Genomic DNA, 101,206 nt, shown 5'->3' with positions numbered 1-101,206 from the left:
TTCAAGAAACAAAAAACGATCCGAATAACTCATTAAATAACGGGTAAAGTACACATACCCTTATAATGCACCACCCAATATTCCTCGTACCCCCTAAGCGGCTCAATATTCCACGTCCCATCCCTGTTTTACACCCCAAATGCCAGGTAGGTCCAATCCGTTAAATGCCAAAATTTTGATCATTTTACCCCTGCTCCATTTTCTTAAATCTGAAAAGACTTAATTACTCTTACTTATTTGTTGCCCTAAACTAATTGAAAATGATCATTTTACCTTTATTTTATTTTTATAAATAAAAAGACCTAATTGCCTTCATTTATGTATTATCCTAACCTAATTTGAAAAGACTATTTTACCCCTAAATACTTGTTCCTGACCCGAATAACTCATTAAATAAAGGGTAAAGTACACGTACTCCCTATAATGCACCACCCAATATTTCCTCGTACCCCTTAAGCGGCTCAATATTCCACGTCCCACCCCTGTTTTACACCCCAAATGCCAGGTAGGTCCAATCCGTTAAATACCACCGGTAGATGCCAAAATTTTGACCATTTTACCCTTTGCTCCATTTTCTTAAATCTGAAAAGACTTAATTACTCTTACTTATTTGTTGTCCTAAATTAATTGAAAATGATCATTTTACCTTTTATTTTATTTTTATAAATGAAAAGACCTAATTGCCCTCATTTATGTATTATCCTAACCTAATTTGAAAAGACTATTTTACCCCTAAATACTTGTTCCTGAAAACCCCAAAATGCCCCCATCTTCCCCAAATCATCATCTTCTTTTACATACCCACCACCACCACCACTGCCACCCAACTCGACAATCGACAATCGATAATCGCCGCCGCTGCCGCCGTGAACTGAAGGGAACTCTTTTTTGAATAAAATCTGGAACCCTGCAAGCCTGCTTCTCCTCGATCCGACACTTGCAACAACCGATCACTGAGACGAAGAACACCTTTGCTGAGAAGATGAATGGAGACCCACGTTCGATTGCAGAAATTTCAAGTAACAGCGACTAAGGATTATTACAGACATATTAATACTTAAAATAAAAAAAAGGTGAAGAATATGAGAGAAGGGAGAAGATGGGACGATGGAGTTCTGGTTATGGGATTGGGGTAATCAAAGAGAAAATAAAAAAGGTTTCCGGTGTTGGATTTGGGTTTGGTTGAGTGGAAAGAAAAATGAGATGGGTGGGGTTTGATATGGAATAAAAACTAGAAAATAGGAATTGAAGATAAAGGAGTGGGTTCGGTGGAGATTAGAAGAGGGATTTCATCTCTCGGAGATGGGTTTTTAGATGGAGAAGGGAGAATAGGGTATTGGAGATTGGGGTTTAAAGATGGGAAAACAAAAAACAAATGGATTTGGTAGGTCTCAGAAATGCGATGGAGATGGTAAGAAAAGAAATCAAAATAAAAGGAGAAATGGAGAAGAAGAAGACGATGTCGGACGAGAGTCTTCTACCCCGGCTCCGGGAAGCTTCGAGCTTTCTCGTCTCAGTGCTCCTTTTTTCTTTTACTCCCTCACTCTGCTGCTCTCTGTTTCTCTCATTTGTCTTAGAACCCAAAGCCAATGGTGGGTGGCAGTGGTGGTGTTGGTGGTGGTGGTGGTGGGTGGTGGGTATGTAAAAAGAAGATGATGATTTGGGGAAGATGAGGGCATTTTGGGGTTTTTAGGAACAAGTATTTAGGGGTAAAATAATCTTTTCAAATTAGGTTAGGGTAATACATAAATGAGGGCAATTAGGTCTTTTCATTTATAAAAATAAAACAAAGGGTAAAATGGTCATTTTCAATTAGTTTAGGGCAACAAATAAGTGAGGGTAATTAAATCTTTTCAGATTTAAGAAAATGGAGCAAAGGGTAAAATGGTCAAAATTTTGGCATCAAACGGTGGTATTTAACGGATTGGACCTATCTGGCATTTGGAGTGTAAAACAGAGGTGGGACGTGGAATATTGAGCCGCTTAGGAAGATACGAGGAATATTGGGTGCATTATAGGGGGTACGTGTACTTTACCCTTAAATAAAACTCTGAAGACAATGAAGCATAATCAAATTGGAACCGAAACTGTTTGGTTCGATTTGAGTACATAGTTTTAGAACGTGTTGGTTCTCAATTCGATTCCGAAACCGAACCAATTGACACCCGTAAGTGCACTAGGCATTTTGAAACGGTACAGACCAAGGGTAAAACAGTTAGAAAACCAGCTTTTTAAGAAAATCATTGGCAAACCTATCTCTCTCTCTCTCTCTCTCTTGTATATACTCTCTGATATATATAGAGACTGGATGCTTTTGTTACTTAATTTGGAAAGCACGAGAGATAAGTAAAAATTTTCAAACCTCACAGGTAAAAGTGTAAGTAAGGCAAACCTCAGGAAATATACGTGAAATTTTCTCTAATTTTTTTGTGTGTTTTTCTTCCAGGCGGTCTCCAGTTCTTTTGTTTTTGTTGAGTTCTGCTACAATTTATAGGTATGCTTTTGTGTTTTTGTTGATCTGTCCAACCTTTCATGGGAGGGGATGAAGCTCTCCATCTCTATCTAGTGCATGTTTGTAGAACACAATTTCCAAATGGGTTTGCTGTAGTTTGCATTTATTTCCTTGCTGGTTTTTTGATAAGAAGGTGATGATCTATTTATCAAATGATGACCTTAATTACTCTGATCTTTTCCTGATATTGATGGTTTTCATCCATGTCTTCTTCCACCAAGTCTTTGGATCATCATTGTTCTTCTATGAAATTTTGGGGCTTCATTCCAAGTAATTCTTTTTTAACTAAAATTACTTGTTCTGTATAAGCAGTATCTGACAAGGCTACAGCACTGTGTAGACTCCAAATTTGTTCTGTTGTCTCCATGATGTAATCAGGTTATCTCTTAAGTATATTCATGTGAGATATTTATAAGGGGAAATTTCTTAGATATACGAGATTAAAAAAAGAATTACAAGGTAAACATATTTTAAATTTGTTTTACATTCATAAATTTATATTTTGAAAAGACTTATCCAATCTCCAAATTAGTTACTGTCCATCCTGCCCAACCAAAAAATATAACTAAACTTCCTAATATACTCTTTGATTCATTTTTTTCCCTAAAAAGAAACTAAAGACAATGTTTAATAGCTTAACCGTTTGCACTTTGCACAACTCATTTTTTTTCCCTATAAAAAAACTAAAGATAATGCGTAATAGCTTAACCATTTGCACTTTGCACAATTCATTGAGTTTTCTCTTATTTTTATTTGGCGGGAAACTTGTAGAAACTAGCAAAAGTGGTGCTCGCTAGGTGCTTCCCTCTTCTCGTTATCCCTCTTTCACTCCCTGTTTTAATCCTCTAGTGGTTACCACACGTAAAAGAGAGGTGTACATGATTGGGATTAAGGCTCTAATTATTCATGAAATAACCAGAACTAGATCTCTTCAAAGATGTGTGTTGCATGGTTGGATCTCTCAAAATGGTTCCCTTAGCTGGAGAATGTATTCTTCGGTTTCCATGTTAATTCTTGGATCATTCAGGGAGAAAAAAAAATCGATATTCCAGAAGGAAAAATAAAAAAAAAACCCAAACCTCTACAAGGAAGAAAAAAAAAAAAAAGAAACTGTAACAAGGACAAAGAAAGAGAGAGAGAACCATACTCATCGGCACTAGTGAAGATGATTAATGAGAGGAAGAGGGATAACGAGATACAGGGAAGCACCTAGCCAACTTCTACTAGTTTTGCAAGATTCTCACCAAATAGATAGAAAAGGGAATTCAATAAGTTGTGCAAACGGTTACACTATTAAGCATTATCTTTAGCTTTTTTTTAGGAAAAAAAGTGAGTCAAAGGATATAGTAGGAAGTTTAATTATATTTTTTTGTCGGGCGGAATGGGCACTAACTAATTTGGAGATTAGGTAAATCTTTTCAAAATATAAATTTATGGATGTAAAACAAATTTAAAATATACTTATCTTATAATTCTTTTTTTAATCTCGAAGATCTAAGAAATTCCACCTATTTATAACCCTTAATTATGATAAACAAATGTAAATACCCTTCATGGAAGGCTATTTAAAACCAACACTTCTACATGTTTTTTCCTTCCAACTAGTGTTGCACTTTTGAAGGTTGCCCAATAATGATAATTTCATTTTTTTTCTAATTTTTATCATTTTTGTTCTATTTGAATACACTAAGAAGTTTATGCAGATAAGTGAGTCTTTAGCTTAAAAAGGAAGAGTACTTGGGTTTATTCCCAGGTGATGATGGTTCAAGTCCATCAAGACTCATATAAAGATATGAAAAGATAGAACCAATTTCTCCCTTTTTCATTCTCCCCTGTTTCTCACCTGATCTGTTCCATTACTTTCAGTATTAATTATCATCCATTAAAGCATATTTATAGAGCAATTGAATCTGAATTTCGAACAGAGTAATTGAATATGCTCTTTGTCTCTCTCTCTCTCTCTTGAACCTTTTTTGTGCAGCAATTGATGGTTTCTCTATGAATATTTGTTGGTTTCTTTTAAGAGGATATGATATGCTCGAATTCCAACAATTCAGACAAGGATGTTTGTTTTCTTTCCTTCTCTGCACATTTTAAAAGTAAATATAGTATTTTAAAATTTTTCTTCTTTTGTCTTTATCTTCATCTATTCATTTTTGAGGTATCTCCAAGTTTGTTTCCTTATGGAAATTCAAAAAAAAAATTTGTACAATTATCTGCAAGACTTAAGGTGTATCCAATTGATACACTCAGGGGTAACCAAATAGTTTTTCAGTCGGATTTAAGATAAATCCAACTGACAAACTCAAGGGTAACCAAATAGTTTTTCAATTAGATTCAAAGGTCAAAGAATCAAGATAATCAAACAATTAATCTGACACGAGAATAAATCCACAAAAAGTCTCTCTATGGAATTATGATCAAAATCAATACTAGCACCTCCAGAATTAGCGTACCAAACATGCTCTAAATCGTACAAAAAACTGACCATTTAATAAGTGCAAGGGGGTTTTCGCTCTTTGGCTTTTGAGAAGTGCCAATAATCATGTCTACTAATTAGTGGTTCATGGTTCTTATTTTCATGAAACTATTTACCTATTGACATACTAATGTTACTCATGTATGTAATTTTTGTTTTCAAACTTATAGAATCAATAATATTATATTAGAAAAAAGAACGTTGTTTGGTCGTATGATTCATGAGCCTTGACATAGGAGCGCACAAAATTACCACCCAACCCCTCTGAAATAAAAAAAAATCTCATCCGTGTTGAAGCCCCTTGCATGTGCTCTAATTGGCCCCCCAAATTGGTGTAGGGACTACATGATCAAGCAACTGTCTCTTGTCCATATTTTAATCGATTTAGAACTGAAGAGAACCATTTAACCGGTAGAGGAAGCATTAGCTATCCGGAGCGTTATTCTAGAAGCCAACTTCCTTGCAGAGGATCATATAGTCCTTGAATCGGACAAGAAGGAGATCATTTTTGTTGCCGTCAGAATCTGGTTTGATGATGTGGATGACCTGCGAGAAGAGAAAAGCACAAAAGAGGCCCAAAATGAACTTTGAGGGGGGACTCTCTGATGCCTAAGTTAGATCCATGCAATAGTAAATTTGTAGAGGGAGTTCAGAGAGAGCAGTAAGTCAATGAAAAGTGAAGCCCCCGTACCTAAATCCTCATCTCCTATTTAAAGGATGAAGGAGCGATTATTGAAATGGCATCAGAGACGGTTGCTGGGTCGTGGCAGTCGGCGTCTTCCTTGAGTCGTGTATCTCCGCGTGTGCGGCAGAGTAGGGAACATGTATCCCTTGATTTGGGGACTATTCATTGTAATGGTGCGTCAGTTTCTTGGAGTTCGTTGCTACCGAGGTTCAAGTTTGTTTGAAACCGTGTTGCCCAAGGAACTGCCAGTCAGGTCCTTTTCCGTTGTGTCCCATCTACTGCACAAATTGGCCTTCATCCACTTGACCCCTATCTACTTGGTGGACAATTTTATGTACATCAATTTCCTATTCCACAGACCCCTTAAAGGCGACACTGTTGATAATCCACCCGATTATTGAAGATATTAGGCACCAGTCTACAATTTTTTTTTGTTTTTCGTAGAAACCTATAGCTATCTACATTTTTTGTTTACATGTAACTTTGTTTTCATTCCTATAGAGGTCAATTTATTGGGGACTCGACCCTCTAGTCTGGAAGGAGCTCTCAATGCAATGTTCGATAGTATAGTCAAATTCCACTCCATGTTTGATGAAAACTTGTACTTCTGCCACTATGAGCCCTTCACTTGTTAATCAATAGATTTTCCTTTACCAAAAAAATAATTGATTAAGTAATTATTTGTTCAGTTCTGGACCGAACTGATTTACACCCTTATCCTGTTATCCAGTGGATGAGAGATATTATTAAGCTTGTGATGAAAAAGCATTGTTCCTTTTGTCTAATTATTATTATTAAATATATCTCTAAAATGTATGTCATGAGGAAGATACAGCCCCAGCCAGAAAGCGATGGAACTTGGAAGAACGGAGTCATGGAAGTAAAAGATTGGTATGGGAACTCCACATTTGTTCTTTTGGTAGAAAGGAATCTATTTATTAAAGCGCAATTAACGTAAGGAGTCATTGATTACAAAGATCAGACAACCAAGTAGTGGAATTAGGCTAGCATGTCTTGTACGCTAAAGACTCAATTTTCCTGGCCAAAGAGTCAGTTATGCTTTTAATCTCTCTCGAAAGGTGATGAAAAGAATAAGAGATAAAGAAAGATGACAAGATTTGATACCTTGAATGATACTTATCACTTCCAGGTTGGGGGAGGAGCTGCTCCACATAATAGACATAAATTGAGAGAAAATAGAGAAGAAGATCAAGAGAGGTAGGGGTGTCAAACGGTTGGTTCAATCAATTTTGATTGGTTTTTTCACATTATATCAGATCAAATTATGGATGCTGTCAATTTCGATCCGTTATCGATCCGTTATCGACTAATTTCTTTTAATTGTCTGTCTTCATTCTCTTAATTGGTCTATTATCGGTCCGATCTCAAATTTTATTGTGGTTTTTTATCGTTCATTTTCTAGTTTAGTTCCAAATTGGTTTTATCAGTTCAATTGAACGGGTCTAGTTTTTAAACCACTAGGGAAATAGAACCAATTGCCGAGTATGAATTAGGGCATATACTTTTGACCCATTTCATCCGATGTTTTACCGATCCCGACCGATTCCACATCATTTTCTTCTTTATAACCGAATTAAATGGAACAATTAATGAAGAACAACCAACTTTCACAACAGCTTTAACAAAGGTACACAAGCTAGCGTATAATTAAACGGTACACACCAAACACAGACAATGACAAAACACAAACATTTGTTTTGTGATTAATGAACTATCATCATCCACCGTGAAGATTAAACTAAAAAAGTAGCTATTAATAATCTAAAGAGATTTCTTGCGGAGATGCAAAGCCGTGAGTGCTAACAGAACAAGAAAGACGGTGGATCCAAAGAGAGAGACGGCAACAGCAGTAGCGGTGTAGCGACAGTACTTAGCAAAGATGTCACACACTTTCTCCCACCTTACATGAACGTTCCCTTTGTAACCCACGACACCTATCGCCGCCGCGGCACCGCTGCTGGAGAAGAGGAGCGCCACCACTAAGAGATCAAAGACGATCATGACCATTGCTATTCCATTTGTCCCCGCCACCTTCATTATCGACAGCATCAGCGTTAATGCTGCGTATGCACACGCTATCACGTTTGCCACTAGAAAATATCTGTACGTTTATCCACAAAAATTAATTTCAGTTAGTTAATTACAGAACAAGAAGGGGGAAAAAAAATGGGCCCAGCCGTGGCGGGCTGGTAGACCCCATAAATTGAAATCTGCAAACAAATGGGCCCAACTATTATCACCGGAACCTTACTGTCAACCGGTGGGCCCCTACCGGTTTCGGTTGGACCTAATCGTTCCCATAAATTTAAGGTTAGGGCATGGTTTTAGTGTATGGTATCGGAATGGACCTAATCGTTCCCATAAATTTAAGGTTAGGGCATGGTTTTAGTGCATGGTATCGGAATGGGTATCGTTGGTCAACCCGAAAAGTTTTGCCCCTGATTCTCCTTTAAAATGGTTTTTTATCATTTTAACTCTTGTCTATACCGTGTCATCAGTATAGTATCGGCATGATATCAAGATTGATCACTTGCAAAACCAATATATATCGCTCAATATGGATGATATGATACCGATACCGATACCTCAAACCATGGACTAGGGCATGGACACACTTCTATTCTGTCGATTGATTATTGGTCCACAATCGTGGGTTAAGGGGGCAAAGATACAATCAAACACCATTACATAATCGGGTTAGGCCCAACCTCCCCAACCGTTAACAAACTAGTGAACCCGATGTTAGGCTTTAACTGGTCAAACCTGATCGGGCCACTTCCCTTGTAATTATTGAAGACTATTGTGTCTGTGAGACAGACCTTTATCCCCTGCAATTTTCTATCGGTCCAGTTCCCCTAGTGCCCCTAATAAGGGGGTGCAATGACCATTCCACCCCTGTCCGAACACTCTACCCAGGTGGGATCCATCCCCTTCTTATTACCCAAAAAGATTCTGTCCAGCACCCTGCCCGGGCTACATGTGCGGCGCTGAACTTGGTGAAGCGTGAAAACGCCTCACTGTGTCCGGCGATGCACATGCAACCCGGGCAGGGAGCTGGACAGGAGCCGAGTCCCTCTTATTAGAGACACTAGATAATTGGACTGGGGCAGAGAATTGCTGGAGATAATTTTCCAAGACAAGGGATAGGTTGGTAGATTTTATCAAAAAAAAGCATAGGTTGGTAGGATCACACCGGACCGGTAAACAACTTATACGAGAACCGTTAGATTGGAATCCAGCTATTCGACGGTATGTGAGTATTTCATCTTTCCGGTGGGGGGCTTCTAGATGGGCTTTTACTGTATGCAATCAGTATGTACAGCTGGCAATCTTGAACTCAGATAGGTTTGAAATCTGACCCCCGATTAAATTCGCCACCGATAATAATTAATGAATTGCATCTCAACTCCCAATTACATATCTACACCTAATATTTAATATTTAAGGACATGGCCAGGTGGCAATTATCCATTGGCTCGTGGCATGCATATACATACGCTCAGTCATATGACCAGCAAATGAGATGAGGGGGGACCGAGGAGCTCTTAACCGCCGGAAAAGCAGAGTTTTTCCGATGAACCGAACGGAAAAGGTAAAGCTCTCCTTCTAACAAGTACTGAAAAAAACAGATTCTAGGCATACTTTTTTCTGCTTCTCTGCGCAAAATTAGGAGAAAATGAAGAAGGAAGAAGAAGAGGAAGAGGACTTACACGAAGGCGGAGGAGTATTGCCATTTAGCAGTTGCAGGAACATATACGGGAGGGAGGTTAGCTAGAACGACGACAGGAACGAGCTCTGTTTCCTCAGAAACGATAGTGACGATAACTGCGATGAGAGTAGAGAGAAGTGCCAGAAACCTAAGCAGCACTTCTGAACTTCTCACCTTTCTTTCGTTCGCTACCTTCATCGTATTCTTCCCTCCACCATTCTCCATTCCATCCACCATCTCTCTCTCTCTCTCTCTCTCTCTCTCTCTTCTTGATCCTTCGCTGCTCTGTAGTCTGTAATTGAATAAGTCAGAGAAGGAGAGTGAGGAGGAATAAGAAATAGAATCGTTTATTTATAGAGAGTGTTGTGGTAGGCGTTGTAATAAAAGCGAAACACAGGTGTATTTATTAGGTGTGAACGTCTGAATTTCTAATGGAATAGGTGGGGCCTGTATTCGTAGTGTCAACCATTGGATTAGAATCTTTGGACTCGAGAGAATCGAAGCGGAACGGACGATATAAGTTGTTTATTTGGTGAAGTTACAGTTCAGTTGTATATAGTAAGTAATATCATTATCACCATTATTAATAATAAAAGGGTGGAACAGTCAATTCACTGGAGAAGCGCGTGTGAAGAAGAAGAAGAAGAAGGGACGTGAAAACCGATCCGAATTTGAACCAGCAAAGGGGTAGTTGACGAGATATAAATGTGGACAGTTGCGTCTCTACTCCCCCATCTAATAGGGCCCGACCAGGGGACCAGGGATCGTCGTGTCTCTATGTAGTCCAATCACTGAAATGCCACAAAAAAAGAGAGAGCCTTTGTCATTCTCATGGCCATGGCAGCATGGCTCTCCTACCTCTTTGAAATTACTAAATTCATTATTGGTGAAGCCTAGTCTCAGTGTAGAAAGTGCTGTGATGATAGTGCTATGATGATTTTTTGGCAGGTCGTTTTACCTTCGAAATGCATCAAAATGATCAAAAAGTGCATACACCAACGCCATAGGTGCTTACCTCTGTAGAGGTTATTGTTGTGTCTAATGGGATCCGCCCTAATGTATGGGCATTAGATTGAGCCAGTCTAGTATGGGATAGGTTAAAGAGTTTGATTTAATGAGTTCCATCAGATTTGAAGCTTTTGGCATTTTGATCAAGTACCTAACATTCGTCGAGACCTTCGATTTGATATGTATTTTGCCTAATATTGGCATGGTTAGGTCCAAACCAGACAGGATGAATCTCTAGGGGCAATTTTGTACTTTATAGGAATCCAAATGTGCCTGTACAACTGAGATCTCTGCCGTCTTGAATGGACTGCGTGCGAGTCCCTACGCTTCCAATACTATATCGCCAACGGAATTATTAGGGTTGTAAATGGACAATCGAAAATCCGACTTCGATCCGCATCCGTATCCGTTTAGGGGCATCCGTATTCAATTAGAGATATCCGGAAAAAAATCCAAATACTTCGATAAAAATCTGAATTCGAATACTTAATTATAAAAAATTAAGTAAATAATGATCTTGAGGGTTTTTGAAGATTCAACAAGTTCTAGATTATGAGGAGAAGAGAATCATGATCTAAAACTATGGATTGAGAGTGAATTGTATCCACTAAGGGGAAGACGGTTCGAGTTACACAAGGCAGAGGTGTAAACGGATGGTTGAAAATCCAAATTCGATCCGCATTCGAATCCATCCGAATCCGTTTAGAAGTATCTGTATTCGATCAAAAAATATCCGAATCCGATCCATTTACCGGCCTTATTAATCTCCTCTATGCATGGGTATTATCGACCTTTGACATTTTTGCCTCCATTCATGATTTCGCATTCGATTTCTGACTTCGACTACGGTGACCGACCGAGGGAGAGAGAGAGTGTGAGAGAAAGAAACACTTCCCGAGGCACTCTCACACCCTCACTACAGTATGGGAAGGGACTGGCCCTCTTGTAAACTGTGTGGCTGTGTGGCTGTCAAAGAAAAATAAAACTTTATTTCGCCTTCAAAGAAAAATAAAACTTTATTTCGCCTTTTCTCTCTTGGGTGGCTATTTGTATGTAACCAAGAAGGTTACAAACACGACTTGTCACCCGACGATTCTTAAAGAAGATGTGTCAATGATTTAAAGGGATTAAATTTATAAAATTGCTGGCTGCTTTTCTCCTTTTCTCCTTTTCTCCTTAGTCACTTTCGTAGATCTGAATATTATGACGATCCGTTTAATACTGGAGGATTTAAGTATTATAAAATTATTTTATTTGTAATATGTTATTTACATTACTATAGTTATTTAGATAATTATTTTAAAAAGTTATTGAAATTGTATATGAGGTTTATATAATTATTTAGGAAAGTTTAAGGTTGTACATGAGGAGTGAGAGATGTAGAAAAAGTTTTAGGAGTTAGTATTACTTGTTTAGCAAAAACATATTCTCTCTCTCTCTCTCTCCCTTTTTCTCTCCCTATCATTTCTCTTTTTTTTGTTTATTTAAGTTTTAGATGATTTTTGCACGTAACACATGGATAAAAACCAACAACATACCCACAGAGAATATGTGAGTATAGTATAAATGGGATAGAAATCATGTAGAAATAAAATAACATGGACAGAAAGTATAAGACTAGAAATATAATAAATGAACAAAAACTTATCTAATTAGTATGACAAGAAATATGTCCTGAAATATCTTTCTAAAAAGAAATACACCAATACACATCCTTTTGTGTAATTCGAACAGTAAATATTATATTAGAGTTGAGTCGCATCTAAGATGTTCTCTTTAAGATTTTTAGATGCTCTAATTCTACAATCTGGGTTGACCATGCATCTATACTCCCAAGATAAAATAAATCTCTAATCACATAGGTTACAGTTCCAAATGTGATTACAAAGGGAATCAAAAGGCTGTATTCACTAATTCATTGACACTGACAGAGTATGGCGGGAAAAAAAAACATAAACTAAAACTGCTTTTAAAGATGTTTTCAACAACAATTGTTAAAAAATGAGCAAGACCTCCTCTCTTTATATAGGAGAGGAACAGACACCATCAAAGAATGTCTCCAAAAGATATACCTTAAATCATATATTTTCCTACAAGACTTGTTTGTTAATCACTCAAACAAGTATAGGCTATAGGTGTCTATTAAGAAAAGACTCAACCCTATAACACACCTAATAAAAATCAAATGTATTTTGAATCTTTAATTTTAAAAACAATTAAAATTCCAACAAATCATCGCCACCATTCTCACATTTCTAGGATTTTGGAATTTCAGATATGATAAATGATGGGCCTCTTGTTTCCCATGAAAAATCTGATCTTATCCTTTGTTTGTTTTGAATACCAATCAAGATGAATCAGAAAACCCCACAAAAAAAAGGGGAAGAACCGACCAAAGAGGAAGCCAAAGTGAAAAGATAAGTTACATAGAAGAGCGAGAGATCAACATCAGAGAGAGAGAGAGAGAGAGGTATGGGAGGGCAGGGGGCCATTGGGGATGTGAGAAAGGGAGGGGAAAAGGGATCAGGATCGTCTACGGCCTGCTTGCCCGTAGCAGCCGTAGCAGCCTCCTAATGAGGTGTCGTGCAATGACCACCTTACCCTTGCTTGGGCAAGGCACTCAGGCAGGGGTAAGGCGGTCATTGCACCATGCCTCATTAGGAGGCTACTACGGGCAAGCAGGCCGTAGACGATCCAAATTCGGGGAAAAGTGAGCTGGAGTTGGAGACACAGAAAAAGGGGAGTGGGAGGGGGAGGAGAAATGACAAAAAGAACCCTTACCTCTAAAAGTTGGTGTGTCATGTGGGCCTTGTGGGGGTGGACAAATAAGACCAAAAAATTGTTACTGGGTTGGTGACAAACAACTTTACCAACTTTATATCGCCTTTTCCTTTCTTTGTAGTCTCAAAAAGACTATCTTAGCATGGAAAACTAGAAAAAGAAAACTTTATTGGGGATCGTCTTTTCCTTTCTTTGTAGTCTAAAAAAGACTACTGGGAAATTTTTCTGAAAAATAAAAAGAAAACTTAATTTCGCCTTTTCCTTTTAGACTGAAAAAGACTATCTTAGAATGGAATACTACTCTAGAAAAAGACTGATTTTATTCTTATGTGTGGAACAAAAAAAGGTCATGGAAAACTATTTTAGAAAAAAAAAAACGTGGTTTTCTTTCAAGTGTAGAAAAAAGAGACGGTTTTTTGAGCAATCGTCATGAGAAGCACACTAATAAGGTGTGGCAGAATCATAATGATTTCGTAGATAGTAGGGTAGCAAGGTCATTTGACGTGAGAGAGAGAGAGAGAGAGAAATATGCTACTAGTGTTCCTTGAATGTGTTTGTACCCCAATTTCGGCCGAAGGAGAAGAAGTTATTTGGGTTCTGGGTTTAAGTTGACTAAGGCCAGTTCTTGTTTGGCCAGGATTAGGCACATGAATGCGTGACAATTATGGGATATGGATAGGCAGTTCTCAAACCGTCCGAGTATAACTAAGGGAGCAAAGGAGAACGTTGGACACTTTTCATTGAATCAATAAAATCTGCAAATTTTACTTACGTAGGAGTAGATGTAAGTTAGTGTTAGTGTAGGTTGATCTATGTGTAATTCCTTTCAAGAGGTTTTATGCTATGTATTGTTCTTCGATCATCAGAGTGAACAATTTCTGAAATATATTTCCAATTCCTTTTTCTGTGTCATTTGCTATATCTTTGTTTCAGCACGTAAGAAAGTCCTTGGATTACCAAGACAGGAGTAGAATCCATCTTCGCCTGAAACAAGATCTTTATTAGCCTCCTCAAATTGTAACGATCTCTAGGCCGCAAGAAATTAATTAGGGAAACAAAATGCTTTTTTTTTAAGAGATTATTCTCATATTCTCTATCTTTGGTCTAAGTTTTCTATTGATAGCTATGGCGAAGATGGAATCTTAGCTCAAAGTGAGGGGTTTTTTAGCTTTGCTGATGGTCATGCTAAAGGTGGAGTTTCAAGTCCTTTTTTTTTGTATTTGAATGATGTCTGAGTATACCTAGCCGATAATCTTGTATTATCTTTTCATATTTTTTTAATATATCTTTTGCTGATCATTAGTAAAAAAAATAGTGTCAAAAGTTGTCCCGCATTGGTAGATTCAACTTGAACCGATCGATTGAACCCCAAAACTAGCTCGATATATTACTAAATGTGTTGAGCTCAAGCATCGACTGATTAATAATTGAATATTCCCGATGCAAGGTATAGTGGTCTGACAGAATGATTTCGTACATAAAAGGGCAATGAGGTCATTTCAAGAAAGAGAGACGTTGCTAGTGTATCCTTCTCTGACGGCTCAGGAAAACATTTTTCCTAAGGAAAATTATGGGTTTAGTTTTTGTGCATAGTCACATGTACATATATCGTTGATACTTTGGCCTTTTTTTTATGTTTTTTTGTCTAATACAGAAATGTTATTACGCACATTTTTTCTCTTCCCCACTTGATGGTTGAAATGGCAGTGCACAAACACAAATGTGCATAAAATTTTTGGCCGAAAAATTTATTGGATCGGATTTTTCTTAAGCAAAGGTGAATGGAAATCCATCACCGCAAGGTTTTAGATGCGCACAAAAAGATATCAGGAGAAAATTGTAGATAACATACTAAAACCCCTAAAGGAGTCTCTGAACCCTAGAATGGTGTGGTGAATGAAAACTTTGTCCAAGTTTTTTTTTTTTTATGGAAATAAAGAAATTTATAAACTATCAGAAGGGCACATTTGTACAATAGTCCAGACTATAAGGGGTATAGGGGGCATTTGCAACAAAACATCTAAACCAGCTGAGAAGGATTGATGAAATGTTTAAAAGAGACATCTGTGGTTCGATCCAGAATCTTCAAAAAATAAGTCTTGAAGAACATACTTCGGTTTCATCCCAAGTCTTGAAGAACATGTGATACTATTCTATCAGCATAACTTTGACTTGGAATTGTATTTAAAATGTCCTATTAATTTCTTGTCCCAATAAGTCAAAGATGGATACTTTTTATTGGGGTTTTATTTTTTTGTTTTTGGAGGAGAGGAATAGGCACATCGCGTGTGTGCAGTAAATTAGCGGCGACATCAATGGGGTGCAACATGAAGTATCCAGGGGTGTCAACCGGTCGGTATCGGTTGGTTTCGGTCGGACCTAATCGGGCACCCCTTATTTTAAGTCTCACACCGTTCCCGACTGATTATACATACGGGCCTTCCCAAGTCAGGCACGGACACGGTAGCATTCGGTCGGTCGGTTACCGGGCCACAAACGGGCTAGCCTTTATACATGTTTGTCAATCTTCGGCAGCAATGGTGGGTCATAAATCATCACCATCTTCAAGCGAGTTACAGTAGCAGTAATTGATTAAAACCACAACCCAATCACAAACTCAAACGAAAGTAAAACAGAAATCAATTCTTTCATAGAGTAGACAGAATTAGAAGAACTTTAACTCAATCAAAACACATTAATGATGAAACAAAAAGCCCATTCAGAGAGGGGAATATCATATAACAAAAACACTATGTCGAGTGAACTACAAATAAGGGACAATCCGTTCTCACTCCCCCGATGACTTGCCAATCCTTTCTCATATTAAGATCAAACAGAGAGAGAGAGAGGTCTCAGATGCCATGGACTCTGGTATTCTATTTCTCTTGGTCCATCACTAGCCTAGAATAACATTCCTAGCGATGTGATTCAGGTCATCCCTAGAAGTATCATTTCGAAGGATAAGAGAGAGATAAACAAAGTAAGCACTTGCTTATGGTACACCGGCTGTGTGCCCAACTTTTTTCCTTTTTCTTTATTATTTTTTCATAAAGCTAATGCATTGTATGTTCTCTCACATGTTTTATTTATTTATTTTTCTTCTCTGTGGGCCCATATGAATTATACCATTCCTCACACTATCGTTGATGCGGCATGAACAAGGTTTTAGGAATTAGTATTGGATCAGTTGTATCTGTCAGCACCAATCGATGATGCGGTACAAATAGAGGGCAAAATTTTGCTATAGTATCTATATGTTTGAGGGCAGAAGCATGTGATACGGTAGATATCCATTCTAACACCATGCACAAAAACTTTGGCCGTGAGAGTCCCTCCCCCAACTGCCATCGTGGAGATTATAGTTTTAGAAAAATTGTACTGATACTATATTGATCAACTGTATTTGACCGAATCGAATGATTTTACCCTCAATTTTGATAAAAGAATCATTTTTTGCACAAATTTTCTTACAATTAGAATCGTGCTACTGATATAGGATTTGATAGGTATTCGAGTACACCCAATACTTATACGGGTCAACCGATACGTAACACGCAATACCATTTTTCAAAACCATGGTGGGGACTTTTTTTTTTCTCGTTTTTAATTAAAAGTGAAGTTTGGATAATATGGAAAGGAAAATGGCACTTATGTCAAATACAAAAAAAAAAAAAATTAAATTAAATTAAATTAAATTAAAGAAAAGGATTGATTGAAATGTGAAAGGAAAGTCCGCACTCGTTGACCGGTTGATGGGAGGCCTCTTTTCTATCTTCTTTTTTTTTTTTTTTTTTGGAATATCTTGTATTCCATAGACTTCAAAATCTTTCTAAAAGGTCAGAATGAAGCTAATTACTTTGATATTTAAAAGTTTAGACTTTAAACACAATCAATATTTAACAACGATTTATAGTAAATAAAGGATTTTTTTTTTTTAATTGACACTCTCAATGAATCAAATAATTTGTAATTTTTTTTATTTTTAAATAATATATAATTTTTTTTTTATATATAATATGTATGACAATAACATCTTTTGATAATGCCGATATGTTATTTTGAAATTATTTTTGAAAACCTTTCTATACTTCTATATTAAAAAAATTCTAAAATAAGACCAGAAAAAATTAAAAGAAGCTATAATAAATATGGGGTGGTGGCGCAGTTGGCTAGCGCGTAGGTCTCATAGCTAAGAGTGATCCTGAGGTCGAGAGTTCGAGCCTCTCTCACCCCACATTTTTGTGAACAAGTGCCTAGTGCACTTTAATCCTACCAAGAGGTCCACATTTTTGTTTGTATGGACCAAGGCTAAAACGGTTAGAAAATTCAAATTTTTAGGAAAATTATGGGTAAACTTGTCCAATATAGTATCTGTTGTGAAAGTGACCAATACCCAATCCAATACACACTCTTAGCTTCTAAAAAAGTCTCAACCGGGTTGATTACAAACAGTTTTACCTCTTTCTTTTTAGTCTAGAAAAGATTGTCTTAGCATGGAAAATTTCTTTAGAAAAAGAATAATTTGACCTTTTTCTTTTTTAGTCTAAAAAATACTGTCTTTGCATGGAAAACTATTGTAGAAGAAATCTTTCTTCGATGTGTGGAATAAAAAAAAAGGTCATGAAAAACTATTTTAGAAAGAAAAAAAAAAAGACTTGGGTTTCTTCCAAGTTTAGAAAAAAGGAGAGGGTTCTTTGAGCAATCGTCATGAGAAGCACACTGATAAGGTGTGGCAGAATCATAATGATTTCGTATATAGGAAGGTAGCAAGGTCATTTGACATGAGGAGAGAAAGAGAGAGAGAGAGATGTTATGTGTTCCTTGAATGTTTTTCATTTTAAAAGATTATTCTTATATTCTTTATATTTTCTTTAAGTTTTCTACTGATGGCTATGCTGAAGGTGGAATCCTAACTCAAAGTTTGGGGTCTTGGGCTCTGCTAATAGCCATACCAAAGGTAGAGTTTCAAATCCTTTTTTTGTATTTGTATGTCGTTAATCTTGTATTATAGTTTCATATTCTTTAATATATCTTTTGATGACCTTTAGTTAAAAAAACCAAAGTGTCAAAAGTTGACCCGCACTGGTATATTTGATTTGAGCTGACCGATTGAATCCCAAGACCAGCTCAATAGATTACTAAATGTGTAGAGCTTAAACACTAATCGATTAATAATTGGATTTTCCCGATGCAAGGCAGTGAGCCGATTGAACGATTCCGTACATAGAAGAGTAACAAGGTCATTTCATGTGTGTGTGTGTGTGTGAGAGAGAAAGAGAGTATCATTCCCAAACGACTCAGGAGACCTTTCCTATTTTCCCAAGGAAAAGTATGGGCCTAGTTTTTGTGCATAGTAACATGTACATATATCGTTGATGCTTCTGCCGTTTTTTTGTCAAATACAAAAATGATATTACCCACTTTCTTTCTCTTTCCCACTGGATGATTGAAACCACGGTGTACAAACACAAACGTGCACAAATTTTTTGACCGAAATTTATTGGATCGGGTTTTTTTGAAGCAAAAGTTAATGGAAATTCATTCACCATTGAACTTTAGATGTGTGCTAACAGATATCGAGAGGATATTTTGGGTACCATACTAAAACCCCGTAGGAGTTTGAGAACCCTAGAATGGTGTATAACTTTGACTTTGAAATATCTTATTAATTTCTTGACCCAATAAGTCACTTAGCCAGCACACAGGGGAACCCACACATGAGAGTAACTAAAAAAACTCTTTCTGCGAAAATAAATGGTCTTATAATCTTAGTCCTTCATTAATGACGTGATCTAGAACAAAAACAGATTGATAGTGATACATCCAATATTCACCGGGCCAATCAACAACCGCCACGTGTCACAGACGACCCGCTCCATAGCTAAGGGGAACGAACCGGGGTCCCAGCACCACTCGGGGGCGCGGCCACCACTCGGGCGCGGCCCCGCATCAGGGCGCGGCCTCCTCACCAGGGCGCGGCCTCACCCAGGCGCGGCCTCCTCACCCAGGCGCGGCCTCCTCACCAGGGAGCGGCCTCACCCAGGCCGCGGCCTCCTCACCAGGGCGCGGCCTCACTCAGGCGCGGCCACCACTTGGGCGCGGCCTCACCTAGGCGCAGCCACACATCCAGGCGCAGCCTCACCCAGGCGCAATATCGTGGGCACGTGAGGTGGGGGCCACCCATCTACGATCCGATCGTATCGCTAAGACTCATGTCACTACCAGGACTCTAGACCGCCGCTTAGAGGTCACGTCATCCAGACGGATTCAAGCATCAAGGACGTTATCACCACACGCGGGTATCTATCCACCAAGGATCCTGATGCCACCAGGACACTCCCTCCCACGGGGAGATGGCCAATCAGGATAGAGCCCCGTTACCCAGGGCCTCTATCCACTCAATGGCACAATCACCATCAAACGGGGACTCTCCACACCGCCATACACCGCCATATGCTACTATAAAAGGCAAGGTACGCAACCCCATCAAGGGACATCTAAACTCATACCGAATAATCACTATTCATCTATTTGCGCCAGGAGATCTAACTTTGGCATCGGAGAGCCCTAGGCCGGGACCACACCGGTTCTCTCTGTTGACCCCTTTGGTCCACTTGCAGGTGACGGCACTCGCAGAGACCGCTCGACGATTTCTTGACGCAACAGATTGGCGCTGTCTGTGGGAACGACGCTAGCCATTACAGCTACTAGCTCGCTTCCATACTCATTCAATGGCACGAAGGAGGACTACCACCACCAACAATGGAGCAAGGAATGGATCACCACCCCCAAAGTGCTCTCGCCGTAGAGCCAACAACCAGGACCATGTCCCTCTGGAGGAGGAGATCCCCCTTAATGACCAGTTCGTGATCGCCGAGCCCAACAATGACGAGGCCGATGATGTGGTGGTGGAGGTGACACCTGACCCCAATGCTCCAGCCACTGTGGGTCAAATCAACGACCTGCAACGACAGATCCTCGATGAACAATGACTCTTTCGAGAATACCTAACGCAGCGTGCGACATCTCACCGTCGGAGGACTTCACCATCAGCAAGGGTGGAGTCCATACCTCAACAAGAGCCAAGCCCTAGGAGATCATCTCCCAGGGGCGCGAGATCAAAGAGACTTGCGCGACAGGCAACCCCCACTCCGCAGTGGGGGGAGCCTTCCCAGCATCCCAGGAGAACAAGAGACCTCTCGCCACAGTCAGAACGTGGGAGGACGCCAACATCCAGGGCGAGGGTGTCTAGCCCGCAGAGATCGGTCCGGAGGTCTGTGTTCGACGGACGACTGGAAGAAGGTCACATACCACGACGAAGCCAGACCTGCAGAGAAGAAAGCCCCTCACCTTCATGACAGGGTTCATCACGGCATGACCATTCACCATCCCGCCAACACTCAAGGCGGGAGGGGACATCCAGGAGAGAGCGTGAACGGGGTCGCAGCGAACGTCCGGCTAGGCGTGGGGGGCAGACACGGGACGAGGAGCTCGATCAAAGACTCCGCAACCTGGATGAGAAGCTGGAAGGGTTGAAGAAGCAGACCAAAGGCGAGACACATTCCATACCTGGACAACACCCCTTCTCGGCAGAGATCATGTCAGCCACACTACCTTCCAGGTTTCGACTACCCACCTTTGAACTCTACAGTGGTACCACTGACCCTAATGACCACATCAACTACTTTAATGGCATGATGACGCTGTATGGGGGGTCGGACGTGGTATCCTGTCGGGCATTCCCTGCGTCCCTCAAGGGAGCAGCCACATCATGGTTCTCCAGGCTACGACCGAGATCTATATGCTCGTTCGCAGAGCTATGCGAATAGTTCGTCACCCGTTTCCAAAGCAGCGTCAAGCAGAAGAAGACCACCGTCAATCTACTAAACGTGGTACAGAACCCTGGGGAATCTCTCAGGGAATACGTTACCAGGTTCACCAAGGAGTCCCTGGAGGTTCGAGACTTGGATGACCAGACACAGCATGCAGCCCTAGCAGGAGGTATTAGGGACCTGGACTTGATCAAGAACCTGGCACGTCATGAGACCAGGACTATGAAAGAGCTCCTGGAGTGGTGCAACGAGTTTGCCAATATGGCCGAGGTACTACAAGCTAGAACAAAAATAATCGAGGCCAAGCCACAGGACAACAAGTGGTCAGCACCTGATGACCGCAAAGAGGGTAAGAGGTCGAGGACAGAGCGCCGACAAGAGAAGAGCGATCGCCCATCTAGGAGGACAGACCGCCGCCCAGAGAGAAGTGAGAGGGCAAGCACCCCTGAGTTCACACCACTGAACACCACCAGGTCCCAGATACTCATGCAGATCCAGGACCGTGACCTACTCCATTGGCCACGACCCATGCTAGCAGCGCCAGAGAAGCGAAACCCTAACAAATATTGTCTCTTCCACAAAGAGAATGGGCACGACACAGAGGAGTGCTATCAATTGAAGAGAGAGATAGAACAACTGGTAAGAGCAGGAAGCTTGAACAAGTATGTGAAGGGGAGACGTGACAACCGCTCAGGCCAAGGAGATAGAGGTCGCGACGGAGACAGAGTGGAACCGAGACGAGAAGAAAGAAGAACAGATCGAGAGAGAGAGACCGCCCAGAAGAGCGGAGAGATGCCACAGAACCTAGTGGCACCAAGGGACCTCCTATCCTCACCATACTTGGAGGACCAGGGTAAGAGTCCACCAGAAAAGCTAAAGCTCATGCCAGGTTCGTGGGAGTGGCAGAGAAGCCTAGCAAGATAACCAAGACTGAGGCGGTGATCTCCTTCTCGGATGAAGACCTGGAAGGACTAAACTTCCCGCATGAAGATGCCTTGGTAGTACAGGTGGAGGTAGCCAATCGACCTGTACACAGGGTACTGATAGACACAGGGGCGTCTGTTGACGTACTCTCCTTGGATGCCTATCGACAGTTCGGGTTCGGGGACGACTAGCTCAAACCAGAGCCCACTTATCTCCATGGATTCTCAGGTGCCACCGCCTCCATCAGAGGTACCATAGAGCTACCCGTCACCTTCGGGGTACACCCTCGACAAGTAACCATCATGGTAAATTTCATGGTAGTCAAGTCCGTGGTGTCCTTCAACGGCCTCTTAGGGCGACCATCACTGACAGCCCTTAGAGGAGTCATATCACCACTTCACCTGAAGATGAAGTTCCCCACCGAGAATGGGGTAGGCGAAGTCCGAGGAGATCAGAAGAAAGCAAGGGAGTGCTACGCCACCTTCATGAAAAAGAATAATGGCAACACCCGTGGAATGGCACTCTGCCTAGAGAGCATGATCTGACCGAGAGATGAACTGACAGAGAGAAGGGGAAGGCCAGTGGAAGACCTCATCCCATGGCCCCTCACCAGGATGACCCCTCCAAGGTCGTTCGGTCGGCTCGCTGCTAAGCAAGGAACAGAAAGAAGGGCTTGGACACCTCCTCCAAGCGAACATGGATGTCTTCGCATGGTCGACCTCCGACATGCCAGGAATACCACGTTCCATAGCGGAACACCGACTACATGTCGACCCAACCAGAAGCCCGTTCAACGTGCGGCGAATTTCGCCTCGCCGACAAGCAGCAATCAAGGAGGAGGTCGAGAAGTTAAGCCGATCAGGGTTCATCAGAAAGGAGAAGTTCCCAACCTGGCTCGCCAACGTGGTCATGGTACCAAAGCCAAGTGGGAAGTGGAGGTTGTGTGTCGACTACACCGACCTGAACAAGGCATGCCCAAAAGATGAGTACCCACTGCCCCGGATCGACCTACTGATCGACGCCACCGCCGGCCATGAGATGCTGAGTTTCATGGACGCCTACTCCGGATATAACCAGATCCTCATGTATGAGGATGATGAGTCTTACACCGCATTCCGGACGGACAAAGAGAACTACTGCTACAACGTCATGCCGTTCGGGTTAAAGAATGTAGGGGCCACCTACCAGAGAATGGTCAACAAGATGTTCGAGGAGCAGATCGGGCGCAACATGGAGGTATATGTGGATGACATGCTCGTGAAAAGCGTCCACACCAACCAACACCTGACCGACCTAGAGGTAGCATTCACAGTACTGAGGAGGAACCAGATGAAGCTAAACCCTGCAAAGTGCGCCTTCGGTGTAACGTCAGGAAAATTCCTGGGGTTCATGGTCTCAGTCCGTGGAATAGAAGCCAACCCATCCAAGATCAAGGCCATCCAAGAGATGGCACCTCCTCGAACGGTCAGGGAAGTGCAGAGGTTGAATGGAAGGGTTGCCGACCGTTCCAGGTTCGTGTCACGATCAGGTGATAAGTGCTTACCATTCTTCAAAACATTGAAGAACCTCCGAAGCCCTAAGGACTTCACATGGACGGAAGAGTGCCAAAAGGCGTTCGGATAATTGAAGGAGTACCTAGAGAGCCCACCCCGCTGGGCGACCGGAACCTAACGAAGAGTTGCAGCTCTACCTCGGCCGCCACCCTGTCGCGATCGGCAGATCGCTGAAGGAAGAAGACAAAGTCCAGAGGCCCATCTACTACGCACCATGTCTTGATCGATGCAGAGACCAGGTACACTAGGATCGAGAAGGTAGCCTATGCATTGGTAATGGCAGCCAGGAAGCTACGACCATACTTCCAAGCCCATACCATCACAGTCCTCACAGACCTACCCTTGAAGAAGATATTGCACAAGCCGGACGTCTCCGGACGATTGATAGCATGGGCGGTGGAGTTAAGTGAGCATGACATCAGGTTCCAACCAAGGACAGCCATCAAAGGCCAGGCTCTTGCAGATTTTATTACAGAGTGTACCCAGTCTGAGATCGAGTCACAAACAGGGGAGCCCGAAGAGAAGGATCACGGATCGTGGGACATGTTCGTGGACGGGTCGAGCAATGCGGCAGGAAGCGGCGCGGGCTCATATTAACCAGCCCCGAGAGATTTCGTATCCAATATGCTCTCCGGTTCACCTTCCAAGCATCCAATAATGAAGCAGAGTACGAGGCATTACTAGCTGGACTCCGGGTGGCCAAAGCCATCCAAGTCACACACCTATCCGCCCGGAGCGACTCCCAGCTCGTGGTGAATCAGGTGAATGGAGAGTATGAGGCAAAAGATGAGAGGATGGCATCATACCTAGCACGCGCTCAAGCATTGATCGAGGGTTTCGAGAAGTTTGAGATGGTTCGAGTTCCCAGGGAGGAGAACGCCACCGCTGACGCCCTATCCAGGCTCGCCAATGAGGAACTCCGAAATTTGGCTAGCGCAGTCTATGTTGAGACCCTGCATGAGCCAACGTATAAGTAAAAGCAGGTTAACGAGATCACGGAGGGACCTAGCTGGATGGACCCTCTACTCAACTACCTCCAGAACGATGTCTTACCAAAAGACAAGGCCGAAGCAAGGAAGATCAGGATGAGAGCTGCAAAGTACACTGTCCTAGACGGGGTACTGTACAAACGGGGGGCAACAGCACCACTACTCCGGTGCCTAGGACCCAAGGGGGCAGAGTACGCCCTAGCCGAAGTCCATGAGGGGATATGTGGAAGCCACATGGGGGGACAAGCCCTAGCCTACAAAATCCTCCGCCAGGGACTATACTGGCCACGAATGCAAGAGGAGGCCATCCAATATGCCAAGAAGTGCGAGTAATGTCAGTTGTTCGCCCCAGTACCCCATCTACCCGCCACCAAGCTGACATTAATCCTCAACCCCATACCTTTTGCCATGTGGGGACTAGACATCTTAGGCAACTTCACCGCAGCACCAGGAAACAGAAAGTACCTGGTCGTCGCGATCCACTACTTCACCAAGTGGGTTGAAGCTAAACCCTTGGCCAAGATAACAGAGACAGAGATGGAGAAGTTCGTCCGCGACAACGTCATCTACAGGTTCGGGGTACCACGGATCCTCGTCTCAGACAATGGAAAACAATTCAACAACCCTACATTCTAAGCATTCTCTGGAGGTCACCAACAGAACGCTACTGGAAGGAGTCAAGAAAAGGCTAGAAGGAGCCAAAGGCAAGTGGGTAGAAGAGCTACCAAGCGTCTTGTGGGCATACCGAACTACAGTACGGACGCCCACAGGAGAAAGCCCATTCCGCCTAGCATATGGCACTGAAGCATTGGCGTCGGTAGAGGTCTGCGCTATGTCCCATAGGGTTCTGCACTTCAATGAACGCACCTATGTCGACGGACTGCGGGCGAACCTAGACTTTATAGATGAGGTCCGCGAAAGAGCACTACTAAGGAACGTCGCCTACCAGCAATGTACTGCCAGGTACTATAATGCCAGGGTCAAGGAAAGGCTATTCCACCAGGGAGATTTAGTACTACGGAGGGCAAGTGCATCACAGCCACAAAAGGCAGGGAAGCTGTCACCCAATTGGGAAGGACCCTACATAGTCTCCAAGCAGATACGCCCAGGGACCTACCGCTGAAGACTCCAGGGGGCAAGAAGGCAGACTGCACTGAACTCACTATACTTGAAGAAGTACTATCGCAGAAGTAACAACAATGAGTTTGGCACCACCAACAAGAGCAGAGATGGCATTACAGCTTTCAAAGATGAATTGAAAAAATTCGAATACTCGGCTTCTTCTACTACTCAACTGAGGCTTCAGGCCTGAGGCGTCATGCCACCACTGAGGCTTCATGCCTAAGGCGATATGCCAACACTGAGGCTTCATGCCTAAGGCGATATGCCAACATTGAGGCTTCGTGCCTAAGGCGACATGCCAATATTGAGGCTTTATGCCTAAGGCGATACGCCAACATTGAGGCTTCATGCCTAAGGCGATATGCCAACACTGAGACTTCGTGCCTAAGGCGATATGCCAACATCGAGACTTTGTGCCTAAGGCGATATGCCAACACTGAGGCTTCGTGCCTAAGGCAACATGCCAACATTGAGGCTTTATGCCTAAGGCGATATGCCAACACTGAGGCTTCGTGCCTAAGGTGATATGCCAACACTGAGGCTTCGTGCCTAAGGCGATATGCCAACATCGAGGCTTCGTGCCTAAGGCAATATGCCAACACTGAGGCTTCGTGCCTAAGGCAACATGCCAACATTGAGGCTTTATGCCTAAGGCGACATGCCAACATTGAGGCTTCATGCCTAAGGCGACATGCCAACACCGAGGCTTCAAGCCTAAGGCAACATGCCAACACTGAGGCTTCATGCCTAAGGTGCCATGCCACCATTGAGGCTCTACGCCTAAGGCGTTAACTATCAAGGGTCAGAGAGCATCAACGCGTAAATAATCACCAAGAGACAAGGCAATCAAAGAAAAGCAAAAGCGATCACATAGAAAAGTCATAGTAGTTACAACTCAAGTTCAAAAAAAAAAAAAGAAGGAAAAAGGTTGAGACGTCTACAGGATCGGGACGACCGTAAGGTCAAGGGATCACAGAGTGGTGGGTCACCTCCGACCCAGCTGGAGACATCATGTCCGCCTCAGGAGGACGCGCAGCAGCACCCCCCTCAGGCAGGGCAGCCTCCACCTCTGACACCGGAGCGCTCTCCACCACAGCTACACCCAGAAGAGCCGCAGTAAACTCAGAGAACCCCAAGACAGAGAAGTCATAGTCAGGGGTCACCTCCAGACACAAGCGGCTAAGTCCCGGACCCCTCCCTCATAGGCGGGCTGAAGTGCGCTGATACAATCGTCGAGAACGCAGAGGATGCCTGGAACTCAGCCACAGCTCGCTCACCTGCAGATGCCAGCTCCACCTCATGCCTTCCCCTCAATGAATGAAGCTCCTCCTCCAAAGCAAGAACCCTAGCCGAGCTCTCGGCCGCACCAGCAGAGGTCACACGCAGCTCCTCAGACACCTCTAGGAGCTTCCCGGACGCCACAGCGAGCTCCCCCAACACCCTCTGCGCGTCAGCCTCGGCCCTCTCACGGGCATTGACCTGACCCTGGAGCTCCCTCTCCACGTCACGTAGGGTGCGTTGTATCTGCACCTCACGAGAAGCGTGACCCTCCAGTCGAAGCACCGCCTCAGCAATACGATGATGGACCTACAATCAACATGGCAAGCGATAAAATAATGTAAAAATAAATGGAGCAATGGACATGATGAGACAGAAAAGGAATAACTCACCGAAGCCATGTCATGGTAGAGGGTCTGAGCCAGACAAGCATCGCTAAGCCTCTGCAAGGCCATCCTCGAGGTAGGGAGCCTCGCCCCTATCCACCCACTCCCGCGACACGCCGGCTTCGGCCAAGGTCGAGCCCTCCCAAGACGCCCAAGGTGATCACCAGGGACTCACCCAGGCGTGGGAAGATCAGTGGCGGCATCGCCAGAGGAACTCACACCTTTCCCCTTGGAAAGGGGCAATACAGTAAGATCCAGAAGGAACAACAGAGGGAGGCAAAGGCACAGAGCCTGGAACGCCATCGTCACCAGGAGAAGTACGGGGAAGGAGGACCCGCACGCTAGAGCTCGTCACGCGGGCATGTCCTGGTCCACCCTTCCGCTTAGCTCCAACAACCACAAAGCAGAAGCACCACTAACATCGGTCACTCCAGCAGATGGACCACCCCGAGAAGCGGCCTTCCTCAAGCAGATTGCCGCGAGTAAATCAAGTCCGGACGCGTATCCACCGTGATAGATCGACCAACCAATCGGATGACACATACATTCAAATACCAATATGCCAATCAAGTACAAAAGACAATGCTCTTACCAGGACTCAGCTTCCAGAGAGACAGGAAGGCCTCCGAGTCCAACTCCTGGACGTGGAACGGATCGCGACCCAGGCACAGCTTGAGGGAGTCACCCTCAAAATCACTCAGCTCAAGCCCCCGATTGACCCTCTTGAGGTCAATAACTTCCCTAACAATCGTAATGGGCATCGGGGGACCGTGGCAAAAAGAAGCGATCCCTCCAATACTTCACGTGACTAGTGATCCCCGTGATAAGCTCCATAGAGGCATAGGGCCCCTTGAGCACGCGGCGAGCAAAGTGATAGCATCCATGGTTCCCCTTCTTCAACAGATAAAAGTGGGAGAAAAGGGGAACAGTGGCGGCATGCCCCAGGCGGGCGAAGAAGACATAGAAACCCAAGATCACCCTCCAAGAGTTGGGCAACACCTGCCCAGGGGTGAGGTGCCAATGCTCTAACACTAACTCGACGAAGCGAGGGATAGGAAGGCGAAGGCCCTGGAGGAAAAATGAACGGTAGAGACAAATCTCCCCCGCACGATGAGAGAAGGCATACTCGCTAGGCCCAGGAGCACGCAACATGACCTCGGCGGGAATATGGAACTCCTCACGGAGGGAAACCAAGTCGAAGGTGACAAGATGCTAGCAACAGGGCCTAACCTATCGCAGGACCGGCGGCCGAGGATGCCGCCCAGAGGGTCGATGATCCCACGGGGACCGGAGACACTAGAAGGTCCCACTCCTCCATCGCATCACTAGGGGAGGGTATAGAGGAGGGAGTACCCACAGAAGAAGGCGATCCGGGGGAACGCTCCTCTGAAGATCCAACCCCGACTGAAGCAGGGCCAAGGTCACCCGGGAACGACATGAAGGACAAGAGGGGAACGAACTACTTACTCGAGAAAGCAATCTCCCCGAAGCTGGCAAGAAAAATGAAAAGAATGCCACCTGCGAAATATAAACAGCAGATCCATCACATACAAGAGGAAGAACAGGGAAGAAGAGCGAGGGTCCATCATACCCACGCCACGGCCACCATAGGCGGGGCATCACCAGCAAGGCGCAGCCACACCTAGGCGCGGCCAGCTGGGCGCGGCCACCCCTGCGCGGCCACATCCGTAAGGCGCGGCCTCACCGCGGCCACACCCACAGGCGCGGCCTCGCCGCGGCTACACCCGCAGGGCGCGGCCTCACCACGGCCACACCAGCAGGCGCGGCCTCACCTCGGCCACACCAGCAGGCGCGTCCTCACCGCAGCCACATCCGCAGGGCGCGGCCTCACCTCGGCCACACCCGCAGGCGCTGCCTCACCGCGGCTACACCCGCAGGACGCTGCCTCACCGAGACCGAGGAGACACCATACAAAAAAAAAAAAAAAAAAAAAAAAAAAAAGGTGGGGATCGATTTACCTCAGAAAAAAGGTGACCGCGCGGAAGGGCAAGCACACGACGATGACGTAGCCACACCACGAGGCACAATCAAGGGATAGAGGCCACAAGAGGCAAGGCACTCAAGCCAAGCACCACTCAAGCCTTCCAAGCAAACTAAGGCACCAAGATAACACAACCCCAACACAAGGACCCAAAATCAAGCAAAATGGATACTAGTGGAGGTGACCCAAAAACAAGCACATGGTGGGCACCAAAGAGAAGACAAAAGACAAAAAGGGGGAATTAAAGGAGAGCAAAAGGGGAGACAAAAAGTAAGAAAGAGAAATGAGAAGTGAAAGAAGAAGGGAGAGGAAGGAACATATACCTACAAAAAACAAAAAGAAAAAGTGTAGGAGGTAAGGTTTGAACCCCCAACCTCTCCTACCTCATTAGTGGATTTACAGGCAAACCCCACAGGAAAGTCTATTCGCAGCGGACCCCTCACTATGCAAAGACACCTACTCTCTTGGACATCCTATCCCAAGAGAGTGGGGGGCAAATGATACATCCAATATTCACCGGGCCAATCAACGACCGCCACGTGTCACAGACGACCCGCTCCATAGCTAAGGGGAACGAACCGGGGTCCCAGCACCACTCGGGGGCGCGGCCACCACTCGGGCGCGGCCCCGCATCAGGGCGCGGCCTCCTCACCCAGGCGCGGCCTCACCCAGGCGCGGCCTCCTCACCAGGGCGCGGCCTCACCCAGGCGCGGCCTCCTCACCAGGGCGCGGCCTCACCCAGGCGCGGCCTCCTCACCAGGGCGCGGCCTCACCCAGGCGCGGCCTCCTCACCAGGGAGTGGCCTCACCCAGGCCGCGGCCTCCTCACCAGGGCGTGGCCTCACTCAGGCGCGGCCACCACTTGGGCGCGGCCTCACCTAGGCGCAGCCACACATCCAGGCGCAGCCTCACCCAGGCGCAACATCTTGGGCACGTGAGGTGGGGGCCACCCATCTACGATCCGATCGTATCGCTAAGACTCATGTCACTACCAGGACTCTAGACCGCCGCTTAGAGGTCACGTCATCCAGACGGATTCAAGCATCAAGGACGTTATCACCACACGCGGGTATCTATCCACCAAGGATCCTGATGCCACCAGGACACTCCCTCCCACGGGGAGATGGCCAATCAGGATAGAGCCCCGTTACCCAGGGCCTCTATCCACTCAACGGCACAATCGCCATCAAACGGGGACTCTCCACACCGCCATATGCTACTATAAAAGGCAAGGTACGCAACCCCATCAAGGGACATCTAAACTCATACCGAATAATCACTATTCATCTATTTGCGCCAGGAGATCTAACTTTGGCATCGGAGAGCCCTAGGCCGGGACCACACCGGTTCTCTCTGTTGACCCCTTTGGTCCACTTGCAGGTGACGGCACTCGCAGGACCGCTCGACGATTTCTTGACGCAACAGATAGTTTTCGTTGGTTTTTTTTTTCTCTTAGGAGAGGAATATATAGGCACATCTCATGTGTGTGATAAACTAATGGGCGACATCAACGCAGTGCAGGATGGATATCATTTCAAAGGATGAAGAGAGAGACCAACAAAGTGTGCACTAGCTTATGCTACACCGGCTGTGTGTCCAACCTTTTTCTTTTTATATTAGTTTTTCATAAAGCTAATGCATTGTATACTCTTTCACTGTTTTTATTTTTTTATTTTTTCTTCTTCTAAGCATGTGAGCCCATGTGAATTATACCATTCCTCATACTGTCGTTGATACGGCATGAGCAGGGTTTTAGGAATCGGTATTGGATCAGCTGTATTAGTCGACACCGATAGGTGATGCGAAACAAATAGAGGGTAAAAATTTGTGTATATTTGAGGGCAAAAAAAAGCATGAGATACGACAGATATCCATTCTAATACCATGTGGTCGTGAGAATCCCTCACTTCAACTGCCATTGTCGAGAACATAGTTTTAGAAAAATTGTACCGATACGATATGGATCAACTGTATTTGGCCGAATCAAATGATTTTACCCTCAATTTTGATTAAAGGATCAATTTTTTGCACAGATTTACTGGCAATAAGAATTGTTCTACTGATATAGGATTTGATAGGTATTTTGTATTCGAGTACAACCAATACTTATACAGGTCGACCAATACGTAAGATGCAATACCATTTTTTAAAACCATGAGAGGGGACTTTTTTTTTTAATTAAGAGTGAGATTTGGAAACCCCATAGTTGGAAAACCAGGTTTTCTGACACGACACATCTTTCAGAAAAACCTGGTGACTTGGCCTTGTCAAACCCGATCAAGGCGAGTCACGTTTTTTTATTTTTTAATGCAATAGATATGTATAAATTATTTTGAGTTTATACCATTGAACAACAAAAGGGAGTCAGGGTATTGAGGGTTTCTTACTGTTTTATAATACAGATTTACTATTTAACTCAACTCAATTTCTAAGTGAATCTATTTTATGATATTTTTTAAAACGCTTAAACTAGTCGAATTTATCATGACTCAGGTAAAACTACCAATTCTTATTTGACTCGGACGATTTATGATCCAATCTTATCATTTTTACCTTGACCTAGTCTACATGATTTTTTACTATATTTTTTAAAATTTTGATTTGACTCGGACGATTTATCCCAATCAAAACCCAATTTTCCAACTATGCATTGGATAATGAATATGGATAGAAAAAATGACACTTATGTCAAAATTTATTTAAAAAAAACAAAAGAAGAAGAAAATGACTTGAGTGAAATGTGAAAGGTATTGGGTAAGATGTGAGTCTAGCAGTCAGCCAGTGTCACCGCCGCCTCCTTACTCTCCATGTGGGTAGCAGATGGAGACAAACTGTATTTATTATTTTTTTGGACTTTTAGACTTTTAGACTGCGTTTGTTAACATTCATCGGAAACAATTTCTTTGTTTTCTTGCTATTCAGGAGTAGATTGTGAGTACATGGTGTGGTGAATGAAAATTTTCTCCAAAATTATTTTTAGAAAATACTTTGGTGTCAACCCAAGTGGAGAGGAATGTGACACTATTTTATCGGTATAACTTTGACTTGGAATTGTATTTAAAAATGTGACCTATTAATTTCTTGTCCCAATTAAGTCGGTTAGCCAGCACACAGGAGAATCCACAAATGAGAGTACCTAAAAATCTCTTTCCATGAAAGTGAATGGCCTAATAATCTTTTTTTTTTTTTTTTTTTTGGATAAGTAATGGTCTTATAATCTTAGTCCTTCATTAATGAAGTATTCTAGAACGAAAAAGATGGATATTTTTCATTGGTTTTTTTTTTTTTTAGGAGAGGAAAAGGCGCATTAAGTGTGTACAATAAATTAGCCAGCGGTATCAATGGAGGTGCAGAATGGAGTATCATTTCGAAGGATAAGAGAGAGATAAACAAAGCACTAGCAGTACACTGTGCCAAGCTTTTTTTCTTTTTCTTTTTCTTTTTTAAGTTTTCCATATAGCTTTGAATTGTATGTTCTCTCACATGTTTTTTTTTTTTTTCTTCTTCTAAGCATGTGGGCCCATGTGAATTATACTATTCCTCACACTGTTGTTGATGTAGCATGAACAAGGTTTTAGGAATCAATATTGGATCAATTGTATCAGTCAGCACCGATTGATGATGCAATACAAATAGAGGGAAAAAATTTGCTATAGTATCGATATATTTGAGGGCAAAAGCATGTGATACGGCGGATATCCATTCTAATACCATGCACACTTTGGCTGTGAGAATCCCTCCCCCAACTGCCATCGTGGAGACCATAGTTTTAGAAAAATTGTATTGATACTATATGGCCAGATCAACTGCATTTGGCTGAATCGAACAATTTTACCCTCAATTTTGATAGGTATTCGAGTACAGTTGATATTTATACTGATCGACTGATACGTAACACGCAATACTATTTTTCCAAAAAAAAAAGACTTTTTGGAATGTCAGAATGAAGCTTACTTTGATATTTAAGAGTTTAGACTTCAAACACTAAAGCAACGATATATAACAAATAAAGGATTTTATTTTCTAATGCATCAAATAAATAAAAAAAAAATTATTTATTATTATTATTTTTTTTATAACATGCATGACAATAGCATCTTTTATAATGTCAAAACAGATATGTTATTTTAAAATATTTTTGAAAACCGTTTTATACCCTTATATTAAAAAAATTTAGGACTAAGCTGACTAATAATTAAAAGATTATATAAAACAGATGGGGTGGTGGCGCAGTTGGCTAGCGCGTAGGTCTCATAGCTACGAGTGATCCTGAGGTCGAGAGTTCGAGCCTCTCTCACCCCACATTTTTGTGAACAAGTGCCTAGTGCTAATCCTACCAAGAGGTTCACATTTTTGTTTGTATGGACCAAGGGTAAAACTAGGGGTGCAAGTTTGGCCCTGTCGCCCCGAACCTGCCCTGAGCCCGAATAAGGCCTGGGCTGAGATATCTTGACCCTGAGGGCGGGTCAGAGTTGAAAATTTCTAACCCTAAGTCAAGGTCGGGTTGGGTCAGGATTGAGGCCTCAGACTAAGCCTGGCCCAACCTGGCCAGATCTTGTTTTAAATTATACTATAAGATATATACTGATATAGTATATATATATTATAAACTTTAAATGTCACCAACATTTTGTTATATAATATGTTATATATGAAGATAATAAGTGAATAACAATTTATTATAGTATTATTTTAAGTAAAATTGATAATTTTCTCCCCGGTCCAGTCCAGCCCATGCATCTCCCTTCCCCCTCCCCATAATCAGGGCAAATCAAGGTCAGCCGGGCCCGACCCTAAGGACGGGTCAGGGTTGGATTTTTCAGGCCCTAAATCAGGGTTGGGTCTGGCCAGGGCCCAACTAAAGAAACTTAGGGTTGGGCTAGGGTTTTATAAAGCCTGGCCCAATCCGACCCTGTTGCACCCCTCGGTCAAACAGTTCTTTTGTCATCTGAAATAGCTTCAACAAATAGACAAGGATTGGAATTAGACCAAACTGTCCTATCAATAATAGGCATGATGGGCAAATAAGCCCGGTTACAACTCATTGTTAACCAAGTTGGTTACAAACAGCTTTACCCTTTCTTTTTAGTCTAAAAAAGATTATCTTACCGTGGAAAACTTTTCTAGAAAAAGAATAATTTCACCTTTTTCTTTTTCGTCTAAAAAAGACTATATTTGCATGGAAAACCATTGTAGAAGAAGACTTTGATTTTCTTCGATATATGGAATAAATAAAAGGTCATGCAAAACTACAGTAGAGAGAAAAAAGAAAAGACTTGGGTTTCTTCCAAGTGTAGAAAAAAGGAGAGGATTCTTTGAGCAATCGTCATGAGGAGCACACTGATAAAATGTGGCAGAATCATAATGATTTCGTATATAGGTCATTTGACAAGAGGAGAAAGAGAGATGTTGCTGGTGTTCCTTGAATGTTTGTTTTTAAGAGATTATTCTGATATTCTTTATATTTGGTTTAAGTTTTCTGTTTATGGCTATGTTGAAGGTGGAATCCTAACTCAAAGTTTGGGGTTATGAGCTCTGCTAATAGCCATACGGGCCCATACCAAAGGTAGAGTTGCAAATCCTTTTTCTGTATTTGTATGTCGTTAATCTTGTATTGTATTTTCATATTCTTTAGGGAAAGGTGTTCGTAAAAGGGAGATTCTCTCATCAACTCTTCAAACAAGGGGTGTAGGGGCCTTTATGTCATTTTGGATTGACATTTATCTGACTACATTTAATTCAGGCCGTGCATGAAAACTTTTGCTTATTCTTGAATATATCTTTTTATGACATTTAGTTTTAAATTTAAAAAAAAAAAAAAAAAAAGTGTCAAAAACTTACCCTAAGGGTGTTAAACGGTCCAGTTTCGGTTAAACAATTCGGTTTGATTCGGTTTTGACTGCTTGAGGGTAGAAACCGTAACCAAACCATTTAGTTAAACGGTCTCATAATCAAAACCTGGACCGTTTGGTAAACGGTTTCAGTTAAATGGGTTTTTAACGGTTTTACACGGTTTTGGTTAGATGGTTTCATAAACCATTTACTAAAAAATCTAATTTACACTGGTTACTTGCGGCATTTTTTAATAGAAAATGGGGGTCTTTGGCAGTGTACATAACCATTAAGGAAGATACATATAAAAATTAAGAATGAAATAGGAACAACGGAAGCCATGGTTAGAGCTTCAAAATGGAGAGACCCAGAAGCACATAACAGTACGAATCAATAGCTCCCCTAAAACTAAGGTTCTTAAACGGTTAGACGGTTTGGTTATAATCGGTTTTAATTGGATTACACGGTTTGAAACCGTTGGATTAATCGGTCTAAACTGAACCGAAACGATTAAATAAACGGTGTCGTTTCTTAAACCATAACTGGACCATTTAACTAAATAGCCAACCGGTTTTGGTTTAAACGGTTCAGTTCGATTTCGATAAACGATTTCGGTTTGGTTTTGACACCCTTAGCTGACCCGCACCGGCTCGATAGATTACTAAACGTGTTGAGCTCTAACACTGATCGAGGAATGATTTCGTACATAGAAGAGCAACGAGGTCAGTGTGTGTGTGTGTGTGTGAGAGAGAGAGAGAATCATTCCCAAACCACTCAGGAGCCTAGTTAGCAAATTCGGATTCGGATTCAGATTCGAGAATTATTCATTTACAAAAAAAAATAAAAATCAGACAAACAATTCGGACGTTATTTTTAATATTTATAGTATCTGTTTAACATTATCTATCAATTAACATACTTGCATAAGATACAAGTAACATAAAAATTGGAATACATGTAATTTTTAGTTCATCTAATTTCATAATCCATAAAAGCATAACAAGAATTACAATGGTCTAAAGCATAACAAAAATCAAAATCATAACATTTAGTTGTAGTTTGTCTAGTCTATCTCACAGCTTATCAAAATAATCCATGGCCATCAATCAATGTTATCCAAGATTCATATCCATCCTCTGTTTATGTTTCTATCAGACCATGTTTTGGCTTTATGTATTTTTTTTTCTTCTTAATACATAAAATCTGGTCTGGTGGAATACTTGAGTTTCAAACAATGGCTAATACTTTATAGGGGCGATGTTCTCTGTGCCACAGCGCAAGCTACGTCCAAGCACATGGGGGTGGGCACAATGACCACTTTGCCCCCTTGAGTGGCAAGCCCATGTGCCTGGCTGCAACCTGCGTTGTGGCACAGAGAACATTCTCCCTACTTTATAGGATAAAATTGTGATGGGAGCTTGGAATAAAATATTCAAGAATCATTTCAAGTGGTCCATGATTACTCATATTTTATGGGAGAGAGGGAGAAACGAGACGATAGAGGAGGGATCCATCTGGGACCGGTAAGGGTAACAAGTAAAAGTGTGAAACCCTACAAGCCCAAACCCCAAAAATGTAATTTGATTTTGGATACAATTTGATTTTTAACATAACAAGATTATTCACCAATAGCTGCCCAGTGCACTTGGTGAGCTATGGTGTGTTTCATGCCCATGCTCGCTAATAGAATTATTTGGATATTATTCGGTTTGTCAGAATTATTTGCAACTTTTTTTTACTTTTATTTTCAAGTCGAATTCAGACAAAATTATTCGTATTATTCGGTAAAATTCGGTTCGGCCGAATTATTCGCAAAATTAAATAACTAGGCTCAAGAGATCTTTCCTATTTTCCCAAGGAAAAGTATGGGTCTAGTTTTTGTGCATAGTCACATGTACATATATCGTTGATGCTTCGGCTTTTTTTTGTCAAATACAAAAATAATATTACATACTTTCTTTCTCTTCCCCACTTGATGGTTGAAACCACGGTATACAAACACAAATGTGCATAAAAAATTTGGCCGAAATTTATTGGATCGGGTTTTTCTGAAGCAAAGGTGAATGGAAATTCATTCACCATGGGACTTTAGATGTGTGCAAAAAGATATCGGTGTGGAAATGTACTTGAAATGTCGTATTAATTTCTCGTCCCAACAAGTTAGTAGACAAGCGCACAATCTACAACTAGGGGGGGTGGGTAGAGGGGAGAGAGAGGCAACTTTTTACCTTTTTGGCACAATAGGTAATCCAGGAGAGTCGATTCCTTGACCTTCTGGAGGACATGCACTCAACCAGCAATGCCTCCAACCAACCAAGTCAGCGGTTGTTCGCTAAGCAAAAGAATTGACCTTATAAGAATTGTCTGTTATGAAAAAAATCTCCCAATTTTTAATTACGAAATTTATTCAATATTTTAACAGAGAAAGAACCTTACGTGCGCAACTCCTGGATACAAGGGGGCATGTGAAATGGCTGCCGTGTCCCTAGGAAATTCCGCAATTTCCTGGGGGCGCAACGATCATTTCAGCAACCCTATGTTTGGGGGTGTAGGACAGCTCACTACACGCGCTCAAATAACGTTCTCTTTCCCATATTTAATTACAAAATTTATTTAATGGACCGAGTTTTCCCACATGGCCACACCCATGATCAAGAAAGAATCTTTGATTGATGAATTCACATGTTGTTCATAGGGTATAGGGAATGGTGGAAGGTTTTATCAATCATTCGTAACTAGGGGACATGCAACCATTAAAGGGTGTACTTTTTCTTTATGCACATTGAGTGAGGGAGGGAGGGAGTCGGACGGAGGGCAGGGGAGCTGGCTCTAGAGACTGAAACTGTGACGAAGTAGAAGGGGAGGAGAGAGGAGAGGGAGGATGAGAGGAAAATTACAAAAAAAAAATTATGTTAAAAAGCTAATAAGTGGTATGGGATGGGCAAATAAGTCTATGTTGTAATCTTGTTGATTACAAACAGATTAACCCTATAAGAATAGTCCGAAGTCTGAACACAAAATCAGAGGAGAATCCTTGATTGATGGATTCATATGTCGTTCAAAAGATGTATAGAACAGTGAAAGATATTATCAACCATTCATAAATATGGTGCAAGCAACCATTAAAGGCTATATGCTTTTTCTTCATGCATATCGAAGATGGGAGGAGAGAGAAAAAGAGAGAGAGAGAGAGGGGGGGGGGGGGGAGGGGGGAGGGGGGAGCTAGTGTTAGAGATGAAGATGAAGAAGAAGGAAAATCACACCAAAAAAAAACATTTTATCTTTTGAAGCTAAAAAATGGTATGGGATGGACAAATAAGTCTGTATAGTGACCTTGTTGATTACAAACACATTAATCTTATAAGAATAATCTTATAATCCGTTGTGGAAACAATCTCCTAATTTTTAATTACAAAATTTATTCATTGGATCGAGTTTTTCCACACCCAAGGAAAATCCTTGATCAATGGGATCGCATGGTGTTCCTTATATTGACGAATGGTGAGAAAATATTATCGACTATTCTTAAATAGAGGGCTGACAGCCATTAATGGCTGTACTTTTTCTTCACGCACATTGAAGAAAATCCTTCTCCATGTTCAATTGTAAATGCAAAGAAAAGGCTTAGACAAAGGTACATAGCGAGACCCATGCTTTTTTTTTTTTCATATCTGGATGCAATAAAATAGAGGAATCAGACAACCAGGATTTGACCAAGCATCTCAATGAGCCATCCACCACAGATCTCCCTCTTTCGAATTTAGTTGTGCTGCAAGACATCAAACAGCTAATTGGATTCAGATCCTCTACTGCCGAGCTGCCCCATCCTGCCGTGCTGCATAGGCACAGCAAGACGGGAAATGACCGCCTTAACCCCACTCAAATAAGGCACTCGGGCAGGAGTAAGGTGGTCATTTCACGCTTTACTGTGTCTGCGTAGCATGGTAGGACAGGGCAGTTCGGCAGTAGAGGATCCACCATTGCTTGGTTCTCGCTCTCAATATCAATAACATTTCCTCTTACCATTAAAAAAAAAAAAAAAACAAGAAGTGGAAAAACCATGCCAATGCCATAGCATGTTTGCGATTCTGCAAACTTTAGGATTGACCCACTAGAATCCAACCAAACATGCCTCTGAGGCAAGGATTTTAATTCTGCCATCGCTTTTACATTCAAAATTAGGAAGATTTGTGCCACTAATGGCACCATCAGTAATGTCATTTGAAGCATCACATTACTTCGTTTATAGGTTTCTTCTCTGTTTGGTAAACTGCAATACAAGGGGTAAACAAATTATTAGTTTATTAACAGTGTCAAATTGAAAATTTGATTCTACTACATTACTATTCCACTGATTTGGCAATTATTAGAGCAAAATCTACTGTCTACATATACATCTAAGAAAAGGGACAACTTTCCATGTATACTATCACATTCTTTCTTTCATCTGAAGGCTTATCAAGGGCAAAATTCATCAAAAATTTAATATGAACTACTTTTTGTTAATAGCTAAAGCTAACTCCTCCTCTGTACACTTGACAATTCACTGTATACAATGTTGGCTCTGGTTATTTTGGACAACCACTCTTAACAGTTTAGAATTTTGACCTGTCAAGAATCACTAGTGGTGACCATGGCAAATTGTATTAGATCAGCACTTTAAGGACTTGTGATCTTAGGTTGGATGATGCAACTTTAGGCAGTTTCAGATACCATACCCTTCCCAGTTTTTCTCTAAATTTTCCATTCTTCATTTCTGCAGTCATTACCCACTTCAGAAACAATTCACCTATTGTTTTAAGGTTTACAAGAACTGATATTGATGTGTAAACTCCAAATTCTCATATCCAACAGGGGACGTTTGTACTCTTCAGTAGCTATCTCAGCTGGTGAGGTTTTCGTCTTCTCAGTGAGCCGGTTCAATAAGTCTTTTCCGTCTGATCTCAGGATCAAATCTTCAGCATTGAGATGCTTAACGCAGCCATTCCAGTTTATTGCACTGCAATCAAAAGCGCTTTGGCCGCGGTGCACGCACTACTCCCACTGCCACAATTCGCGAAAGAAAGCAAATGTTTCAAAAATCTGGGATCGAATCCCACCTCCACCCTCACCTCTCTCTATCCTCCAATACTCCAAGTGAATGTAATCAATCTCAGCTCATGTACCATAAAGTGCATCTATCCCTTCTTCAAACATGCACAGCCAGAATCACAACCTTCTCACACGGTATCACCATGTCCATTATCCTTTTCAACCAATGCACCCGATCTAGCAATAATAGGGTTCACACAACCCACTTCTCTTCATCTAATCCAGGAACCACAACATCTTCCCTCATCACAGATGCGTAAGCTTCTCCCACATGTGCCCCAGCCTGTGAAAACAACTCCACTGCGGCAGGCAACTTTCCGTAATACCTCTTCAAGCCATCCACGAGTGGCCTACCATTCTGTTCCTGTTGAACATGCCACACATATACTGGAGGAACCAAATCATCAATTGTTGCCTCCTGCCATGCATGCTGGCCATCCCTCATCTGGTGCTTATATGCTTGACATTGCCTCACCCTGTGTCCTTTGGGCCCCACTTGGACCTCGGGACAATAGCCACATGTTTGTACAGCATATTTCTGCATGAGTTTTAAGGCTCCCGACTGAATACTCTCCCATGCTTCCATGCCTCGTGCAGCTAATCCTGCATAAATCTTACTAGTTTAGAATGTAAAAACTATTTGTTTTGTAAATGTATTAATTCAATAACAACAAAAAAGACAATCTGTACTAAAATGATAATCAATGACAATACCCAGGTATAGGAAAATCTGAAGTCATGGTTCAATCCAATTTAAATGACCAAGAGAAGGCTAAATAGATACCCTAGTTTGTGAAACCAGACCACTAATTGAATTGCAGAGGAGCCCAGTTCCAACTTGACCTGGGTCAATGCGGTTTGAGCAGTTAAAACTCATGTCAGTGCTGATTGAGGCCAAACCCACTTTGGTCAACTCCTCTGATCCGGTATTTTAATCTATGACAGATAAAGAATGAAAAAAAAAGAAACAACTGTAATCTAGCTTGACTTTGTGGTAGGAAGTAGAAGAATAGCTATAAACCAAGGACATGGAAACATGTTGGTAGAGGCAGGAGCCAAGATTTTCTCTTCTCCCCCCCCCCCCCCCCCAAAAAAAAAAAAAGAAAAAGAAAGGGGGTAGGTCTAAGAGGCAAGATTCTATCTCTACTCCTATAACCACAAACATTTACTATGTGTTGGGCATTAGAAAATGCTTAATGCCAAGTACGATTTTCTTCTAATGGACTATCATTAAGATGTTGGGCATATCCAACAAGATAATCTTGTTCCAACAGATATCTTATATGGTGCTTACAATCAAATGTGTTAGCTTTGTAAAATCTGAAATTCGTTTTCACAGTATGAGCAAGTACAATAGCTATGAGCTAATGAGCAAGAACAATAACTACATAAAGCCTGCCATTATATGTTCAGGAAAAATATTAGATTCTTATATTCACCACAATATATTTTAGATCTGAAGAGATTTTCATACATGGACATTGTAGACAGAAATCTCTACACAACAGATTGAGAAGCACCTTTATTTGTCACATGTCATCTCAACTAATGCTCAAACTTTGTTGACACGTTACTAAAATCATCTTCCACTTGCATGATAAGTAATAGCTTGAAAACATTTCACCAAATGACAAAATCCATAAATCAAAATTTGGTGGACAATGGGATGAGTAATAAAAGAAGGGAAGAACATTGTACATTGTGAGCCACAGGATTTCATTTTGGCAAAATGACCTTTGAGTGGCCCATCTAAGAAGGCCTTCTCATATGGCCACCCTCCTTGACAAATGATATGGCTATTCTGACTATTGGATATAGAGGACATGGTTTGGACTTTGGATTAACCATCAAAGTCAAAACCATTGTGATTAACATGGTCGCAACAGTTAGATCAAGCCTCTCTAGTTTTACAAGTAAAATTACAAGAACAAAAAGTAACCATACTGACAACATGAACCGCAAAATATGACAAATACGCGATCTATCAAGAGGTCAATTAGCCAAATCAGTACATCATATGCTAGAAATAGCCTCCAATTGACAACTTGTCTAGAGATACATTTCCAAGGTGGAAGGTAATGTAGAAATTTTTTCCCTTGATAAATGTTTTATTACATACATATGTTATGCACTTATGCTACTTTATCTATAAGACAGAAGGTATCCTTTTTTCGCCTAATCCATAAGATATCATGAAGATGATGCAGTAACTGGGATTGGGGAAGGGAAGAAACTCTCATCTACTAACCCTAACCCTCTTTGTATCACATGTACCATTATTTAAGTTTCAGGTCCTAGGTGCCTGGCATGGCAGCCCTCAAAACTGCCACACAGACGCGTTCTGTATGAATATGGTAGTCACATTCTTCTGGTAGGCTATCACTTAGATGTGGCCATAGCAATACACAAAATCCTAAAGCAGTAGTGCAACCTAAAGCTGAATTTAAGCCCTTTTTATCATTCGAATCCAATTAATACAGAGAAAACATATTTCTCACCCTAAGCAAAGCAACAAACAGGGAGACAAAACCAACTAGGAAACAAACCTAGTAGATCATCTGGAAAGTCCAAAGACTTCTTATTCCTGCCTGGCTTCTCTTTCTTCTCCCAAAATCCAAATGCTTCGATGTCTTCACCGGCCAAAACATCCTTTGGGAACCTCTGCTCAAAATCTATCATCCTTCCAGCAACATTATAAACAGGGAAAGCCCGCCTTCTTGTTAGGTACTCTGGGATGTCCACGCCTGCCTGCACACACAGTTCTACCACAGCTGGAATCCGATCAACTTGGAACCGCTCTCCATGTGACACAGCTCTTCCCACCCTGTCGTATAGATGGAAACATTCAACAGTGGGCAAAATGTGTTTCACACCTCCTCTTTCCCAACTATGCTCTTTGCTAGATGGGCTCCCGGCAACATTGCAGGATCTAATCTTATGTGTCACACGCCCAACATAAACTTCTCCACACAAGCTGTAATAGGAGTAGAACATTAGAAAAACAAAAAACCATTATAGATACATCAAACCCAATCAACAGAACCTACAGAGGACTATCATACCTGCATGTATAAATAGGAATGTTGTTGACAAGTCTTGAAACACAATTGAAAAGCATGGTTCTAGCGGCATAGACTTTGTGAGCAACTGGTACTAAACTCTTAACTAACATACCATTTTCTGGGGCTTGTAGAGTAATCTCATGCACCCGCTGCCTCATCTTCCTTTCCATTCTCGCTTTACGCTTAAGCTCAGTGACACTTGTCACCAGTGGCTTTCTTTCTGATAGCCCAAGCTTCTTTGACAACTCTAAGTAATTGATTGCATCGGCAGAACTAGTTGAGAAAGAGGCAGTGGGGTGCTTAACAGTATTTTTATCCATAAGATTCAAGAAGTTCTGCAGAATTATCTCATGATGGTCTGTGATATTTCGAGTTTGCCTTCGTAACATATTTTGACCTTGGGAATTGCAGAATAAGAGTTTGCTGGCCAGGGCCTATAATTTCATAGACAAACTGTGCTAGATGAAGAATATCTTTAATGCTGTCTCCACAGACTGTCTAAAGCCTTTCCAAACTTATTTACCTGAGGAAAATGAACAATGTCGGACCCATTTTTTTTAATAAGCACAAAAATCAGCAGAATTAATGAAAAATTAAGATTCCAAGTTCCAAACTGCACAAAACCAAAACGAGAAGAAATGTACTGAAGCTTCTCTATTTATTTGCAGATGGAGTGTGCTTCCAGCATGGGGGCCCAAATGCATTTTACGGAACAGCTGAAAAACCATTCCTAGATCTATCACTTCGGACTTCACACCATTCTCTCTCATCTATCAAAAAAGAAAAGAATTATAAGTAAGGATCTCCCCCCATAGTTGCAAATTCAGATTCGGGAATTATTGAGAAGGCTTAAAATTCAAAAGACTTCATTTTGTTGATTAACAATTTGGTCAAAAAGTGGGCTTAAAATAAAACGCCGATTTGAATTAAGTTAGGAAGGTTTTGAAAGGGCTGAGCGATGGCGGTGGCTACGTCGAGAAGGTTTAATAACCAGTTGGGTTTGCTATATTTGCAGTCTCATAGCCCCTCTAACAAAAGAAAGAAAAAGAAAAGCAGGAAAAGAGAGAGAGAGAGGGAAGAGAGATACCTGGAAGTTCTCCTTAAGTTGGAGTGGTGGTGTCGCTCTAGGGCTCTACTGCAATTCTGCAAAACCCCTCCCCTGACGAGGGTTTGGGTTTTGGAAGGAGGGGAGTTTTATAATTTTGCTGAGAATATTAAACAACTTCTCTCACTTAGCATTAGAAGTACTCTTACTAAAGATCAAGAGTTTCAAGTTCAAGCATCCTTAAGGTCAAGAGGAGATATCTTCCACAATGCAATAGGAAATTTCTTTCCCCCAAGAGTTCTATGTTCAAGCTGTTTGATTGCAAATGGAATAGACCCGAGCTCCATACCTTCATAATCTAAGATATTATAAGAAATTTTAAACCTACAAGTGGTAGGATCCATGTAGGAGAAGAAACTTGGTACAGCTTTCCGGCTCAAAGATTCCCACCAAACTCTTGACAGGTGGATCCAAGATTCCCACCAGCTCAGATTTTAATCCATCCTTCACTATCGAAATATTATACTTTGGCTTTACCACTAAACTCTTGACAGGTACATGATATTCTCCATGTCACAACACTTTAGATTGAAGAAAAAGGACAATAAGAACTCAGAATTGTCCTTATTGCAGTTGGGTTTTCTGTAGTAGCTCACCATTCAATCTCTACCTAGGTTGTTTCCTCCATTCAGCCCATCAATTCAGATTTCCTATCCATGCTGATTTCTTGTAGACATAGAAGGATTTTCCTACTAAAATAATCACATGCTGATTTCTTCATTTATGCATTAAAACAAGGTAAAGTAACTTTGGTGATCTAGTGCCAGCCAAGAAACCCTCCCTAAAGTAGTGCCAAAAAGTATTTTAAATGGCCCAGCCAATAAACCCTCCCTAAAGGGCTGATCTAGTGCCATATCGAAGAGTGATTTGGTGATTCCCATAGTTGGATAAATGAGGTATGGTCTGGATTGACCATGTGCCAATTTTTGGAGCCAAACTCAATCATTGCTGTGTGGAAAGGCTTCCAAGGGTGGGCTATCAAAGAAACCATTTCTCTTCCCAGATTTTTTACACTATTTTGCAAACCAATCATGTAATTTCTAAAGAAAAAGAAGTGAACCCTGTTCATGTGCAACATTTGATGATGCTGTTACCTATGAACAGTTGGGAAACTTGGCACAGTTGACAAATGGTATTTAGCAGAAGAAACCTTTGATGATTTTAGGACTGATAAGAATGAAAAATAGCTTGGAAGAAGAGGTTAAGATCACCCTTGAAAGATTACAGATAAATTATGGTTTTTTATAGGCAAATAATATAGTTGTCATGGCGTCGCCATCGCGCCGCCATGGCGTCCTGGCGCAGGAGAAATGTGCATATCGACCTACGCCATGGAATCCTGTGTCTCTTTCCCTTTTCGATTTCTTCTTCTTTAATTTTTTGTTTCTTCCCCAACCTTAGACCCACTCCCTGTTTCCCTAAATCTCCTATTTTAGCCTTGGTTTCTGAGTTTTTTCTTTCTATCGTGTTATTGCAAGGTTGAAGAAGACATATTAAGTCTTTAAAATTGCAAGCAAGGACAACTTATATTATTTAAATTAAACCCCCTATATTCTCTATTGCTATTCTGTTTAGCCCATTCAGTTTTCTCTTTAACTCCATTAAATTACAGTTCTGCCACTCCTTTACAACTTCAGATTAACTACAATTTTGCCATTGCTCTTATAAATCTTGATTTATCTACTAGTTTGCCATTCAACTTTGGATTTAATTACAATTCTGCCATGGTTGACATGATTGCCATGGCAACGCCATGGCGGGCGACGTGTCGATATATCGATCAGACACCCCTCCACCGACTTGGATCGCCGTGACAACTATGCTTTGCAAACAGTGTTCTTTGTGTTGAAGTTGAGTTTTAGGAGAGGGAGAGAAAAATGTCAGAATCTGTGGTTGATTGTCATTTTTTTAAGTTGATTTGTTGCCATTAGTGAGTTTGGGACCACATCATTTGGGTATATGTATCTATATCTTGGACTAGCCCAAACACTAGTGTCCCTAGTCCCAATAATGTGATATAGTCTTCTTTCTTAAGAAAATAGGACCCCAAAACCTAGACATCCCTACCAAATACATAACAGGCTTTTAACAAAGGAAACAAAACTGAACTCAAACTGAAGAAAAATTCCTAAAAAGTTTAGAAATAAGAAATGTTTGGAACAAACTGCTTCAATAAATGAAGAAAAAATCCAGCTATCTATGTCAGGCAAGTGTTAGCTTGGTACATATTTTTTTCACCATGGGGGTTCAAGTTATCAAAACTGTGGAAATTTGGGTCCACGTTATAAACCCCTATGGTTTTAGTGATTGCAGATTGATGCAACGATTTAGTATTCAGACTCAGGCATTCAAAATGGTTAATTTTAGGGTTCCTAATATTAGGTAACATGGGCTGGGTCATCACCATCAAGAATGACCACAGTTTCATGGATTTATTCTGCCCATCTAACTGATCAACAAAAAGGAAAGGAGCTTTATTTGGTGTAGGAATGTTGCTAGAAGTCAAAAGAGTTTTTCTGGAGATGCATAACGAAGATGGAACCCCTTTTTTTTATACTTTAGGATTTTGATATACTAATTTAACCTTAGCCATGTTGGGGTTCCACGCATAAACATATAGACAAAGAATGGCTCTTAAAGAAGACCCTTAAAATCAAAGAGTGATGAGTTATTTAAGGTAATGATTTTCAATAAAATTACCGGAAAAAAATTACAAAATTAATTGTTTGAAACAAAAAATGGCATGTTTGATTAACTCCTTTGCAGGTCGATAGAAAACAGCAACAGAAAAGAAGGAATAAAATAGGATAGATTCAACAGAATGATGGAACAAGGGATTTGGTGTGGGTCGCTTGTACCTGAAGCAAGAGTGGAGAGCAAAAGATCCGATTTTCCCCAACCCCTAAACCTTAGTTGCAGGAAGGTACTGATCCAACTTTTCTTCTATTTTCCCTGCAAAAACGAAATTAATAACTTTATATTTTGGAAACAAAAGCTTCAATAGAATGATGGTACAAGGGTGAGGGTGAGGGTGAGGGTGAGGGTGTGGGAAGATTGTACCTGAACCAAGAGTGGAGAGCAAAAACCGTAGCTGCAGGACGAAGATCGAACTAGGGTATCAATGGGTCGGGTTGGGCCTAAACCCTAACCCAACCCTAGGGGCCTTAACCTAAACCCAAGCCCAACCTAACCCTGGCAGGGCCTAAAAAAACCTCAATCCAATCCGACCTTGCCAAGGTTTTCCCAATCCCGATCTGGCCCTGATTGACCCTGATTGGATCAGGCTGGGTAGGGTTGGCCCTGATTGACCCTGTCTTGACCTTGATCGACCCTGACCCTGATTTTTGTCTATATGAAAAAAAAAAAAAAATCTTTTAAAGAAGAAATACTTCCACAATAATTTCTTTGAGGAAAAATTACACTGCCACCCCCTAAGGTTTATACTAAATACAAAGCGATCCCCTGTGTTTTTAAATTATACAACTGCATCCCCTGAATTCCCACTCCATTAGTTAAGTGTTACAATGTTGATTAAGTTTACCCTCAAATGACTAATATACCCCTTCAGTGTGAACTTACCATTTTGTCCATAGGGCATCATCTCTAACTTCACAACCCCCTCTTCCCTTGTTACTCGGTGGTTTCATCCATCTTCCCTTTCTTTTATCATCTTTAACTAAAATTGCTGAAACTTCCCTGACAGCTTCTATGGTGTTTCAATCCCAGTTAGTTCATAGTTGTTACTAGAATTTCCATCGAATATAATGATCATAAACAGTTTCCAACGCCAGATGAAACCCCTTCCCAAAATAGGAATTATAATATTAACCCATTCAAACGAAACATAAATTAACCCATTGGAATACCAAGATACATAGAAGATGATTAGTTAATCGATTCAAGTCGTTTGAAGATGAATAATCAACTAAAGTTCCAAAACCTTGGGAAAGCAAAACCAAAAAAGATAAACAAATAAATAAACCCAATAAAACCCATAAAAGATGAGAGAAAACAATCTATCTAAAACATGTAAAAACAACAAAAACTAACCCTATTCGCCTCTCCTTTAAGCGGGGACCTTTATCTGCTCCATTTCCCCAAGTTCCTCTAATAGAGAGAGGCAGAAATGACCACCCTACCCCTGCCCAAACACACTGCCCGAGTGGGATCCACCCCCTCTATTAGAGGAACTTGGGGAAATGGAGCAGATAAAAATACTTTAAGCTGGCGGTCCGGGACCTCTTCTCAAGCTAGCTTGATTCGAGACACAATGAAAGAAGAAAAGAACCAACATGGACTTTTTGCAAAGTCTGGGATGGGCTGAATTGTGTTTTTGAGGCCCAAATAAGAATATCCAATTTTGGTCTTGTGCACCTCTTGGTAGTTGGTACAATTTAACTTGGCCTGAACCTGAATGTCGTTGTATGTTTATAAACAAATCATAGGCACCTATACATTGTTTGAAAAATCGGATCGGATTCAGGCTGCTGATCCAGATCCGATCTTGTATGTGAATTAGGGTTTGGCCAATTTCCATCGATTTTGACCGATTAGAGTGGAATCGATCGGGATCACTCTGCAGACCAATTCATGGTTTAATTTTAAACTCTGCACCCATCATCCATCGAAAGTTTATAACGAGGGGCATGCTATAGATCCCCAAAATAGCCTTCTAATTGTACTGCATGGAGGGGGATGCACCAGTTCTAACTATTGAATATCTAGAGAATGGTTTGGATTATTCACACATTAAATTTCATTATCAAAATCAATCATATAGTATTATATATATATATATAAGAGAGAAAGAGAGACAGAGAGAGTAAAAAAATCGACAACAGAATAAAATCCTGAAACTACCTAATTCCAACTTTGCAGGTCGTCGGACTTGCAAGATTCCATCAGAATGAAAGGAGAGAGGAAGATGCAAAGGGTGAGCAAGGGAGGGGTAGGAGGGAAGGAAAGCCTGAGAGGGAGGGGGGCAAGAGCCAAGGGAGATGCTATCTTTCTAGAAATTTATCCTCTCAAGTGCGGTGCACTGCCCAGTACACCACACTTAAAAATCCAACCATAAAAACATGGGCAGTGGCGTCTTTTTATGCTATCAAGTGTTGAGTGGATGGTTGGATTCTTAAGTGTGGTGTATTGGGCAGTGCATTGCACTTGAGAGTATGAAAATCCCTATCTTCCTATAAGATTTCATTAGAGATGAGTTTACAAATTTTACCCTTCCACTTCAAACTCTTTTTTTTTTTTTTTTTGGGTAAATACTTCAAACTCATTAAAACAATTTAGAAGTATAGATTCAAAAAAAAAAAGAGTAAATTACATGCACCCCCCCAGTACTTTGAAACAATATCAAACCACCTCCCTTAGTTTTACTATTTCAAAAAACCCCTAATGGCTCACGGTGTTAGTAAACTGTTAGTTTTGTAAGTAAAAAGACCATTTTACCCTTTTTACATCTTCTCCTCCAAACCAAAAATCCCTAAATTGATTTAAGGTTTTGCTGCACACCACCTCCGGCGAAGGTTGCAGAAGACCAAACCATCGTCGGCGGACATCTCCTGGCCCAGCCACCCTCCGGCGAAGGTTAGTCTCTCCACCGCCGTGTACTCGCCCCTTTCATGGTTTATCAACTTTTATGCACTAATGCACTCCATGGTTCCGTTAAGCATTTCACTCTCTCTCTCCCTCCCTGTTTGATCTCTTTTATCATCTATACCCAGTTCTTAAACTCTTATTATCATTAGATTATGACGTTGGAGAAGAACAAAAACAAAAGAAAGAAAGGGGAAAGTTGTTTGTTCTCTTTCTCTCTCTCCTCTGTTCTCTTCCCCTGCTTAACTCCACCTGTTTGTTCTCTTGCTTTATTCGGTAAGTAGATAGAGGTCAGAGAGACACACAGAGAGTGATGGCAACTCAGTTCCCAGACAATTTCAAATGCCCAATTTCCTTGGAGATATGTTGGACCCGGTGATTCTATCATTAGGCCACACCTTCGATCAACCTTCCATACAGTGGTGGTTGGATTCCGGCAAGGAATGAGAAATACGCACTCAGACTGCAAAAGGAACTCAAGAAGAATCTAGGTTCTCCGGACGAACCCAGACTCTGCACAGTCTTCTACAGTGTGGAGCCTTGGCTTTACCCTATTCGTCTTTTTTTTTTTTTCCCCCTTTCAGATTTCTTTCAATTTCTTCCAAATCTATCTAATCTCGAGCTAGATTCCTTACTGATTCTTTCTTTCAATCATCAAATAGATCACGTTTTCGCTCAAGTTCTATCATCCTCTCCCGATTGATTCCAATTTCAGCTCTTAACCTTCTGTAATTCTGATTCTAGGGATAGGGTTTCGAAATTTTTGGATCTCACTCTGTTCGCCACCGATCTATCCATCCTTTAACGGTCGATCGAACTATCACTGTCGTTTTTTTTGGTTCCCCTTTCTTACTTTTGTCGTCCGATCGGCTCTAATTTTTCAGATTATTTCGATCTTCTTGAATTTTGAGGGTTTCCCTAGAATCCAAGAAGCCGCTCTCTCGCTCCTTCTCAATCTCAGTCTAGATGACAATAACAAGGTGGGTTTGGTCGCTGAGGGTGCCATTCAGCGTGTGGTTGGAGTTTTGCAGAGTGAGGGAGGGACACCCAACTGCAAGGCTCTTGCAGCCACCATGCTGACGAGTCTGTAAATTACTGAAGGGTAAAATAGGATTTTAAAAAAGTTTAACTACAACTAACGTTTTACACTTGACGGTAGGAGCTTATTTGTAAGTCGTTTAAATTCCAGGTGGGTGCACGTAAAAAGTGAAACTATTTCGGGTGGTTTGATATTGTTTCAAAATAGTGGGGGGGGGGGGGGTGCATGTAATTTACTTAAAAAAAAAAAAAAGGGAAAAAGATCTCTATTTGGTGGTGTTTCCTATGCCCTCTCATTGGGACCGTGAGATGATGCCTCCGCCCCCTGGGTAGATACCTAGGCGTGTTCCCCCATTGGCCCAGACGTTTGTGTAGAGACCATGTGACCAAGTAGAGATCTCTTGCCAAAAAAAAAAATAAAAAAATAGAGAGATGAGTTACTTCACACTTTATCATGACAAATAATAATAATAAAACTTGTTACAATTTATAAAATTGCCATTGAATTTAGAATTTCGTTCACTAATTTTTAGTAGATTCTCTCATGATATTCTCCTTAATTGGGAGGTAGATGCAATGTTGAACATCTCCATCAGTCATAGATACACAATATGAATCTAGCTTACCGATAAATAGTCAATGCATGCATCAACTATTAGTACACCAAGATGCACAAAGTATAGTTGTAATGGTAGGGACATATTAGGAATGAAGACAAAAATAATTACCAGAGAGCCTTGCTGTATAAACAACTGATGGTGATTCATACAAAACCCTCACAATGATCATGTCTAATACCCAAACAAAATGAATGTTCACACACATATCTTAGAGTCGCAACCCGAAATATATAATATGGCATCCCTATGAACAGTACACCCAATACTGTCTATAGTTGTGGACACTTTAAGGTATAAACTTAGAACAACACATCACATATAAAATGATAACAATTTTTTTTTGGTAAGATAAAATGACAATAATAAACTTTATTTGACATGCTTGGGTAGGTTTGATGGACACATTTATCGAACACAAAACATACCCATGAATCTATAGCTGGTAGTATCCCCCTCTAACATCCCTTAAATGTTAGAGGTCCAAAATGCCTTCCACTATTCCAAGACATTTATTCAAATAAATGATAGAAAATGGTCCCAAAGAATTCCTTCTTCACAATGAATTAACTAATTAAGGGAAACTCCATCCTTTTTTAAGAAGTTTCTTTTGGGAAAGTATGGAGGTTTTTTCAAAGGTGAGGAAAAGTATGTAGAATCGTTATCCACTACATTTTGTTGTTTTTTTTCAATTCCCTCAATTCTACACATGGACGGAAATGATCATCCTATCCTCTGCCCAAAAACACTGTCCAAAATAGGGTCCACTCCCCCTATTAGAGGAATTGGAAGTGATAATTATTCAATAATGAAACTTATCTTGATAAAAAAGACACAAAATAATGATTTTAGAGTGGCAATGATGTGATGCTTGTATTGAATTGACTTGTGCAATTGCTGACCAGGCCATCGCTAGTGGTGGTGGACCATAGCCGGCTAGCCGCTTTGGACTGAATACCCAACAATGCAACTGTCATTCCTTGGATGTTTGCCATAAAAGGTAGGGAAAGAAGGAGGCTAAGTAATGCCACTCTATTTTGCCATATTTTACAAATCTAGCCTTCTTCATGTTTTTGGACTGGCCGTTACAATGAAAGCCAAAAACTCAAAAAGGATTAGAAAAACTTCCTTCACGTATGGAGTGGAGGAATCTTATATACATTGATGATGTGATCGTATGATTAGACTTTTGGTTATTATTATAGGTGATATTACTAATAGGAGTGGATGTGGAGATTCTTTGTCACTGCTAGTGGTCAAGAAAAACTTGGCCCATTATAAATTCGTTGACCAAACTAATAGACCTGGTATTTTTACACGGATTGTGTATATAGTTGGTGTACATCATACGCTTCATCCAATAGTGGGGATAGAAATGTTAAAGCTTGAAACTAGACCAACCGATTAGTGAATGGTCCAATGCTAGGCTTAGATCGATTATTATTTAGACGTTAACCATGTTTGGTTGTAGCCCAATAGATACACAATTTGGGAGCAATTGACTAACATTGGTAATTGATTTGAGACCGACCGTTTATAACCCAATTAGATTATTTATAGTTTGATCAACTCATTTATGACTTACTTATAACTTGTTTATAGCTCGATTAATCTAATTAGCATGTTTAAAGATCGATTATTACCCAATTAACTTGACCTCGATTACGAATTGGATAATTGACCAATAGAATATAAACATGTCTATACTTATCCTATGAGGTCCGATTAATTAAATGATATAAAAACAGTGTAGGATTTTAAATGGGTAGGGATTAATTAGGCCCAACCATATCGATTAGGACCAGTTTGACACCGTTAGGATAGAGGACCAGCAAAAAAGGCCTTGAGAACCAAGCATGAAGCGGAGCCAGGGTATTACGGTAAATTCACATGTAAGGAAGGGCGTCTATCTACTCTTCTGAGTTGAAACGACAAAAAAAATCATACGGAGAAAGGTCTGGCCGAGAGAGAGAGAGAGAGATATGAACCTAACGACTCTCCCGCCAAAATTCATCCTCACCACTCATTTCCCTTTTTCTGCTCAGAAACGCACCACGCAAGCACACTGAGTGTGTGTGACAGAGAGATATGGTTCTTGCTTTGCTTTCCCTGGAATCAAAGTTCTTCTTTCCCACCACGATTCATGAACTGTACCGAATATACAGTCCAAACTATTCGATTCCTGACAAATGGCTGCACAACCTTCCAAATATATCCATTCTCTTGGTTTTCACGTCTGAATCAGATGAGAAATACCAAACTCAAGATGGAGAGAGATAAACAACTTTTCTGGAAGTTCAAAACTTTTTGGTTTGCTATTTGTCTGTTATAGAGAATGTCAGGCAAGAGAAATGTGATTGATTGCATCCGTTACTTCCTTTAAATATCTATGTATTAATATCCTATTCTTTCAGCTTCCAAATTCCAACGAACGAACCCTAGTTTCGAAACCATGCCGTCCGCTCTAGCTTTCAGTTCTTCTATCCGTAATTGGATTTTGCCTTCTCTTCCTGTGAGTTCCGAGTTCAAGTGCTCTGCTCGGCTCCGTGTTCATGTGTCGGCGACTGGGAATCGTTCGGTTTTGCCTTCGGATACGGTCGGAACCGATGGTCCTGCTCCTTTGTCAAAGGAGGATGGGAGGATTGGGTCTGGAGCTAGCGATGGAGGCAATGGTCGAGTGGGTTCTAACCTTGAAAGGAAGAGGTTGGTGAAGGATACGGTTTCCGAGGAGCTGGAAGTGTTGTGGGATGATGGGTTTGGGGAAGAGACTGTGAAGGATTATTTGGACATATCAAAGGAGATGATTAAGCCCGACGGCGGCCCTCCTCGCTGGTTTTGCCCTGTTGCATGTGGGCCTCCTATAAAAGAATCTCCCCTTCTTCTGTTTTTGCCTGGTAATAATTGCTGCATTACTGTAGATTATCAGCTTCACAGGTATTTCTATGCTTGCTAAGTTTTATAATGCTCATAAGATCAATTTAAAAAATTACATTGGAGGACCTCGATTTCAACCTCGAGTTGGTTCTTTCTATCTATATGATACTTTCATTGTGGGCCCTTTTCTGTTTCATTGATTGTTGTTGGTAGTTTATGTACACTCGCTTAGTGATATTCGTTCTATTTTCTGTTGCTTTAATTCTGGGGTCTGTGAGACTGTGAATCCTCACTAAATGCTAATTGTTCTATTTTGAGTCAAACAGGAATGGATGGGGTCGGGTTGGGGCTCCTTTTGCATCATAAGCCCCTTGGGAGGTATGCCAAAATTTTCCTATTCTTCTGAAAGTGGAGTTGACTCAGATGCACACACATGCTCGAATCATGCAAGTGCTGTAGCTTCTGAAACATGATTCTCTCTCTTTAATAGATGCAAGAAGTATGATATGATTCTTCAGAATACTTAGTGTAATTGTTGGGTTTGATACTACTAATGCCTGTAATGGTGTTTCAGACTTGTGATGTTACCCAAAGTGTTACTTATGTTCAAATTGTTGTCGTGTTATCTTGGATATTCTGCCTCTTGTTGTTGTATGAATTGCCTTTTTTTTTTTGGACTAAATTTTTTTGACTTAGTGGAAGAGATCTCATCTAATAAATTGATGGATCTATATTTGGAACAATAGTCAATCATTTGTAACAAAGTTAAATATGGGAAACCAGAGAACCAAAGGAGAAAAGAGAGAAGATGGGGGGAGAAAGGGAAGCTGCTAAGAGACAGAATCGCTGCTCAGCAGTTCCCCCCAATTCCTTTATTTGTATTGAAGTAGTATTACATAGCAAGGATTCCTTATCCTACTAGGAACCAAATCTAGAAAATAGAATTACAATTAGGAAACTAAAGTAGAACTAATCCTAATTATAGTAGAAAGCTATTTCTAATTACAATAGGACACTATAATGAATTTAGACAGATAGAACAAAACCATCCACTGTATGTATCTTCAACAATTTGATAATAAACTATGGCAATAGCTTGCAGCAATTTGGTTCATGCAAACAAATCTTTTAGCAAGTTCACATCTCATGCAATTTTGTTTGTAATAGTAAGCATGTTACTGGTTAGCCTATTTGAATATACTTCTCCACTGGATAGTTGAAATTAAATTGCAGCCGCAGTCATCAATAAAAGGTCCTGACTGAACTGAATCATCATTAGAAGATGCAGTACATGGTGTGGGATTTTTTTTTTTGTTTTTTATTCAAAATTATATATCAATTGTTGTTCTATGTTGGCGGCCTGTCTCCCTCCCCCATCCACACTCATGTTCAAAGTCATAGGAAGAACTTCCATTAGTCTTTGATGTTGTCTACTTGTCTTAACTCTCCCTTTTGACTATGTAGGCTATTTAATAAAAAATGATTTGTTCTCATGTGTTTATAAGATTTTGTGTGAGCAACCTTGTTGCAATCAGAGAACTGATTATGCAGTTAGTGGTAATTCCTAATGTTTTTGGATCCAGATCCTCTACGGCGTGCTGCCCGTAGCGGCGCAGACTGAGCCGCGCGCACAAAGACCACCTTACCCCTGCCCAAACGCCTTGCCCAAGCGGGGGTTAGGCGGTCATTGCGCGCGGCCCAGTCTACGCCGCACAGGCCGCTGCGGGCAGCTGCGCCGTAGAGGATCTGTGTTGAATGTTTTCAGTTATGGGATATGGCCCATCCTCATACGCAAAAATGTCAAGGATATAAAATAAAGGACAACTCCATACCACTACAAATGATCTCATCCATCTTGGTTTCTAATTATTTTGTCACATATTTGTACTTCTGTTAGACTTGTTAGAAGCTATGTAATAAGGGTAGTTTAGGAACTAGCTTAATGTCTAGTTTCCTCTTTATGTAATTTCTGTTTTTTATCCTTTGTTATCTTTTACCTCCCTAGGGACTAGGGAGTTGGATGTAATTATCTTCTAACTAGTAATAAAGTTATTTAGGTGTGTTGAGAAGTCTCTCAACACACAAGAGTTCCCACCGAAATACATCCCTCTCTTTTCTCTTTGTCTCCATCTTCTTCTTCTTCCTCCTCCAATCTCTTCTTCCTTTCCTACTTGTTCCCTAACATTAAAACTTAACTACTTCTCCTAATTTGTCTTGAATGCTTTCAATTTTGATTCTATTATTCACGGTCTTGTCATCCATCCAACTCAACATCCTTTTCTTTGCTATTTATACATGTGTTGTTTTCTTGTTGCCTAACATTTTGTTACATCAAATGTTCCTGGCCTTAATGGAATGCATCAATCATCCAACACTATAGAAGCTCCACTCCACTTCATTCTTGACTCTAATCATATGGGAAACATCCTCTTCAGTTACCCTCCCTATTTTTTATTAGACCAAGACAATGAAAATGATTGTTCTGAGGTATCTCATGGTAATCAGTTTTAACCAATCTTTTCATTTCTAGTCCTGTTTTTGTTAAAATATGCACCCCTTATTTGGTTTCTGCTGGCTTATCTTTAAACCTCTTGGTTCTAAAGCATCCCTAGTTGTGTCCATTTTTAACAGAACTTCATTTAGAACGCCACAATTTTTTGGGGGGAGGGGTGGAGGGTGCAGATGGAGTACCTTGTCTTATGGTCAAAATGTTGAAACTTTGTGTTAAGATATGATATGTTTATGTTTGTAGTACCGCAGGGATATTATTGTCAGACCCCTGTGATAGTCAGTTTTAGTTTTTTAGATGTTTCTAGTAGTTAATGCTAAGGTTAATAAGTCTTCTACTAACGCAAGGACTGAAGAGTCTTCTAGTCCTTGGGGTATTGTAATTGATTACTTATATAAACAATGGGGAGAGAACTGCCGCTGTTATGGACTGCATTCTCTCTTGCGGTAGTCTCTTCTCTCCTTTCTTCCTCACTTCTTCTACATTGCTAGTTATGTTAGTTCTGGTTATTTGTAGTTTGGATGGTAATTAGGATTTTGTAGGTCAGCCAGATGCTTTTAAGAGAGGTTTTCTACTTTAGTCTTGACTTCTATTTAGCGGGTTTTGAGTTGTCATATGACTTGGGCTGTGCAGTTACTATACAGATCTACGTGCCATACAAATTTTACAATGAATGTAGTGATTTTCACTCTCCAACTGCACAAAACCCTCGTTCTATTTAATGCTAGCCCATCCCAATAATCCACTGCCATTCCTCTAAACCCTCATTCTAATTTATCTTCAAAATCTATTTTTTTCCTACATTTCATATGCTGTTTTGTACCTAAACAGAAACCTTTCTATCTTCTGCTTCCACTTTAGCTGATTTTTGTTCTAGGTTATTTTGGGCTTTAATTTCACTTTTTGAAGATTGATTTGATTTTTGAACCAAAGATTCTACATCAAGATGTAGAGTAAAAGGATAAAGAAAAGCTTTCTTTTTTCATTAAAAGTTTAAAACTCGTCTAAAATGAACCAAAAGTGACTAAATAGGAACTTTTAATATTAGTTAGTTTCTTATAGTGATCATTGCCAAAATAAAATAATCCATGTTCCCCAATGTCTCTTCAACATACAATTAAATTTCTTTCTTCCAGCCCATTCTCTCTCTCTCTCTCTCTCTATATATATTGCCACTGCTACTGCTGCTTCCAGTTTTCCAGCTTACTACCACCAATAGTCAGCCATCCAATTGTCAGATAGTGAGACCTGTTGAAAAATAATGTTAAGTATCTTGTGGAGTCCTTTTGTAGATCAAAGACCATCGTTTCCTGAGCTCTAATGACATTTGAGTCAACAGTGCTTGGGTCTACACCGATTGTCTATGCCTTTGTGTATTGGTTTCTCCTTTTGTTTTTGGCCTTTCCATATGGTTTTCATTATCCAATAAAGGACTCCTTGAGGAGGAACAATATTATTTGCCTTCTCAAAAGAAAGCAAGAAAGATGTTGAGTTATTCCCATCCCAAAACATATGTGGGTTCCACACTTCCTTGTTCCTTCCTCCAAACCTTTGCAACAATTTGAAGTATATACCAGGAGAAAATCAGGGAATCATCTGTATCTTTCCATTTATTATTTTTCTTTCTGTAGTTTCTTCATGCCGGAGTCATGCCATTTGAAACCATTAACATGGAATGTCTTGAGAAACTGCATTTTTTATCCTCCTTTGTGAAAAAATTGTACTTGAGGTTTTTTTATTTTATTTTAATTTTAATAAATGCTATAGTTGAACTTTTTGTGTACTTTTATGTTTTATCAAACCCGGTTCATACCTAAGTCAGTATTTGTACTAATTTGTAATTGCTTTGGCTGCAGGGTTTTTGAAGTTAGATGCATGCACATTCCTGTTTATGATCGGACACCATTTGAAGGTCCTGATTGTTCAGTATTTCTTAATATTCACTGAGTTTTCCTTGGTGTGTTTGATTGGATTTCTTTTCTATTCTTTTTTGTAATGGTGCAGTCTTACATATTAATGGTTAAAAAGGTATCCTATTTTTTGAATTGCTGTGAGATTTTCACCTAAATGTCAACCTTTTGTTGTTAAAGTTGATGAAACTAGTTTTTGTTATACATTAAATATTTATCAGTTTATTGGGTTTTCTCTTGTGAAGGGCTAGTGAAATTTGTTGAAAACATCTTGGTACTTGAGCATACATTTTCTCCAAATAAGCCAATTTATTTAGTTGGTGATTCTTTGGGAGGATGCTTAGCTCTTGCAGTTGCTGCTCGTAACCCTACTATCGATCTAGTGTTGGTTTTAGTCAATCCAGGTCAGTGGGAAAATTTGCAGATTAACTTTTTTCATTACAAAGTCGGGATTCCCCCCCCCCCCCTCTTGATGCATACAGTTTATATATTTCTTTCCTTTTCATGTAGCAACATCATTTGGCAAGTCCCAGCTTCAACCTTTGCTCCCCGTCTTGAAGGCTTTGCCGGATGAACTTCACATCACTGTACCTTATCTACTTAGCTTCATTATGGGTATGCTATTTATTTCCTCCAATATTCTCACGTGTCATCCTTCAATTTGTGGAGGAAGATAGAATTATTTTAACAACTTGTTATTTCTCTTAGTCCTCAACAGTATTAAATCGTCCATATCTAGTCTGCAAGAAAACATGCTTACCTGAATTTATCTCAACTTTTGTGGAACTTCTATCTAGCATGATCCTGAAAGCTTTTGCATCGTGGCATACTGTATCTGTTATGCTCAAGGTTGAAACTTTTGAAATCTGTTTTGGACACATGTCTTTAGCCTGGGCTTGCTGAAATTTGGCCTATTTGAATGAGTTTTTGCTGATAGATATTGAAGTGGCTAAGCAAGCAGAAATTGTAACTACTGAGACTGTCTGGATCAGTAATGACTGATTATTTATTGATTTATATATAATTCTCAATTCATATAGATGTAGCGTGTCATAACTTGTAAAGTCGTCAATGACTAGTAGTGAGCCATGCTTGACAAACCCATAAAAAGTTTGCAGCAACCAAGGATATGGTTAGCAAAGAATCGCACCATATGTTCTCTTTCAAAACCTACACAAACCACGACTTTGCCTACAATGATGAAGAAAGGCAAATACTTTAAGAAGTAAAGGAGTAATTATCAATTAAGAAGTTATTTGAAAACCTGTAGATAATGTTGAGAAAATGGTAAAAATAATTGGGTAGCTTTGTCTTCTGTACCCTGTATGGGAATCTTCATGTATCATCTCTAGATCCAAACCCGTATCTCATTATCGAGTTCCTCCAAGTATTTATGATTGGATTATGGATATAATAAGAATTTAAAATATGTTGTTTATTTTCTATGCAAGAATGTGGTATTAGTTGCTTCTGTTTAATTATATATTACTACTCTCTCTCTCTCTCTCTCTCTCTCTCTCTCTCTCTCTCTTATGTGAACCTTAATGAGAACTCAGCAATTGGTATGGTTAGAACAGATCAACTTTCCTTTGAAGTCTGTACCTTGGTCCTTGAGCATTCGTACCAAATTTCTTCATGCCCCATGCTTTGAATGTATTTGACATGGAAACCCCCATTGTCTGAAAAATGGGCATATGAGACATCTCGTCGGAGAGCATACTGAATAATTCTATTAACTTCTCAGATAATTGCCTCTTTTGTGCTGTTTCTGCACCAGTCTCCATGCAATGTAGTTAAAATGTTGCCTCAGGATTGACTATTCAATCGACTCTACTAGTGACGACCACAATTTCTAATTTAAAATGAAGTCAGTCATTCACCCAAAATAAAAAATGAAGTCAGTCAATGGGTACTGGAGATCAGACTACTCTTTGCAGTATTTGGTTTTGTCACTTGTATGAGTATTGTTTTCTGCTTTGTGTTAAGGTTAAGAAATTGTTGTGTTGATCTGTTTATCTTTCTTTTTTTTTTTTTTTTTTTTGGGGGGGGGGGGTGTGTGTGTGTAAAATTATTGCTTTGACCACCCCAATTTCCTACAGAATTTAATAATCCTCTCATTAAAGTTTTTAAGGAGCCTTTGCTAGTATCATAAATAGTGAATCCTTAAAATGCTTGGTTAATAACTTGATTTTAGCTTTGAACTATTGATAGGCAATTTCTTGCACACACATTTTTGGTCACCTGGGCATTGCCTTGAGCACATTGTTTGCTCCAGAAAGTTTTCCAATTGTTGATTAATTTTGTTGTATATTTAGAATTTGAATTTGAGTTATATTGGACCCCAATGTTTCTAGTTGGCTATTCCAAGTCATTTGTCCTTTTATTTCATATCTTGAAAATTATTCTTGTGTGATGTTCTATTTTTGTCTCTCTGTCTTTCTGTGAACAGGATGGGATACCATTGATTTGATAAGTCCTGGTACCTACTGAAATATGGTTGTCTTTTCTGATTTCCATGTGAATCATAACTCATTATTCTGAATTCTTATAATACATTATTATTGTTAACAAAACAGAATTTAGGGAATGGCTAGAATAATCGATATGATTATTCAGCCCTTATATTTATAACTTTCATAAAAGCACTGAAATTACATCAATAACCCTGTATAGCCGACCATGATAGCTATAGGGAAATAGAAGGAGAAAAATACAGAGAAATACCAAAACTACCCTTATAATATCGGGTAACATAACTCAACACTCCCCCTCAAGTTGGGGCATAGATATCACACATGCCCAACTTGACTAGACTAGGATGAAACAACTTCCCACTCAACCCTTTGGTGAAGACATCAGCTAGTTGATCTCCAGACCTCACAAAAGGGATACAAATCTGCCCACTCTCTAACTTCTCCTTGATGAAGTGTCTGTTGATCTCCACATGTTTTGTACGGTCATGCTGCACTGGATTGTGGGCAATGCTAATTGCTGCTTTGTTGTCACAGTACAACATCATTGGAAGATGAACAGAACCACGGATATCTAGGAGTAAACTCTGAAGCCACAATAACTCACATATGCCCTGGGCCATAGCACGGAATTCAGCTTCAGCACTAGATCTTGCCACAACATTTTGTTTTTTACTCCGCCATATGACCAGATTTCCTCCAACAAAAGTATAATAGCCTGAGGTAGACTTCCTGTCAGGATTACCACCCTAGTCAGCATCTGTGTAAGCCTCAATGCGAAGATGGTCATGAGGAGACAAAAGGATCCCTTTTCCTGGAGCTGATTTTAAGTATTGGAGAATACGAAGAACAGCAGCCATGTGAGTGGAATTAGGATCATGCATGAACTGGCTTACTAGGCTTACAGCAACAACAATATCTGGTCTGGTGTGAGAGAGATAAATCAGTTTTCCCACCAATCGTTGATATCTGCCCTTATCAACAGATTCACCATCCTTCTCTTGCAGATGAGTAGTAGCTTCCAAAGGAGTGTCACAAGGATGACAACCAAGCAAACCAGTCTCTAATAGTAAATCTAGACATACTTTCTTTGGGAGAGAAAGATGCCTTTGGGAGAATGGGCAACTTCAATCCCAAGAAAATATCTTAGCTGTCCTAGATCTTTTATGTCAAATTCTCGTCCCAAGAAAGTCTTCAGGTGAGAAACTTCATCTGCATCATTACCAGTCACACCTATGTCAACCATGGTTCGAGAACTCGCGAGATCTCGCCGAGTTTCTCGGTTTGTGAGATAGCGAGTCGAGATGGGAGTCGGTTCCTAAAACTGCAATATCTCGCCGAGATCTCGGCCAAGTCTCGATTGCCATTTCTCTGTTTTTTTTAGTTATAAAATTTCAATATCTCGCCGAGAACTCGACGAGATCTCGGTATCGAGTTATATGGTTTTTTACCCAGTTTTCATGACCCATATGCCCATTTTTTTAAAAGAGAGCAATGTACAGAACTCGGAAATCTCGAGTTCTGTCCAAAGCTCTCTAAAGTTTAGAGAAAAACACTCCAAGAGCTCTCTCTTTCTCAAATTTCTTCCTATTTCTCTCAAATCTTTGGTGGATTATGATGTTTAAAGTGAGATTCAAGTGGTAAAGTGAAGATTCAGCTCCAAATCATCACCTATTTTTGGATTTCAAAGGTATTTTCTAATTTTTCCCAAATCTATTTTTTTCAAAAAAATTTGTGTAATACTTGTTAGATTCATGTGGTTTTGATCTATGTTAAACATCTTTGCCCGATCTATCACTTGATGGAGTCGGATTTATTTTTCAGTTATTAAATTTTTTATTATAATTTCTGGAAAAATAAATGATTTATTTGAAAAAAGAAAATGAAAAAAATAGGATGAATAGTGATTGTTTGAAAATGAATTTGATAGATGTTAAACAACTTGGGATGCTCTACAGCCCCATGGATTAATTTTTTATTTTCACCCATTAAAAAAATTATTTTATTTTTCAAATTTAATAAATATATTATAAAAATTTATAAAATATATATAATATTAAGGAAAAATACTTGTTGCTTATGGAAAATTATGTACAACATATGTACATAATATTCAACTTGAAATGGTGTCAAATACATCATTACATTATATTTTTCTTATACTTTAAGTTATAAATATTTTTAAAAAAAATTCAAAATATTATTTTTAATTAAGAAATAAATACTAGGGTTAGGGGATAAATAAGAGATAGTTATTTCATAGTTCTAGTTGCTTGACATTACGTTTAAGAGTTATGAATAACATACTTTAAGTCTTGAATACCTTACTTTAAGTGATCCATGGTTATTAATACATGCTTTTTTATGTAACAGTGTAAAATATAAGACATTTTGTACACAATGTCTGATATAGCATGGCAACATGGAGTCTCCATGTCCGAGACAAAAAGAAGTCCAAATGCAATTATTGTAGGAAGTTGCTATCCTGGAGGAGCCACTAGGTTAAAGCAACACTTGTCCGTGCAGGCAAGGATGTTGTCTCATGCCCAAATGTTCCTGTCCAAGTGAAAGTGACAATGGCACAACACTTGAAAGGAGGAAGATTAAAGAAAGCTGAGAGGGAAAGAATGCAACAAGAGTTTGATGAGGCACAGAGGAAGTACTAGAGAGGACTGGTGTAGAGGTCCGTGGCAGAGATGATACTGACATTGGGCCTCCACCTGGTGAGTTTCTATCAGAGGCTGAATTGAGAATTTACCAGCAGGCTTTGGCTGAGAGTAGACAAAGTTTTCATTTTAAGAATATAAGAACATATGAGCAAGTAAGAGGAGCTGGTGGATCTGGCTCAGCTGCACCAGTGCAAGAAGATGAGAGGAGGAAAAGCACTGGGACAAGAAATATACCACGACCCCAAACCCGACCACGAGTACAAGCTCCAGATCCCATTTTTAAGCAGGATCCCACAACTTTTAGGCAACAAGATGCCTACCAGCCAACCATCCCGCAAATATTTGGTGGTAAACAAGAGGAAGCACGAAAAGCCTTCAGCAAGTTCATGCTTTACCATGGAATTCCAGCCAATGTAGCACAAGGAACATACTATAATGCATTCTTTGATGCTGCAGGGAGGGCTGGTGCAGGATAGAAGGGACCTTCACCACATGAATTATACAATGTATATTTGCTTCAGGAGGTACAAGAGCTGAAAGATTACATTGATAGTTTGAAGCCAATGTGGGAGACATATGGGGTTACTCTTATGGCTGATGGATGGACTGGACCTACTAGACTATCCATCATAAATTTCATGGTGAGTTGCAATGGAAAGACTGTATTCTTGAAGTCCATCGATGCATCAAATAATGTAAAGGATGCATCATACTTGTATAAGGAGTTGAAGCAAGTGGTGGAGGAGGTAGGACCAAGGAACGTTATCCAAATTGTGACGGATGACGGTTCTAACTTTAAAAAGGCTGGAGAGAAGTTGATGAATAAGAAGAGTAAGAGGATCCGGCTCTTTTGGACCCCATGTATAGCCCATTCTATTGATTTAATGCTGAAGGACATGGGGAAAAAGACTTTGGTGGCGGGTGTGGTAAATAAGGCAAGACAAGTGACAACTTTTGTGTACAACCATTCTTATGCTCTAGCCTTGTTGAGGGAGAAATGCAATGGAGATTTAGTGAGGCATGGTGTCACTCGATTTGCCACCAATTACATTGCATTGAAGAGCTTTCAGACTAAGGCGATAGGTCTGAGGTCTATGTTTGCAAGTGATAAATGGTTTGGTTGGCAAGGTTCTAAGTCAGGAGATGCAAAGGCAGCACAACAGACCACTGCAAGTGGTTGCCATATTAGAGCCAGTTGTGGCAGTACTGAGGATGGTTGATATAGAGAAGAAGCCTGCCTTGGCCCACATTTATGCTGCCATCCAAAAAATGAAGGAAATGGTTAGAGCTGCTATACCTCGAAGTGCAAAGTCCTACACTAACATCATTGATGAGCGGTGGGAGAAGCACTTGAGTCATCCATTGCATAAAGTTGGTGAGTTCAACATACTTTACACTTTAAATGTTATAACTTTTTTACATTTACATATTCAAAACCCAAAGGCATTAAGTCAGTAAAGTCACTAACAAATCGTATTTGTGGTGTCTACTTTCCCAGCATACTATTTGAATCCAAAGTATCACTACTCCCATGATCTTGGGCTAGACATAGAATTGTTAGAGGCGCTTCAAACCATCGCGGTTAGAGCTCAATCCAAAGACACAATCATTGCAATGATGAGGTGAGAGTATGAGACTTTGGTAGTTAGTTTATGAATGTAATTACTAAATAGGAAATGCTAATTCCTCAAATTGAAATTAGATCAAATACTTTAGAGAGGCCTCAGCAAGTTTCGGTCGGCAAGCTGCAGTGGAGGGTAGACAAAAGTCAGACCCTGGTAGGTGGCATGATATTACATATTTACATTTATGAATTATAATTTTATCTCTTTAGAATGTACATATTCTTACTATTCTATATATGTAATGCAAGATCGGTGGGTGCTTTATGGTACAAGTTCACCCAACCTCGAGGAAGGTAGCAGTGAGAGCTCTCACAAACTTGTCCATCCTCCTGATGTGAGCGCAATCGAGTACATTCTCATTGATACATTCAAAGAGGCGAACAGGTTGGGTAGCGAACGATCGAGCAACTTGTGTATATGCACTACAATACGAGATTAAGGATGAGGCACATACGTGAAGGAATTGAGGCCAATGATAAAGAACCCATTGAACTGTCCAACATTTTCCAAGAGGACTCTGATGACGATGAGGATCCCCTATTCCAGTGGGTGAGGGATCGTGGTACACCTGATATGGATCAGCCTGGGGGTAGGTCAGACCCCACCATTGCGTCTGTAACCGGCACTGATGTTGAGGATTATATGTCGTCGCAAGAGGGGTATGCACATGCAGAGTCACTGAAACCTTTTGAGCCTGCTGTAGCAAGTCCTGCTGCTGATGATGATGGTTGTGGTGATGATGGTGATGGTGATGATGGTGGTGGTGGTGGTGGTGGTCGTGGCATGCCGAGTGGCGGTTATTATGATGATTGTCATGAGGGGATGCGCGAGCAGTACCAGTATGAGGTGGGAACGCAGGGGGACCCTGTGCGTTTCACCGGTGAGTCTTAGTTTACGCATGCCACTTAAGATCAAGACCATGGTGGCCACCCTAAAACATACAAAAGAAAGAAGGGTCGCCAACACTCACATCAGTCAGATGCTCAAGATGATGACAACAGTATTAACACCATGCTTGCAAGTTTCGGAAGCATGAGTATAGATACTACTAGTGAGCATTAGTCATGGCAATCATCTCAGCATCATTATGGCTATGACTATGGCCAGGAGAGCACCGGTTCTGATTATAGTGCCTATGGTCAGTATGGGCAGTCAGCAGCTAAGTATGACAGACAAAGCTCTGGGTCAGGTTTTGGGTACATATTTCCAGTCCCAAACCAGCCATATATGCCTCAAACTTAATATGACAGTAGCAGTGGATCTTACACGTCATACCAACAACCTCCCATGTACCCTAAGATAGGGAGATTGGTATATGTTGATGAGAAGACTTATATGGTAGCTGTGTCATACTATGTGCAATACTATAGCAATTCCATGACATGGGAATTCTTTGTGGATCAATGTGGGGATGAATTTATTACTCAATCATATTTTATGTAACAAATTCAGTGAACATTGATGTAATGTATTTTTTATTTGAATGTTTTGATTGATAATTTGATATGTATTAATTAGAATGTTTTGATTGCTAAATTTGCTAAGTTTTACTGAATTATATATAGAGTAGGTTGTTTTAGACTTTTAGTACGACTCGTCGCCTACCAACCTATGGTCCAAAGTAAAACTCATATTTGGACTTGTTTTTTGGCAAATCTGGGCATGCCATTGTGTTTAAATGGCCTGAAATAGGCTAGATACCAAGTTTCAGACCCAAAATATGTGTAAAACCCACAAAGTTGGGGGTTCGAGTAAAAAAAAAAAAAATTTGCACCAACTCGCCGAGATCTCGACTCGACTCGGTTTCTGGCTTGGCCGAGATGCCCCCGAGACCCGAGTCTTAGAACCTTGACGTCATCAACATAAACTATAAAAAGAGTGACCTTTTCTCCCTTTCACTTGATGAACAGATTGTGATCAGCATTACTCTGTTTGTATCCACAGGAGACCATGGCTTTATGAAACCTACCAAACCATGCCTGTGGAGATTGCTTCAACCCATATAGTGCCCTTTTTAGCCTACAGACTTTCCCAAGGGTCTTGTCAGGGGAAGAACCTGGAGGAACTTCCATATAAACCTCCTCTTCCAACTCTCCATGAAGGAATGCATTTTTGACATTCAATTGCTGTAGGTCCCAGCCAAGGTTGACAGCACAAGACAGTAAGACCCGGACAGTGTTCAACTTCGCAACTGGGGCAAATGTCTCCTGGTAGTCGATCCCATAAGTCTGAGTAAAGCTCTTGGCCACAAGCCTGGCTTTATATCTATCCACTGTTCCATCTAGCTTCTGCTTAATAACAAATACCCATTTGTACCCGACTGGTTTCTTCTTGAAGGAAGAATAACTAGCTCCCATGTCTCATTTTTAAATAAGGCCGTCATTTCTTCCATCATGGCTGCTTTCCACTTTGGATCTGCAATCGCCTCCTGCCATTTATGAGGAATAGAAACAGAGGAAAGAGAAGAAACAAATGCACGGTAGGAAGGAGATAAAACATCATAGGAAACAACATTGGAGATGGGGTGTTGGGTGCATGACCTAATGCCTTTATGAACAGCGATAGGTAAGTCAAGAGAAGGATCCTTACCAGATGATGTAGCAGGGTCTGAATCTGGATCAAGTGCAGACGATTGTAGAGGTGGTATGGTGGTGGTGGTAGTCTCAACTTGTCTTGTGCGCTCCCGGGTATATACTTTATCAACAGGGATTTGACTGACTGGTCTACGCTCCCCCTGATGGGGAACCACTGTAGGGGTTGAAGTTACAGAGGGTTCCCCCTGAATAGGAGCCGGAAGAATGGCAGACACATCTTCAAAACCTTGATCCTGCTCCCCCTGAAGAGGTGTCTGAGAATAATACGACAAGGACTCATGGAAGACAATATCCATGGAGACAAAAGTACATCGAGTAGGTGGATGATAACACTTGTATCCTTTCTGGGTCGCAGAGCAGCCCAGAAAAATACACCAAATGCTCCGTGGATCAAATTTCCCATGAGGATGATGATTGCGAACATAGCAGACACAACCAAAAACTTTGGGGGGAACCACAAAGGAGGAGGAACTTTGGAGGAGGTCAACGGGGGAACGACCATCAAGGACACGGGTAGGCACACGGTTGATGAGATAAGCAGCGGTAAGAATGGCATCACTCCAGTATTGGGAAGGATCCTGCCGTGTAAACATAATGGCCTGGGCCACCTCAAGGAGATGTCGATTTTTCCTCTCAGCAATCCCATTCTGGGTAGGTGTGTCAATACAGCTGGTCTGATGGACAATACCATGTACAGCCAAATAAAGTTGGAACTGACCCTCCATGTATTCTCTGCCATTATCACTTCGTAAAATTCGCAAGGTGGCATTGAATTGGGTCTGAACCATATGATGGAACAACTGAAAACAGTGGAAGACCTCACTTTTATGGCTCATCATGTATACCCAGGTGGCACGAGTATAACAATCTATAAAGGAGATAAACCATTTATGACCAGAAATGGAAGTACAACGGGCAGGGCCCCACACATCAGAATGAGCCAAAGCAAAAGGAGACTCACTTCTTTTATTTAATGAAGAATAACTGGGACGAGTCTGTTTGGCCAAAACACAAGACTCACATAAAAACTCATTCCTATTACAATGCTTGATCAAGTGGGGAAACAAAAGAGCTAAAGTACTAAGGGATGGATGACCAAGCCGACAGTGCCAGAGATGAAGGTCAGGTGACGAGGTGGACTGTAAATGATGAGCTGTAGAGGAAGCCGAATGCAAAGTAGAAGGCTGACCCGTGTCAAGTAAGTAGAGACCACCTTGCATCTTACCACCCCCAATCGTGTGCCCCATCTCTAGATCCTGTATGACACAATGAGAAGGGAAAAATGTCAGTTTGCAGTTCAGATCTCTAGTATGACTACTAATAGAGAGAAGGTCGGTAGAAAAGGATGGAACATGCAAAACAGATTTTAAGGAAAGGGTAGGTGAGCAGCGTATGGAAACCTGTCCATTAATAGGAGAAAGGGAACCATTAGCCGCTTGAGCACTGTCTTTGCCAGAAGATGGAGAATAAAGGTGAAACACATGGGAGGAGCCAGTCATGTGGTCAGTGGCACCGGAATCTATTATCCAAGGACTGGATACAGCCGATGCATACAGACTACCGACTGGAATACCTGAGGCAAAGTGAGAACCAGGATGGGCAGCAGGTGCAAATGCTGTAGTAGGGGCAGCGGAAGAGGCCTGGAGCATGCGACGGAAAGCTAGGAGCTCATCCTGAGTAAGCCCAATGTCAGATGAAGGGGCAGTAGCAGCAGTGGTAGGAGAATCAGCCAGATGAGCCTTGGGTTTAAACTTCCCACGGCCTTTCTTTTCCTCAAAATCAGCAGGCTTCCCATGGAGCTTCCAGCATTGAGCCTTAGTATGATAGAGCTTGTTGCAGTGTTCACACTTGACAGGCCCTTTAGGGACAGCAGTACCACCATTAGTAGTGGTAATAGAAGGAGCACTAGAAGCAGCTTGCAAGGCAGAGCAATCAACAGTAGAGGAATGCAGCATAGCAGCCCGACGAGATTCCTCATTATGAACCAAGGCAAAGGCCTGCTCTAGTGTGGGAAAAGGAGATTGGCCAAGCACTTGCACTCGAATAGGGTCAAACTCCATATTTAGGCCAGCCAAAAAATCATAGACACGTATTTTGTCAACGTGTTTGCGATAGGCAGCTAGATCAGTAGCAGTAGAGGGCTGATGGTCGGAGTAGTGATCCAATTGCTGCCACAAGTTTTTTAGGGTAGCATAGTATTTGGAGACGGAGAGCTCCTGTTGGGTAGTCGCATTAGCTTTCTTTCTAATCTCATAAATCTGTGCATCATTCCTAGTGCGACCATAAGTCTCTTTGGCACCATTCCATATAGTATGGGCTGTGTCCAGAAAGAGAAAATTGTCGGAGATATCCCCTTGCATAGAATGAATCAAGTAGGACATCACCATTGCATCATTAGATAACCACTTGTTGAGCTGAGAACCCTCTTCCTCTGGTTTTGTTGTTGTCCCGAGAATATGGGTAGTAAGGCCACGGCCAGCTATTGTCAAATAGGTAGACCAAGACCACTTCAGGTAGTTGGAGCCATCAAGTTTGATAGGTGCAGCAAGGGGAAGAAAATCAGTCCGGGGCTGTCCATCATGTCCAGAAGAGGCTGAAGAAGAATCAGATCCAGTCATTGCAGCAGGCAACCAAGTTCTTCAATGAAGGAACAATCAGCCAAAGAACTCCAAAAACTCCTGGAATCGATATGGGGAAAATTCGACCCCAAGAGAAGATGGCAGAATTGGAGCAAAAAATCCCAGATATGAAGGCTGGGAATTATGTCGAATGGAGGCAGCAAGTATGCCAAACAGGTACAGCAGTAACTAGCAGCCCAACCCCTAGATCGATTAGTGTCAGGGTTTTGAAAAAAACCCTGAGAAGAGAGATCGATAAGGGGGAGGAGTCTTCAAACAAGCTGATGAAGGGGATAGAGGCAGAGAACAATATCTGATGAAGATTCCACAAGAGAAGAAGCAGCCGAAATAGCTGTAGAGGCCTGTTCTTCAAAGAAAAAAAAGAAATCTCCAAATCGCAGACAAGAACTCAGCATCTATCGATCTGAAATAGAGGCATAAAAGGGAGGTAGGTTGGAGGGCAGCGGCTAGATCAGAATGATCACCTCATTAATGCTGCCCTAATGGGAGAAGAAGAACCAAAAAAAAAGGAAGAAGAAGGGAAGAAGCTCGAGGGAAGGAGGAAAAAATCGAAGGGAGGGTGGTGGGTTTTGAAAACCTAGATCAGAGATTATTTGGCATTGATGCCATGTTAACAAAACAGAATTTAGGGAATGGCTAGAATAATCGATGTGACTATTCAGCCCTTATATTTATAACTTTCATAAAAGCACTGAAATTACATCAATAACCCTGTATAGCCGACCATTATAGCTATAGGGAAATAAAAAAGGAGAAAAATACAGAGAAATACCCAAACTACCCTTAAAATATCGGGTAACATAACTCAACAATTATATTATGTTAAAGTCACCACGTGGGGGGGGGTACATGACCTATATGTACCGTGGCCCGTGGGGGTACATACGTGTCATGTACACTTCAACCTTCTATTTCTCTATCCTTCAATTTCTCTAAGTTTCTATTTTAGCTAAATTTCTATTTCTGTGTAGTTTGTTTTAGGAAGGTTTCTACTTCCATGTGATGTAATTTTTCTCTTTAAATAATACAGTTGAGAGGGGGAGAGACCACCAAGGAAGTCTGTGACTTCTATTTGCAGTCTCTCCCATCATCTCCTTCTCCTTCTTCTCCCACCAAGCATGTTTTCTTATTAATCGTATGCCCTCGTCGGTTTTGGACAATCAAGTCCCTTTTTCTGTTTTACATCCAAAAACACCCTTATTTAATCTTCCGCATCGTATTGTTGTGTTTGCTTTGTTCATATTTTACATCCTGGTGTTGACAAACTATCTCCTCGTGCCACCAAATGTATTTTTCTTGGTTATTCTCGGACTCAAAAAGGGTATAGCTGTTATGACCCTATTTCTCATCGACAATTTGTTAGTGCTGATGTTACTTTTTTTTTAAAGTACTGCGTATTATTCTCCCTCTACATTGCCTTTAACTTTTCCTGCAGATCCTCCTCCTGCCCCACCTCTTCCAGTTCCTACTCCTATTACATCTGCCCCTCCATTGCAATTGTACCAGCGCAGGCAGCACCAGCAGCTTCCGACTACTATGCCATCCTCTACTGTTGTTCCTATTCAGCCCCCTATCTGGCTCCTTGTCTGCAGATCCTCCTGACTTACCGGTTGCTCTACTGAAAGGTACACGTTCTTGTACTCAGAAATCTGCCCCTGCTTATCCTATTGCCCGTTTTGTTTCCGTTTCTCATCTCCCTTCCAACTACCGTTCCTTTACCTCTTCCTTATCCGCTGATGTTGTTCCTAAGTCTCATCATGAGGCTTTATCGCATTCTGGGTGGAAGGTAGCTATGGATACGGAGATGGATGCTTTGTTATCACGTGCGACATGGACTCTTGTGGATTTACCTCCTGGTAAGGATGTTGTGCATTATCATTGGGTTTACACCATTACATATAACCCGGATGGTTCGGTTGAGCGCCTAAAGGACGGTTGTTCGCTTAGGGCTATACTCAGACCTATGGTGTGGACTATTTTGAAACCTTTTACCCTGTTGCCCGGTTGACTTTTGTTCGTGTTCTCATTTCTTTGGCTGTCAATCTTGACTGGCCGCTCTACCAGCTGGACGTTAAGAATGCTTTTTTATATGGTGATCTTTAGGAAGAGGTTTATATGGAGCAGCCTCCAGGGTATGTTGCTCAGGGGGAGCTTTCGGATAAAGTTTGCAAACTTCATAAGGCTATCTATGGGCTGAAACAGTCCCCACGTGCTTGGTTTGATAAGTTCAGCTCTATTGTTACTCGTTGTGGTTTCTCACAATGCTATTCAGACCATTTGTTCGCCGACAGGACTCCAAAGTTGTGGTTCTTGTTGTTTATATGGATGCCATCATTATATCCGGTAATGATGCTATTGGTATTAGTGAGGTGAAAGCCTATCTTCATCAGCATTTTCAAATGAAGGATTTGGGTTTTCTCCGGTATTTTCTTCGTGTTGAGGTTCTTCAAAGTAAGAAAGGAATCAATCTGTCTCAGAGGAAGTATGTTCTTGATCTTTTATCTAATAAAAGTCTACTAGCAGCCAAACCAGTTGATACTCCTATGGATCCGCATAAAAAATTTAGCTCTACTGATAGTGAAGACTTCGAAGACCAACATCGGTATAGGCGATTAGTAGGAAAGCTTATCTATCTCACTGTCACTAGGTCGGATATTTCTTTTGCTATTGGCGTGGTTAGCCAATTTATGCACTCTCCTAAGAAGATCCATTGGGAGGCAGTGTATTGTATCTTACAATATTTGAAGGGAGCTCCAGGTAAGGGGCTCATCTATCATCCCCATCAGAATGTTGACATTGTAGGCTTTTCTAATGCTGACTGGGCAGGTGCAGATGGTGAGAGACGTTCCACTATAGGATATTGTACTTTTGTGGGAGGTAACCTAGTAACTTGGTGTAGCAAAAAACAGACTACAATTGCTAGATCTAGTGCAGAAGCCGAGTATCGGACCATGGCACAAACTGCAGCTGAACTAATGTGGCTGAAATCTTTTCTTCATGAGTTGGGATTTCCAATCACTCAACCCATGCAGATGTTCTGTGATAATCAAGCGGCTATCTACATTGCAAGTAATCCCGTCTTCCATCATTTTATTAGAGATGCTATTCTGAAGAAGTTGATTGTCACTCCCTTTGTTCCTTCCACTGATCAGCTTGGAGATGTCTTTACCAAGCCTTTGTTTGGCCCTACTTTCCGTAATGGCTGTTTCAAGCTGGGCATGGGTGATTTGTATGCTCCAGCTTGAGGGGGAGTGTTAAAGTCACCACGTGGAGGGGGGGGGGTACATGACCCATATGTACCGTGGGGGTACATATGTGTCATGTACACTTCAACCTTCTATTTCTCTTAAGTTTCTATTTTAGCTAAGTTTCTATTTCTGTGTAGTTTGTTTTAGGAAGGTTTCTACTTCCATGTGATGTAATTTTTCGCTTTAAATAATACAGCTGAGAGGGGGAGAGACCACCAAGAAAGTTTGCGACGTCTCTTTGCAGTCTCTCCCATCGTCTCACTCTCTTCTCATCTCCTTCTTCTCGGGTTTATTAATTGCTTTATTGTTACATATTATGTATTATATCTTGTGCTTTTAATCAGTATTATATGCTGTGTAATTATATGATACAGTATGCTCATTAATTGAGTCTTACGCTTTAGAGCACATCTATGTGTATGCCCAATCTCTCTCTCTCAGAACCTTTATTACAGAAAAGGCCCATTAGTGTATACAAGGCCAGTCAGATGAGAGGCAATACAAAAAGAAACAACTGGGGCCTACCCAAATACATCTCCAGTCACTTTTGATGGTAGAAGCAGATACACCAGAAAACTCTTTACAAATTGAGAACCTAAGTGTCTTCTCCTTAGCTTTTGAAGCCACCCTATATGCTTCTTCAGCATTGTTCCAGAAGCCCTCTCATTTCTCTCATTCTAAATGCTTCAAGAAGCTGAAGCCTACGTAAATGACCTTAATTTCTGACCTCTTCTTTGAATAACTGCTCAAAAGAGGCAGCATTACTCAATTCACCCTATCTCCATCACAAAATCCCACACTTCAAAAGAAAATGGGCTTTGAATCAATATTCAATAAGTGGTCAACTGATTCACTGAACCCAAAACATACAAAATACACATTAGGAAGGCGGAATCCTCTGAATGTCAAATGATTTGTTCAAAGTACAGTACTACCTTTAGTGGCATGTGACCAAAAGAATTGAACTCTAGGAGGGACATTTTCAGCTAACTGACATCATGAGGAAAATAGAAATATTTGGGCCCTCCAGCAACTTGCACATTGGCATCAGAGAAATCATACCCAAACCGCCAAAGCCACAAACTCTTCTATCTTGTTGACCCTGTCTCACTACTTTATGATCCAACCTGTAAGAGGAGACTCGATTTAGGCCTCCAATCATTAAGTTTCAACCAAAGAAAATAGACAAAAGCAAGAGAATCCATCTATTTGTGCATAATGGATTAGTTGAGGATCCTTTTCTCTGGCCATATAAATCTGAGGAAATGCTACTTTAAGGGGTATAATTTGCCAAGTTTTATTTTAATTAGACGTTTTAACATTCAAACTGTTTCTCTCCTTTACAACTGCATTGTTACAGGGTTATTACTACAAAAATTGGGTATTGTATAAATAAATTAATTCGGGTTTAGGGTCACTATGGCTATGTATGGCAACGTTTCTGTTCCAAAATTCTGTTTCAGAGTCAGAAACAGTTTTTTTTTGTGTTTATTTGATTTTGGAGTAATTCTGTATCAACAAAAGCTGTATGGTAAAACTGGAAAAGATTTGTTTCTGCCACTAGAAAAAAAAAAAGAAACATGTATGGATTTCATATTAAGAGAAGAATTTCTTCTATTCTGTGGTGGCAGTGGTGGTGGCAGTGAAGGTGGAGATGGAGGTGGAGGTGGAGGTGGTAGTGTGGTGGCGGGTGTGGCGGTAGTGGTGGTGGAGGGGGTGGTTTTTTTTTACCGGTTCAATCCAAAAAAAAAAAACGAATCGGACAAAAAAGTACAAAAACAACAGAAACAGTTTTTTAGAGCGTTGCCATACAGACCCTCTGAGTTCCAAATCTCCTGCTATCATCTTTTTCCCCTTTTCTTCCTCTTCTCATACAACCCTAGATTAGAAGTGCTCTTTTGTTTTTTGTTTGTCCTTATTTTGATTAAGATTTTAGATACCATTGAGCAGTTGTTTTATGATTGTTCCAAATATGAAGTTGATTTTTCATACTGACTGTATGGCAGTGATTTGATTATCCATGAAGATTTGCCAAAATGGTGGTTTAGTTTATGAACTAGGGGTGGAATTTAGTTCAGTTCAGTTAAGTTGAATTCCAGGGTCCCTTATTTCAGTCTCTTCTTTCATTTTCTATCAAACACTTGCATTTTGATAAGTTCATTGAAATTCATGATCATTTCCTTCTTTTCATCCATATCAACAGCCCATGATCCACTAGTTATTTGCAGTATTTTGTTTTAATCTGATTTTATCTTGATTTCCTCTTTTTTTTCCTCCTATGTTATTTGTAATATTTGGTTTTAATCTTTTCTCCCTCTTAACATTAGGTGATCCCATGAAGATGGCACTAGTCAATGTGGAATACGGGCTTCCTCCTGCACAAAAACTTGAACACTTGTCCAGAAACCTTACTTCTTTATTACCACGGCTGTCCGTAAGTACTTGTTTCCATGGCTTGAGTTTCCTGGTTATACATTATCATGGTTTCTGCATTTTTGTGTTGATTTTGCAGCAGTTCAGTAGTAAATCTGATAGGTTTCTGTAGATTTTAGCTGGTCTAAATGGCAGTGTTTCGCTTCTGAATATGTAATTTCTAGGTACTTTGGTTTATAAAAAGTTCATTATTTTTTAGTAAGAAAATTTTGGCCGTTCTTACCGTTGTCACACCCCGGCTTGGTTAATAAGGGCATGGTGTGACTGGATGCCAACCGACATCCAACCAACCACCAGAATTGCAAGTACAGTACTCCCATTCACAATTTATCACAAGACAGTAATCAAAACGTAGCGAAAGAGAATAAATAATAATAACAACAGTAATAAGAGGAACTAAGTGATAAACCTGATATATTGATAAACTTGCATTTACACTGTACAATTCTTCAAAAGTAAATACAAGCTCAAAAGTATAAATAAGCCTCCATATACCTATGTATAACAAAAGTATAATATAAACACTAAAGAAACGTAGCCTAGTCCGTCAGGCCACCTCACAGAAAGCATCATGTACTTCAAACTCCTGCACCGCATAACCATCATCGGTGTGGAAGTCCAAGGCAGCAATAGTTCCCATTCCTGGTTCCTTAGAACCAGCCATAGTATCTGGAAAAAAAAAAATTCGTGGGGATGAGCTCCACTGAGCCCAGCGAGGGAAAACATGCAAACAGATGCAAATAGTCCATGATGCATGTCTTAGGTCTAAGCATGCAACTAGCAATAGATCTAGGTCTCATGAGGTTAAATGCTACTGTAACAGGTATGATATTCTCAGTTTCAGAATTACACATCGGACCCTAAGAATACCACTCTGCTACGGTGGAGATCTGCCAATATCGGAATTACACATCGGTCCCCAGCAAACCCCCAAAGTTAACCCTATTGTTTATCCCATTCCGGAAATACTCTTCGGACTTAGGACAGTGAATGACATTCTGGAATTATCCCTTCAGACCTACCACGGGTTATCCAACACCTCACTCCTGTTGGTAAGGGTCATAGCATTGAGTTTATGATAGCCTAACCATATGCATCTTCTAACATGAATGTCATATGATTCAATAATAAGTAGTAAAGCAAATCAGTTCCATCATTATCTCTCAACACATCATTCATAATTCACAAATAAGAATATGCAACGTAATATGAATGAATCCTACAATCATGCATATAACTAATGTAAAAGGAAACTATAAACTATATGCACATGATTTTGATATAATGTATGATTAAATGCAGCAAGCATAAATACAAAATAACAACAAACACTCTTAAATTAAAGTCAAATCCACTCACCTTGAGTTGGAAGAGTTGCACAACAAAGTAGATGATCTAACCCACAAATAGACCTCACCAATAGAAGATTTATAGCCTAATGTATAACACCAAACATGAGTTAGGTCAAGGAATAGACCCAAGTCCAAGCCCCAAACATTTAGGACCAAATCAGAGGCAGCAGGGAAGGACCGGATGGAGGTTGTCCCTTGGGACCGGTTGACCGGTGGGATGGCTATACCTCCATCCGGTGGGTCTTACAGTGTGGTGTTTGGGTTGTTCTTCCATGGATCTTGCCATGCATAGCCTCAAAACACAAAATTGGCTTGAAGGGGGCAAAGAACATAGCATTAGGGTCAAATTAACCCAATTGCATGTTAGGTTTAAGGTTTTTACAACCATTTGCCTAATTTCCTAAGCTTAGGCCGAGATGGGTCATGAACTTAGCTGAACCAAAGAAAGAAGAGAGAAATTGGGTAATTTTAGAATGGTTTGACAGCCTACCAGGGATATGGAACAGAGAAGATGGTAGCAGCCCAACAATCAAACCTTTCCTAGAGCTTCTCCTTTCAAGCTCCAAGTACTCTAAGCCCTTCTTCTCCTTTCCTTCTTTCTCCAGAGCAGAAATCGATTCTTATTTAGCTAGGAAATGAATTCTTAAAACTAAGTATTGGTTATATAGTTAAGTCACTAAGGTTTGTTTGGTTTGGTCATAATAGGAATAGTTTGGTTAATGTGATTCTCTAAACTAATTAAAATACAATTAACCCCATAAGGACTTATAGTTAAGTCCCAGGATTGATGTCCCGCGGCATAATTGGGAACCCGGTTGTGATGGTACATGGGTAGATCGATCTACACAAGGATGTGAGCCCCACAGGAGAAAATTAGTTTTCAGCCAATATTACATTATTAAAACATTAGTTCTAAATATGTAATAATAGATTCTTACCTATGACCCGGCCCAAGAGATTGAGAGGTTTTGCATATGTTCTATCCAGCATGTCTCACATATAAAGCTTATGTGCTGGCTTCCGTTAGGTTCCTCAGATTCAATAATGGCCAATTGGGTTGGCTCTTCGATATCCTCTATTGGTGAATCGAGGGATTGGTTCGAATCCACAACTGCTATAGCCCACAACATGGAAGCATACATGGTTGCTGAACCAAAACCTGAAGATGAACAAGTATAGTGAGACCGGATTTTAGAGGTGGGTCTCACAACCGCAACCTTATTCTTTTGCTTCTTTTATTTTGGAGGGTGTCTTGTGAAACTTGGAATTGCAAGTTTGCAACATATCGTCTTAGTATTCTTGCTATATTTAGTTCGTTATGCATTTGTGTAGATTTGAAGCAAAAGAAATGGACAAATGATAAACTCAGTGTGAATGCAAACACATGCATGGGGTTATCATTTGGACCCATGCGAAGTATTTCGTTGTGGTCTGTACAGTCTATAGTTTTTGTTTTTGTTATGTTGCACATCTAATCATTAGGTCGTATGAGTGAATTTTGTTCTACGTTCCGATCTCTGCTCAGACTCCTAGTCTCCCACATTACACTTGAAGAAGAACTTGTTCCAAAATTTTGACTTAGCATTTTTTATACGTCGAGAATTGAGTAAAAATTTCTTCTTTTCCAGTTACTTGTTTGGCAACCAACCCTTTAACCTCAAAATTATGCAAGAGATATACAATGATAAGAAGACAGCTCCCAAGAGAAAGAATCGAGTAAAAGTAAGGCAGAGTGGACAAACCACCTACACGTGAAAAACCAAGACCAACTTCTGTACCTCAGTAGTTTATTATGCTTGTGAATTGGTTTACTACATAATGAATCTATTTTTACTTGAAACAGAATTTCAGAGGCCTATCTTTGTGCTTGATAATTTCCCCATTTCTTTGTAGGGTTTGGCTGATATCATACCAAAGGAAACTCTTCTCTGGAAACTGAAGCTGCTAAAAACAGGAGCTGCTTATGCTAATTCTCGTCTTCATGCCGTCAAATCTGACGTACTTGTGCTTGCCAGGTGTTTTTCGACTCTCAGACTTTAATATTTGTTAGTCAGATCAGACATGGTGCCAAATGTTTGACTCAGGTGGTTTCTACGGATGTTTTTCTGTATGTAGATCATGACAGGCCCAAATTTTGTGGACTGGTATGGCCCAAGATCCTCTGTTCGGTGTTCACACATCAAGTTTAAACCCTAAAATGTTAACTGTAGCAGAAATAGCTTTGGAAATTCAATAATACGTTAAATCCATAGTTGTCAAGGCATTGCCAGGCGCCTTGAAGGCCTTGGTGGGTGCCTTGTTTGTGTCGCCTTGCGTTCAGGCCCCCTCCAATGCCTTGGGTTACTTAGACGCCGTGGCAACTATGGTTAAATCTTTGTGAAATGGTGGAAAACAAAGGACAGCAGAGAATACGCGCGCACCCCCGGGGGGGGGAGCAATGTTAAGGGGTAATATGATGGAATTTGGCTCTGCCATATGACAAGTAGCCATTCCAGACCTTACCCTATCTGTCCAACAGTAGGAATTTCCTCATACCCTTTCACTTGGCACAACTAGTTGGACTATTGGGCATGGATTTGTCAAGGAACAACTCTTAAATTCTTTGCATGAGCAAGAGTTCTTGTTTCTCCAAAGCCCATGATCAACATTTAGGAATGAGACAAAAACAAAGAATGAGAGTTCATGAAATAGGAGAATGCAAGGGTAATGTAGTTCTAGATTGGTAGGAGACCAACTAGAAGCTAATAACCAGGATCTGTTATGAACAATAACTCGGGTAGGTCAATAATAGGTATTTTGGTCAAATTAGGGTGAGGGTTTGATGGTAGGGTTAGGGTAAGTTGATGTAGGGGAGTCTTCCAGTGAAGATTACGCTAAGTTTTAATGGAGGGGAGTGTGCTGGAATGAATCGGCAGCAAGGTTAGAGTTAGGGTTTTGGGTTTTTGAAAAGAAAAGAAGATGGATTTCTAGGGTTTAGGATGGTCAATTTGGGATGGGACTTGGATTGAGTGTTCCTAAGTATGGGAGGAGAATTCGATCAGGTTATGGTATGATTTGGATGGCTGGTTTGGTCGAGACAGAGTTTAGGTCTTGGGAAAAATTGAAAACAAAAGGGGGAATCTAGGGTTTGGGTGTATGGAGGATTAGAAGAAGAATGACTAAGGTTAGGGATGATTCAAAGTTACTGTTGTTGAAGAAGTCCTTGGACAGAAGCTTGTTTGAATGGAAGATCCTTGAAAAATCAGAACTTGAACCAGAACTGTAACAGCAATGGAGAAGAAGAGCAGCAAAAAAAACTTTTCATTAATATCAAAAATTCGTGTCCAGTACTTGCTCCCCTTACAATCTTATATAAAAGACTCAAAAATAGACTCCACTAAAAAGGAAAGGCCTAACCCAATCATTTACCTATTAGGTAACTTAAACTGACTAGGAAGCTGAAATAGACTCAAAACAGAGTCCTAATCCAGCCCAACTAAACACTTAAAAGAAAAACTACTAAATTCACTTACATTGAACCATTGGTTGGACTTGTTCAATTTAAGAACATAAACACCAAAATAAAACTAAGTATGGAACTAAAACAACTCATCCCGTATGCAACCTATTGCCCATACTTTAGATCCATAAAAGTGACCTATTACATTGAAAACCCATGGGATCAAAAGGCCCAACATGGACAACCCAACCCTAGACTTATTCCCATTAAAATAAGCCTCGTTTGGTGATGTATTTGCATCAAAGGGTTGGCATTTTAGGTTTCCAATGATGACCTTTATTCTTCACCAAATATTACAAACATGCTCTTTGCCTGTGGTGGATAGGCTGATTTGCCAGGGTAGTCGGCATATTTTTTCAGCGCACTGGACCGATCTATTGAGTCCAAAAAGCATTCCAAAGGAGACCAGGTGAGCAAACAATCCTGAGTTAGCTTGCCAAGTTTCACATCAATGAGAACAAGGGAGCCACAGCAGTGAAGTAGGGGTAGATCATCTTTCTTTAGGAGTACTGAAGTTTAGGCTTATCAAACGGCTAATCGATTAAGGTTTTAGGAAGGCACTTTGTTTTGTGAGTGAGGACAAAAATAGGCTGTGGACCAGAGTGGATAACAATTGCTCATAAAAAAGATTAAAACTTTAAGTAGCCACTTTGTTTCGACCAGTTTTTGTTATACAGTTGAACAAAGGATTTTATGGGTTAGCAAACGAAGTCTACATGTTGAGAAATATGGTTCTGTCGAGGCTGTTAGTTCCTAATGATGTGAAGTACGGAATCTGTTTAAATAGTTTAGTATCCAAGTCAATTTAGGCTTCACTGGTGAGAAATAAAGTGAACTTGTTATGCATCCCACTCACTTTTGGACAAATATGGAGGCAATAAAGAGAGGAAGTCACATTGTGAATGGTCACACCATCATGGATGAAGAAATCTTTCAAGGCTTGGTGCAAGCAGCTATTTCAAAAGAAAGGATGAAAGAAATCCTTTTTAACTGCTAAAATTCAGAAATTACATGCAATCATATAAGAGGGGGATGACTGGCTACAGTACCCTCTGGTTTACTTTAAAAGTGAATAGATAGTCCTAAACTTATACGCTTATTTAAGTCTCAGTTAGAAACTTTATTCAGGCTTACTTTCTATTCTAGACTTAAATATTTAAAGTTTTTAAACTCTAAAAAGGTACAAGTTATAGGCCTTGAAATATGGTCCTCCATATTTTCTTCCTTATTAGGGAGATTTTGGGTGGGTCTCTTTAGGGTAAATTGCTGGATAAAGACATTGGCCACCTGCATTTGGTAGTCATCAGATTTTCCTTCTTTTTCCATTTCATGATAAGACAAGCTATGTTTTGCTCTCGTTTCCTTTTTTTTTTTTTTTTGATTATTTATTTGTACCTTAGTGGCAAGGATAACATGCTACCCAGTGGAGCTGAAGCTCAACGGCTTTCAACCTCATTACAAAATTGCAAAATTCGTTACTTCAAGGACAATGGTCATACCCTTTTATTGGTAGGTGAGTTTGTCCTCTTTAAATTCCTTCCATTATGTTTCTTCTTGGTTAGCAATAATCTATTGATCTTGCTTTTGACATATCAAGAAAACTATATTCATTAAATATTTGCCTTAAGATTCTAGTGTGGCTTTTGATCACTTCAACTTGGAATACAATTTATATAAATTTCCTGTACTCGTTAAAATTTATGTTAATTGTCAATGATTTCTATGATTTATCCAACCCAGATTCTAGTGCTTGTGTTGCAATTTATCTTGACTATCAGACAGGATTTCTCTGGCTTGGAAGTAATGAAAAGAGGAATAGAATCTTAGCTGCATGGCCAGGGAGGGCCTGTAATTTGGTTTTATGTGTGTCCTATTAATTTTTCATCATCCAATTCTGTAAATTGCTTTCAGTGGTAAGGCATGCCGTGCGTGACAAGCAGCAATACTTATCACTCTTAGCTCTGAGTAGCAAAGTTTTCACAATGGACACATGGATGTACAACAATACCCCTATTAGGTGGAAAATAGACATGTTTAATTGGAAGTCTTGACATTGTTTGACGTTTATCTGTATCCCTGTTTAATATATTATCCTTGATAATTGCCAGTGGTCAATCCAACAACCCAATACCATAAAAATAGTTGTTTACTAGTTGTGGTTAGTTCAGGTTGTCACTAAAGCCTATGAACATGTAATATGCATGCCGAAATTATATATAGGTTTCCAGACCTATTCCTACATATGAGGACGAGCTGAAAGAAACCATGCCACAATTGATTAAAGTCTGATGTATCTTTAGTTTTCTCAGAACCCCTTGATACATCTAATTTTACTAGTACATCCAACTCTCATTGGTAGTCTCGGAATCCATGAGAAAGAAATATTCATGGAAGAAAATAAATCCTGAAATTTCTTTTATCGCATGAGGCATCTTCCATGAGGTTTTCAGACCAACACCTCATTTTGAAGCAATCCCAGAATCACCATCCATGACCACTTTATTTGTTGAAGAATCCAAGAGCACGGAGGAGATACATAGTTTAAGTCACTTTTGAGTCACTAGAGCCAGTTGAATATTCAGTTTCTAATGTAGATGGGGTTCAACTAAGAATCACTCTACAGTAGGATCGATGATACGTTGCAGCAGAACATCAAATTAGAAACAAAATCAGAATTAGTAACTTAGTGAATAAGAACCAAACCAGCCAGCAGAATGTCACCAAACTTAGGTCCAGTGGGGGTGATGTTGAACAGGTTCTATGCTCCAAAATCCAGCCAGTTCTGATGGCTGAAGGCTGAGATATAAAGGGGACTCGAAAATAGAAACTTAGCCCTCAAAATAGAAGGTTGTACAATATCTCACAAACCAACAGCAATCTGGGCTCCAAACAGGGATCAAGTATAGACTCTGGGAACAGTGACAAGCCCTCAAAATCTGAGCCAATTGCCCAATTCTAATCAGGAGTTGCTGAGATATGTCCTTCACAAGTTACAGTAGCAAAATCAGATCACGGAGCTGCAGCAGCCTTCGGAGTTGATTGGGAATGGATTCTGGCCTTCAGGGTGTGTTCTCACAGAGATTTGTTGCAGTCACAAGCAGCAGCAGCAATGGAGATCAGGTAGAGGTAGGAGAAGAAGATAGAAAGAAGATAAAAGGGGGGATAGGGAGATTCGGCTCTCTCAGCCAGGCTCTCTGTTTCTCAGCCCTTCATCCTCACAATAGGACAGTAACATTGCACAAAAGCAAGCTTCATTCATTCATAAAATTGTATAGAGGCTACTAAGAGCCATTAGATATATATAGGCAGCAATACCTTGCCCCTCAAGTAAACAGAAAATTGAAAGTAAAATATGGCAGCATTAGGATAGAATCTTCCTCTACTTGATGGGCCCACAAGATCTTCTAAAAATCAATCCCAAACAAGGCAAATTTTGGTTTTGACACTGTTTACGTGAACAGTGACGCAAACAATGTTTTAGTCCTCAATTTGGGTCTTCTAGAAGGATTCCCATCAAAGCAATATGGGCTGTGACACTGTCCACGTGAACAGTACCACGTGAACAGTAATTCCTGACTCTTCTCTTCTTCATGCTTCAATCTACATCAGTTTCACCTAGTAAACCTTGGGAGTAGATTAAAGTAAAATTTGAGGGATGGTTGGAGAAGTCCAAGCCTCAGAATAACAATCCTATGAAATATACATTAACAACTTAAAGTCCTTACACACAAGGGTCTAAGGAGAAGTACAAATTTAGTTTTACTTGTGGATTGATATGTTTAAGTTTTCTTCCTTTCCAAGATTCTTGAACTTCTTTCTTCCATAACTCTGGAAGGTTGCATGGGTAAGGCTTTTTCACATAACTCTAGCCCTTGTCTAGAAGGAGCTGCAAATCCATTGTTGAACTGAATCCACCTTATTCTTAGGATGACCTAAGAAAGCTATATGCTACAAAACTATCAGTTGTGATGCAACTAACAATGCATGGATGGTCTATTGGCTTCAAAGTACTTATGTAATTTGAATTATTGTGGGAAAGCCTTTCATTTGCATCTTATGATGCAAAAAATAGCTTTTATGTTTGGCAGAATGAAAGGGATCCAGACCCTCTTATAAGGATGAGAATTAGCCAATTAGGTGTGTCCTAAATATGTGAAAGATTTGAAGAAGGTTTAGTGACACATGCCTGAGAATCCATGACTGGGATGGCCCGCTAATGTACTTCTAGATTGGTAGGAAACCAAGTAGAAGCCAATAACCAGGATCTACTATGAACTAGGTTATTCGGCTAGGTCAAAATAGGTGAAAATTGTGAAATTAAGGTTAGGGTTTGATGGGACCTACGGTTAGGTCAAGTTTATTTAGGGGAGTCTATCAGTAAAGGTTACGTTAAGTTTTAATGGTGGAAAGTGCATTGGAATGAATTGGCAGCAGGTTAGGTTTTGGGTTTTGGGTTTTTTTTTTTTAAAGAAGAAGATGAGGGAATCTAGGGTTTTGGTGTATGGAGGATTAGAAGAAGAATGGCTAAGGTTAGGGATGATTCAAACTTGCTGTTGTTGAAAAAGTACTTGGACAGCAGCTTGTTTGAATGGAAGATCCTTGAAAAATCAGAACTTGAACCAGAACTTGAATGTAATAGCAATAGAGAAGAAGAGCAGCAAAAAAAAAATTTCATTAATATAGAAAATTAGTGTCCAGTGCTTGCCCCCTTACAACCTTATATAAAAGACTAAAAAATAGACTCCAACACTAAAATGGAAAGGCCTAACCAATCCTAAACTGACTAGGAAACTAAAATAGACTCCAAACAAAGTCCTAATCCAGCCCAACTTACAAAACAATTAAATAGTCACATGACCACTAAAAAAGAAATCTACTGACTAATCCCGTATGTAACCGTATTACCCATAGTTTGGGCCCATAAAAGTGGCCTATTACTTAGAAAACTCATGGGATCAAAGGCCCAACATATATAGAACCCAACCCTAGGCATATTCCTAATAAAATAGGCCTCTTTTGGTGATGTATCTGCATCACCTGCACTCTATGACCTGGATTAATTGGAGATTTAGTGTCCTTTGGGTATTGGAAGAAGGTTTTGATCTCTTTCAATTTTACATCATGTGGGTCTCTACACAGATTCAGATACCAGAAGACTATTTGAAGAGGGATAGAATTTCGGACACATATAGCTTTGGAAACTGATAGGTTCAGATGCAAAAGGAAACAACACTTATGTTGGGGCATTGGCCCATAACATCCGAGCAAAAGTTCATTCTAGAATTGATCCCAGTATCCACTGAGAGACTCCATCCAAATGAGGATATGATTTTATTTATTTATTTATTGATAGATAGGCCCCAAGGAGACAGGAGCATCTAGTCTCATAATTGCAAGACCATTTGAATTTTTTCCATGCTATTAATTCCCAGAAACCAAGGGCTTGAGTATCCAATGGGAATCCCACAATGACTTCCCAAGAAGGGAGAGGTTCCCCTCCATAAGTCTCCCTATGTCGATTCCCCTTCTCCCTTCTTCCTTGGATTTGTGGACTTCCTTCAATTCTATGAGACTCAGTCATTATCTTCCGTAGAGCCATCACGTACCCTACCGTATCCAATCGTTGCTTCCGCACCAGATCCTAAAAAACACAGTGAGTGGAATAAAAAGAACATACCAGTTTAGTTCAACAGTGAGACAATAGATAAAAAGCAAATTAGCACAGAAATTAGGCACATGGAGAACAGAAGACAATGATATGGTAGGAAAACAATTAATAGAACCTTTCCTAGAAATAGACGACAAGGACCCATCTGCAACCCTGATTTTGTCCTTACCCGAACAAGGGAGGTATGAATGAAATAACTCTGAGGAACTAGTCATGTGATCAGATGCTCTAGAATCAACGAGCCTAGAGGGATTAGAACTAGAAGAGACATGGAACATACGAGCAAATGTACCTGACTAGGCAAGGTGAGAGGCAGGTGCAGTTGAGGAAGCCGGAGTAAGGGAAGTCATGCCAAGCTGGGACATTATGCGTTGGAGAGGAAGCAGCTGATCTGAAGAAAGCAGTGTTGTAGGAACAGGGACAGATGGTGAAGAATTGTCAGAGGCCTTAGAGGGATGAGCTTGTGAGCATATATTGCCATGTCTCCCACCTCGCCCTCCTTTAGGGTGACCATGAAGTTTCCAACACGTCTCTCGAGTGTGTCGGGACTTGCCACAATAGTCATACTTAATCTGATCTTTAGCAGGAGGAGCAGTAGAACCATGATGGTGTAAGCTTGGGAGACCCTGCTGAATAGTAACAAGAGTTAAACAATCAAGTATGATTGAAGGCATCATAATAGAGCAGCAACGTTCTTCATACTGAACCAAATTATATGCCTGTAGTAAATTGGGAAACTTGTCCGTGCCTAGGACTTGAACAACATGGATTTGATCATATTCCGGAGTCAAGCCAGTGAGAAAATCATAGATGTAAATTATATGAGAAAAGGAAGAGAAAAACACAGAGAGAGAGACGATGGTGTAACTTGGGAGAGAAAGATTAATACTGTCTCCTCCCACTAAACTTCATTTAAGGGCATAACAGTAAAATACCCAAAAATAAATAAACCAAAACATGACTAGACTACCCTCCTCTCTCCTCCTCCTTTCTCCTCTTACTGAGAATACCAAATTCTCGATAACAATAGACATGTTTCATCTCACACTCTCGCTGAAAGGTACTAGTATCAACAGTATAAGCCATAGGAACAGGATGATAAAAGTATAGCTGTTGTCAAACAGTAGTAAGGTCAGAGCAATATGTAGTAAGTGCAGGGTTTAAAGTATCGGTACGTATCATATCGACCAAATACGTATCGGTATCAGTCGGTACCGATACGGTTTTTTTTTTAAATGGATTATCCCGGATGGTATCGAAATGTATTGGCCAATACAACCGATACATATCAATACCATCGATACATTCGGTAAAGGGTTATGTGGGTCGTTTAATACGTATCGGTATGTATCGATACATATTGATATGTAATGGCCGATACGGCTTGATACATACTAATACCATCGATACAAACCATAAAAAATCCATTTTGAGTCTCAGACTCGATACAATACACATTTTGGAGGAAAAAAGAAGGGAAACTCTCAACCGAGAGTTTGAAATCTTCCAAGTTTTTTCACACTTTTGGAGTTGGGGCTTCTAATCTACACTTAAAAACGAATCAAGGAGTGCTACAACATAATCCTTTGCATCATCCAACAAGCTGAAATCAGAGATTGAAGGAGGAGATTTCACAGAAAAAGGAAGGTTTTCTGAAAATGATCAAGATACACATGGAAATACACTTTTTTGCTCCAAAAGTGTATTTCCATGTGTATCTTGACCATTTCCATGCGTATCCGTAGTGTACAATATGTGTCTCCGATACGATATGATACAATACGATACATCTCTTAAAATCACCCTTAAGATATGATACCCGATACCGATACTCTAAACCTTGAGTAAGTGACAAATATTTCTAAGTGGTCTCATGAAAATGTCAACGAAGCTCATAAATCTGTGCATAGTTGCTAGCCAATGCATAGGTGTGCTGAACTGCTTCACATAATTCTTTGGCAGAGTTTATAAGAAAAAAAATTTGGCTGATAGTAGGCTCCATAGAGTTCAAAAGAAAAGACACAACTAGATTAGCATTGGCTAACTAGGTGCTCTTTGCAGAGGACTCAGTTGGTATTGGTGTATCACCCATCAGGTATCCCCAGGGTATAATTACAGTTCGAGCTTATATAAAGTATAAAGTATTGGTCCGTATCGTGTCGGCCAATCTGTATCGGTATCGTGCGGTACCGATACGTCTCTTTTAAAAAAAAACATATTGTATCGGCCGATACGAATGATACCATCAATACGATTAATAAATGGGTCTGTGGGTGCATTAATACGTATGAATATGTATCGATACGGCTCAATACATACCGATACCATCGATATGGTCAATACATTCCCAAAAAAAAAATCTTTTCAATCACAGAATTGATACAACTCTGTTCTGGCAGAAAAATGAAAGAAAACTTTCAACTGAAAGTCGAAAATCTTGCATTTAATCTTGGTTGTTCATACTGTTGGTCTCAAAAACGAATCAAGGAGTGCTACAACATCATCCAACACTCTTCATGGGTATAGACTATTACAACATGTAAGAAACCTCATATTTTATAACAGTTTCAATTTAATGCTCTTGTCTAGTTATACATTATTCTCCATTTTAGTGTTTATGCATGATACATATTATATATTGCTTATTTATATTGTTTTTTTGTTCCAAAAGTGTATTTACATGTATATCTTGACCATTTCCATGTGTATCTGTAGCGTTCGATACGTATTTCCGATACGATATGATACGATACATCTCTTAAAATCACCCGGCCAATACGATACGCGATACCGATACTTTAAACCTTGCGTATCCCAAAAAATGATTTCCACGAATAGGAAGCAAATGTAACCTTGATCATGTGAGGTAATTGGTCCTATTAAATTTTGTGGGACCCAGCTAGAGGGATGGATTATGGCCAACATGATTCACCTCACTACCCACAACTCCCCCTATAGAGGTTCCACTAATGGTACTCTCCATCATAGAGCCATTGTGTCAACACAAACAAAGAGAAATGGGCTGCTAGTGACGAAAAAGTCACAAAATAAAATCACGGGTACTTTTCCCGTGTCATCAAAGCTCACAGAAGGCTGGCGGGGGCTGGGCGAAAGCTGGTAGAGGCCGGAGGTAGCTGATACGGGCCAGGCGGAGGTCAGTGGAGGTTAGTGAGGCATGACATGCCTTATGGCATGTTCAGTAGACCAGGCTTGGTCAAGTGAAGGAGGCTGAAGCCTCGGTCACATGAGAGGCTGAACCTTCTAACGGTGAATTCGAAAAAAAATAACTTAAGTATTGGGGCTCTAGCACCAAGTTGAGAGTTGAGAGAGAGAAGATTGGAGAATTATTTGGCTTGTCATTGTATGACAGAGACCTTTCTTATTTATAGAGAAGATCTGGGATTCCAAAGGTATAAGTATGGAATATAGTACAACTCATGGTATGGAGTACAAGGTTAGGCTGTACATGAACTATAATCCTTATCCTTAACAGAATGCAAGTTTCTTATTCTAGTATCCAAATAATTAAATATATGTAAAGGAAATTTTTTTAATTTGTGGATTCTATGGGTGCTTGACTTGCTTCGGTGGCTGGGTCTTTTTAGTTTTTACTTTCTTCCTTTTCTTGCTTCTAATCTGTTGTCCTTTGTATCTTTTCCCTTCCTCCATTTAAGAAATTTTCACTTGTTGTCAATCAAAAAGGGGAAAAGGGGGGGGGTATAATGGCTTGTTCTTTTATCTTTTTCTCTAAATCTATTCCGCTCAATAAAAAGCTCGAGAACAATTTTATCTGTTTTCATCAGCGGTTCAGGAAGTCTTTTTTATCAACATGGGTAGAAGAAGAATTCTGTAGTCCTAACTATACTATGAATTGTAATCCCAGTCCCACTATGATGAGGAAAATGTAATACTAATTCCACTAGATTGAGGAATGACTAATCAAAATCCTACTTGGAAAAGGAAATAGTCCTAAGCCAAGTAGGAGAAAGAAAGTACTATAGCATATGGACAAGGGTAATATTTGGGATTTACAGAATATAAAGGAAGAGAAAACTAAAGAAAGTATTCAAAGTAAACCAGAATTAACTGAGACCGTCGCAGAGTGATATACTAGCCCCATTGAAGTAGGTGTCTGCCATGAGTCAAGATCTTTGATATATTAGTGGATGCAACAGCTAGGTTTATAGTGCAGGTCTGCAGCAAAGAAATCCGAAAAATGAGTTCTGACCTGTGGATATGTGGACTGAAGACAATGAACGATGGCATACATATGATGGTGATGGTGATGAGAAAAAATCCTAATAGGAAGAAAATCGATGCAAATTGTTCAATCGCATGGATGTGCAGAATTTTGTAAGTTCAACTTAAACGACTTATTGTGCATCTTAAGCAAGAGATAATAGCTTAACTGATATGATTGAATAAATTTCCTGCAAGTAATTAGATAAAATTTTAAGTTTTTAACAGAAGCACAAAGAAGAAAATAGCCGCACTAATATGCTCAGATCACCTAGCCACAGTCTATGTTAACCTAAACTCTCAATGAATGTATTCCAACTCAAAAAATTTCATATTCTGAAATTCAATGACCAGATTTGCATATTCAGGCTCAGTTCCTATAACTAAAGAAATTATCCTCAAACTAGGACAACCAGGGTTTAAAGTATCAGTCCGTATCGTATCGGCCAATATGTATTGGTATTGGTCGGTATGGATACGATACAGACCGATACGCCTCTTTTTTCTTTTTCTTTTTTTTAAAAAAAAAAACTTATTGTATCGAATCGTATCAAATTGAATTAGCCGATACGATACGATACGATACGATACTTATCGATACCATCGATACAATTGATAAATGGGTTCGTGGGTGCATTAATACATATCGATATGTATCAACCGATACGGCTCGATACATCTTGATACATACCGATATCGTCGATACGGTCGATACATTCCGTAAAAAACTCCTTTTCACTCATAGACTCAATACAACTGCTGTTCTGACCCAAAAATGAAGGAAAACTCTCAACCGAGAGTCTAAAATCTTGCATTTAATCTTGTTTTTTCACACTTTTGGACTCAAAAATGAATCAAGGAGTGCTACAACATCATCCTTTGCATCATCCAACACTCTTCATGGCTATACACTATTACAACATGTAAGAAACCTCATATTTTATAACAATTTCAATTTAATGCACTTATCTGGTTATATATTATTCTCCATTTTAGTGTTTATGCATGATACTTATTATATATTGCTTATTTGTATTATTTTTTGTTCCAAAAGTGTATTTCCATGTGTATCTTGACCATTTCCATGCATATTTGTAGCGTTCGATACATATCTCCGATACGATACGATACGTCTCTTAAAATCACCCAACTGATACAATACGCGAGACTGATACTTTAAACTGTGCTAGGACTCTTAACTTACTAACTTTAGCTTCCTACTTGGACTCAACATCAAGAAAGAAGCATAATTAATCCTATACTTATGTTGGACCAAATAAGCTTATTAGTGGGCCTTATAAACTAGCCCTTATAATATTTCTATGTGTATCTTGACCATTTCCATGCGTATTTGTAGCGTTCAATACATATCTCCGATACGATACGATACGTCTCTTAAAATCACACAATCGACATCATCAGAGATGACTGGGTACAATAAAACTTTATTTTCAATCAGAAAATGAAAAATAAATAAATAAATCAACCTAGTATTTCACTTGTAGACTGGCCCAGGCGCTGGAATAATTTGGAGCTCTTCAGGGGGGAGGGACATAGGCCCCATATGACCTGGCATTATTGAGCTTAAACTTAGCATCTCGTTTCATGATGAACTTGATCTGAGTTAAGCTTAAGTCCATGCATGGGACTGAGCCAAGTTGGGTCAAGTTCGGATTATTCATATCCCTTACTATAGTATGTATGTTCTTTCTACCAGGGGGGTTGAGATGCCTCTCTCTCTCTCTCTCTATCTATCTATCTATCTATATATATATATATATATATATATATATATATGAAGGGTGTACCCAGTGCACAAGGCTCCCACCAATGTTGGGTCTGGGGAGGGTCGTAATGTGTGTGTGTCTCGAGATATTCTACCAAAATAAACGAGCAGTTATCCGTTGCAACAATCATGACCTATTTTTCAACTATTCATTTGAAAGACGTTTTATAACTCAGCTGACTGAAATACTTGTAATGATGGTGCAGGAAGATGGCATTAATCTTTTAACAATCATTAAAGCTACAAATATGTACAGGCGCTCAAGGCGACATGATTACGTCTCTGAGTTCATTCCACCTTCAATGACAGAATTCAAAGAAGCTTTTGATGAAATGAATGGGTGAATGTTCTATTTCTGCATAGTTAGTACAATTTTCTATAAATATGATATGATTTCTAATTATATGAGATGTTTATACATTGTAAGACATTAATTGCAGATTTTTTCGACTAGCTACTAGCCCCGTAATATTTTCAACTCTTAAAGATGGAAAGATAGTGAGGAGTCTTTCTGGGATTCCCAATGAAGGTCCTGTTCTACTTGTTGGTTATCACATGTTGTTGGGTCTTGAACTTTCCGGACTTGTTGAAGCATTCTTGAGGGAGAAGAAAGTTATGGTTCGTGGAATCGCACACCCATTGATGTTCTCAGACACCCTTGAAAGTTCTTTACCAGAATTCTCTAGGATTGATCTGCTGAAAATATTTGGTGCATCACCTGTCTCCGCAAGCAACCTTTTTAAGCTGCTGTCGACGAAATCATATGTTCTTCTTTATCCTGGTGGAGCACGTGAGGCTCTTCATCGCAAGGTGCATCAATTTATTTCATTTTCATGTGTAACAAGTTCTTGTCTTTGGGAAAATCATTTCTTCTATTCAAGTCATCTTTTTTGCCAGAATATTTTGGAAACTAGATAATCCCTGTTATGTACTTGATTAAAGTCACTGAATGTTAGAATCAGATTCTGAAAAAGGTTAAGAACATAATTTTTATGGATGAAATACTGTATGTTTTCTGCTTCTGTCTGCAGTAATTCATAAAAGAAAAGGTTGACTTAAATGAATTAGTCAAACAACAAAACATCTTTAGGTGGAAGCTTGGTAAATTCATGCATCATTCGTGATACATTTCCTTACTTTTTTTTTTGAAAATACAACTGTACATTTGAATGATACAGAAAAAAGGGATGTGATTTTATGTTTAGACCATATTATCCACATACTATTGCCTTATTATTCCATTGGTTGGCCATATATTTTATTTTGAACGTGATTTACCTTTTTTTATGTATTTGTATTATTGATTTATATAAAAAAAACCATATAAAACATATATATATATATATATATATATATCTATAGACCGTTGCTTGGTCATGTGGTTCCTGCGCCCAGAGGCCCCAGACACAGGAGCACATGAATTTACCACCCTGCCCACTGTGAAATAAAAAAACCCATCCATATCGATGTCTCAGCACGTGCTCTCATTGGCCCCCCGCGCTGGTGCAGAGCTACACGACCAAGTAGCGATCTCTTGCCATATATATATATATATATATATAATCTAGATGTCACTATGCCTAGTGAAGTTTAACACTTCACTATTTGCCACATGGCAGTACATGGGTGAGTCCTTGTGAGTGAACAAGCAAGCATCTCATTGGTACAATTTCAGCTTAAAATGAGTAGAGGAAGTGGCTAAATTTACAAAAGATTCCATTGTGTTATTTTATATTCATTTACATCTGATGGCATTTTCGTAATTTTCCTAAAACTTTGAATCAATACACAAATTTTTTAAAACTTAAATCTTGCCCTAACTGTCCATATGGACATCTGCACCAAGTCCTTGTGACATTTCTTGTCATGAGTTGGGCCTTTTCATTCGTATACACTTGAATGATACCTAGTGTTTGGTGATTAATGATTTATAATTTATTTATTACAAAAAAAAAAATCATTTTCTAATTGCTATGGGCCTTCAATGTTTGCCAGGGTGAAGAATATAAATTGTTTTGGCCTGAGCAACCTGAATTTGTGAGAATGGCAGCTCGATTTGGGGCCACAATTGTACCATTTGGAGTTATTGGAGAAGATGATGTTGGAGAGGTAAAACTTTGCATAAGTGCGTGTTGAACATTTCTTTGAAAATACACAGAGATGATACCATTCTGGTAATCGAATCTTTTTCTGCACATACATAAACCTAGTGGTCCAATGATGGTAGAATAATGCATACCTTATATGTGGCAATACATGGGCTCCTAGAAAAGTGAAACTGGAAGTCAAAATTTTCTATTATTTCTTCTGTTTTTTTTTTTTTTCTTTCTGTGTATATGTGTATGCGTGCCTACGTCTGTATCTCTGTCTGTAGCATATGTTTCCTTAATGCATCCAATTGTGTGTTTACCAGTATGTTTCTCCTTGTACCTTCATATTCATGTGCTTTGTGTTGTGTTTCTACTTTTTGGAGGACCCCAGATTGCATCTGTTTCCTGTTTGTCCCTGAGAATGCCGACTTGGGTGGGAAAAATGCTTCTAGTACCCACATGTCAAAGAGGGAAACTAGGACTCTTATCAGATACACAAAATGGCAGAGTGGAATTTTTCCCATCACCTCCTCGCTGTTTATGTTGTTGATTACCTTTTATAAATTGTTTCCTCCATCACATGTAAATTTTTAGGGTCAATTTCTTGTTTTGTTTTGCATTCACTTATGCACACCTTTGTAGTGACCATGCTTTGGAAGGACAGATGTGCTTATTTTTCTTTTGTTCTTTTTCATTATTGCATCCCCCAGTACTTTCTTTTGTGATCCAGTCTTTGGTTTAAAGATCTATATACATGCATATTTTGGTATTTTGATGTGGAACTGGCTGTGCTTTTGGCTGATTGGCGTTTCAGATGAAATACTTATTGTGATTTTTGCTTTCCTTCTTTTCCTTTTTTCCTGGTGTGGAGTTTATCTATCGTTTGGTCACAAGATCATTATATGAATTACTCAATGGGTTGACATCATTATATTGTTGGATCTGGCAGTTGGTTCTTGATTACAATGATCTAATTAACATCCCCTTTGTTGGAGACTGGATAAAGGACCTAAATCAAAAGTCTGTAAAATTGAGGTAATTCGTTGTCCATCTGGCTAATATTTATATTTAGTTTCTATTTCCAAACTCTTTCCAGTGTATTCATGTTGATAAGAATTATTTCGATTATTAACATGGGATACACTCGGATTATAGGACTGATGCAATAGGCGAGGTTGCAAATGAGGAGCTTTACTACCCTGGGATTTTGCCCAAGTTGCCTGGCCGTTTCTACTACCTTTTTGGGAAACCAATTGAGACAAAAGGAAGAATGGATGTGCTGAAAGAGAGAGAGAATGCAAATGTATTGTACTTGCAGGTAAGATCTGAAATTGAAAGCATGATTTCCTATCTGATAAAGAAACGAGAGGAGGATCCGTATAGGGGTTTAATAGAAAGAACTGTGTACCGGGCTATTTCGGCCCCTGTAGATGAGATCCCCACCTTTGGCCCATGAACAAGTAGTACAAGATGTTGCTATGGAAATAGGGGGGAAGGGGAAGGAAAATAAGATATACCTCATTCATTGCTGTGGCACTATGATGTATATGGTTGAAGAGTGGTCAAGAAACAGGAAAAAAAAAAAAACAATAAGGTTCATGCAAATTTCAATTCTTTTTATGGAAATACCATTGCTTTCTCATACATAATGCATGAAAAGCTGAGCTCTACTTAATTAATCCGAGTTTTGGCAAAGATGACCTGATGCTATTGTAACCAGTGAGCAACAAGTACTGTGCAATGGGAATAGAGGTGGTGTAGGGTTTTTGAGATGTTTGTCATCATCCATTATTACTTTGGTAAGATTCACCCAATATGATTTTCGCCGATATGAAGTTTCATAAAATAGTTTTTTTTTTTTTTTTTTTGGGTTAGAAGTTTCATAAAATAGTTGAAAAGTCAACTTTGAATGTTCAGTGATGTAGATAAGCACTTACAGGGCTTATTTTAGTGGAAATAAAACTTGGGTTAGGTTATATATGTGTTGGGTCATGGGTTTATTTTGTAATTAGCCAATTTAATAAACCTAAAATATGGATAGAAAGTAGGAAAACGGGATAGGATTTACTTCAATAGTTTAGTTAGTCTTGTTTTGAGTCTGTTTTATTTTTTATTTGATTTTCAAGCCAATTTAGGTTACCTTATTAGTTAAAGATTGGGTTAGGCCTTTCCTTTTTAGTGTCTACGTTTATTTTTGAGTCTTTTATATAAGCTTGTAAGGGAGGGCAACGTTGTACACGAATTTGACTAATGAATATTGGCTTGAGCCTTTGTGAAAATCCTGAGATAGGATGGGTGAGATGCCCAGGCTGAGATAGCCAACCCTTCCTTTCCCCCTTCTTCTTCCCTACTCGACCCCTATTCTTCTTCTGTTTTATGTTTTGTTTTAAAACCTCCAACCAAGCCATCGGGTGTGTATTCTGGAGTTTGCATCAAGGTTTTGAGATCCAAAAGTCATTCAACACCAGTGGTTCGATTGTTGCGGCTTCTCTTTATTCTGAAGATTATTTATTCTTGATTGGTGCTTCAACAAGTTATTACTCTGTGGGTTCATTCTTCTCCAACCAATTTGAGATCATCTCATTCTCCTCCAACCAATTTGTCTCTTGGTTATCTTTTGAGGTCTCATTATTCTTGTTCTTTTGAGATCCCATTGTTCTCTTTGGGATTCCATTGCTCTCTTTCTTGTTCTTTGGAGATTTTCTATTTGATCCTGTCTGGGATTAGACCTATTTTGGTTCTAGTCTTACATTATTTGGTATCAACCTAGCCTTACATGCAGATGTTCGTCAACGCATGTAAAGAGACCAAGAAAAAAAAAAGTTATTATTCACGTCAACAGTACCACAAGGCACTGTTCACATGAACAGTGATTTGGGGGCTGATATGGACTGCTCGCTTAGAGGAGTTGATTTTTGGTGTTATTTTTTTATTAGATGTTTATTTAGTTTCCTATTTGAGTTGTAATCCTAATTGGGAATTTTAGTTAGAGTCTAGTTTCTATTTTATAGGCTTTATTAATTAGTTTCTTTCTTAGATTAGGATTGGGTTGTTTTATTATAAATACATGTGTGTGGCTGAACAGAAAAGAGACAGAGATTGAAGAAAAATAGATATTGATGAAGCTGTGAGATGTGGCAACGGTGAGATAACGTGGGTGAGAGGAGGATGGTCTGAGATAGTGAATACTATCCCCTCCTTCTATTTCCCTTTCTTCTTCTTTCCTAACCATTGATGTTCTTGTTCATATGTAAACAGAAAATAGCAATATAAAAAGAGTTTCAATTATTTAATTTTATTCTTTTTATTGTATCGATCCTGCTGCAACCGATCTCCCGTTGATTTCTCTGGCTCGAGGTCGACTTTGCATTATTCAATTCAATATGGATCATAATATGAGAAAGCTTTGATTCATGGTGGGCTGCTGTTTAATAAACTTGTCACATGGATAATCTAGGGAATTGTCTATCTTCCCAACAATCTCGAGACCAACCTTTTTGTTTGTTTTTTTCAAGGTTTTGGGTTTCCTTCGCGGAAGCTTAATTTCCATTTAGAAGTTTTTTTTTTTTTTTTGGGGGGGGGGGGGTAATCCCATTTAAAAGTACTCAATGGATTTAGAAAGGAGGTTTTAAAGCTAGTGTTTGATACTCATATATGGGATAAGCTATGCAAATCAAACTTGATCCTGCTTGCTCTGTGATTCATATGGTGAGATATCAGCTACTGTTGGATCCATTGGCAACATGCTCCTGATTTGATCTCAATATTTGAAACCTTCCATATAAATCAAACTTAATGTACTTTCTTTTTTGGGTTTTTGACAAATGCCCCCCTGAAAATGCTCATTTTTCCAAATGCCTCCTTACAACTTTTTTAATTGCAAACTCCCTCTTATTTTCAAAACTGTGTAGTACTTTGGTCCCTGCCGTTAATTTGAAACGTTAGATGTTAGTTTCAAGGTATCTACTAACCAAAATGCCTTTTTGATCAAACCCACCAAAATTTAAAAATAAAATGACCACAATGCCCTCATCTTCTCCAAATGGTTTAGGGTTTGAAACTGAAAATCAAACCCTAAACCATTTGGGGAAGATGCCCTAAAATAAAACCTCCAAAATTGAAGTTACATTGAAGAAATTTGTGGATTAGGGAATATTGATCAACATGGTCCTTTCAGCTTATTTTCCTCTATGCGCATTTAACAAGGTCCAGATTGGTGAATTACCTTCTTTACTCATGATTCGAAACATGGAGATTAATGTTGCTGCTTCGGTTGTGATTATTAATGAGGAGATAAAAGAAAGAAACCAAAAAGGATCAGGAGCACATGATGATGCTGATGAGGTACTTGTGGAGAGGATTTGTTTGGTGGGTCTATGGTGCATTCAACACATCCCCTCCAATAGGCCATACATGGATAGAGTCATCCAAATATTGGAAGGTAATGTTGAAATTGAAATTCCCCCTAATCCCTTTCTACCGGAGACGGGCGATGAATTTCAAGAACCTTAATTGGCCATTAGCATTACCCTTCAGTACTGTTTTTAAACGTTGAAGACTACAGAGCCATGAGCCTTCCGTTTATGTTAGAGTCGCTCCAAGTAGAAGCTTACAATAAATGATGTTTCAGTCTACAAGTATACTTTGTATCAGTACTGAACCAAGTCTGAAAGGACCAAGTCAATCAATATGCTCTACTCCACAAATTTCTTCATTGCAACTTCAATTTTGGAGGCTTGATTTTAGGGTTCATCTTCCCCAAATAGATTGGGGTTTGATTTTCAATTTCAAACCCTAAACCATTTGGAGAAGATGAGGGTATTTTGGTCATTTAATTTTTAAATTTTGGTGGTTTTTTATCAGAAGGGCATTTTTGGTCATTAAATACCTTGAAACTAACATTTAACGTTCCAAATTAACGGCAGGGACCAAAGTGCTATAAAGTTTTGAAAGTAAGGGGGGGTTTGCAATTAGAAAAGTTGTAGGGAGGCATTTTGGATAAATGGGCATTTTTAGGGGGGCATTTGTCAAAAACCCTTTTTTTGTGGGGGCGACAATTATTCTTCTACGGTTCCCTGACCGGTGCGGTTCCCTAGTTCCTCTCATAAGAGGGGGGTGGGATCCACCCGAAGCACCTGACCAAATAATCTACCCAGGTGGGATCCACCCTCCTCTTATGAGAGGAACTAGGGAACCGCACCGGTCAGGCAACCGTACAGAAAAAAATTCGGGGGAGGGGGCGGGGGGGGGGGGGGGGGTGTCGTGAATCCTGATCATATTGGGAATGGGTCAATTGGTCATTGAAAATTGAAACCCACCTTTTCCTCCTTCAGTATCACCCACGGTTCATAAACTCAACAAACAATTAATGATTTGAGTATAATAACTTTTTAGTTCCTCAATCTACTAAAGAACTCTGTATTGGGGATGTCAATTTGGTCAGTCCGGTCCGGTTTAGGTTTGGCATTGGGTCAAACCAAAATTGAACCCCAAAGATGAAGTTTGGTTTTAATAGGTTTCGATTTCGGCCCAGTTCGTTCTTTTATTGGATTGCCTTAATGGGCTCTTATCATTCGTTACCGGGTTTTTGTCTGTTTGGTTTGGCATATATATACATAATAAAGAAAATTTTGGTTTTTTCTGTTTTTTTATTCACTTCGGTTTCGGCCCGGTTCATTTTGAATTTATATCATAAAAACCTAAACCAAAGTCTAACTGTTAAGGGTTCAGTTTGGTTTTTTCAATCGTTTCAGCCAGTCCGACCAGTTTGGGCTGGATTTTGAAACCCTAATCTTGTTGGATTTAAGTGTTATCTTCTTCTTTTCTTTTCTTTTTTTTGTGTTGGGTGTTGGTTGGGTGTTGGGGGGGAGAGGAACTAAAGAACTCTATTAACCCGTATGGCCTAGCGTTGAAGAACATAAGAATGTGTACAGGACAATATATATCGTTAATCAAAAAGAAGTGATGGGTCCTC

General features: G+C 40.2%; 3 protein-coding genes and 2 non-coding genes across 6 annotated transcripts; 3 read left to right on the top strand and 2 right to left on the bottom strand.

The window, feature by feature from the left end:
- Window positions 1-7,427: 7,427 nt before the first annotated feature.
- On the bottom strand, window positions 7,428-9,674 carry LOC122659712 (CASP-like protein 1E1). Its single transcript, XM_043854820.1, has 2 exons — window positions 9,408-9,674; window positions 7,428-7,798 (listed from the first exon to the last, which is right to left on the bottom strand). Exons 1-2 carry the CDS (start codon window positions 9,641-9,643, stop codon window positions 7,459-7,461), a joined length of 576 nt encoding a protein of 191 aa, XP_043710755.1. The 5' UTR covers window positions 9,644-9,674; the 3' UTR covers window positions 7,428-7,458.
- Window positions 9,675-17,345: 7,671 nt separating this feature from the next.
- Window positions 17,346-17,429, top strand: TRNAM-CAU. Its single transcript is given in 2 exon segments — window positions 17,346-17,383; window positions 17,394-17,429. It is a non-coding gene; the product is annotated as a tRNA-Met (tRNA).
- A 16,069-nt stretch (window positions 17,430-33,498) lies between these two features.
- Window positions 33,499-33,582, top strand: TRNAM-CAU. The gene is given in 2 exon segments: window positions 33,499-33,536; window positions 33,547-33,582. It is a non-coding gene; the product is annotated as a tRNA-Met (tRNA).
- Window positions 33,583-40,362: 6,780 nt separating this feature from the next.
- On the bottom strand, window positions 40,363-43,887 carry LOC122657586 (APO protein 3, mitochondrial-like). The gene is made up of 3 exons (XM_043852333.1): window positions 43,266-43,887; window positions 42,750-43,177; window positions 40,363-40,806 (listed from the first exon to the last, which is right to left on the bottom strand). Exons 1-3 carry the CDS (start codon window positions 43,652-43,654, stop codon window positions 40,397-40,399), a joined length of 1,227 nt encoding a protein of 408 aa, XP_043708268.1. The 5' UTR covers window positions 43,655-43,887; the 3' UTR covers window positions 40,363-40,396.
- A 10,126-nt stretch (window positions 43,888-54,013) lies between these two features.
- LOC122658349 (acyltransferase-like protein At1g54570, chloroplastic) lies at window positions 54,014-96,725 on the top strand. Of its 2 annotated transcripts, none has more exons than XM_043853266.1 (13): window positions 54,014-54,520; window positions 54,827-54,878; window positions 58,866-58,921; window positions 59,165-59,323; window positions 59,430-59,534; window positions 76,493-76,599; window positions 79,844-79,965; window positions 82,850-82,958; window positions 93,349-93,482; window positions 93,583-93,952; window positions 95,138-95,246; window positions 96,177-96,267; window positions 96,388-96,725. In XM_043853266.1, exons 1-13 carry the CDS (start codon window positions 54,079-54,081, stop codon window positions 96,686-96,688), a joined length of 2,157 nt encoding a protein of 718 aa, XP_043709201.1. In that variant the 5' UTR covers window positions 54,014-54,078; the 3' UTR covers window positions 96,689-96,725. The 2 variants fall into 2 exon arrangements, with proteins under 2 accessions (XP_043709201.1, XP_043709200.1); XM_043853265.1 differs by having other exon boundaries at window positions 54,015-54,520; window positions 95,138-95,251; window positions 96,182-96,267.
- Window positions 96,726-101,206: the final 4,481 nt, after the last annotated feature.

Source organism: Telopea speciosissima, chromosome 4, assembly GCF_018873765.1.
Source record: "Telopea speciosissima isolate NSW1024214 ecotype Mountain lineage chromosome 4, Tspe_v1, whole genome shotgun sequence".
NCBI classification, from domain to species: domain Eukaryota; kingdom Viridiplantae; phylum Streptophyta; class Magnoliopsida; order Proteales; family Proteaceae; genus Telopea; species Telopea speciosissima.
This window is presented reverse-complemented; position numbering and strand designations above follow the sequence as displayed.

Bases quoted from the DNA above. Each gene is read 5' to 3' on its own strand.
- LOC122659712 (XM_043854820.1), bottom strand. From the start codon at position 9,643: ATGGTGGATGGAATGGAGAATGGTGGAGGGAAGAATACGATGAAGGTA. The intron at 7,799-9,407 runs GTAAGTCCTCTT...ATAAACGTACAG, and splicing joins CAATACTCCTCCGCCTTCGT to ATATTTTCTAGTGGCAAACG.
- LOC122657586 (XM_043852333.1), bottom strand. From the start codon at position 43,654: ATGTTACGAAGGCAAACTCGAAATATCACAGACCATCATGAGATAATT. The intron at 43,178-43,265 runs GTATGATAGTCC...CTCCTATTACAG, and splicing joins ATTCCTATTTATACATGCAG to CTTGTGTGGAGAAGTTTATG. The intron at 40,807-42,749 runs GTTTGTTTCCTA...AGATTTATGCAG, and splicing joins CTTTCCAGATGATCTACTAG to GATTAGCTGCACGAGGCATG.
- LOC122658349 (XM_043853266.1), top strand. From the start codon at position 54,079: ATGCCGTCCGCTCTAGCTTTCAGTTCTTCTATCCGTAATTGGATTTTG. The intron at 54,521-54,826 runs GTAATAATTGCT...TGAGTCAAACAG, and splicing joins CCTTCTTCTGTTTTTGCCTG to GAATGGATGGGGTCGGGTTG. The intron at 59,324-59,429 runs GTCAGTGGGAAA...CTTTTCATGTAG, and splicing joins GTTGGTTTTAGTCAATCCAG to CAACATCATTTGGCAAGTCC.